Source organism: Suricata suricatta, chromosome 13 (genome assembly GCF_006229205.1).
Source record: "Suricata suricatta isolate VVHF042 chromosome 13, meerkat_22Aug2017_6uvM2_HiC, whole genome shotgun sequence".
NCBI classification, from domain to species: domain Eukaryota; kingdom Metazoa; phylum Chordata; class Mammalia; order Carnivora; family Herpestidae; genus Suricata; species Suricata suricatta.
Genome location: NC_043712.1, coordinates 48,733,026 through 48,855,963, shown reverse-complemented (window position 1 = coordinate 48,855,963; position 122,938 = coordinate 48,733,026). Strand labels below are relative to the sequence as shown.

The following is a 122,938-nucleotide window of genomic DNA, read 5'->3' as shown; positions in this document are numbered from 1 at the left end:
AACGTGAGATCTGACCTGAGCCGAAGTCGGAGGCCCAACCGACTGAGCCACCCAGGCGCCCCAAGATCCTTTTTGACCTTAAAAATCTGACATTTTACTTCATCTACAGCCCTCTCCCAACTCCAGTTTCAAATTTAATAATTTGGGACATGAATAGCTCAGTAAACCGACAGAGGCTAAGATCAGGAAATCAAACTTCCAGACCAAGCAATGCTCCCATGTAGAGGGACCCCCAGGAAGATAACAATGTAAGAGAAGCTGGTTTTACAACTTTTACACACTGCATAAATGTAAGGTGGTGTAATAACTGAAAACTGAAGGGTAGCATCTTTTCTGTAATATGAAATCCTGATGATATTCAGATGTAATTGGAAACACTCTTCTCTCATACACAAACGTCCCTCAATATAGCTCTGTTGTCCAGATAACTAAGTGATAGGATGGTGAAGACACATCTAACTGTTTACTTTCTTGTATTTCTTCAACACATGAATAGTTTGGCTTATTTGGGGCTGATTATATTGAAAAGAGAATATAACATTTCAGTGTAATAATTCCACTTGCCAGACTTTGATGGTCAAGTGGACTATTGCAGAGCCTTGAGCCTGATGCAGTAAAATATGTCTGGTTTGTTAAAACTAGCAAAGTTTGTTTTGTTTTGCTTTTTGTTTTGAGGAGTCAGAAACTTTAGATTTAGATATTTGAGACACCATCCCTTTATAATCTGATCTGCTCACAGTATACCACTTCCTGAGCTTTGCTGGGCTCTAAAATCTAATTGCTCATTTTAGAAAACAATACGGTGAATCTATTTAAACAATTAAAGGAAAACCCAGAACTCCAAGGTTTTGTTTCCCACGTAGGCTAGGCTCTGGCTTAAAGAGAGATGGTTGGGAGAAGGCTGCCATCTTGTGGCCAAGAGTAAGCACTTGTTCCAAGAACACCACCCATGCCCAGAGCCTCCGCAGGGAGGAAGCCTTCCTCTCCAGAAACCTGTGCATCCCAAGCCTCCCCACTAACAAGAACCAAGTCTTCAGAAATACAGTTGAAAGGACAGCCCTTTGCATAAACCTAGCGTTAGGAGGAAGATGGAGTGAGAGAGAAGAGGGAGAGGTATGGGTTTCCTTAGCGGTACAAAGAATCTCCTAAGTCTGGCTTAAAAAATTAGAAGAAACTAAGCCAAGGGAAGTCAAGTGACTCAAACCCCAATCTCCCCTCTTCCACCAAAGGGCTCTCTTCTAACAAGCAGGCTGCTTCTTCACACAGACTTTTCCTCCAGATTTCTCATTACTTTTTCCCATAACCTCAGGCTGGGAAAAGTTAAACGCTACAGACATCTAGAGCTTAGAAAACACCTATAAAATTCTTCTCATTTCATCCCAACCCACCTCTGAGATCTCATTGGAGGTGAGGAGGATGAGGACTTTCAGGTAATGAGACTCTAGATCAAGGTTGTCTAGTGAACTTTCTGCGATGATCAAAATGACCCCTCCATAGGCACTGTCCAATAGAGTGGCCATGACACACCTGTAGCTATGGCAGTGAGAAACTGAAATTTACATTTTATTTGCTTTTAATTAACTTTGATGAAATGGTTCACATGACTGGTGGCTCTGCTACTGGACAGAAGAGTGGTAGATCTTGCTTTCCTAATCCATTCCAGCAGGAGGAAGGGGACACGGGCATTGAAAGAACATGGAACAGAGATGGTAGGTCATGAGGTATGCTCAGGAAATGCCAAAAAGCTCTATCCAATTCAAGTAGTGGCTTTTTGTCACACAATCATGGGAGAGAAAGTTAGAAAGATGTGTTAGGGTTAGTTTCCAAACATAAAAATGAGAGACCCTAGGAAGGAACCAAGGGGAATGAAAAGGAGGGGACCAATTAAAAAAAGACCACAGAGGAGGAAAACAGACTTTGGAAATAATTATATCTTGGAGATGAGGAAGATTCCGACTTTTAAAGCCAGGGCACAGGGAACATTGCTGGCACCATTAAAGGGGCAGATTCAGAGCCAAAGGGGAAATGGTGAATGCTGGGAGGCTGTTGAAGTTAATGAGATAACCAGGTGGGTCAACAACTACTTTGAGAAGTAAAAGACAGAGAAGAGTTGAGGGATCATGGATGTGAGCCAAACCAGAGACCACAGACTACAACCATGGAGTGGAGGAATAGATACAGGAGAAGGAGGAGGCAGAGAGAACCAAGGACAGACGGCCTGTGATGGCGAACAGCCCTTTTGCAGGGATGAGGGAGACACAGCATCATTAGGAAAACCCAGAGAAGCAGTTCTCCTACGACAGGGACAGGAGGGGGGACTTCTCACTACATGTACTTTGCACCTCTTAGATCAGCATGCCTACCTTCCTAAGTACTTACATGCTGTGCAAAGATGGAAAATATGCCTTCAATCCCAATGCCAACAGTGCAGATTAAATCTTAATGACAATTTGATCTCAATATCCCTGGAGGAGGCCGGAAGGTGACCTGGAGGGCCCCCAGCAGATAGTGACCCATAGAGGTTTTGCCTCCATCATGTGGAAAAGTAGCCCTCTACTAAAATATTGCTTTGGTCCCACCTACCAATGCTTAAAAGCAAGACCCATGTGATCTAGACCAGTGATTCCCAATCCTAGCAAATGGCAAAATCACCTGAAGACAGCTAGCGAGGCCCACCCTCAAGAGAGGATGGTTTAACAGCCTTGGCAACTGGTCCTGGGTCAGAGCTCCCCAGGTGACTCTCATGACCAGCCCAAACTGAGAGCCACCCATCTACTCCAAATATGTATAAGGTTTCTAAGCCGGTTTTACCCACTATCAGTGCCATCTTTTGCATTCTTGTGGCACACTGCAGAGGGCAAGCACTTTCTGTAACTTCAAGATGTCAAGCTATATCAAGCACAATTTAATAGCAGGAAACTCACACACATTATCTCATGCAATCCTAGAAAATCCTGGACATTCAGTTACCTGACCTACATCCCACAATTAGCCACCATCCAGGAGAACCGACCCTAGGACCAACCCTTCTATCTGATGCCTCTCCGGGGTCCCCCAGCCCAACAGCTCCCCAGATGTCCTGGGAAGTAACTGGAAGGAGCATGTCGGGCCCCGCAGGTACAAGAGAGAAGTCAGTCACAAAACTTTAAGGAAAGCCCATAGCTCCTGTGGAGCTTCACCCAGGATTGGTCTCTAAAGGCAACTGGCCTTGGGGTCCCTGAGTGGCTCAGTCAGTTAAGGTTAAGCATCCCATTCTTCATTTCGGCTCAGGTCATGGTCTCAGGATTCCTGAGTCTGAGCCCGCCTCAGGCTTTGTGCTGACAGTGCACAGCCTGCTTAGGATTCATTCTCTCTCCTCTCTCTCTCTCTCTCTCTCTCTCTCTCTCTCTCTCTCTCTCTCTCTCTCTCTCTCTGTGTGTGTGTGTGTCCCTCTCCCTCTCTCCCTCTCTCTCTCTGCCCTTACCACATGCTCTCTCTTGCGCTCTCTCTCTCTCTCTCTCTCTCTCTCAAAATTAAACACATACACACACACGCAGAGGCAACTGGCCAGCACAAGAGTACAAAAGCGATTTCCTTTCCTTACTCTTGTTCAATTCTGCACCGGCAGGAAACAGGTTTTACAAATACCTTACACTTCTCTGACAAAATAGCAACAATTTCTCGGTCGGAGGAACTCTCATACAGTAAAAGACTCCTCTTCCCCAACCTACGGCCTTCCAAAAGTCCAACAAGAGCAACAAGACTCATCTCAACCTGGGGCCAGGCGCTTTCCACCTTTGACACTTTCCCGCCAGCGGGGAAGGGAGCACACACTTGGGGGGCGCTGCTGGGTTTCTGCCTCTGTGCAGCCCTGAGCGAAGGAACACCTTGAAAGGCCCCAGGACAGCCACCTTCACCCAGACCGAGTCCACGCGGCCGCACTGAATGCTAGTGGACAAAATTGCAGCCTGAAAAGTGACAAGTGACCAAGGACGCCGTGGTGCCCCTCCATCGCTTCGCACAGGCTTACTCTCAGCCTAGCTTTCCGGGTCGGAAAATCCCGCTTGGCCCGGACCCCGCCCCCTTACCCGCAGGTGCACAGGTCGCAGAGGCACTTCCTCTTCACTGGGGCCATCCCAACACCAGGACGTCCGCTCAGAGCATCCCCCGCCGCCGCCAACCACCGCCGCCTCGTGGGCCCCGACCTCCTCTCTGGGGACGCGCCAAGTCTCGAGGGCCTTGGCAAAAGTTCTGAGTGTTTACTCCGAGGCAAACTTAAGCGGCCCTTTTGCAAAGTCCGGTCGTCTGTTCCCTTCGTGGAGCTGGACTTACACACGAGCAGAAAGCAGAAGGGGGCGTGCACGCGCAGCCCTGGCCCCTGCAGGCCCGACCCACGCACCTGGAGCACCTGCTGGGGCCCAGGAAGCCGAGCCGCCAAAAAACCCTCGGGGCCTCTGTGACGTCACCAGGGACAGGCGCCAAACCACGGCGTGGCAGTAAGGTCACAAGGGCCGCTTGTGAGGTCAGGGCGCTCCCAGAATCTCACCAGGCGGCCAGGGACAAATGTTCCCTATCAGACCATAAAGAAACCCAAAGGTGAAGGTCGTGACATGTTTGGAAAACTCGCAGGTGCGCAAGTCAGCAAATGCCATGCGCACGTGTGCAAAAGGGCCGAAAACGCCAATCATCGCATTAGGTGCCATTTGCTATCTGTAGGATCCCCGGTGCCCCTCATTAAAAGGCATCCTTTGACTTCCCTTTGGCTGGCCTTAAATACTACTTCCAGAGCTTCTCCTAGAAATCCCCGTACCTTTGGCTCCACCCTCCCATCGACCTTGCACTCTTGAGAACAAAGCGGTTTGGGGGGTGTAGGCCTTTACTGTTCAGGTGGGCGCTTACTAAATTTCCAGGTGCTAGTAATAATGCCTGTCTGGGCAATGGTTCTCAGTTTTACAAATCACATTTAGCCATCAGAATCACCTCGCTTGATAAAAGCCAGATTGCCAGCCCCACCTCCGTCCCAGGAGTTTCTGATTCCGGTAGGTCCGGGGTGAGTGGAGAATGTGTATGTCTAACAAGCTCCTGAGTGTTGCTGACACCGCTGGGCCAGGAGCCACACTTTAAGAAGCACGGCTGTGAAGGTTCTTTGGCCCTCTAACAGCCTTCCTTCCCCCAGCACCGTGTTTCTTCAGCTCACCTGGTTCTGAGAACCCCGACAGATCTGCCCAGAAGCCACCTGCATCAAAACTTACAGTCAGGGGCGCCTGGGTGGCTCAGTCGGTTGAGCATCCGACTTTGGCTCAGGTCATGATCTCACACTGTGGGTTTGGGCCCAGCGTCAGACTCTGACTCAAAATAAACAAACATAATTTTAAAAAAAATTTTTAACCCTCAAGTCTGGGAATCTAGTTCCAGCGCGAAGCCAGGTGGCTGCGTTCCTGAGGCAAGCTCAGGAGACACGCCCAGCTGAGTTGTTTGGAATCAGACATCAAGGCTTCCTGGTTACGGGAAATACTGGTTTTAGGTATGGACAGTCCTATGTTGTTTTCCTTTTCCACGCTTGCTGACTCTTCCCATTCATTCTAGTGCATGAGTCAGAGCATCTTCAAAGGCAGGCCACTTAATATTCCGAGTTTTTTGAGTTTACTTTCTTCCATGTTAGGTTGCAGAATAGAGGGCAGCAAACTATTGCCTGCAGGCCAAATTCAGCTAGCCATCTGTTTTTACATGGCTAGCCGAATAAGCATGGTTTTTACCTTTTTTAAATGTTTTGTTTATTTTTGAGAGAGAGCACGCATGGGTGGGGGAGACAGAGGATCCAAAGAGGGCTCCATGCTCACAGCAGCGAGCCTAATGCGGGTCCTGAACTCACTGACCCTGAGATCATGACCTGAGCCAAAGTCAGACGCTCAACTGACAAAGCCACCAAGGCACCCCAGTTTTTACATTTTTAAGTGGTTGAAAAACTTAAGACTATTACATGACTCACAAAACATAAAATTCAAATTTCAGTGTTTCTAAACAAAGTTTTGAGTTTTGTCAAAAAATCGGTAGAAATATTCATGGTTTTTGCTTGTTGGCCCACAATATTTACCACCTGTATTTTTACACAGAAAGTTTACCAATCCCGGATCTAGAAATTCCAAAAGGTAGAGTCCAGAGGAGAGCAAAGCTTACTGATCTGTCTTAAGAACAGAAGCGGGTGAAGCTGTTCCTTGCCTTCCTGTAGGAAGTCGGGGCCCTAAAGGAAAAGATGGAAACCTTGGGGGTTGGGGGTAAGACAAGATGGAGAGGTGGGAGCTATGGAAAGCCAAGGCAAAGCCTGCACTCCATCCCTTGCAATTGACAAGGAACATTGTTCCAGAGGAACTAAAGTGCTGGACACCAGCCATGTCTTGACAGCTGCCTAAACATTCTCCATGAGTCTTCCAGAAGAACGATGCCCCCCATTCATGCCCACAGACTTTAATGAGAACCACCTCCCATTCAAACTGCCTTTGTGGATAGATCTTGTCAACGACCCGTAGTACTCCCAACCTCCCCCATCCCTGCCTTCAACAAAGTGGAGATCTTGAAAGATGGATGGGGGTGTGGCAAAACTAACCTCAACAGTGGTATTTCTGTAGAGCTGGCACCAGACAGGGCAACCTGCCCCCACTTTATGCACCTATTGCCCATGTTTTGTTTGTTCCAGCCAACTCTACCCTGCTCTATCCAAACACCTCCCTAAACCTGTCCCAAATGTCCTAGCCTGCGAAGAATTTACTCTCACTTGCTATACACTAAACACTTGTGCATGCTTTCCCACAAGTTCTCTCATCGGTTTCTTAAAACTGACAAAATCTGGGGCACCTAAGTGGTTCAGTTGGTTGAGTGTCCAACTCTTGATTTCGGCTCAGGTCATGATCCCAAGGTCATGGCATTGAGCCCTGCATCATGCTCTGTACTGAGCTTGTAGCCTGCCTGAGGTTCCCTCTGCCCTCTCCCCCATTCATGCTCTCTCTCTCTCAAAATAAAAAAAAAAAATTAAATGTAAAATATCTATCATACTCATACTACAAATCAAAACACCAAAACTAGAAGGCAAATTCATGATCACACAGCTGATAAATGCTGGAAGTGGGATTCAGGCTCACCTAGGTCTTTCTTTTTAAACTTTTCTACTTAAGAAAAGGACAAAGTAGAAGATGCGGAATTTGGAGAACATAAAGATCACTGCAAATGGCATTTTCTCTTAATATTTTCCATTTTCTTCTTAATAGGACCAAAAGATTCCCAAAATCTTTTCATGAAATTGACACTACTCTGTGAGGCTATACAATTTTTATCCCTTAGCCTTGTAACTAACTCACCCAACCCCAAGCTCCTTGCTGTACATTATCTGAAATTTTACTCTTTGTAAAAATCTATGTTTTGTTTTAAAAATCTATAGTTATTAATTTGAGTGAAAAGCACTTTAGGAAAACCTTGTCTTCTCAGCACCCTAAATAATTAGGATTGCTAAATTTCACTGGCACCAACAGAAAACTAGCGCATCACAACACACAAATTAAACACCTACCATTAATCATGTAGTCACTCCACGTTGCCATTGGCAGGAAACATCACAAACACTTAGTGGTCCCCTGGCTCCTCAAACCAGATATTGTGCTGAATAATGGAGACAAGGACAATGTCCTCATGGCACTTAATCTAGGTAGAGAAACAGACAACCAAAATATTACTGAAGTATATCACTATAAACTATACTAAAGGGTCAAGAAGCAAAAATAGAAGGGCCTGGTGATTTCTGTCAAACACTTGAGGAAGAAATAATACCAATTCTATACATACTCTTAAAAAAATAGAGAAAGTGGGGTGCCTGAATGGCTCAGTTGGTTAAGCATCTGACTCTTGGTTTTAGCTCAGGTCATGGATTCAAGCCTCACATCAGGCTCTGCACTGAGTACAGAACCTGCTTGGGATTCTCTCTCTCCTCTCTTTCTGCCTCTCCCCACTTGCATTCTCTCTAATTCTCAAAACAAATAAAAATAAATGTTTAAAAAAATGGAGAGAGGGGCGCCTGGGTGGCTCAGTTGGTTAAGCATCTGACTTCAGCTCAGGTCATGGTCTCAAGACTCGTAAGTCTGAGCCCTGTATCGAGCTCTGTGCTGACAGCTCAGAGCCTGGAACTTGCTTCAGATTCTGTGTCTCCCTCTCTCTCTCTGCCCCTCTCCCACTCATACTCTGTCTCTCTGTCTCTCCCTCTCTCAAAAATAAACATTAGAAAAGTTTTTTTTAAATAGAGAAAAGAACACTTCCAAATTCATTCTATGAAGCCAGTATGACTGATTCTAGAGGCAGATAAAATCGTCACACGAAAGTGACAGACCAATATCTCTCATTGACATAAGTGTAAAAATCCAGGGTGCCTGGGTGGCTCAGTTGGTTGAGTGGCCGGCTTCAGCTCAGGTCATGATCTCACATTCGTGGTTCGAGCCCCGCGTCAGGCTCTGTGCTGACAGCTAGCTCAGAGCCTGGAGCCTGCTTCAGATCCTGTATCTCCCTCTCTCTCTGACCCTCCCCTGCTCGCGCTGTCTCTCTCTGTCTCTCAAAAATAAACAAAAAATATTTTTTAAAAAATGTAAAAATCCTTTTAAAACATTAGCAAACTGAAACCAGCAATGTATAAAAAGGATTGTATAGTATGACCAAGAAGAATTTATCCCAGGAATACAAAGCTGTTAACAGAAAAATCAATGTCACGCACCACTTCCGTCAAATAAAGGAGAAAAACTACCTGATCTCAATAAATTCAGAAAAGTCATTTTATAAAATCAACACTCAATTTTGACAAAAATCCTCAATAAATTAGGAAAAGGAGGGAATGGGGTGCCTGGGTGACTGACTTTGGCTCATGACCTCACAGTTCATGGGTTTGAGCCCTGCATTGGGCTCTGTGCTAACAGCTCAGAGCCTGGAACCTGTTTCAGATTCTGTGTCTCCCTCTCTCCCTCTCACCCACTCATGATCTGTCTCTGTCTCAAAAAATAAACTATAAAAAAAATTTTTTTTAAGGTAAAGAAGGGAATTTCCTCAACCTAATGAAGAATATGTACAAAAAAGCTACAACTACCATCATACATAGTTGTAAGACTGAATTCTTCCCCTGTGATGTGAGGAACAAGACATCTGTTTTCACTGCTTCTATTCAACATACTACTGGAAGTTCCTTTTGTGGAAAAAAAGAAATTAAATGCATCAATATTGAAAAGGAAAAAATAAAACTGTCTTTAGTTGCAGAGGCCATGATCCTATATGTAGAATGTAGAAAGTTCTAAGAATCCTATTAAAAAAAAAAAACTACTAGAAATAAGAAACAAAGCTTAAGGAGACAAGATCAATTACCAAAAAAATAAATTTCTATATCTTCAATTTTTAGTTAAATTAATGATCCGATTCACAAAGCACCAAAATAAATAAAACACCTAGAAATAAATTTAGCCCTAAAAGTGTAAAGCTTTTATTTTATTTTTTTTAAGAATCTTTTTTTTTTAATGTTTTATTCTTTTTGATACAGAAAGAGACAGAGCATGAGAAGGGGAGGGGCAGAGAGAGAAAGAGACAAGGAACAGGAAGCAGGCTCCAGGCTCCGAGCTAGCTGTCAGCATGGAGCCTGACGCGGGGCTCAAACCCACGAACGTGAGATCTGACCTGAGCCGAAGTTGGAGGCTTAACCAACTGAGCCACCCAGGCACCCCAGTGTAAAGCTTTTAAAGTAAAAACTACAAAACATTGCTGAAAGAAAGTAAGATCTGAATGAATGGTGAGAATTACCAAATAAATGGATCAGAACATTCAATATTATTAAGAAAGCAATTCTCTCCAAGTTGTTTTATAAATTCAATGTAATGCAATCTCTGTCAAAATTCCAGCAAACTTTTTTCATAGAAATTGGCATGCTGATCCTAAAACTTTATACAGAGAGACAAAGGACAGAATAGAAAGACAATTCTGCAAAAGAACAACAAAGAGGACTTAAACCACCCAATTTCAAAACTTATCATCAAAACTATAGCTAAAGTAATGAAGACGGTGTGATATTGGCTGAAAATAGACATACATATCAAGGAACAGAATGGAGAGCCCATAACAAAAATTTTACATTGATGACCAATTGATTTCCAAAAAAAAGTGGCCAGACACTTCAATGAGAAAAGGATGGTCTTTTCAACAAATGATGCAGGATGAATTGTACATCCATATTCGGAGGGGGGAATAACTTACAACTTGACATAGTTCATACAAAAATTAACTCAAAATGGGGGCACCTGGGTGTTTCAGTTGGTTGGGCGTCTGACTTCAACTCAGGTCATGATCTCATGGTTCGTGGGTTTGAGCCCCGTGTCAGGCTCTCTGCTGATAGCTCAGAGCCTGGAGCCTGCTTTGGATTCTGCTCCCTCTCTCTCTGTTCCTCCCCCACGTGCTCTCTGTCTCTGTCTCTTTCTCTCTCTCTCAAAAATAAATAAACATTTAAAAATTTTTAACTCAAAATGCATCATAGACTTTAATGTAAAATTTAAAACTATAAAGCTTCTAGAAGAAAACATGTAAGCAAATCTTTGTGACCTTCAGTTTAGACAAAAATATCTTAGATATACACCAAAATCATGATCCATAAAGTAATCCATAAAAAATTGACCATCAGACTTCATCAAAATAATTTACGCTTCCAAAGACACTGTTAAAAAAAAACAAAAAGACAAGTACAGATTGGGGGAAATACTTGCGTATTATTTATTGATAAAGGACTTGTATCCAGAAAATAAAAGAACTCTTACAACTCATACTAACACAGCCCAATTTTTAAAAAACAAATGATTGCAAGAGATAGATCACCAAAGAAAATATACAAATGCCTAATAAGTGCATGATGAAAAGATGCTCGTGCAGAAAGGAGTTAACGTGGCAAGCCTAGAACTGTTATCCTTAGAAGTCCTGTCTGTGAGGATTACCACTGGCTAAGAACTTGGAATTCAGGAGCGTTCTGAGCATTTCCTGATAACAATGGCTCGCTGTGCCGAAAACCAACAATGTGGTTCATGGTGAACATCTGCTTTTCTTCTGGGAACGCGAAATTTCGGTACATGTGAAGTAGGTGGTACCCACATGGTAAGCCCCCAGTAAAAACCCTTGGCCCTGACTCCCTCATGAGATTTCCTGGCAGACAATATTTCACATCTGTTGTCACAGTTCATGGGGGAATTAAGTACATTCTGTGCGACTTCACTGACAGAGGACTTTGGGGAACCTACACCTGGTTTCCTCCAGATTACACCCTTGCTCCTTTGACCTTTGATGACTTTGCTATGAGTCCTTTCACTGTGATAAATTGTAGCCATGAGTGTGACTTCAAGCTCAGTTTTGTGAATCCTCCTAGCAAATCACAAAATCTGGAAGCAGCCCTGAACACAAGGCATGACGTCAATAATCACTAGGGATACGCAAATGATACCCATAAGGAGATTCCACTTCCATCCATTAGAATGGCTATAATTCAACATTGTCACTGAGGATATGGAGAAAGGGGAGTCGTCATATATTGCTGGTAGAAGTGTAAAATGGTACAGCTGCTTGAGATAAGAAAATTTGGCAATTTCTTAAAAAGTTAAAAGTATACTTATCATATGATCCAGCAGCTCCACTCTTAAGTATTATTTAAAAGGGTGGGTGGCTCAGTTGGTTAAGCGTCTGGCTTCAGCTCAGGCCATGATCTCACGGTTGCTGGGTTCGACTCCGCATCGGGCTCTGTGCTGACAGCTCAGAGACTGGAGCCTGCTTCTAATTCTGTGTCCCCTTCTCTCTCTGCCCCTCCCCTGTTCGTGGTCTGTCTCTCTTTCTCTCTCTCAATAATAAGTAAATGTTAAAATAAATAAACAAATAAATAAATAAAAGAGAAAACTGCAGGCCCAGCATGCTGTCACTTAAACCAAGTCCCCAAACCAGAGCTTAATACCCAATCTAATTGCAGTTTTAACTTCTCCTAAAAATGTGGCCTTAACTGGCCAATATAAAGAATTGTTCCTTCCATCAGCACCAATAAGTCTGTCACCTGGGTCCTCTCCATCCCCCAGAAGAAGATGAGATGATCTGCATGATAAGATACCTTGCTTCTTGCTCTCCCCTCCCCCCAGAGAGCCTCAGCTAGAACAATCCTTTTCTCTTACTGATAATTTTCTTGCCCCTCCCCTCCATCTGTAAGAAATTTCCAGCTCTCAGAGCACCTCTCTACTTGCTAGACGGGGTGCTGCTCAATTCAGGAATTATTTAATAAAGCCAATTAGATCTTCATATGTACTCGGTTACATTTTGCTGTTTGACAGATGTGGTGGCAGCAAGGTGGTCAGAAGCGAAGTTCCCAAAGCATTCAGGGACAACAAGAGACACAGGTGTGATACCTGCAAACCTTTTGTATTCACTTTCTCAAGTTTCTAAGGGCTGTAGGTGAGCTGCTCTTAATCTGAGCTCTACTGTTTTGGAGTCTAATTGGCCTTCCCCTACAGAATGGGTCAGCTTGAGCTGACAGACAACTGACAGGCGGTTCTGCCCAGATCCACCTAAGCTGGTACCTTTGTCTGGAGCCCAGGTGTTCTGGCAGCTGTGCCTGGAGCCCCAGTGAGGTGGTGGAGAAGTACCCCCCTCCCCCACCTCCCCAGCCAGCCCCTAGCCCTCAGGCCACAATTCCCCAGGTTGACAGCCTCAGCAAGGTTCTTGTGGTGTGCACAAGGCCATCTTACGACCAGGACACATTACTGCTAACATATTTAGGCACACATTTGTCTTGTCTTGTGTAAATAAAGACTACTGCTAGCAGGGTCATGGAGGCCCCAAAGCTGAAAACCCAATGGACACCAGTCAAGCATTTAAAAGTTAAGAGTATTCCCCACCTCAAGAAGACTCCTGTGATAGGATGAGTGGTCATGGAATGGGTTAGAGTGACACTAAGTCACCCACCAACCTTGAGAAAACTTCCATGCAACAGGGTACACCGTTGCAAAACATGCAAAATCCCCAACCCTGCAGCCCATACCCTTTCAGGTATTAGTTTGGCTCTGAGAAACCCAAAGCCTTAGCTAATGGGATCTTTAAGTCCTAAAAGGTCAAGTGTGTTACTTTCCAGCACACCTGCTTATTTTATGTCTAAGAACAATAGTCCAAGGAGCTTCAAACATCCAGCAAGATAAGAATTTTTTTTTACTAAAAATAACCTAGAAGTGCAGTGGCCATCCATTCTGGGGGAAGTTCCAATTAGACAAGATTGTTCATTTAAGAAGTACACTTGAAGGTTCCCAAATTAACGAGTAGAATGGGGTGCCCGTTTTAACGGGTACCCAGAAGCCTCCAAAAGACTTCAAGATTCCAAAATCATCTCATTGAAAGATGTATTACAAAGGCTAATAAAAAAATTAAAAACACAAGAGCTACCTAAGACAAAAGACAATCAGGCTGGCATAACTCCTACTGCTCCCCTCTATCTGAGGCTGGTATCCAGGCATCTTCTTGTCAATTCAAGACATTAGAGGTCACATCCTCCACAGGCCTGGCTGGACCAACAAAGGAACACACAGGCCTAGGTTCTAGGGGTAGGAGTGCTAGCTTATCATTCAAAGGAAAGGAACCCTAGGAGGAGTGATCAGCACTGGCCTAGACATATAATCACCAAATGTACCCAATGAAACCTCTAACATCAAAAATAAAGGTTGTTTTTTCTTTTAGATTCCAAGCCTCTTAAGTTGGAAAAGCCCTCTGAGCGACTGCATGAAGTGACACCAGCACCTGCTTACAAGACTTCATGGGCTTCCAATCAACAGCTTCCACCTTCATGGGAGACCCCAAGTGTTGCCTTTAAAAATTCTCACTTTGCAAACCATCAGAGAGTTCAGGATTTTAGGGCATTAGCTCCCTGTCCCCCTGTGTGGTGCCACCCTAGTAAATAGTTTGTCTTTCTCCACTGCAAAAGCTCAATGTCAGTTCTTATTAGCTTCCTGCACATCCAGTGGAATAACTCATTTGGTTCAGTTACATATTCTTTACCTGAGTACTTGGTCTCCCAGTTTTCTCTCTGAGAAGGCTTTCCACTCCGAAAAGATAAGCCTTTCAAAATAAAACTGCCTGAGCAAAGAATCTTCCTTAGGTATCCTTCACTCGTTGGTCAAAGACTAAGTAAACAATTTCTTTTGAGGATTCGTGAAAATCCTCAAAAGATTTTTTTTAAAAAATAGATTACCTCCTGAGCCCAGTCCAATTGAGTTGAGTTAGACTCATGTGGCCACTACTGTAAATTGCCATGTTTTATGCTCAGACCTACCATCAACAGCTTAAAGAAGGTTTCCTGGATCCTAATTCAAAAGCACCTCCTGATTACAGTCCAGAGGCTGGTGACTTTGTATTTAAAATGTCATCAGATCAAACTAAATAAATAAACTTAAAAACTGATAATAAATAACAAGCCAGAATGCAATCACATTGTAAGCAATCTGTAATGAAATCGGCCATGTAACAATCAATTGGTAAGATTTCAAGAGACAAAGAAACCTCACACACTTTTCCAATCCGGATCAATCCATTAGATGCACATCTCAAAATATATGATAAAAGCTTATCTTTAAATAAAATAGTGTGACAGTAAAAATTAAATAAATAAATAGTAAGTAAAATAAAATATCATCAGAGAAGGAGTGCCCTCATGCCATTGAAAGGGTCCTTACAAAGTGCTCCTGACCACAGACCCTGCTGCAATACTAAAAGATGCTAGAGAGGACAACCAAACTCAAGGGGTTCCCTGCTGGGCATGCATCAAATTCACCACAACCCAAGGAAGTATCGAAAGAAAGGAACTTTATATTCCTTGTTACAGGTAATCATAGGGCACTAGCTCTCAAAGCACTGTCTCCTTGAGGGGTTAGCAGAGGAAGCTTTTATTCGGTGTGTTAGGGGCAGGGAGCTTAAGTAAGCATTTTGGTTCAATTGCACACACGTACCATGTCAATATTCTAGTGCATATGTCTATAGTGGCCAAGGGCAGGCTGCCCCAAGCGGGGCTGCTTTGGCACCAAGACTATTTTAAGTTAAAACAGCCTCATCTGAAACAATTCTTTTCTTTTGCTAATAATTTTCTTGCCCCCACCTTCCCTCTATAAAAAACCCTCCATTTTGGACAGCTCCTCAGAGTACCTTTCTAACTTGCTAGATGGGAGGCTGCCTAATTCAAATTATTTAATACAGACAGTTAGAGGGTGCCTTGGAGGCTCAGTCCATTACGCATTAGACTCTTGATTTCAACTTAGGTCATGATCTCACTCTTTGGTTTGTGAAATGGAGTCCTGCTTCAGGCTCTGCACTGACAGTGGGGAGTCTGCTTGGGATTCCTCCCTCCCTTTCCCTCTATCCCTCCTCTGCTCATTCTCTCTCTCTCAAAATTAATTAATTAAAATAAATAAAATAAGAATTAAAAAAGCCAATTGGATTTTCAAATTTACTTGGTTGAATTTTGTTATTTAACAGTATTTACTCGAAAGAAATGAAAATATATGTCCATACAAAAACTGTGATATGAATGTTCATGTAGCAGTTTTCATAACAGTGTAAAACCTGGAAACACCCCCAATTTCCATCAACTAGAGAATAAAGAAACAACTGTAGTCATCTGTATTCATACAATGGAATATTATTCACCAATAAAAATAAAGTGCTACTACATGCTATAATAAGGATGACCCTCAAAAACTACACTATGAGAAAACCAGATGTTTTCAAAACTATGCATTTCATGATTCTGTTTACATGAAATGTCTAGAGAAAGAAAGTATACAGAGACAGAAAGCAGAAGACTGGTCACCTGGGTCTCAGGGTGGGAGCCGAGACTGACTACCAGCAGAGACAATGGACCATTGGGGGATCATGGAAATATTCTAAAAGTTGAGTTGTGGTGACGGGATTGCACACTTATGTACAATGGATGAATTTTATAATATGTAAATTATCCTTTAATAAGGCCTTTTTAGGTACCAAAAAAATCCATTCCAAAAATTCCTTTTCAGTAACATCAAATTATTATTATTATTCAGTTTTGAATCATTTAGGTCAATATTTCTCTCATTTCCAAGCCAGGCAGCAGATATTGAACACATGGATTTATCGGTCTCTTTCAAAAGTGAAATGAATGAGATGAGAAAGGACAATGATGGTATAAGAAATAATAAAATCAAATTTGAGGAAGCAGTAAAGCACAAGGAAGCATAGTAACTGAAATCCTCATCCAACAATGGGGAAAGCCAAGAAGCAGCATTGTTTTTACCACAGAACATCCAAAATATTCAAGAATTGGCAGCATCAGTGAGAGTAAAGTTTACGCTAAATAAAGGATGATTGGCTGAAGATCTATTTAAGAAGCAATTAGACCCACAGATACCTTCATTCCACATAGCTGAGCAGCTGTCCCCCCACCTAACAGAGGCCATTTTTATTCCCTGAAAAAAGGAAAACAGGGGGTCCCTGAAGTGGAAAGAACACCATGGGCAGTGAGGACTAGGGTACCATTTTGAAAACAAGAGGATTTTTGTGTTTATTTTATTTTATTTTATTTTATTTCATTTCATTTCATTTTGAGAGAGAAAGAGAGAACATGAGGGTGAGAGAGAAAATCCCAGACAGGCTCTGTGCTGTCAGCTCAGAGCCCAACTCAGGGCTTTATCTCACAAGCTGTGAGATCACGGCCCGAGCTGAAATCAAGAGTCAGACACTTAACTGACCGAGCCACCCAGGTGCACCAAGAAGAGGAGGATTAAGGGAAGTCTACCAGCTGAATATTAGGACTCTATTTGCTTCTCCCAGAATAACCAGAATGCTGTTTATCAGATTTATATTCACCCTAGCCCAAAAGAATCTTGGAAGAAATCAAACCAGCCAGAGCACAGGGCTAAAGATGCAGGCAACAGGAGTTTGCTCAAATAACTGGCTCAACCAGATCACCCTTCAATGAATCTCATAGTTTGCCAGTGCTACTTATAGGTTTCAAATAATGTGCAATAGGAATAGACCGTCAAGATCACTAGATAACTGAGGAAAGTTTCTAATGTGAAAAAAGAAAAACCAAATCAAAAGAACAAACAATTTATAAATGAAGAAACCAAGACTAAACAGTAATGAAAACTTTCTTAATATTATAAATATCCTCAGGAGGATAAAAGATATTTAATCCAAGAAAATAATGATATTTTTAAAGGAACAATCATAATAAGAACCAGCCTGGGGAGGAGCTCGATGGATTGATCATCCAACTCTTGATTTCAGCTGAGGTCATGATCTCACAGCCGTGCGACTGAGCCCCACATCAGGCTCCTTGCTGAGTGTCAGCCTGCTTGAGATTCTTTCTTTCTGCCCCTCTGCCCTGTTCACATGCTCTTGCTCTTTCTCTCTCTCTCTCTCTCTCAAATAAAATTTTTAAAAAAGGAAAGAAATAGCCTGTAGAAATTAAAAACACAATACCAAAATGTAAAACTCCAAAGAAGACTTAGAAGATGAGACAAGTGTCCTGAAAAGTAGAACAAAAAGATAAATAGAAAATAAGAAAGGGACTGTAAGAGCTTTAGAAGAGATTCTCTGAGATCAATATCTAAAGCATGGGAGTATTAATAAGAGAAAACAGAATGTAGAAGAAATATTTACCTAAAATTCAAGAGCATTTTCCAAGATCAGAGGACACAGGAGGGCCTCAAAACAATGAAAATTGGAGCTCAACAATGCCAATTATTAAGAACACCAGAGATAATGAGAAAATCAAATAAGTTTTCAGACAGAAAAACACATAGATCAAATACAAAGAAGCAGGTATCACACTTATTAGAAGCTAAAAGACAATAAAGTAATGACTCCAAGACTCTAAGGGAAAATCATTTCCAACCAATCAAGGGTGAGAGTAAAAATGCATTTTCAAACATGTAATAGCTTGAAATTTGTACTTTCCACAAACTTTTTATCAAAAAGCTACTGGGAGAATATATGTCACCAAATGAGTGAACAAGCCAACAATCAGGATGTCATGGATCAAGGGAAAGGGCACTCCACAGAAGCGGGAAGGGATCCCAAGAATGAGAGTGATAGGGGACTGGTGCGCCGTTTATATACTAAGGACTCCAGAGCAGATGTCACCAAGGAGATATAATGAGGTTTTCCACACATTATTTGTATTATATCATTCTATTCTCTGTTTTATTTCCATAAATGAGAGCAAGGACCAATTTTTAAGTTTGTATCTTGTACACATATTAATGCTCTATGCGCAAAGGTATTAAAATATTTTTGTACAAATGAAAGAATAGAATACCTGTTCTGTAAAGTATAACATTCTGAAAGGGTCTTTATGGTAGATATGGCATATCCTGACTTGGGAAATTTCAGTATCATGTTAACACTGATTCGTTCTGAATGAATGATACTGAGTAAGCTGGATTCATCCATCTACTTGGAGACAAGAACAGAATCATACTATATCTGGGGCAAGGAAGGTGGGGGGATTGTGGCATTGTGGACTAGGTTTGGCCAGTACACCCTGAAGTCACACCATGAGTTCAAATTCCATCTCAACAACACTAACTAAATTACATTAGTGGATACAAACTATTAATAGATGCAAATTACAACATCAGTAGCATATAATGTGGGAGTTCTTGTATGCAAATGAAGTGAAGTTGTGTTATCAGTTTAAAATAGACTCCAGGTGTACCTGGGTGGCCCAGCCAGTTGGGCATCTGACTTCGACTGAGGTCATGATCTCATGGTTCATGAGTTCAAACCCCATATCAGGTTCGGTGCTGAGGGTATGACGCCTGGTTGGGATTCTCTCTCTCTCTCTTTCTCTCTCTCTCTCTCTCTCTCTCTCTCTTTCTCTCTATCTCTCTCTTTCTCTCTTTGCCCTTTCCCCACTTGCTCTTGCTCTCTCTCAAAAGAAATAAATAAACTTAAAAGACAGAGAGAAATAGACTTCAATAACTCTAAGATATATTTTAGATAACCTTGATAATCACAAAGAAAATGCTAATGGGTGTTACACAAGAGAAAATAATCAAAACTTCATAATACAAAAAACAACAAAACACAAAAGAAGACAGCAAGAGAGAAAAGAAGGACAAAAGAACTACAAGACAAAACAGTTAAAAGATGACCACAGTAAATCTTTCCCTATCAATAATTCTGTTAAATGAAAACAAACTAAACTCCCCAATAAAAAAGATACAGAGTAGCCCAGAGGATAAAGAAAGCATGATCTAACTATCCTCCCCAGTTTAAATTCCAGAACACACAGAAGCTGAAAGTGAAGGGATGGAAGAAGTTACTCCACGCAAATGGTAATCAAAAGAAGGTAGAAATTCTTATAACCATTAAAGTAGACTATAAGTCAAAAACTGCTTCTAGAGACAAAGAAGATCACTACCTAATGCTAAAAGGGTCAACTCAAAAGGAAGATATAACAATTATAAATACGTATACAATCAACATCAAAGCACATAAATATGTAAAAAAAAATAGTAACAAACCTGAAAGGAGAAATTGACAACAATACAATAATAGTAAGCTTCATGCCCCACTTGCAGTAAAAGAACATCCAGGCAGAAAAGCGTTAAAGAGTGGACGTGAACAATAGTGTATAGCAAGCAGACATCTATATTACGGACCCAATAGACATATACAAAATTCTTCGCCCAGCAGCAGAACACACATTCCTCTCAAGCATACCGGGACAGATCAGATGTTAGGGCACAAAAAAGCCTTAACAAAGTTAAGATCAAAATCATATCAAGTGTGTTTTCTGATCACAATGAAATAAAACTAGGAGTCAATAACAGCAAGAAAATGGAAAATTCACAAATACATAGAAAATGAATAACACTCTTGAATAAACATTAGGTCAAACAGGAAATCAAGTTTTTGATTCCAAAAACTATCTTGAGACAAAATCAAAACCACAACTTACCAAACCTCATGCAGTGAAAGCAATACGAAGAGGGAAGTTTATAGTGATAAACACCTTTTTATTTTAAAGAAGATCTGAAATAAACAACCTACAATGTCACACATCAGGGAACTAGAAAAAAGACTAAACTAAACCAAAAGTTAGCAGAAGGAAAGAAATAATAAAGATCAGAGCAGAAGTAAATCAAATAGAGAATAGGGGTGGTGGTGGTGGGGAGGTGGGAGGGAATAAAAAAAAAACTAAGAGTTGGGTTTTTTTGAAAAAATAAAACTGCCAAACCCTTACCTAGACTAAGAATAAAAGAAGACTCAATAGTAAAAATGAAAAAGGAGACATTACAATGGATGTCTCAGAAATAAAAAAGGGTCATTAGGGACTATTATGAACAATTATATTCATGCAAATTGGATGACCTAGAAGAAGCAGATAAATTCCTAAAGGCATACAACCTATCAAGGATGAATCAAGAAGAAATAGAAAGCCTGCACAGGACAATAACAAATAAGGAGGTTGAAGTAGCAATCAAATACCTCCCAACACAGAAAACCCAGGGCCAGATGGTTTCACTGCTGAATATTACCAAAGACTCCAATAAGAATTAATACCAATATTTCTTAAAATTTTCCAAGAAAAGAAAAGGAAAGGAAATGCTTCCAAACTTATTTAATGAGTATCACACCTTGATGCTAAAGTCAGATAAAGACACCACTAGCAGAGAGGGATGCAAAACCTGAGAGACTATTGAATACTGAAAACGAACTGAGGGTTGAAGGGGAAGGGGGAGGGAAAAGAGGTGGTGGTGATGGAGGAGGGCACTTGTGGGAAGAGCACTGGGTGTTGGAAACCAATCTGACAATAAACTATTAAAAAAAAAAAGACACCACTAGGAAAAACCAAAAGCAAGCCAGTATCTCTGATAAACATACATGCAAAAACCCTCAATAAAATACTAGCAAACCAAATTTAAAACCACATCAAAAAGATTGTACACCATGACCAATTGTGATTTATTGCTAGGATGTAAAATTGTTTTAACATGCAAATCAATCAATATGATATACCACATTAACAGAATGAAAGATAAAACCCACATGATCTTCTCAATGGCTGCCAAAAGAGCATTTGGTAAAGTCTGACATCGTTTATGATAAAAATGGTCAACAAAATAGGTGCAAAGGAAAACTTCCTCAACACAATAAAGGCCATTTATGAAAAGCCACACCCAACACCATAAGCAGTAGGAAAAAAAAAAAAGCTTTTCCCCTAAGATCTGGTAGAAGGAAAGGATGCCAACTCTTGCTGTTTCTATTCAACAAAATGCTGCATGTACTAGCAAGAGCAATCAGAACAAAAGGAACAAAAAAAGCAGGAGGTGTGGAATAAAAAGCATTCAAATCAGAAAGAAAGAAGTAAAATTAATCAGTTTGCAGATGACATGATCCTATATGTAGAAAACTCTAAAGATTTCATACACACACACAACATATTAGAATGCATAAATTTAGTAAAGTTGCAGAATACAAAATCAACATACAAAATGAGTTACATTTTTTTTAAGTTGGCATCATGCCCAGCACAGAGCCCAACACAGAACTTGAATTCACGACTCTGAGATCAAGATGATGAGATCAAAAGTCGGACACTTTTTTAAAATGTTTCTTTATTTTTGAGAGAGAGACAGAGAGAGACAGAGCATGAGTGGGGGATGGGCAGCGTGAGAGGGAGACACAGAATCCTAAGCAGAATCCAGGCTCTGCATTGTCAGCACAGAGCCCAAGGCGGGGCTTGAATTCAACGAACCTGTGAGATCATGATTTGAGCCAAAGTCAGAAGCTCAACTGACCTGAGCCACCCAGGTACCCCAAGAGTCAGATACTTAACCAACTAAGTCACCCAGGCACCCCAAGTTACACTTCTTTATACCAACAACAATCTATCCAAAAAAGAAATCAAGAAAACAATCTCACTTACAAGAGCATCAGGAAGAATAAAATATTTAGGAATAAATTTAAATAAGAATGTGAAAGATCTGTACACTGACAGCTATAAATCAATAATGAAACAAATTGAAAAAGACAAAAATAAATGGAAAGATATCCTGTATTCATGGATTAGAGGCATTAACAATGTTTTTTTCTTAAATTTCTTTTAACATTTATTTATTTTGAGAGAGAGGGAAGAGGCACAGAGAGAAAAGAAGAGAGACAGAATCCCAAGCAAGCTCTGCGCTATCAGCACAGAGACCAATGTGGGGCTTGAACTCACAAACCATGAGATCATGACCTGAGTGGAGATCAAGACTTGGATGCTTAACCAACTGAGCCACACAGGCATCCCAGAATTCATATGTTTTAATGTTCCCATTACCCAAGCCATCTATCAATTCCATGCAATCCCCATCAAAATTCCAATGACATTTTTCACAGAAATAGGGGAAAAAAAACTATAAAATTTTCGTGGAACTGCAAAAGGCTATGAACAGTCAAAGAAATTCTGAGAAAGAACAAAGCTGAAGGTATCACACTCCCAGATTTCAAACTATATGCAAAGCTGTATAATCAAACAGTATGGCAATAGCATAAAACCAGACGTATAGACCAATGGAATAGACTAGAAAGCTCAGAAATAGATCTAACATAGTCAACTAATTTCTGACAAGGGCCCAAAGTACACAATGGAGAAAGGACAGTTTCTTTAATAAATTGTTCTGAGAAAACTGGATATCCACATGCAAAAGAATGAAATTGGACCCCTATCTTACACTATACACAAAAATCAACTCAAAATTGATTAATGACTTGAATATAAGATCTGAAACCATAAAACTCCTAGAAGAAAACATAGGGAAATGGTTCCTTGACAATGGTCTTGGAAACAGTTTTTTGGATAGGACATCAAAAGTATAAGCAAGAAAATAAAAAAGAACGGCATTACATCAAACTAAAAAGTTTCTTCATGGCAACAGAACGGGACGGTAACCTATGGAATGGGAAAAAATATTTGCAAATCATTTATCTAATAAGGGATTAACAGCCAAGATGTATAAAAAATATCTACCATTCAATAGGGGGAAAATCAGATTTAAAAATGGGCAGAGGACCTGAAAAGACATTTTTCCAAAGATATACAAACAGCCAACCAGTACACGAAGAGGTGCTGAACATAACTAATCATCAGGAAAATGTTTATCGAAACCGCAATGAGATATCACCCCACACCTGTCAGCATGGCTGTTATAAAAAAGACAAGAGAAAAGTATAGGTTAGGATATGGGCACTGTCTGCTGGAATGTAAATTGTTGTAACCACTATGGAAAACAGTATGGAGGTTCCTCAAAAAAATAAAAATGGAACTAGCATATGACTCAGGGATCCCACTTCTGGGTATATATCCAAAGGAAATAAATTCACCATCTTGAAAATTTAATCTGCACCCCCACACACTCATTGCAGTATTATTTACAATAGTAAAGACATGGAAACAACCTAAGTGCCTATCGATGGGTGAAGAAAGCAAATGTGATATATAACATATATATGAATATTATTAATCCATTTTTAAAAAGAAGGAAACGCTGCCATTTGGGACAACATGGATGGATCTTGAAGGCATTATGCTGAGTCAAATAAGTCAGACAGAAAAAGACAAATACTATATGATTTCCTTTATATGTGGAATCTAAGAAAACCAAACTCATAATACAGAGAAGAGATTGATGGTTGCCAGAGGCAGGGGTTGAGAAGTAGGGAAAATGGGTGAAGGTGGTCAAAAGGTACAAACTTTGAATTGTAAGATAAGTTTGGGGGGTGTAATGTACAGCATGGTAACTAGTTAGCAGTATTGTATGTATATTTGAAATTTTCAAAGAGTGCAGATCTTAAAAGTGCTCATCGGGGCACCTGGGCGGCTCAGTCGGTTAAGCCTTGGACTTTGGCTCAGGTCAGATCTCACATTCATGGGTTCGAGCCCGCCTCGGGCTGTGTGCTGACAGCTAGCTCAGAGCCTGGAGCCTGCTTCTGGTTCTGTGTCTTCTTCTCTCTCTGCCCCTCCCCTTCTCATGCTCTGTCTCTCTCTGTATCAAAAATAAATAAAACATTTAAAAATTTTTTAAAAAAAGAAATTCCTCATTAAAAGAAAAAAAAGTGCTCATGGCCAAAGGGAGGAAAATTGTTAACTGTCTGAGGTGTTAACTAAACTTATTGTGGTAATTGTTTGGTGATATATACATATATCAAATCTTGTAAGCCTAAAAGTAATGTGTTACATGTCAAGTATATGTCAGTAAAACTAGGGGAAAATACCATCACCACAATCCAACATAAATACTAGAACCATTTAAATAAACTGAATGCTAAAAATTTTTTAAATGTTCAACTTCTTCAAGGGACAGAAGGAATTCTATTATTGATATATTTTAGCTAAAATCTATGTTAATATCTCCTTGTAGAATATGGTGTCAAAGAACATTGTTGATGCCTCCTAAAACTGAAGGTGTGTTAAGTTCTAAGCATAAGATCAAAATCAAAATTTTAAATTAAAAAAATTAATAGTTTGTATACATACAATGAAATATTATTTAGCCTTTTAAAAGGAGATCCTGTCATTTCCAACAACATGGTTGCAACTGGATGATACTATGCTGAGTGAAATAAACTAGAAACAGAAAAAAGTTTCCATGATCTGGATTATGTAGAATCTTAAAAAGTCAAATATGTAGTAGCAGAGAGTAGAATGGTAGATAGCAGGCACCAGGAGGTGGAGGAAGTGGGGAAATATGGGTCAAAAAGAACAAAGTTGCAGTTTCATAGAATGAGTACGTGTAGATCTCTAGCCTACCACATGATGACTACAATACTATAGTTGTCAGTTGATCCACATGATGACTATAATGCTATGGCTAGTTAATACTATATTGAACACTGAAAATTTGCTAAGAGTAGCTATCAGGTGCTCTCACCACGTAGAAAGAAATAATTATGAGATATGTTCATTTGACTGAAATAACCATTTCATTGTATCAGATCATGTTGTACACCTTAAACAAGCACAATTTGGGGGCGCCTGAGTGGCTCAGTCTGCTAAGCGACCCTCTTATTGGCTCAAGTCATGATCTTATGGTTGATTAGGTTCGAGCCCCCCATCCTACTCTGAGCAGGCAGTGCAGAGCCTGCTTGGGATTCTCTCTCTTCTCTCTCTGCCCCTCGCCTGCTTGTGCTCTCTCTCTCTCTCAAAATAAACTGAAACTCTTTTTTAAAAAGAAAATACGTTTTAAAATGTGTACAATTTATATTTCAAAAATAAATTGCATTGCATCATTCAATTGATGTGTAAGTTGGTAAAACTACTTAAACCCTCCAAGCTTCCATTTACTCGCTTGAAAATAGGGGTTTTTTTCCATAGGGTTATCGTGACGACTGAGCTATTGTACGGGTTCTATATCGTAATTTCCTCGAGTTTTTGAACTCTGATTATAAATGCTGAAATCTGAGGTTACCAGCAAAGCAGCTGTGAGAAAGGAACTTGCTTCCAAGTGGAAAAAGCACTACGTGGCAATCAGTACATCTCTCCCAATAGGGATATACTACCATCTCACTGTGTAGCACTGCGCAGTCACTTAACTTCTCAAGTCTCACTTTACGCATCCGTAGTGTTCATTTGTCTTGGCCTCATACTTGGTAAACCCTGGAGCCTGGGGAGGCCTCACTGGGCTAAGAGTCCGGCTTTCTTCACCCACTTCACCAGTCAGCGACCCGGCCTAAGCCACGCCCCAACCCAAGCACACCGCTCTCTGAAAAAGAGCTGTGGATGCTGGGGGCGAGGGGGCGTGGTTGGCCACCAGATGGCAGCATCCTCCCCGCCGACCACACGCGTACACCTTGCAACCCTAAACCCAATTTAAAAAGGAAAACACGACTCCGGAGTGCTGGGTTCCCCCTCCATTTTATCTTTCGGGTGCACTCTGGTCGGTTTCATGAAAAAATCAATTTCTCAAAGCCTGTTGGGCAGCGGCTGCCGAACGCAGGCGCTCTCGCGAGATCGTCGCCGGAAGTGGGCGGACGCCGGGACGCCGCGGCTCCGCTCTCCGGAAGGTGAGCTCTTCTCCGAAGCTTTGCAGCCGCCTAGCCCAGGGCGCTCACCTCCGCGGAAGAGCTCGCCCCGCTGCGGCCTTGACAGCCCAGATCTCTCGCTCTCTGCCTCCCTGACTGCACAGCTGCGCGACCCGGCCTGCCGAGACCCCGCCGGCCCCGACTCCGCCCTCCCTCTGCGCTGCAGTTAGGCCGCGCCTTGAGGCCCAGTCCTCGGCGGCTCCGGCCGGTGATGCCAAATACAGCCATGAAGAAAAAGGTGCTGTTGATGGGGAAGAGCGGGTCGGGGAAGACCAGCATGCGCTCGATTATCTTTGCAAATTATATCGCCCGCGACACCCGGCGCCTGGGCGCCACCATCGATGTGGAGCACTCCCACGTCCGATTTCTGGGCAACCTGGTGCTCAACCTGTGGGACTGTGGCGGTCAGGACACCTTCATGGAAAATTACTTCACCAGCCAGCGCGACAACATTTTCCGTAATGTCGAGGTTTTGATTTACGTGTTTGACGTGGAGAGCCGCGAACTGGAAAAGGATATGCATTATTACCAGTCGTGTCTGGAGGCCATCCTCCAGAATTCTCCGGATGCCAAAATCTTCTGCCTGGTGCACAAAATGGATCTGGTTCAGGAGGATCAGCGCGACCTGATTTTTAAAGAGCGGGAGGAAGACCTGCGGCGTTTGTCTCGCCCACTGGAATGCGCTTGTTTTCGAACCTCCATCTGGGACGAAACGCTCTACAAAGCCTGGTCCAGTATTGTGTACCAGCTGATTCCCAATGTCCAGCAGCTGGAGATGAACCTAAGGAATTTTGCCCAAATTATCGAGGCGGACGAAGTCCTGCTGTTTGAGAGAGCTACGTTCTTGGTCATTTCTCATTACCAGTGCAAAGAGCAGCGTGACGTCCACCGGTTTGAGAAGATCAGCAACATCATTAAGCAGTTCAAGCTGAGCTGCAGTAAATTGGCCGCTTCCTTCCAGAGCATGGAAGTTCGGAATTCTAACTTCGCTGCTTTCATCGACATCTTCACGTCCAACACGTACGTGATGGTGGTTATGTCGGATCCGTCGATCCCTTCTGCAGCCACACTGATCAACATTCGCAATGCCAGGAAACACTTTGAGAAGCTTGAGCGAGTGGATGGGCCCAAGCACAGCCTCCTTATGCGTTGAATGTTGCCAAATGCTCTTTGAGAAAATGCGGAATTGCCTTCTCCGCCCCCCCCCGCATCCTTTTTTTTTCTTTTTAATATTCATAATGTCGTGTGCTTAAAAGTGGGCTTTGAAATGTGTGCTGCTTACTACTTCCATCTCTTTCTTCCCTACTGCCCCCCACCACCCGTCCCGTCTAGAAACCTTGGACGCTATTTACTCAGCTATCCAGTAGACCTTCAAGATGGCCTTTCTGAAAAGTTGGTATGTTGTAACACTAAAGTAGACGGTGTGCGTGTGCGTGCGTGTGTTCTGATTACCTGGTTATAATAGATATACACATTAAAGCCTTTACAGTATCTTCCTGTATTCCTTCCAAGATTGCAAAGATGTAATGTTACTATTTTGTCAGCAAGGTATTAAAATGCATTTATAAATTCTTCTTGGCTTCAATCATGAATAAACATTTGCTGTTAGCAAGTTAAAATACGGTCTTATTTGAAATAATTTGAAGGTGGTTAAAAGGTAATGTAAACCTAAAGATTCTGACTGCCCACAAGTATTGCTTAACTGGCAAATTTAATTTTGTGATTGAGCCCCTATCCCCTTAGCGGTATTTCATACCAGCTGTAACCACAACAATTAAGAGTAGGGGCTCTGAGGCTACACCACCTAAGTTGAGTTCATATTCTCCTCCCTTCACTTGATAGCTGTATGAACTGGGCAAGGTACTTAAATTTATTTTCTCATTTGTCAAATGTGGGTAAGAGTAGCACTATTTAGAGCATTGTTTAAAAAAAATTAACCTGGAAAGCTTTTATTTTTTTTCATAGTTCATTTTTATAAAATTTTTTTGTTTATTTACTTTTGAGAGACAGTGCAGGCAGGGGAGGGTCAGACAGAGAGGGAGACACAGAATCCAAAGCAGGCTCCAGGCTCTGAGCTAGCTGTCAGCACAGAGCCCGACATGGGGCTCAAACCCACCCAGAAACCATGAGATCATGACCTGAGCTGAAGCTGGATGCTTAACCGACTGAACCACCCAGGCATCCCAATAGTTTATTTATTTTTGAGATAGAGCACGAGTTGGGGAGGGACAGAGAGAGAGGAAGACAGAATCTGAAACAGGTTCCAGGCTCTTAACTGTCAGCACGGAACCTGAGGTGGAGCTCAAATCCACGAACCCTGAGATGACCTGAGCCGACCTGAGCCGAAGTCAGACACTTAATCTACTGAGCCACTCAGGCGCCCCCTCTGAAAAGCTTTTAGAATGGTGCCTGACACTACCCACCACCTGAGCCGCTGTCTAACCTGCTCCCAATTACCTACTCCCAAATTACTAGGCCAAAGCCTAGCTAAAAATTTGAGTCCTTACTAAATGCCAGATATTCTTAAATACTTGATGTGTATTTTCTTATTTAATCCACACAACCTAAGATAAATTACTTTTTATCCTTAATAGGTGAGAAAACAGTTAACGACCTTATCAAGGTCCTAAGAGCTGAACCCAGACAGTATTACAGACCTATCCCTCTCCTAACCATTACTCCCCACAACTTCCTCCAGAAAAGTTAATCATAAAAACCCTAGATTTTTGGTTGTACACTATTCCTCCATATAATTTCCCTAATTTCACAGGTTAAGTAAACCACAGCCCAGGGAGTTAAGGGACTTCTCTAAGAATAGTGTTTCATTCACTCTGGGCAAAATCAATTCCCCATCTTTATCTGGAATTGGGTAATGCTGAATCAGATTCTTAGATCACCAGTTTTAGGGAAGGATTCCAAGGTTCCTAATTTGGATTGGCAGTGGGGCACAGTGAAATCAGAAAACACTTAAAGCATCCTCTTCCACCTTCTTTTAATGAAATCTAAGTGTTTTAGGGCCAAGAGACCTCTGATCAACTCCTCTCACCTCTCATTTTACAAACGAGGCATTACCTTTGTATACAGACTTTAAATATAAGTAACAGGGCATTAGGATTTCCAAAGCTTATAAACATTTTAATCCTTTATAGCAGCAGCTGTGGATGACACAGTCTCTATCCATGAAGAATTAAGCTATTCAGATAGAAGTTATTAAACTCTTCTAATCAGGGCCTTGGGCAGTAAATTAGTATAAAGATTCCAGATTTTTAAAACTCTTAAGGATAGATTTCCTTTTTAAAATCATTTTAAAATAGTAAATCTAATTAAAATGGCAGTAACAAAATACTTCTACCTGAATCATGTAACCTCCCAAATTTCTTTTGTTGATCAAGTTACTGATAAACCTTTATTTGAAATTTTTTTAATGTTTAATTTTGAGACAGATTTTTTTTTTGAGAGAGAGAGATTTTGAAAGAGAGTGCAAGGGGGGGGTAGGTGCAGAGAGAGAGGGAGACACAAAATCTGCAACAGGCTCCAGGCTCAGCTTTCAGCAAAGAGCCCAAAGCAGGGCTCAAACTTAGGAACTGTGAGATCATGACCTGAACCGAAGTCGGACCCTTAACCAACTGAGCCACCCAGGCACCCCTCTGATGTACCTTTGTATGTGACCATCTTAGGATTTGCAGGGCATGGTTCTTTGGTACTATATAGGAAATTCCAGAGCCAAGTGGTATAATATTGAATGTTTATTCAAGGCTATGGTAAGTAAAACATATTTACAAATAGTCCCATAGAGGACTCACAAATATTTTAACTTTAGCATGTGGACTTGACTTTCACAGTGCATAAGGAAAAAGCGCAACTATTTATCTGCAACACAAGGTGAAAAAGAATTTTACTTTTGCAAGTACTTTCACATTAAGGAAAATGTCCTTAAATATTTATTTAGTTTAATTTAGTATACTAAGAGTAGGAAAAAAATAAGGTTTCCTTTATAAGTCTCAAGAATTCCTGTTTTTTTTTCCTTTAGATAAAACTGACTTCATAGATGATATGATTTCAAAATACTTGCTTTTTTCATTAAATTCCCCCAAAATGTCTTTTTTAGTCTCAAAACTCCTTATTCCATTTGGTAACATTTTTCATGTTAAATATTATATGCTTGTTCTCTTTAAACATTTAAAACAACTAGGACAAAATATTAAGACATTCTGTCATTCATTACTAAAGTTTCAAGTTGACACAGAAGTGAATTTATACACCTTTATCTTAGAATAGTGAATAAAACAAGATATATTCTGTATAACCTGCTATGAATGTAATGAGAAAAGAAGTACATTTACACCAATAAAGTCTTTACCATTATTTTATTTTAATTTAACATACATAGGAGGCAAAGAAAACAATTCCAATACTTCAGTATTTGCTAAAGATGATCGATGGCCCTTGAGGATATGTACATGTGGACACACAACTCATACATATACAAATGTATATGTCTGTATGTAAATAATCTGTTATGACTGGGAAGATCACAACAACCATAAAATACTGTAAAAGCATTAACTGAAAAATACTAAATGAATAAAAGATAAACCATAGATTTCAGAGAAGCGGTAGGCCCATAAATACGGAAGGGATAGATTAAGACTTCAAGGTGGAAGTGAGATTTGTTCTGAGCCCTAAAAGATAGCTGTAATTGTGAATTAAGATTTCTAAAGGCCCATGCTCACCAACTCATTTCAAAAGTAAGTAAATAGGAAACCACAGTGGAAGGGGGAATAGAGGAATCTACAGAGGGAACCTCATATGCCTTCAAAATTGAACTCTATCCTGGAACTGGCAATAAACCATGAATGGAATTTTAAGCTAAATGACCAAGACAGTCCCTTAAGGCCAAAAGGTAGCTATGCAGGCAATACTGGATAAGGAAGAAGCTGAAGGCAGTAAGTTATAACTACAATGATTTAGGAGAAAATGATAGAGCTGAGAGATTTTTGTTTATACTACTGGCATATAAAGGACAGGAAAGAATGCCAAAACTCCCAACCTATCACAGATCTGACTTAATAATGTGGTGGTTGTAAACCCATACTGTCCAGAGACATTTTGTTCTTTTGATTTTCAGTAATTAAGGGCCTCTGACTATTAATGGTGAACCTGAGCTTCCTTATCTGTTAACCTCTAAAGCAGTATATATGTAATAACATACCTGCTTTTTTAAAGTACCTCAAGGCTAAATGTGACTCTATCCTCTAGCAGTGGTTCTCAATCTTTTAATTGAGCCTAAGAATTACCAGGGAAGCATATTCAAAATAAAGACCCTTTTTTAAAATGTTTATTTATATTTGAGAGAGAGAGAGAGAGAAACTGTGAGCAGGGGAGGGGCAGAGAGATGGAGACAGAATCTGAAGCAGGCTCCAGGCTCTGAGATGTCAGCACAGAGCCCAATGTGGGGCTTGAACTCACAAGCTCTGAGATCACGACCTGAGTCAAGTCAGAGCTTAACCCCTCAAAATGTAGATTCTTAAGTCCCATTTAAGACCTACAGAATCTCCAGTTTTTAGGTTCTCAGATGATTCCTTAAGTCCATCTGAGACAAGTCATTTAAGCTCCCTACCTTCAGTGTCCATAAAACAGTTATGACAATTAAATGGAACAATATGTATTAATGTCTAGGAATGGCCCTGACACCTTGTAGATGCTAATATGATAGCCCTACCTCCTCCCTACCATGTTAATTTTGGATTTACAGGTTAGTGTGTTTTCTTAGGGCACACTATAGAGAATAGTTTCCCAGGAGGCCTACAGTCACTGATTGTTTTATTAACAAATACTATAGCACCTTTGAGGCTGTTCTTCCTCTTTCTTTTCCACAGCAAATAAGGTAGTTATATATACTTTTCCTCTGTCTTTTCTTACGAAAAGACTGGCCTTCAAACTGAGATCAAACAACTCAGAGAAAACCCAAAGTGAGTGAAGAAAGATGAACAATTTAGCCCATGCACTTCCAGGACTACCCCCTTCAACTTAATCTCCTCTCCTTTACAGTTTCTTGACAAATGAACATGGTTTTAATGCTTAAGAGTTGGGGCTAGACAGGGTACTGTAAGTGCTATGACCTTTCCAGTGATGCTCATTCTACCTGGTTCACACAGGGGCATGGACACATACACTTGGATGGTAGAGACAAGCCACTTTCCCAGCCGGGGAGCATGACAGAGTGAGGCAGGTTACTGAACTGGAGGCCTCACCTGACTCCCCACTCAGTCCAGAAGATCAACAGGCCAACCCCTGTGGCAATATTGTTTATCCTGGCCTTTTAGTTACTTCTAGGTCTTGTAGTATATTAAGGAAGAAAATAGGGTCAAATCCTAGCTTCACCACTGATTTAATTTTGTGACTAAGCAAGTACCCCAATTCAGTTTTCTCAAGTTATTTTGAGGCTATTCATAGGCAGTGGGGAACTGATGGTTTTTTTAGAAGAAAAGTAACACAATCAAAACCAGCTCCTTTCCCTAAAAACCACCCCCCCCAAATAAACCAACAATAAACACAGGCTAATAAATTTTTTTAATTTACATCTTCTGTTAAAATATAAAACTAGGGTTAAATTCTCAAAGTCTAAATTAGACTAAATGTAAATCTGCTGCACAACCCATTGAATGGATTTATAATTTGACAGTGTTCCTTAAAAGTGTCTAGTCATCTTCCATCTTTCTCCTTTTATCGAACTTCATACCACCCCAGTCTTCACTTATCATCACATACATTTTATTCCATCAAACATTTTCCAGAACCAACCTACTTAAATAATCACTAAGCCTGGTTAGAGCTTTCCAAACCTTAAATTTTCCTCATCTTGACTACACATCCCAAGGCACTACTTTTCTCACTTTTTTTGGTTAGTACTATAATGTTCCATAAAGAAACAATACAAGTTCTGTATTTCCCTAAAATGAAAGGTCAGTATATTCAATGGCTATTATGTTAACCACTTAATTAAAGTATATCAAAAACCACTCATGTTTATGTTAATCAACTGAAATTATAACAAAATAAATTAAACTACTGCTTTGCTATTTACTTAACGCTTACAAATTATTCAAGGAATCAAAATGGCTTCACACAACATGAGATCAGCTTCCCAAATACTTCACATTTAAACCCCATATCCATACAAAGAGGAATCCAAACATACTCACTTCACCTAAAAACTAATGTTTGCTAAACGGCATTATTTAGGATTTTTTTAGGCTTTGAAAAAAGAGTTACACTTCCAACGTGTATTTAAATTATAAATCAGTTTTTATCCTGTGACTGCTTGAAATGTTAAGTACATCATAGTTAAATTAACTGGAAATTCTGCTTCATCTTTTCAAGTCTGATGGAGATTTGTTTGCATCAAGGCCCTTATTCAAGATTTCTTCTTCTGCAAAATTGATTTTAAAAAGAGAAAAGGATAAGCAAACATTCATTACAAAGAAAAAATAGGACAGATTCTAAGTAATGGCAATTTCAGTCTTAAGTGAAAAAGTTCACATGCAATACTTACCTATGATAAAAATTAACAGTGTTCTCACTGCGATATCTTTCTTCACAGAGTATCAATACATCCCTCTTAGAATACTTTTCAATACACGAGTGTTTAATTACCACTGGCAAACACACTGATACATAATGAATCTGTATCACCAGATCTGCATTTGCTCTAATATACTTTAAGAGCAGGGGTTTTTTTTTTATGATGACAATTTTTTTTAAGTTTATTTATTTTGAGAAAGAGCAAGAGAGCACGCAGGAAGGGGCAGAGAGAGGGGGAGACAATATCACAAGTAGGTTCTGCACTGTCAGCGCAGAGCCTGATGCAAGGTTCAAACAAAAAATGATGAAATCATGACCTGAGCCAAGATTAAGAGTCAGACATTCAACCGACTGAGCCACCCAGGTGCCCCAATGATGGCAATTTTGAAATATACAAAAGTAAAGAAATTTGACTGCCCAGTATATCCATTATCCAGCTTCAATAATTATTAATACTGTTATGGGTTGAACTGTGTCCCCCCAAAATATGAAGTTCTAACCCCAGCACCTCAGAACATGGCCTAATTTGGAAAGAGGGCCATTAAAAATATAATCAGGACGAGGTCATTCTGGAGTAGGGTGGGCCCATAATCTATAGGACTAGTGTCCTTATAAAGGAGGCAAAGAGGCACACAAGAGGAGAAAGCCATGGAAAGATGGAGACAGGGAAGAGGGCTATGCTACCACAAGCCAAGGTACCCTTGGGGCTACCTGAAACTGGGAGAGGCAGGAAGGATCCTCCTCTAGTGGCTGCAGAGGGACCGTGGCCGTGCCCACACCTTGATTCTGGATTCTAGCCTCCAGAAGTTATTGTCTCCAGAGACAACAAATTTCTGTTGTTTGAAGCTACCTAGTTTGTGGTACTTTATATGGCAGCCCCAGGAAATTAATACACTAACCTATCCTATTTTGTCACCCATCCCCTCAAATTCATTTCAAAGCAATCACAGATATCATATTACTATATTTAACATAGTGTTACTCAAAATTTTTAATTTTTTTTTAATTTAAGTGATCTCTACACCCAACAAAGGGCTTGAACTAATGACCCCAAGATCAAGCGTCCCATGCTCTTCCAGCTGAGCCAGCCAGGTGCCCCCATTACACAACATCTTTAGAACCATCTTCCACCAGCCAAGATTCTGATGTGATTTATTCATATTATAAAAGCAAGTGGTTTTCAAATTTTGATTTCATTTTCCACCCCTGTCCCACACTAACTGTAAACTATATACACATCACTTGAGATTCAGAAAGAGCTCACACAGTGATACGTTCCCTCTTCTCATCCAAGTTGAAGGAACAGAGAGTGTATTTTGTCACATTCACAATAAAGGTCACATAGCATTCACTGCATACTGTTAGAAGTTGAGAAAAAACTTCAATAGGTCAATATGCACAGGTCTAGTTAAATCTTACCTTTTAAATTAGGTAGAAGTTCTCCAAAACTGCATGGTACTGTGGTTCTCAATCTTTGTTCCACTGGAGAAAACTTAATTAATGGTGAAAGAGACCGTTTTCTTTCACCAAGGGACATGCGTAAAGACCGTTTTGGATAGTCAGTGTGCAAATCACGACTGCCCAAAAAGTCAAGCATATCATCTGTCTGCATGTTTGTGGGAGTAGGGCTCAATTCTGGTGTGTGTCTTTCAAGTGTCTGAGGATTAGAAAAGTCAGTTTCTTCTCTTTTCTTGGACAGAGATTTTTTCAGAGCTTCGTATTGACGGCAAATAGCCTGTAAATTAAAGTCTGAGTCTGGAGTAGTCGGTCTTTCTCCCACAGCATCTTCGGGAAAAATGCCACTGTGCATAGGACTATCTGGTTCCAGTTTAAAATTGGCCTCTGTACTACTGGAGCTATTAAGACTTAAGTGACCAACTTCTTCTGGAAGTGTTTCATGTAATATGCCAAAATCAATATCCTTTAAACTCCTGGAACTAATTCCACTTGATACTTGAAAAGAGTCCCATAACATACTCTTATGCATGGAAGGTTCTTTGTAAGAAGCTTTGGAGTGGTCTGCTATTTTAACATACTCCTCCTCACTGCTACCCATCACAACTCTCCTATTACCTAGAGCAGGGGAGAATGCCTCTGTTTGGCTAATGTCTAAACGCCTGTCCTGTAACACTGTACACTCCAAACCTTTCTTGTTTAACAAATCTGATTGAGGCAGTGTTGACAGTCCATCAGTGTGACTGGTCCCTGCATGTTGCTGAGGCAGACACTTGAGGCGATCGGAAACAACTTTCTCTTCGGGTGAATGGCAATGGCTAGAATCGGATACAGTGGTTGCTGAGAGAAAACTGGTCCTGGTAAATTCTCTTTGGTTATGCAACACGGATACGGATTCTGGCAATACTTCTCTATCTTCGGTATCCATCTGAATCAGTTCTGTACTTCCGTTACCTTCCATTTCAACAGCTTTCCTCCATGAGCTCCTAATTTCACTTACTAATTAAATGAAGGGGGGAAAACACAATTTACTAATATTTCCAAACAGAACATGCAATTAAAAATTTCATTTCTAGTGCTCAACATAAAGCTACTGACTCACTATATGTTCCATAGAGATGCCCACTGGATGACAAGACTCCACAACAAACCAAAGACCAACCACATCAAAGAACTCCTTTTCCAACTGGTCACACATAAATAACAAAGGCTGTCTCTGAAATGTGCATATACTTGCACACAGCACACAGAAATTACATGTATTAAAAAGGTATTTTCTGGGACACCTGGGTGGCTCAGGTGGTTAAGTGTCTGATTCTTGATTTCCACTCAGGTCACAAACTCATAGCTCACAAAGTTGGGCTCTGCACTGACAGAGTGGAGCCTCCTTGGGATTCTCTCTCTCCCTTTTTCTCTCTGCCCCTCTCCCTATCATGAATGTGCACCCTCTGTCTCTCAAAATAAATAAATAAATAAAAATAAATAAATAAAAATAAAAAGACATTTTCTTGTCCATCTAAGCCAGGGTTCAGCAAACGTTTTACGAAAAGGGCAGATCGTAATATTTTAGCCTTTGCAGGCCACCAGCCAGTGACAACGACTCAACTCTGCCACTACAACATGAAAGCAACCATAAATATGGTGATAAATCTGCAAGGCTGTGTTCAATATAACTTTATTTACAAAAACACACAGGGCAAGCTAGATTTGGTTCATATCTGTAGGCTGTAGGCTGTGGACCACTCACTGATCTAGGATGTGGCTGGGTTCCACCTGAACTGAATCAAGTTAACTGTGAATATGTAGTTTCTAGCAGCAAAATGGAAATTTTATTTAATTCGACTAGGATGATGTGCCTTCATATGGACAACAGTATCAGAATTTTGTCAACACAGATTACAGGTTATAAGAAAAAAGTATTTGGGCAGTCTAGCTAGCTTGGAGGGGGTAGGAAAGATTTCTATACACACAAGTTTTGGCTGATGCTGCTGGCTACTGACTGGAAGGATTTCGCCTATATACTCTATAAATATTGATTTGCAGGTCAGATGTGGAGGCAGAGGGTGTTTTAAAAATGCTCAAATGAAATGTTTTCTAGGAAAGAGCCAAGCAAAACAACAAAAGCAAAACTAGAGTATCAGGGCATAATACTGTTTGCATCAAAACAAATTAAGAGCCGCTGCCACTAAACTGAAAGATACAGAAAAGCATTTTGTTTCTGTTTCTCCCTACCCCCTAGAAAAGAAATTTAAAGTGAGTTTCCAGACGATGTTAGACCATGGTTCTAACAGTAATGCCTGAGAAAGAAAATAAGTGATAGAAATCATTATTGACTTACTCAAGTTTTCTGGCGTTCGGGGAATTTGGTTCCTTGTTAAGAATGGATTAGCAACGAGAGTATCAATTAGTTCCTCTAATTTTAGTTCTTTTCCTTTAGAGGGCTCTGGTGAATCAGATAAAACTGCCCTTGCAACCTAAAACAGAAGAGGTAAAGCAAAAATTACCACACTCACTGGTAGAATGCAGCAAAAGCCCTGATAAGAACAAATCAGCACCTGATGGTCAGCAACACCTACAAGAGCAGTTGGCACAAAAAGCTGCTCAAAAACATATAGCTCCCAGGGGTGCCTGGGTGACTCAGTCAGTTGAACATCTGACTTCGGCTCAGGTCATGATCTCACGGTTTGTGGGTTCAAGCCCCGCATCAGGCACTGTGCTGACAGCTAGCTCAGAGCCTGGAGCCTGCTTCAGAGTCTGTGTCTCCCTCTCTCTCTGACTCTCCCCTGCTTGCAGTCTCTCTGTCTCTCAAAAATAAATTTAAAAACATTAAATTTAAAAAAAAAAGTAGCTCCCAGCTACTCCATATAGTCTGTCTAGGCATGACCCTATAAGGGGAAATCAAGTACAAAACTGTTTCCTCCCTTAACTGGATATCCCATTATAACTAAGCTACTATCTGCCACATCTTTGAGCTTGGCAATTCGTATTAGCTAAAATGACTAGTTTTAAAGCAAGCAGATTTTTCTTAATTATCCATTACAATAACACTTCCACTAACAAATAAAATACTCCCAGACAACATACTTCTTTGCCAGAAACCTCATTACCAGATATAAACTAGTAAACACAGCAGAGGAATACATTCTGAAATAGAGAAAAGAAACCATACAATATGAAAACAGAACTCTAGGAGATTTACTACTAAGCATAGTTGTTGTCCTTCTACTTTCTAGATATTTCAAAAGTGTTCATGATGTTGGTTTTTTCCTGACTCTTAACAGACTTTTCACTGGCACGTGACTACATAATGCTACTATTGCTCAATAGTAATACTGTACTATTTACTGCAGAAAGTTTACGCAAATGCTTAAGCCATTCTCTAATGTTATTTTTATTACATTTTCCACAACATCCCTTAGCACTGTTTGAATTTGATGAAGCAGCCAGAAAATAATCAGCTACTTTATATTCCTGAGAGACTGAAAGAAAAATTTGGTTTAGTGTATATTGATTCAAGTGTTAGAGTTCCATCCTTCATCTCAATATTGATACATTTAACTACTTCTTAAATATCTAGAAAGCAGAAGGACGAAAACTATGCTTAGTGATAATATGATACTGCATAGTCTTTGTTTAACATTCAACAAAAGAGGAAGCTTGGCTAAGCAACAGATTAGATTATTTTAATAGAATATAACCATTGGGTGTAATTATCTAATAATTTACATAATGATTAATTCCAAAGATATCACACATGGATTATTTTTATACCTTTAGAGATATTTATAGCCCGGGACATGGGTTCTAAACCATGGATGTAATCTTAGCTAAGTTTATATTGTATCTACTTCTACTCTGAGAGAGGACCAAGTTGCTTTAACCATGACTTTATTTGTGCCCTCCTTTCCCAAATTAATCACAGTTAATCAATAATTAATTATAACCTTTTTAATAATCTCAATGCTAATGAGAAAGTAATAGATATTTCAGTACACTTATTATAATCTCTTTCTAACCTCTTCTACCAAATGATCCTGCTCTTTTTGGAATGGATCACTGTTTTTAGCTGGCAGAGACCCTGCAAATGCAGTATTCTCTGTATTTCTTGCAGTATTTGATGAAGAAGAGTCTTCCATTTCAAATTTTGGTGTTTCCTTAGAAGGTGTTTCATTTCCTTCTCTAGGAGTTCTTATCTTCATGTCCTGAAGAAAACAGACATGGAATTTGTTAAAACCTTAATAACTGTAGCTGAACTTCATTAGAGGTTCTTGAGTTATCATGTTCAGTGGCACAATTAAAAGATTTCAATAAGAGCGCCTGGGTGGCTCATTCAGTTAAGCGTCTGACTTTGGCTCAGGTTATGATCTGATGGTTCGTGGGTTTGAGCCTCGCGTCGGGCTCTGTGCTGACAGCTCAAAGCCTGGAGTCTGCCTCAGATTCTGTGTCTCCCTCTCTCTGGCCCTCCCCCACTCACGCTCTGTCTCAATAATAAATAAAAACATACAAAAAAATTAAAAGATTTCAATATTCCCATTTAGAAGGAACAGGAAATATGTAAATACAAATTGGGATATCAACAAAAATAATATTTTATCATAAGTTGGTGTAGAGAAAATTACTTAAAAATGGTTTTAAAATATACCTCTTCAAGCAATCTAACACTGTTTCTTCCCGATGAAACTGGCTGCAACAAGAAAGAAGCAGGTCTAAAAGAAAAAAAATAACAAAGTAAAGTTATACACAGGAAAGAATTCCATTCACTTACTATATCTGAATAATCTACAGAAATTGTCTGCCCCGTATCTGTCCGTTACGATTTCCCTCAATTCGTCCCGGTCATCAAAAGGCACTTTTTTTTAGGGAGGTATGGTGACAATCAGAGCAGTACTTCAGCTCCATTTGTGTATCAGCCTCCCAAATGGTGAACATTTTCCTTAACCTCTACGTATTTTAACATTTTTTACAAGGTTGAATGACTTGATAAACTAGGTTGAAAAACTTGAGTACACAGTAAAAACAAATTCAATTAATTAGAACTGCAATATTACATTACCTTTAGGCTTCAGAACAAAGAATTTCATTGTAACAGAGACTTAATGATTTTGAGACTTCATGTCCAAAATCAATTTCTCTTCTGCTGACTCTTGCTCTATGATACATATGTTAGTTAAAACCATAAGGTTAATCAGTTTGTTTGCTGGATCCTACAGATAGTATTCCTTACTATCTTAGATTATCTTGCCCCTTTGGATAAACATAAAACCTTACACATCAATTACAAAATAAGTTATTCAATTTTTAAAGCCTTCAAAGCAATAATAACTCGATCTGCAAGAACTCTGAAATTCAATCATGGGTATGCTCACTGGTCAAAGCTTTTCTACTCTAAATAATACAAAAAGGCAAGATGACCTGAGAGACCACTTTCAACACTAAGCATATCGGTGCTTTGCTTTCTGTTCATAGCTAGATGTACGAAATGAAGAGCCTTAAAACATTTTATGGAATAGCAAATACATTTTTTCAAACTTTTTCAAATATGTGCTTCTTAGAATTATTATCTTCCTTCCAAACATAATTCAAATCACTAAAACTGTTCAAAGCTCAATTTTGCCTCAACAGGATATAATCGAGATGTCAAAGGAAAAAATTAATCATCTACGAGGATTTTAATCTTGATTTTTCTAAAACCTTAACTTTAAAATGATTAAAAAGCCCTCTGAGGCAGGGCCGGCACTCTAAGCCCTCACTAAGATGCCACCACGAGACTGTGAGCTCCTGAAGGACAAAGACTGTCCTTCCGAAGGCTAGTCCCACAAACTAACACAGCGCCTGGTACTTGGCAGTACAATACAAGTTTGTAACTAACTGATGGGATGACTGAATCAGTGAGTAAATGTCACCTGAGCAAGAGGCTCTACAGATACATGCCATCAAACTTTTTCACTAGGATCATTCCATTTAAGCCTCATTTAAAAACAAAATGAACACCTATTCCAGCTTCCTCTCTCTCATTTCTGAACTGGCAATATGCTATCAGTCCTGCTAACATCTCAGTCCAAGCCAACCTGAAGCAGCCCTGGCTCGGTCCTTACTGTTTATTCCCCTGCCATGCCCAAACCGAGGGCCATAAAATCCTAGGACTGTAACAGATAAAGAGAGATGGTATTGATCCCACTGCAGGATTCTATCCTAAGGAAAGAGTACCTCCAAAATAAGGTAAGAAACAACATGCTTTTTTTACAGTAAAAAAATTTAAGGAAAATCTAAAAGTCTAAAAATAAATGAGGGGCACCTGGGTGACTCAGCTGGTTAAGCGTCCAACTTTGTATGAGGTCATGATCTCACAGTCCATGAATTTGAGCCCCGCATCGGGCTCTGGGCTGACAGCTCAGAGCTTGGAGCCTGCTTCAGATTTTCTGTCCCCCTCTCTCTGCCCCTCCCTTGCTCGCACTCTCTCTCTCTCAAAAATAAACATTAAAAAAATTTTTTTAATAAATGAAATGTTACAAAGCCTTTATAAGTGAAAAATGGTAATGTAAAGAAAACATATACATACACTAAAAAAACTGTACTTACATTACATTAGTGTTTAGAAATATTTGATTAGAATTAAATTTATGTATGTTTGTAAATAAAGCCCAAAAAATAACTTGGGAAGAAAATTTGACAAGTTAATTTGTTAGAAATTTTAGCTAACTAGAGCGCTTAGGTGACACAGTTGGTTAAGCATCCAACTTTAGCTCAGGTCATGATCGTGCAGTTCTTGAGTTAGAACCCAGCATTGGGCTTGCCACTGTCAGCAAAAAAAGGAGGGGGGAAAAAAAAAGAAAGAACCCTGAAGTTCATAAAGAAAATCGTATCCATGAATCAATCTACTAACTCGACCAATCTTTAGCCCATTAAGGTCTCAGCAACTGACCTTAATCAAATTCATTTACTCTCTCAAGGAAAGAGAAACCAAAACATAATTGAGATGAGAAGCGTCAACTATTCCCCTTCTAGCATGCTTTAAGAACAGTGATAAGGAGTAAAAGAGAGAAGCCCAGTAACTTCACTATCTGTGGATTTGCTTTGGGATGCAGAAACACAGTGTTTAGTTGACAGTTGTGGGTTCATGAGTGAGCAGCTACCCTGGCTGCAATCAGGACCCCACAGTGGGGCAAATGGGCAGCCTAGAAAGGGGGTGGGAGGCACCACCATCAATTCATAAGGGGCTTTATGGCTGCAGCCCTCTCCTGTTTGACTGGTGGACCCTGCTGGCAGTTCTCAGCCCTGATCTGGTACTGCTCACAAAAAGCTATTTTCTGCCAGTTTTTGGAATTAAGTTCTTAAAACACTGTATTTTTTTCTGAATAAATACTTGATAAACTATAAAAAAAAAGAATAGATTGCACTATTTTTCTTAAGGTACTCCATGAATCAACATCATATCCAGATCTAAGAATAAAAATCTAAATCTTCCACAAGAAATCCTGACCTCCTGTGAATCAGGCAACTACTGCAGAAGAAACTGCCAATAGCTCAATTTCACATATAAGTTCTGACTCCTGTTACGGTGTTTCAGTTTAATAACTTATTAGGAGTATACAGAATGAAGAAGACTTCAATTAACATATATGATGAGGCGCCTGGGTGGCTCAGTCAGTTAACTGTCCAACTTCAGCTCAAGTCATGATCTCACCGTTCCTGGGTTCAAGCCCCACATCGGGCTCTGTGCTGATAGCTAGGTCAGGGCCTGGAGCCTGCTTTGGATTCTGTGTCTCCCTCTCTCTCTGACCCTCCCCTGCTCACACTGTGTCTCTCTATCTCTCAAAAATAAATTAATATATATGTTTTGACTCTTATTATGGTGTTTCAACTATTAACTCAGAGTATACAGAATGAAGAGAGCTTCAATTCATTTACAATTTAGAATTTTCTTTTAAAATTATCCTAAGTAATTTGTTTCCATAACTGTACCTCAATTACATGGGAAAACTGGACTGAAAGAACCCTATTTAGATCAAAGAGTAATCAGAAAACAAAAAACTTTAATATAACAAACTTGTTCAGTATGTCGGTGTTTGATTGCTACCTAATAATTCTTGGCTTCAACAAAAATTAAATATATTCCCCAGGTAGACTACATACATTTAGAAATGTTTGCTTGCATAATCTGGCATCTGTTTTTAAGAGCCAAAATGGGATAATAAAGAAAACAGGTAATAAAAAAAATTAAGACTACTCCTGAAGGATATTCTAATAAATGAAGGTTTAGTTTTCTTCATATGCTAATTTGGGGATTAGATTGAATCAGAAGTCTTCCCTTTTCGTTTTGTTTTGAGAGAGAGAAAACAAGGGAGGGGGCAAAGGGAGAGAGAGAATCTTTTGTTTGTTTGTTTGTTTGTTTGTTTATTTTTGAGAGAGAGACAGAGCACAAGCAAGGAAGGGCAGAGAGAGAGAGGGAGACACAGCATCCAAAGCCGGCTCCAGGCTCTGAGCTGTCAGCACAGAGCTGTCAGCACAGAGCCTGACGCAGGGCTTGATTCACAAACCTTGAGATCATGACTAGAGCCAAATTGGACACTCAACCGACTGAGCCACCCAAGTGTCCCAGGAGAGAATCTTACGCAGGTTCCATGCTCAGCAGGGAGCCCAATGCAAGGCTCAATCACACCACCCTAAGGATCAAGACATGAGCTGAAATCAAGAGTAGAATGCTCAACCAATTGAGCCAACCAGGTGCCCCTTCCTTTTTTTTTTTAAAGCATAAAACTCTTTTTATCAAATGGCATATAAAACCCCCAACATATAACACAGACAAAAGAACTATTTGCTCAGGTTGACGTGGAAAAGGGTTAGACCAGTGACAGGTTAAATTAGATTCATCCACATCACCAGAGGGCGCTGCAGAACACAGTCTGGAAACTAGGAAACTAGATCATCTAAGAAGCCCTTAAACTGCTAGATTTGGATTTAGTCAATTGGCCACAAGTAGTTTCAAAGAAGCTCACAGACACAAAAGGCAAAAATTCCCAAACTTGTACCAGATCATTTCCATATATGTTTTTCTTCAAAAATTAGATAATCCCCTATGAATCCCAACATTTAAAGAGAAGGAAAATAAAGATGTCTCTGTGTCAGAAATGTTTCAATCTTTCCTGAAAATATGGATCCACATAAAAAAATACTGTCTGGTTAGGAGAAGAAAATTGTAGATGATCCCATAATACTGAAGCTTGGAAATTAGAAGAAGGTGAGACTAAATTAATGAAGGGGGGAAATCAACATGAAAATCAAATTTGTTTTACCTGTTGGTTATATCACATACAGTTCCCGGTATATCACTGGCTTTCCTGCGATCATCTTCTTCGTTACGTTGCTTAGGTATATCTAAAGGAACATAAAAACTAATTACTCTTTAATTATTTGTGTATATTTTAATATTCAGGGATCTCTTGAAATTCTAGAAAAGCTTCTAAACAAAAGAAAACGGAAAAATCACAGTACGAATGCTAATAGGAAAAGATAACCATTCAGTTGTTAAGTGTACAGGTAGGACAGATAGAGACTATCAGTAATAAGCTTTTTTATGAATGTTTATTAATTTTGAGAGAGAGTGCAGTGCAAATGCATGAGTGAGCTCAATGCAGGGTTTGATCTCACAATCAGTGAGATCACAACCTGAGCCAAAATCTAAAATTGGACCAAGCCACCCAACAGCCCCTAGTAATAAGCTCTTTAAAAAGAATGATAGGTTTATACTAAACCAAGTTTCCAAAAAAGTGACAGTCCATAGTTCTCCAGCATGATATAGCTGTGCATCTTATTTTGGTAGATGGATCATACAATTACTGCATAAAATCAGCAAGGCCAAAAAATTATACTGTTTAGCATACTTCAGCCCAGCATCTATGACATCAGTCAATTTACATATTTATTCTTCAACGTGTCATTGAATAATCATATGCCACTGCTATACTAACAATGAGAGGAAGAAAAAAAAAGGTGCAGATCCTGCCTTCAAAGAGTCAATCTAGGAAAAAGACAACGGGTGAAGAGGGAATTATGGCATGTTGCTATAGTATTAGGAGAAATGTGCACAGAATGCAAGGAGGCAGAAGGGCACCTGGCCAGGACTGGGGGTTGTGAAGAGGGCATAAAGGTACTGAAAAAACAGAGTACAAGTTCGGTATGCTAGAGCACAGGGTATACGGAGTGGAAGCATGGTAGGAAACGAGATGGGGAAAGAAAGCCATGGCTACATTATAAATGGTTTGATATTCTAGGAACTCCTCTTCTTTCAACGCGTTAGCTTTTGAAAGACCTTCCCTATTTATACTTGTGATCCAAGTGTTACTGTATAAGAAACCAATGTATATACTACGTAACTTTTCCTTTTAATCCACCATAATAGTATGCTATCTTATAAACATTTTCAGTGCCCTTTGCTTTTGGACCTACTAATGATGATGGAATTACTGATATTCATAAGACAGTCTAAAAAGGAGCACAAACACAAAAACTGTATCACAAAACCTATAGACAATAAAGTAAAAAATAACTGGGCACCACCATAAACACTAGCTGGTGGTGGTAGGCAGAGGCAATGCCCATTCGTTCTGGTATGTAACAAAGTGTGTAAGGTAAAAGTTGCTAAGTGGAAAAGCATTTAGAACTCTTCTTCCCTAAAAGTGATAGAAAGTCATTGATGTGTATTACACCAGGAGATTAAAAGGATCATATTTATATTACAGAAAGATCACCGTTAACCATTTACATCACGGAATACAGAGAATATGGAGGCAGAGTAGCTAGCTGGAATACAATTAAAGGCAAGAAAGAAAACTAAACTACAGCCCTACAGATGTGAAGAGAACAAAGGGCACATACGTAACAGGTTGGTAATAAAAAGGTAAAAACACAACTGAACTCACCAGTACAAAGTAAACCAAGCTGCAGCAGACAATGACTCCTACCATAAACACACTAGAACCACTAAATAAAATGTAAAAGAAATGCCCAAAAGAACAAATAAAAATCCTCAAGTGCCAGGAGCAAAGACTGAAAGCATATAAGCTCAAACTGAGACATAAGGGCTAAGTGGCCGGCTCCAGGGGCTGTACAATGGAGATTTAATGCCTATATAACAAGAAACATCATCTCAGGCCACTGAGCCTAGGATGTGAGCAACTGCCATAAACCCAGAACATCGCAAAGTCTGCTCAGCCCCTCAAAAGATTATACAAATTCTGCCAACTGGACTAGGAAAGTAACAGGGAAGCTCTACTATCTCCCTGGGCCCTGGGTTTTAAAAAAAAAAAAAAAAAAAAAGAGGGGAGAAAAGACATTTTAAACCTACCCAGCCTACTCAAAGGGAGGGATGAAATCCAAAATCTTATCAGCTACTGGTGGAAATCCCAAACCAAAGTTATTAACTGCCTGGTTCAAGGGAAATACCAGCGACCCCAGGCTATCATGTAGAGACCATTCTACAAGCCAGGGCCCATGTGACTCTTTCAGGCGTGCGTCTCCTGAAGTTGAGGTCACAATCAAAATTTTTTTAAGATTTTATTTTTAAGTAATCTCTACAGCCAACATGAGGTTTGAACTCACAACCCCAAGACCAAGAGTCGCGTGGTCTTCCAAGTGAGCCAGCCGAGCGTTCCCACAATCGAATATTTTAACAGGAAACAAACAACCATAAAAATGAGGAGGCAGAACATACAGAAGCAGAAGTATCTGAAACACCGCGACATTTACAAATCCAATAAGAACAAATGAATACATTTAAAATATTTGTCAAAGAAACAATAGGAGCCATAAGGAAAGAAAATGACGCCGTGAAAAAAAAAGGCAATTTTTCAAAAAGTAGCCAATGAAAGAAATAAAAAGTACATTCATTAATGCTAAATACTAAATGGACATGTCAAAAAAGAGATTGAACACAACTAAAGAGACAATTAGTGAACCATAAGCCTAGAGCTACAAAAACATAAACACAGATGAGAAGTTTAGAGATAAGGAGGACAGAAAGTCCCAACTACAGGAGCTCCAGAAGGAAAGCATCAAAGGAATGAATGACGGAGAGAGAGACAGTGTTAGAAGAGATATTAGTAAGTTTCCAAAACAGAAGAAAGATGTGAGCCTTCACATTAAATAAGCACACACAACTCCAAAGGCTAATAAATAAAAACAAATCCACATTTAGACACATCTGAATGAACCTGCATAATACAAAACTAAGTAAGTACAAGTCTTAAAAGCAACCAGAGACTAAAAATTACCTACAAATGAACAGCCATTAGACTGAGAACAGATGTCTGAGAAACAATTAGAAGGCATAAAACAATGAGACCGTATCCTCAAAGTCATAAGGAAAATTAAACATCAATCTAGAATCCTAAAATCAGCCAAACTATATTCAGCAATTAGTGAAAATAAAGACATTTTCACAGAAAAACTAGGATTTTATTATCCCGTGTCCATCATAATAAGAATTAAAGGATATACTTTGAGATGTACTTCTGAGGAGTAGAATAAAAAAAGTATTCTTGACCCTCCCCCCAAGTCTAAACACACAAAAATTGTTAAAAATCAATTTCTATCAATGTCATTTAAAAATGGGGGCAGGGCCATTATTCTAGAATAAGAGTAAGAAGACAAAACAATGCAATGAATGAAACTTCCTTAGATTCTAGTTCAAAAAATAAACATTTGCACAGGGCATTTCAGGTACAATAATAAGAGAAATTTATTCCTATGCCAGAACAATCTTATATATAGTTAGATCCATACACATGTTATAAAATTATTTTTATAAACAAACATCAGAATAAATATAGATTCAGGATAGTGGTTACATCTGCAAATGCAGGAAGATTAGGGTCAAGGAAAGGTGGGTCTCCAAGGATTAAATACATACATACCTTTTTTTTTTTTTTTTTTTTTTTTTTTTTAAGAGAGAGAGCCAGCAACTGTGAGTGGGGGAGAGGCAGAAGGAGAGGGAGAGAAAATTTTGAGCAGGCCCCATGCCTAGCACAGAGCCTTATGTTGGGCTCAATCTCATAACCCGGAGATGATGACCTAAGCAGAAATCAAGAGTCAGACACTTAACCGACTGATCCACCCAGGGACCCCCATATATACTTGTTTAAGTCCAATATTGCAAAGCTTGGACAAAAAGTGTTTGGTAAACAGGTATTCATATTATTCTCCATAATTTTCAATATGCTAAAATATAATTGCTTTAAAAACAATTTAAGAGGTGCCTTAGCTCAGTAGAGTAAGTGACCAATTCTTCATTTTGGCTCAGGTCATGATCTCATATTTCATGAAACAAGAGTCCTGCACTGGGCTCTGCACTGACAGCGTGAAGTCTGCTGGGGATTCTCTCTCTCCCCCATCTCTCTCTGCCCCTCCCCATCTCGCAATCTCTCTCTCAAAGTAAATAAGCATTACAAATAATAATAATAAATAATAAAAAACAATTTAAAAGAAGATTTCTTCAAGTAAAATGTAGTATGTAAAGTATAGGAGGAAAAAAAGTTGTCTCATCACAAAAAGCATAAAAGGTTGAGGTCCCCAAGCTCAGATCAAGACTCTATCTATTTAAGAAAAAAGATAGGAATCCCAAGAGTACAAATTCTATGTCTAGAGGAGAGCATTACCTTAAACCACCTATCAAGCACTTCTAAAATATGAACTTCCAACTGCACTTCCTAAACAGACATAAATATGCCTCACTTTCAAGACAGACAGAAATCTCCAGATGGACATGAGGACTAAAAGTTCATAGTTTCCCAGGGCCTAAACTAAGTCCTGCCAGAGTGCAGTGGCCCTTCCCAAGTTGAAGTGAAAATACAAGACCAGTTATACATGCTCAAAGAGTAGTTCTCGTATCCTTAGCAATGCTCTATCTGAAGCACTTTTTCATTCATCAAACCATGCAGTCTTTTCCGTGTGTGCTCTTTAGCTAGTGCTCATCCGGAGGCTTGCTCTCTGTTCCGTCACCCTTCCTAGCCAGTGTCCTCTCATGTACATCTGACTCCCAAACCAATCCCCTATCCGACCTGTGTTCACTCCTTTCTTCCTAAGTCCTGTGCTAACGACTGCCATGACCCTTGGCCTGCATGAACTCAAGGATGGCCTACATATATGCATACTCCAGCCTGGCTACATAATTCATACATTTTTATGCATTTATTCCTCCTTTTATCTTTCTAATATTTACTGAACTCAATTTCTTGCACACAAGTACTGGGCAACTAGAGAAACTGAATATACAAAGGACATTAGGATATTGTATAGAAATTAATTTTTAGGTGTAATAGTGGTATAAATAGTTGAGGAAGCTGAATGAGATATAACAGAATTATTAGCTTTTTAGATATAGTATTACTATGGTAGTAATATAGGATAATTTATGGGAATGCATGCTGAAACACTTGGAGAGAAGTGTTACAATGTCTAGAACTTACTTGGTTTAGCAAAAATACAAATATACACATATAAAGCAATATGGCAGATGTTGATTATTAAAATAGGTGGTATTCAGATAATTATTGTACTATTTTTCATGTTAAACACTTGTGGGCTTCTATACAAAAACTTGTAAACAAATATTTATATCAGCATCATTCATAATAGTGAAATAGTGGAAACAACTCAAATGTCCATCAAAGGATGAATGAATAAACAAAATACAGTTTAGTCATACAACAGAATGTATTCATAAAAAGTAATGAAGTACTGATACATGCTACATCTTGGATGAACCTTGAAAGCACTGTGCAAAGTGAAAAATTCTGCAAGAGAAAAAAGCCAGACACAAAAAGCACTGGGTGTCGTATTTAAGTGATGAATCACTGAACTGTACTCCTGAAACTATACTCCTGCATTGTATATTAACTAACCGAAATTTAAATAAAAATTTAAAAAGAAAAAAAACTTATATTATATGACTCCATTTATATGAAATATCCAGTATAGGCAAATCCACAGTGATATGAAGTACATTAGCAGTTGCCAGGGACCAAGAAAGGGGAAAATGGGGAGTCAGTGCTTAATGTGTACAGAATTTCCTTTTGAGATAATAAAAATATTTTGGAGCTAAAAAGTGGTGATTGTTGCACAACTTGGGAATTTGCTAAATGCCACTGACTTGGTACACTGCAATGACTAAAACACGATGTGCATTTCACCACAATAAAAAATAACTGGGGGGGGGACAAGAATGTAAAGAAACTACTATCATAGTGAAAAATACTGATCAGAGGAAGAGAAGAGAAAAACAAATAACCAACCTGGCAGTGAAGCAGGATACTGCAAAAGAATACTCCTAGCATACACTTCTTCCGAGGCAGGATCAAACGAAAGGGGAGGCATTGGTGGTAAAAGATCCACAACCTTAAAACACAGAATTCATCATTTTGAAATACGCACATTTACTCATTACCATAATAACACTGCTAAGTTAATCTATGAATGGATGATTTTTCCCCCTAATAAAGATGGAACTACCAAGCATGGCAATTATTCCATAACTATGTTTAAACAAAGGAGTACAATATTACAAGGCGACTACTCTGTCCTCCAACTGTGTCTCAAATTTAATACTACCTAACAGCAAAAGAAATGTCTCATTTTCGTTTTAATATAATCCTCTGAATCTAGAAGTATTAACTATAAATCTCAAATCAGCCTGAATCAAATACTTGAATATGTATTTAGAAAATTAGAGAAACCAAAACATTTAAACTTTAGGCTCCAATGCAAAGAGGACAAACTTAACACGTAAAGCATTCCTAGATCATTTGTAACATGATAAATCAAAAGACTGCCTTATATTAAACTACTCTCCAAAAAGCAAGCCCACATTACTTACTGGAGCCGAACCTTTAACTAGACTGAAAGGAGACTGACCAAGAAATTCTTTCCACTTTTTATGCCACTCTCCTTGCTTTTCAGCAACAAAATGTCTGATAGTTGTGAGATCTTCTTTTATTTTACACCTATGATAGCATAAAAAAAACAACTTCATTCAAAACAGGAATATATAAAATAAGTATTGAGTAAAATTTAAGACAACAGTTTACAGAGAAAGAGAAGAAAATATAACTGAAAGTTCAACCAGTACAGCATGAACTGTATATGTATGCAGTATGAACTGCATAGACTCTTAACAGTGAACTTTCAAAACCTAAAATACCTTTCTTTCTTTTAAGACCAGCAAGCAGTCACACATCAATTATTCCATTTATCCCTTTAAAATATTATTTTTTCCTAGTTGTAAACTCAAGTCCAAACTCTACTCCTCTTTGTGCATTCCTACAGGCAGTAACCTCCCAGTTCCTCCACTCAAATAACAAACTTTTCTGAGGCTTAGTTTTATTAGTAGACCCCACAAAAGAAAAGCTTGAGAAAAGTTAAAATTATTTCATAAAGAAAAATCCCTTAGGGCAAATAATTTACCCTAGACAGAAAGAAAACACACTTCATGTGTCTCTCCAGTAGTCATGACAAGGTTTTTGAGCTCTAATAAAACGTTCACATTTGTTTGCCAAGCTGAAGAGTTGTCAACTACACAGGTTGTGCTGAGAAATTATCAAAACCACCCTACTCCTCCCCAGGAATATAACAAAAGATCTTTCTGGGGTACCTCATACGCTTCAGATCTGATAATCTTTCTCTCTGCAGTTTGGTCTCTTTTTCAAGGAACTGAAGGTCTACTGTCAGTCTTGCTGGGTCAGCCTGATAACGTTCGTGTTTTACTACTTTCAACACTTCATTTAATAACTGAATAACTGTTAACAGGTTCAATTTTCCGGCCTCATAAACATTTCCGATGTCCAACTAAGGATTCAAAGGAGAGAAAAAAAGTGGTTCTTAAGATTAGGAACAGTTACATAAATATATTTATGTTTTCTGTTATATAAAAAGTTTACCTTAAGAGTGAGAAAAGTCAAATGTCTACCCAAAAATGAAACCGAGTAAATAATTTTGGTCCAAAGAAAACTACTGTAAAAGAATTAACATGTCAAACTACTGTGAAAGAACTAACATGCCGTGCTACATTGTTATATTATGCAAAATAAGTTGCAGACTAGAATAAAATAAATGCAAATAAGTGGCAAGCAAAATAAAGATTGAGAAAAAAAGCAGGTTTGGTGAAAGATCATAAATTCAGGTTTTGTTTTTCAAACTTTCTTGAAAACTTTTTCTAATGTTTTATTTATTTTTGAGAGAGAAAGAGACAGACTGTGAGCAGGGGAGAAGCAGAGAAAGAGGGAGACACAGAATCCAAAGCAGGCTCTAGCCTCTGAGCTGTCAGCATAGACCCGCAGAGGGCTCAAACCCAGAAACCAAGAGATCATGACCTGTGCTGAAGTGGGACCCTCAAGCAACTGAGCCACCCAGGCGCCCCCATAAATTCATGTTTAACAGAAGTTACAAACTACGTCCCTTACTGGCTGAACCCAAACTTAGACATGTTTATTGGCCTACACAACTCCAGTATTTTAAAGTCATTTGAATTAGTTGCCAATCAACTAAAAATCTTAAGATTTCACATAAATATTACCATTTCTCCAAAGACCCCATTGTTACACACAATTTAGCATATATTACCTACTTACTCCCTACATACAGGTATCTGCATTTGCAGACTTTTATGTACTTTGAATTTAAAGTGCCTGGCATGTTTGTGAAAACATGAAGGTGAAAGCTTTTCAGGATCACAACAATGTTTTATCTTTGTACCCCCTATGTTATCATTAATTCCTGACATATTAGATACTTAATAGAGTGTGAGTGTACTAAGAAAACAAATGCAGTCTAGCCAGACGGAAGTGTCCCATAAGCAAGTAGAAATAATTTGATGGAGTTTGGGTTGAAGGCAAGAGACTGGAAACACCAATTTGGGAATATTATTGTATAGGATACTGATGAAAACATAGAATTGAGTAAGAAAATACAGATAAATATAATGTGGAAAAGAGCAGGCATTACTGGAACCATGGAAAACACTTTCATTTGAAAGTCAGAGAAAAAGGAATCAATAGAAAAAACTAAGAACAACAGTCTGAAAAAACACAAGAGCAAAGACATTGAGGTCACAAAACCTAATGTAAGCAAAGATTTTAAAATACTTAGCATCAAGATGAAAAAGAAACCAGAGGATAGAGACTTTTTTTTTTAAGGTTTTTATTGTTTTCAAGTAACCTCTACACCCTACATAGGGCTCAAACTTATAACCCTGAGATCAAGAGTTGCATGCTTTACCGACTGAACCAGCCAGGTGCCCCAAAACACATTTTAAAAAGAAATTCAGCAATTAGGAGATCACTGCTGCTCTCCTTGAGAATTTATAAAGAACCAGACCCAGGGCACCTGGTGGCTCAGTCAGGTAAGCACCTGAATTTGGCTCAGGTCATGATCTCACAGTTCATGCATTCGAGCCCCTCGTCAGGCTCTGGGCTGACAGCCCAGATTCTGTGTCTCCCTCTCTCACTCTCTGTCCCTTCCCTGCTTGTGCTTGCGCGCGCACTCTCTCTCTTTCTCTCTCAAAAATAAATAAACTTTAAAGAACTAGTGCCATATCATCTGCCTAAGTAACCTCCTTTTCCTCTCTACACGGAATGATGTAACACCATAAAAGGAATGAACAAATTAATAAAAGCTAGTGTGTGTGTGTACACACACACACCATTAACAATAGCCCTCTTTATGAAATTTTTACTAAATGTATTCACAAAAATAAATTCTGAAGACAGAAAAACATTGCAAGAAGAATATAAAAATATTACATATTTGCTATACATAATATATATTAAATACACATACTTGTTTAATTAGTGTGTATGGTGTGTGTGTGTGTGTATATATATAGTTTCTCCAAAAACTTCCTTAATATCAGATGCTTACCTGACCCATCTGTTTCTCAATTTTGTCAAGTAAGAGCCTTGGAATATTGATAGCAACGTTAGTTCCATCTAAGGTATATTGGTTAACAAGACTAAGGACTGCATCAACACCTTCTCTTTCTTTTTCCAAAAATGTGAGTGTTTCATTCACTGAAGCCCACAAAGACCGAACCTTTGAAAACAGAAAGAAAGTCTATGCGTAATCTGTACATACATCAAAGAAATATAAAACAAAAATATATACTCACTCTCAGGAACAAATAAAGTATTCCTGGAATGATTTCTGGTGAGAAAATTAACCATCTAAAAGCACTAAAATTCACTGGGATGCCTAGGAGGCTCAGTCAGGTAAGTGTCCGACTTTGGCTCAGGTCATGAGCCCCACATCAGGCTCTGTGCTGACACGTCTGAGCCTGGAGCCTGTCTTCAGATTCTGTGTCTCCCTCCCTCTCTGACCCTCCCCTGTCTCTCTCTCTCAAAAATAAATAAAACATTAAAAAAAATTTTTAAGAAAATTTCTTTAAAAAAAATAAATTCATTAATTTAATTAAGTAAATAAATAACTGTCTAAAAACACAGATACTACTTCCAAAGGGACTTTGGAAACTAAACTAAAACTAAAGAATTTCTCATGAGAATTTAACCACCATGATTTTCAAAACAAATCTAAGAAACCAATGGTACCAAGATGCAATTAGCATTTCCTGTGTTTTGACATGCCACCAATCTAACAGAAACTTTTCAGGGAGAAATAATAAAAGATTTTCAGCGTGGGGGGGAACCACTACACATCAATTTTAAGAGTTATTCAAGTTTCAAAAGGTAAGAATGTGAAAATCATGCTTCATTAAAAGCAAAGAATCTTAGGAGTGCCCAGGTGGCTCAGTCAGTTGAGCCTCCAACACCTGATTTCAGCTCAGGTCATGATGTCTTGGTTCATGGGATGGAGCTCATGAACCATGCACTGACAGCATGGAGCCTGCTTGGGATTCTTTGTCTCCTTCTCTCTGTCCCTCCCCTGCTCGCGTGTGGGTACACTTGTGCACACTCTCAAAATTTAACATTTAAAAAAAAAAAGCCAAGAATCTTAGGCATATAGTAACATGTCTATGTTCATTAAAATTCACATATAAGAATGTTGATAGATGATAGCTACACTTGTTTATTTCAGAGACAGAGAGCAAGCATACACACAGTTGAGCAGGGGACAGAGGGAGAGGAGGAGGAGAGGGGCAGAGAGAGCAGTGGAGAAGAAAATCTTGAGCAGGTTGCACACTTAGCACAGAGCCTGACGAGGGGCTCAATCCCATAACCCTGGATCATGAACGGAGCTGAGATCAAAAGTCAGATGCTCAACTGCCCAGGCATCCCAGTAGCTATACTTATGGTGGGCACAGCATAACACAGCTGTCCAATCACTATGCTGTGCATCTGAAACTAATCTAACATTATGTGTCAACTATACTTCAACTGAAATGACAAAAAAGAAATTTTTAAACAATGTCCATAGCATTTCTATTTGTAAAACATCAAAACCTGCAATTAACCCAAAGGTCTACATAGAATTTAAAAAACTGTGCTATATTCATAATATAAAATACACATAGGATTGGGAATGAACATACTATGACCTATATACACAACAGCAGGGAAAAACAGCATGAGTCATAGAAGACAAACACAAAAGAATATTATATACTACCTTTTATAGAGTTCAAGAAAAGACAAACTAATTTTTAATGTGAGAAGTGTGGAAAGTATTTACTCTTGGGGGGAGGAAATGGCTGTGAATGGAAAAGGGCTTGAGGCTTCCAAACTATAGGCTGGTTACATGGGTGTATTCACTTTGTGACATTATTTCAAGATATACACTTGAGATTTTTGCATTTTTTTGTTTGTATATAATGCCTCAGAAGAATTTATAAAAATGGGAGGGAGGGAGGGAAACAGAATAATTATACCCATGTTTGTGTTTGTCTTCCATCATCTGCGGGTCTCAAAGTATGGCATTTCCTTGGTGGACAAAGATCCAGGATCTGGTTCTCAAATTCTTACTTTTACCTTGTCAATGGCTAAAAATTGACTGGACTCGGGGAAAGTGAATGCTAAACAAACTCAGGAGAGATCAATGTGAAAACTTTAACATGTTTCACATCAACCTATTAAATTTACAATCAAAGATATAGAGTTCAGTTAATAGGAATATTCATATTCACTAAGTTGGAAGATCAACAGAAGTGACTTTGCCTCTTTCCTTCACTGCTGTAGGTATACTACATAGAAGAATGCCTGGCACATGGCAGGTAATCAATAAAAATTCAGTGAATGGGGGGGCACCTGGGTGGCTCAGTCAGCTAAGTGTCCAACTCTTGATTCCAGCTCAGGTCATGATCTCACGGTTCGTGTGATCAAACCCCATGTCAGGCTCTGCACTGACGGGACCAAGCCTGCTTGAGATTCTCTCTCTTTCTCCCTCTGCCCCTCCCCCACTCACATTCTTTCTCTCTCTCTCTCTCTCTCTCTCTCTGTGTCAGTAAATAAAATTCATTGAGCGGATGAATAATTATTTCCTGAGAAGGGCACTCACCTTTTCCAGTGAAAAACTGCCTGGGAAGCCAAATTAACACCCAAAGCAGCCTGGTGATCATAAAATCAGAACAGAGCTTGACAGAGACTCCATCTACACACAAAGGCCTAAGAAAACACTCTAATCTCACATCAACGCCAACCTCTGAAAACCTCACATCATTTATGTCTACCAGATTCCTCCCTACCACCAAGCCAGCCTCAATGTGACTTCTCATTTTTCTTCCATACTTACCACCTCCCTTCAGGTAACATACTTTATTTAGATAAATTAAACTACTGCTTAAATTATAATCAGGCTCAACTTTTCTTGCTGGCATGAAAGATTTTAAATTAACAATATTTAAAACTGCTTTTGTATTTAGTCTTATAAATTATAAGCTAATTTTTCAATTATATTCATGTTTTTAGAAGTGCCCTGTTGTAGTTTCACAAAAAGAAATGATAGAGAAAATAAAGAATCCAATTGAGTAAGTAAAGATTGCATATGATGAAAGTAAGAGAGATTAAATTTCTCCCTTAAAAAGTTGCCTCACCTTTTGGATTTTCTCTTGTATATTACTTTGGTCATCATAAGGTTCCATTCTAGTTAAAAATTAAATAATCTCATTAGCCATTCTTTAAAAATCACATGGTAATTTACCACCTAAAGAGCTAACTGGAAAAAAAAAAAGAGCTAACTGATCTACAAACCCACCCACTAAAAACCATTCTAATTAAAAACAAAAATAGGGGCACTGGGAGGCTCAGTCATTTAAGCATTCACCTTCAGCTCAGGTCATGATCTCAGAGCTTGTGAGGTTGGGCTCTGCGCTGACAGTGCAAAGCCCACTTGGAATTCTCTTTCTCCCTCTCTCTCCGGCCCCCCCCCCATGTGTGTTTTTGTGTGTGTGTGTGTGTGTGTGTGTGCGTGTGTGCGCGCTCTCAAAGTAAGTCTATAAATAAATAATAAAAACCAAAATAAAATTCTAGCTCAAAGCAATAAATTTATTAGAAAAATTGGACTAGAAATCAAAATTATGTTCTAATCCTATCATCTAGCTATTGATCACACTATTTTAACTGATATTTCTGGGGCTTTCAATTTCCTTACTGGTAAAATGCAGGAGCTAAACTAAGGCAACTTTCAGCTCTAATCTAAAAGTCACTTACTTTTTTATTTGGTTTTCCTGTCCCATACACTCTGATCTCAAATTTCGTACTTGTTTAACTAACAACCTGTAAGAAAACATAAATGACAACCATAATTCCATCACAATTAACTGGTATAGCTTACTTTTGATATTTCCCCCCATTTCTTATCTTTGTCCAAGGTCTCTGAAGACTAATCTTCGAAATACACCCAGCAGCCAGCTAAAGGACTCTAGACGTTAACAGTTATAGGAGTGATCTAACATATAGGCTGCTATTGAGATATACCAGGACTTTGTGGCTCATAGACACTCTGATTTCAAGTGAAAATGTTGGGAGGTAAGACTATTCTGCTCTCTAATCCTTGTATCACATACATACAGGATAAAGCTAAATGTTACCTAAGACAGTCAGACACACTGTAATTTCAAGGTGATTTCAAAGGATTTTCTAGCTTTCACAATAGATAACACAGCATTTAAAGTTATCTTACTATAGTTGTCTATAATCATAAAGAATTATACACACACTATCTCTTGAGAGTAAGAATCTTGCCTATCTTGTTTAATGCTGTAGGACCAGTGCTAAATAATATGTGGCAGACAGAAGTAACTAAATAAAAATTTGCTGACAAAATACACTTAAATATATACACTTAATTATATTTTCTACTAAAAGAAAAACTGGTGACAATGCTTATGTTGCATTAAATTTTAAATATGCAAATTTTACATAGCAAAATCATATGTATAAGTTTTTAAAAATCATGCACAAAATATAATATACATAGCAAAATCATATGTATAAGTTTTTAAAAATCATGCACAAAATATAAAAAAGTATGAAATGGCTAAAGAAACTATGGATTACCTACTTAAAGGACTATCTACCTACTATTCAATAAACTATTAAATATTAAAAGCAATACACCTTAAAAATTTTTTAATAATAAAAATTTTAATTTTAAAAACAATTTTTTTTATTTTAGCAAATAAATAAGTAAATTAAAGCAATATATGGGGTGCCTGGGTGGCTCAGTCAGTTAAGTGTCCAACTTCAACTCAAGTCAGGATCTCGTGGCCCTTGAGTTTGAGCCCCATGTCAGGCTCTGTGCTGACAGCTCAGAGCCAGGAGCCTGCTTCAGATGCTGCGTCTCCCTCTCCCCTCTCTCTCTCTGCCCCTTCCCTGCTCACACAGTTTCTCTCTCAAAAATAAATAAAACAACAAAAAAATTATTTTAAAAAGCAATGTACAATGGCAATATGGAAAAATTTACAGATGAAATATGAAGAGAAAAAAGGCTACAAAATATAATGAGAACCATAATTATATCTTAGAAATGTAAATCCATGTTATAAAAAGAAAAAACACCTAAGATACTAAATTTTTAAACTAAGGTAATATTTTCCCTTTCTCTAAACTTTAATTTATAGTATTCATAGTTTTTAATTATCTTATTCAAGGGGGTGCCTGGGTGGCTCAGCCAGTCAAGAATCTTCCTCTTGGTATCAGCTCAGGTCTTCATCTCAGGGTCATGAGTTCAAGCCCCACACTAGGCTCCACACTGTGTGTGCAGTCTACCTTAAAAAAAATCTTATTCAGAAGTTATCTGGCTTTGGAGTGCCTGGGTGGCTCAGGTGATTAAGCATCTGACTCTTGGCTTTGGTTCAGGTCCTGATCTCACAGTTCGTGAGTTCAAGCCCTGCACTAGGCTCTGCACTGACAGGTTGGAGCCTACTTGGGATTCTGTCTCCCTCTTTCTCTGTCCCTCCCCTGCTTGCGTGCTCTCTCTCTCAAAATAAATAAGTAAAACATTTTTTAAAAAGGAGTAGTTATCTGACTTTAAAATGAAAAGATTCAGGGCGCCTGGGTGGCTCAGTCGGTTAAGCGTCCGGTTTCGGCTCAGATCGTAATCTCACAGTTCGTGGGTTCGAGCCCTGTGTCGGGCTCGAGCCCTGTGTCAGGCTCTGTGCTGACAGCTAGCTCAGAGTCTGGAGCCTGCTTCAGATTCTGTATCTCTCTCTCTCTCTGGCCCTCCCCTGTTTGCGCTGTCTCTCTCTGTCTCTCAAAAATAAATAAAAAACATTAAAAAAATTTTTTTTAATTTTTAAATGAAAAGATTCTGAGGTAGGCATGGATTATTCCTACTGAAGGTATATTGATGACATTTGCTCAAAAAGAAAGGAAATTTCATTTTCTAACTATCAAAGTATTACTTACTGTGCATTTTCCTGATACTCTCGGATAACACAATCTTCTCTTTGCAAAATATGTAAAAATCTATTGCGTGCTATATGGCATCTGGCAATGCATTTGTGCATGTCTTGTGGCTTTACATTAAATGTCTCCGTATAATGTATAGATGAATCTACATGGAACACAAATAAGATCACAGAAAACTTTGACTTAAAGCTAACAGATATCAAAAAGGTTGAAATTTATTATTAATTTTAAGAGATTAACAACTCATACAACAACTCCTTAAAAGTAGGTATGCCATGTACATAGATATAATTAATTTTAACAAAAAGAAGGAAACCTATTTTTAAGTAGGCAACTAAAAAAGGGTATCTGAAGTTAAGTTCTTGTACATAATTAAAAACTTGGAGAATCTACCTGTCCCAAATAATACTTATTATCACAGCTTGATATAGACATGAACAGATACTTTCTTATATATGAGCTTAACAGGATCTTTTCACAGCAAAGGAAGAAAATCAATTAAAAGAGATGAGGCTCACCTCATCACAATGACAACTTTGCTGCCATCAGTTTATTTTTCTACCAAGTAAGACGAATAGGACAACCAAATAAAACCAGTCTCCATTTCTCAAATAATTCTTAGCTAGGTTACTAATGATCAAAGCAGATCCTGAGAACAATCTACCCAAACATTTCAGAGCCCACATTTTCAGCAGTAATAAATTGTGCACTAAGATGATTCAATATAATAAAAATGGAAATTCTGGAAAATAGGGAGCACCCCATTGCACTTAGCACTACTAATCCAGGTACTAGTGTTATCCCCAAAGAAACCACAATTTCTAAATATTTAACTGGGGATTCGTTTACTGAATGTAGAAGTCATCTAGAGACTGAACATGTTGACTGGAATTGCTTCAAATCAGAAATAGGACAGCTCATGCTTAGAAGCCTTATGTACAGTAAACTCTTGCTAAATCCAACCACACATATTTCATATAAAGTAGTTTGGGCTACATGTAATTGAAGTAGAACATCTACTAAAAGAAAAACTGGTGACAATGCTTATGTTGCATTAAATTTTAAATATGCAAATTTTACATAGCAAAATCATATGTATAAGTTTTTAAAAATCATGCACAAAATATAAACTGAAAAAAAGGTTTACATATCACATCACAGAGAAAGGACATTAAGAGCTCCTACAAATGAAAAAGAGCAGTAGCTTAAGAGAAAAATGGACAATTAGAGAGTACAAAAGATATAAAGTGCTCTTAAATATACATAACAATTTTCAATCTAAATAATACAAGAGATACAAATTAAAACTACCCTATCCAGCTGAGATTCCATTTTAACCTATCCAGTTGAAAATGTCTGATGACACAAAATGATGTTGAGCCTTTGGAAAAAAAGACAACTCTCCATACACTGGTGATAGAACTATAAATCATCCAATCTCTACAGAAAATAATCTGATAATAACTAGCAAATTACAAATGCACAATTCCTTTGACCCAGGAAACAGTCTTCAGGAATTACATGTACATACATACACACAAACACCCCAAATATGTATACAAATATGTATATATACGTGTGTGTGTATGTGTGTATATATGTATACATACACACCCACAAAGTCACATATGGATAGTTTGTCACTGCAGCATTGTTTTTGTGGCAAAAAAGAAGGGGGGGCGGGCTAGAGCCAAATGTCTGTCAACAGAACTGAAGACTGGTTAGAAAAATTTACTACGTAGGGGTGCCTGGGTGGCTCAGTCCCTTAAGTGTCTGACTTCAGCGCAGGTCATGATCTCATGGTTTGTGAGTTCGAATCCTGGATCAGGTTCTGTGCTGACAGCTTCCAATTCTGTGCCTCCCTCTCTCTCTGCCCCTCCCCCCTCGCACTCTGTCTCTCTCAAAAATAAATACGCATTAAATTTTTTAAAAATATATATATAATGTAAAACAATGTTTTAACTAAATATATATGTGTATATATATAATGATATATCCATTCAAATATGCAGTTCTAAAGAGAGAATAAGGAAGGAAGCTCTATGACCTGATATGAGATAATCTCCAATATATACTCTTGTGTGAAAAACACAAGATTCAAAACCTGATGCATGTCACCATTTAGAGTTTAAAAAAAAAATGTATGTATAAATATATGTGTAACATATAAATATATATGACACATGTCTTTGCCTATATTGTGGATTACCAGGCTTGCTTCTATGAAGATAAACTAGGTAGAGCACAAAAGTGAAAGATAAATTTTTTTACTTTTTGATTTTTTGGATCATGAAAAATATTACCTATTTGAATAATTAAAATGTATAGAATATGTATAAAAAACTTTTTTAATACTAAAAGAAAACAAATGATATATAATGTCAGCAATCATTGTCTATAGAAACTGGAAGATGGATGGAGTTTTGTTGCATCCACTTTTCTGTATTTTCTTACCATGTCTTATGAGCATAAACCAATGAAACAGAAGAGCATATTTAATAACCTACAAGTAGCATTCTTTTAAGAATGCTTTTTAGGGGCGCCTGGGTGGCTCAGTCAGTTGAGCATCGACTTTGGCTCAGGTCATGATCTCACGCTCTGTGGGCTCAAGCCCCGCATCAGGCTCTGTGCTGACAGCTCAGAGCCTGGAGCCTGCTTCAGATTCTGTGTCTCACTCTCTCTGACCCTCTCCCACTCACTCTCTGTCTCTCTCTCTCTCTCAAAATAAAGACATAAAAAAAATTTTTTTAAAAAGAGAATGCTTTTTAAGTCTTAGCTTAAAAATAAAAAATTTTGTTTCCATGAATGAGGAAACAGATCCAATCCCTGTAAAACAGCAATTCGTAACAAAAAAATTCAACACACAGACCGTAGCCAAAGTAAACCTCATACAACACAATATTTATACAATGTAGTATGGGCAAACTATAACCTGCTAGTTTTGTGAGGTCAGCAAGCTAGGAATTCTTTCTATTCTTTTTAAAAGGTTGTATTCTTTTTTTAAGTTTGTTTACTTTGAGGGGGGGAACAGTATGAGTGGCGGAGGGGCAGAAAGGGGGAGGAGGGGGGAAGGGGGGAATCCCAAGCAGGCTCCCCACTGTCAGCACAGAGCCCGTCGCAGGGCTAGAACTCACAAACCATGAGATCATGACCCAAGCTGAAATCACGAACGAATCAGACACTTAACCAACTGAGCCATCCAGGCGCCCCAAAGGGCTGTATTTTTCTAAAAAACCCACAGAAGAGTATATGTGAAAGAGACCTCTGTAGTCCACAAAGCCTAAAATATTTACCATCTGGCCTTATACAGAAAATGTTTCCCAACCCCTATATTAAAACATAATAAAATAATCCAAATAGTTACTTACATTCATGAGAAGCTTTCAAACTAAAGTTCCAGTAGAATATTAACTATATGTCTTTTGAGGTAAATTAATGTTTTTATCTTACCTTGTATTAAAATAAAATCTCTTTATGACTTATATATTATGAAGAACAATAAAAATTCTAAACTCAAAACAAAAAAAAAATCCTATGAAACTTGTAACTTACTTCTAGAATGGGCTTTTACATATTTTATTGCAACAAATCTTGCAAAATGATACATCAGATGAATAAATTTAGGACCACCAGGAGAAAGAAATAGTGAACCAACAACTTGAGGAAAGCTACTTCCACATTCAGCCTATGGAAAAAAGAAAACAAAATGATTTGAAGACCCTATCAATAATAACCTTTGTTTATATTGTTTCTGTAGCATAATATAAATGATCAGGATTAGACCACTTGAACCAGAAGCTGACTTTTTGAACCTTTCTAAATTCTTGGTGGGCTTGGTCACAAAAAAGGTACAACATAAAGCCACAATTACTGATACTATTTGGGGACATGAGCTAAAATAATCTATGGTCAAAAAAATGTTTTCTTTAAACAAAAACTATGATATAAAATCCTAGGAACTCAAAAGCCTATTTCCAATGCATCTGGCCAGTAAAGCTGATTTCCTAGAAATACACAGAATCCTAACCAAACCATCAAAAAGTATTATTCTAACAAATATTTCCTTGCTATTATACTGTGAACATAAGAGAAATAAAAATCCTTCACCTCCAAAATTTTAATGTATAATTATACTTCAGTAAAGCTAGAACAAAAAATTCAATGTAGTTTCTAATTTGAATCTTCCAGAAAAACAATACTTACAGAAATCCTTTTTAACCATTCACAACAATGTTTCCGGAATTCGGTGTCACTTTTTTGGTCAAATGGAGGCCAACAATGCCTTAAAAACAAATATAAAAGCATCAGAATTATGAACAAAAAAACTCAGCAAAATTTTTAAACATTAAGCTTATCTCCTATACTAGAAACATTAATGCTAAATGAACCAAGGCTAACATTTGTAGATTTCACCTAAAGAAAGACACCAACTTGTGAGAAATTGAGTCTTTTTCTTTATAAATAACTATAAGGCTAAGGTCAGTTTCCTGTAAATCATCAGTTAATAGATATGTTAAGTGAAGGAATAAATCTTTAAAATTACTACGAATCAGCTAAAGACCACACTCTCTATGGATTCACTGGACTAATGCATAAAGATGTTATAAATAAATTAGTATGTTAAGCCCAGAAGACAGAGAGAGAGAGAAACATAAAAAGTTATACAGGGAGAGTACAGAAGGAATGACATAAGACCTTTAGACTCCTAGTCATAGTCAGTATATACTACTGTTTGTGGTTAAACAAGTTATTAAATTATTAAAAAGTTTTGCCTCTGCTTTAGTCAAAAATAATAGACTTTAAAATTTACCTAATGCTTTCCCCTGATAAATTTGTATCCTGAAGCAATTTCTTTTATATTTCTATAGCATAACATACATTCTATAGTCATATAAAAAATTAAGTATGCATGGAATAAATAGACTAAAAGGCTGAAATGTCAACAGTGATATTTTCTGGTTGGTGAGTTCAGGAATGATTTTTACTTCTTTACATTTTTTGTATTTCTTGGATTGCTTAAAATGAGCTTTATTTTGTTTATTAGCAGGGAAAAAAAATTCAGAAAATCTATTTTTATTTGGGCAGAGAAAGCCCTACAGCTTAATGATATAGATTTCCAAAAAAATGTTTTAAAACTGTCTGTTCTCCTGGTCACTTATAACTTTAACTGAAGACAAAATATTAAGAATAAATTACCAAAAGTAACAATGCCTAACAAAAGATTTACCTGCTGCTTTTCTACTTAAGAGATTAATGGTACGATATAAATATTAAAACAAATCTTAATACTTTTTCTGACAGAGGAATCACATGCAAAATAACTTGGAACCAAGGTTAGTGGGTATTCATATTTTTATCTCCTCATTAAACTATTTAATATTCAATAGTATCTAACATGAGACTAAATTTAATAGGAATGATTTTTACCTACAGCATTTGACACTTTTATATATCACTGACAAAACTATTAAGGCTTTACAGAGATCTAAAAGCAAAAATATATTTAAAAAATAAAGTGTTAAGTAAATAAAATAAAATAAAAATAAAAGTAAAAATAGATAAAACCATTAACATTGCCTACAGGAAAAGGAGTAAGGCAGGGGGTAATCAGCAAAAAACAAACAAAAGTAAGGCCAAAGTGAGCATATAGATAGACTGGTAGCAATTAACTGTTTCGTCTAATAATGATGAAGAATGTTAGGATATAACTTTATAAAACAAACTCTATCTTATTCATGAAATAATCAATGGTTTTAAGATAAGTGCCAAAGAAAAATCACTCAGATTTACAAAGGGTACACACTAAATTTCTAAGACTCACAGCTGATTTTTGTGACATCCATCCAAAATAATAGTGAAAGGCCAAATTTGAAATTCTGGCTTATACCAAAGCATACTTCCTTTTCAAATTTGAGAATGACCACCTTCAAAAAAATAAAAAAATAAAGTAACTTGACTCACCTGAAAACTTCTTTGGTGAGAGATTTGTCCAACGTTTGGAACAAAAAATAAGAAACAATTTGAAAAGCATCACGATTCAGCTTGTCAAACATGTTCCTAGTAGTGTAAAAATAGAAGTAGGGAGGGAAAAAAAGGAAATGGTTAATAAAAGTAAACATCATCAAAAGCTGTTTAAGAGTTTAACAAAAATTAATATTTTTCATTTTCTTCAAAGGTCAAAGCAAATTAATTTTTCACTCATGTACATTTTTATAAATAAGAAAAACAATAAACTTTTACTTTCTGATTCTGAAAATACAGATGAAATTGAAGAAAACTGGTAGAACTTCCTTTATTGCAATGAGAATATTCTACAAAAGAAGGAAAGCCTAATTAGTTAGGGAGAAAACTATGGCCTATGACCTGCTGAAGATGATACAAACCAACATTTACTGAATAACAATAAAAATAACTAATAATAGTTTATCACTTCCCAGGTATTATTTTTAAGCCTTTTACAGGCAATAATTCATCTAAAATTCACCACAACCATGAAATACTGTGTTAGCTGCTTTACCATGGATTATTTTGTGACATTAGGATGTAGTTTGATTATTCTCATTATACAGATGAAAATTTTTTTTAAGTTAGAGAGGTTAGTTTGCTAAAATTACCCAAAATAATATAACTGGGATGTGTAAGAGTAGTGATTTGAAATATGTTATCTGACCTGGGTCCAGTGTCTTTACCCATTTTAACCCAGAACCACCATCATACAAGGTAATTCTAGCAAGTCTTCTGAAGTTTTGGTTTTTCTGATTTCCCTAACTAATCAAGACAATGCCTAAAAAAAATACAATAGGCTAAAAATAACAACAACAAACTAAACCTTGTAAGAAATGCTGTAAGGAATCAAGAGCTAACTAAGGGCAGTATGGCAGCCACTGCCCAGTCATCAGCCACTGTTCTAAAATGGACATCTACTCTTCACAGCCCTGTTTCTACCTTTGGTGTCTGGTAAGACATAAAATTTAGGCTTCAGGAACTGTCAGTGCCAGGGGGAGGAGGAGTTTTCTGAACTTCATCTACAGCAACAACCTGCTGATAGAAAGGATCCACCTCAGACACCATGATCCACTACATGGCCTACCTGCAGGATTTTGAGCTAGACTTTGACAATTCCCGAAGCAAAACACGTAAAACATGGCACAGAGATATAGCCACCATTTTTCAAAGGCCTAGCAGTGAACGCAGAGTAGTAGAATGGAAAATGAAAAAAGCAAATTAAGTTCTCTGAATAAAAGGGAATAAAAATGGAACATATACCCCAACAAAAGTTAAAGTTTACACTCAAGAAGGCAAAGAAATAACCCACCAAAGTTATGAGATAAAAAAAAATTATGAAAGTGCTCCCCCATTACTCTAGCCTAAAAAGGTCATTTGCATGGGTGCAAAAGAAAAGAGCTTGCCAATGGATTATCCAAAAAAGTTAAGAGCAAAAGAACCAAATAACTATAAAGGAAAGTTATAAGGTCTCAGATGAAACTGAAGACATTATCAAAAAGAGAAAAACAGAAACTCATTAAAACATAATACAGTTTATCTAAAGTATCTACGGGCAAATACAAAAAAAAACTTTTGAGAGAGAGAGGTGAGAGAGAATCCCAAGCAGGCGCCATGCTCAGCGTAGAGTCTGACTTGAGGCTCAATCTCTAGACTGTGAGATCATGACCCGAGCCGAAATCAAAAGTCAGAGGCTCAACCAACCGAGGTACCCAGTCGTCCCACAAAAATGTTTTAGTATAAAATATTTTTAACATTTAGAACAGGGATCTGAGATACTTCCATGTTCAATACATTTTCAACAATGATCTGAAGGGATATCTCAACTGGGTGGTTCCTTATTTTCAGACTCTAAAAAGAAACTGGCTTAGGGGTTAGGCAATTACTAAAGTAGCTGTGAGGCACTGGAATGCATGACAAATATATGTGAAGACTCCTTCAATGAACACATAAAGCTATGTTCTGGAGTTAAAATAAACGAGTTAAATTCCCGTCTTACTCCTATGTCAACAACTCATCCTTGAAATGTTTCTATTCTTCAACAAACACAAATGAAGTTCCCACCTTCTTATCATCTCTCAAACCAGATTATTTTTTCACATAATATCCTGTTGTCTTCACTTTGACACTTACTATAATTTTTATTAAGATATTTGTTGAATGAAGGTTTGTTCATCCACTAGACTGAAATTCTGTAAGGGAAAAATCTATGTCTATTCTGTTCACCACTGTGTATCTAGGTCCAATACTGGGTTCAATTAATACCTGTTGAATTAAACAAACTGAATGAATCACCTTTTCTTTCCATTCCCATTGCTGCCTTAGTTTAGGCCTATCTAACTGCACAGTTCTAATTCCCCCTCTAATCCATTCTCTGTAATGCAATCAAAACTTTTCCAAATGCAAATCTTCAAGGCAAACACTCAGGAATGAAATTGCTGGGCCATATATGTTAAGTGTATGTTTAACTTTATAAGCGGTTACATAACTACCTCCGCACAGAAACCAGAAAATCTTAGGACTTCACTCAAAAAACAATTTTTACCATATATAAATATAAATGAATTTAAAAAATCTAAAAAAAAGTTTTTAAGTAAAGTTGATGGTACATTCATGCTTAAAGCATTTTCAAGAGGACATCTTAAAAAAAAAAAAAAAAAGAGGACATCTATGGGGCACCTGGGTGGCTCAGTTGTTGAGCGTCTGACGCTAGATCTCAGCTCTGGTCTTAATCCCAGGGTTAAGGACTCCAGTCCTGCAGACCAGCTGGGCACTAAGCGTGGAGCCTGCTTAAGACATTCATTCTGTCTGTCTGTGTGTGTCTCTCTTTCTCTAAAAATTTTTTTTAAAAAAAATTTTTTTAATAAACACTGCCTATAAGAGAACTGAAATAATCAGGAAAGTCAAAAGATTGATGACAGGAAATAGCTTATATATCTCAAATTTCTCTTTGCTTATAGTGAGTAAGAGAATACTCTACAGTTGATAAGTTTAGACATAGAAATATAAACGAAGTATTTAGATTTATGATAACTATTGTGTTAGTGACAAAGAAAGGAAGGGACTTTTACTTTTCATTCTAATACCCATTGCTACTATTTTTCTGCGAACTACGGAAACATGGTTCTTGCTAATACAAAAAGTAAAAATTACAAACTAAAGAACCACCTTAAAATTGAAAGGCTCTCGAGTCCTAACGCCACAGAATATACTGTTGCCACACCCCTCCCTCAACGTCACACACCACCCAGCATCACCACAAAAGCAGGATTAAGCTTTCCCTCCAGTTTGGCTCCAACTGCAGGCATCGCTCCCCGACAAAGCGCTCCCAGCTCATCCCGTAATTGTTGGCTTCTGCCGCCAGGCCGGCCGCCACTGGGAGCAAGGGCTTTATAGCCACTGCGGGCACACAGTAACGGCTCGACTACTAGATTCATTAACCTAAGGAGGTCCGCGAAAGACTGGGTCATACCAGCGCGCCTGCTCTCGGACTCCCCCGCCCCGCCAGCCCAGGCTCCTTACACTCCGAGGTGCGTGTGAGACACGATCTTTCCGCAGGCAACGGTGGCCGGGCCTGCCTCGAAACCGAGCGCCTGCAGATACTTCCAGAGATGCTCCTTCTCAAAAGCGGTGACCCAGACCGAGCTCATCTTCGCGGGAGGCAGTATCACTGCAAATGAACTAAGCGCAGGTCCGAACAGCTCAGGGGGCCTTCATGCTTCCTCCCTATGGGGAGCCTGAGAAAGTGGCGGCCCCTCCACTGCCACCGCTGGTTCCTCTCTCGCCCGGAGCCATTTCACCTCAAAGGACCGTAAAATCTCAGAGAAACGGAGCCCCTAACGGTACCACGGTACCGCTGCCTGAGCGAACCCAACACAGACCAAGAATCCCGCGCTTCCGGAAAAGCGGTAAACGCCAGCGTGCGCGACTTCCGGTGGAGGAGGGACTTCCACGCCAGGCAAAGCGCCCTACTAGCCCTCCCTTCCCGTCAGGCCCAGCGGAAAAACTACAAGTCCCACAGTGCATTGCGCTGCCATTGACTTCTGCGCTCGGGTAACTGCAAGAAGTATCTTGAAGGACTGTGCAGCTTCGCGCTTTCTGATTTTTAGTGTCTGTGACTCCTTTTGCTCTTGTAGGTCTGTTTCGTCGGCTGAAAGCCGTAGATTTAGGACCGTGACTCGGTGTAGTGAAAGAGCATTGGGTTCCATCTTCACCTGTATCACTAGCTGTGAGATCTAACCACATCTAACCACTAACCCCTAGGTCTGTTATTAGTAAAATCTTATATGCCCTCAAATGCTAAATGTTCCTTTCATTTTCCTGCTGTAAGAAATCTGGCTCTCCCCTAAGTATACTGTGGTAGGGACTCCTTATTAAGGAGAGAGAAAAAGAGGAGAGAAGACTTCAAGGTCACCTGGATGTTCACCCAGGTGCCTACATCCCCTATGACCTTGTAAACTGAAACAACTCAATTAGACTGCATGTTTATGTGTGTTACCATATATGAGAGACAAAGAAATAGAAAATGTATTTTAAAAAACTATGCAATGTGATGTGGGACCCTCAGTTCTTTGGGTCTGAACCCAACTGAGCAGTGCCAGCACGAATAAGAGTTGCTTCCTGGAAAGAAAAGCCTCGGTGTCACGACTCTCTGTGCGAGAATCCTGCAACAATACAGCTGCCTCCTGCAACCCTCTCCACTGATGACCGTTTTCTCCCTCACACTCCATACATAACAGGACCTGGAAATGGGGAAGAGGGGGTATTCTACTTATTAATGTCACCTCTGGCAATTATTGCCTCACTAAAGCCAGCTCCTTTGAATTTTATGCTTTCTCCCACAACTCTTGCTTTGGAGGTCATGTGTAAGATCAAGTGCTGGACCTCATTTTTTAGATTTAGACTTACTTGTCTCTCCTGCATTCCTTGTGGGATAACCTTTGCTGATTTCAGTATCCACTTAAATGACCTTTCAATGTCCTGCCCTCTCAGTTCCTTGAACTCTTCTCAGCAGTCTAGCCCCTTTTTCTCTTTGCCAAATTTATCTGGCTGAACCCAACTCCCTATTACATCCAGTTTTCTACCTACCCCACACCTGCAACTTAGCCCCTAAACACAGTCATGATGCCTGCTGTCACTCAAAATTCATGACAACTCAGATGGGCTCTTAGGCCTGCCCTCTCCACACTATTTCCCTCAAATCTCACTCCCCACACAATTGTACACATCTTCTTCCCTGAAATGTCCAATGCTTCTTTTCTCCTCTTCTCAGTGATGTCTTTTGTCCTATGTTTATAGATTCTCCCAGAAAAGACTTATATCAACAGTTAACTAACCTGCCTATATCGTTGCACATATTAATGTCATTAATCTGAATGAATCTCAAGGTGCACCTCCTAAGATTAGTCTTTCGACTTATTCGTCAGGTCACATTCATTTTCTCCTACTCAAAGAATTTCCTCCAGCATCTGTCTCTTATTCTCTCCTGCATCACCAATTCTTCCCATAGATATACAAACCTGCTGTGCTTCCATTGTTTAAAAAAAAAATCCAGGGGCGCTTGGGTGGCTCAGTTGGTTAAGCGACTGACTTCAGCTCAGGTCATGATCTCAAAGTTTGTGAGTTTGAGCCCCACATCAGGCTCTGTGCTGACCGCTCAGAGCCTGGACCCTACTTCAGATTCTGTGTCTCCCTCTCTCTCTGTCCCTCCCTGACTCATGCTCTGTTTCTCTCTGTCTCAATAATAAATAAACATAAAAAAAATTTTAATAAATATAATAAATAAATAAAAATCTATTGACCCCTATTTCTTTCTAGCTACTACTCTGTTTCTTATTACAGCAAAATTTCTCCTGAAAGATTTTTTTAAAAACTTTTAATGCTTATTTATTTTTGTAGGAGAGAGAGACAGAGTGTGAGCAGAGGAGGAGCAGAGAGACAGGGAGACACAAAATCCAAAGCGGGCTCCAAGCTGTCAGCACAGAGCCTGAGGTGGGGCTCAAACTGACAAACTGTGAGATAATGACCTGAGCTGAAACCAGATGCTTAACCAACTGAGCCACCCAGGTGCCCCCTCTCAAAGGTTTTCTATACCCACCTCACTGCTAATAGTAACTTGCCAAAGCCACTCATATCAATTAGCATTCTTCATTTGCAAGCATCACAATTGCTTCTGAAGGAGTTTTATTCAATGAATATTGAGTAGCATAAATAAAGCATGGAAAGGTCAGAGACTTAAGTTCAGAAAACAGCAAGATTTACATACCAGCCATCCAATTTACTTCTTTAAAAAATAGCTTCACGTATTATTATAGGTGAATGCCCTTGTAACTACCACCAAGGACAAGAAATAAAACTTTTCCCGCTATCCCAGAAACCCTTCACTTCCCCAAAAAGAACCACCATTCTCACTTTTATAGTAATCACTTCTTTGCATTTTTGTACAGTTTTGCCACCTAAGTGTATTTCTCTAGACACTATTTGTATTTGCCTTACCTTTTTTTTTCTTCAGTTTTTCACAGAGTTGGGTTCTTTTTATTTTTTTAATGTTTTATTAATTTTTGATACAGGAGAGACAGAGCATGAGAGGGGAAGGGTCAGAGAGAGAAGGAGACACAGAACTGGAAGTAGGCTCCAGGCTCTGAGCTAGCCGTCAGCACAGAGCCCGACGCGGGGCTCGAACCCACGAATGTGAGATCTGACCTGAGCCGAAGTCGGAGGCTTAACCGACTGAGCCACCCAGGTGCCCCAGGGTTCTTTTTAAACAATTTCATTTAATATACAGGCTTCCCTCCATCTGCCCCCACTCCTTTTTTTCTTACAAGTTTTTCTAATTTTTTTTCTTGCAACTGGATCTTTGCTGCAGTTCAACACATTCTTCTCTGTCTCTGTCTTCTGTATTTCCTTAAATTGACACCTGGATCTAGAGGATTGAGGAGATTCAGGTATGATCCCTTTGGCAAGTTTAGATGAGAGCTGATACATGTTGTTTCACCAGGCAGTACTTAGCTTTAATTACACCATTGACAGGCATTGATGATAAATGCCTACATCTATTAATTCACTGGGGATTGCAAAATGTTAAAATTCTTATTTATTGTTTGTTATGAACCGAATGTTTGTGCCTCTCCCCCCTCCATTGCTATATTGTAACCCTATTCATCAATGTGCTGGTATTAGAAAGTGGGGTCTTCGGGAGGTAATTAGCATTAGATGAAATCATCAGGATGGAACCCTACTGAATAGGATTAATGCCCTTAGAAGAGTCACAAAAGAGCCTGCTCTCTCTCTCTCTCTCTCTCTCTCTTTCTCTCTCTCTCTCTCTTTCTCTTTCTTTCTCTCTCTCTCTCTCTGCTCTTTCCACCATCAGAAAATACGAAAAGTGGACTCTGCCACCAGGAACAGTGTTCACCAAAACAATCATGCTGAAACAGATCTCCAACTTACGGCCTTCAGACCTGTGAGAAGTAAATGTTTGTTTAAACCACTCAGTCTAGGGGCATCTGGGTGGCTCAATCGGTTAAGCTTCTGACTTAGGTCACAATCTCACAGTTTGTGGGTTTGAGCCCCCCTACCCGGCTCTGTGCTGAGAGCCTGGAGCCTGCTTCAGGTTCTGTGTCTCTGCTCCTCCCCTGCTTGTACTCTCCCTTTCTCTCTCAAAAAGAAACATTTTAAACTACTCAGTCTAAGGTAATTTATTACAGCAGTCCAAACTGACCAAGATACCATTTTTTCTTGTTAGTAGCAATACTTTTACATTAGAAATTTTCCCTCATGGTCTATTTTATCTCATGGTAAAGACACAGGAAGGATAAACTGTTGATTCTTTCCCTTTATTTTACCAGTTAATTCGTTTGCTATCATCTCCTGAAGATGACCAATGAAATTGTATGTATAAGGATATATTTAGATATTTAATGGGATATATTTAGATATTCAGTGGGGTTCATATTTTATTGCAATTATTATCCTCACTGAAGTTTAAATAGTCCTATCTCTAGCCAATGGGTAACTCTGCAATTTGGCTTCCTTGCTATCTGGAATAGCAAGAAGTTCAAGGATTGTCATGTACATTTTCTGCTTTAAATCTGAAATCAGCCATTTCTCCAAGAAGCCCTACTTTCTTTTAGAGGGAAATGGTATTTCAGAACCACAGTTTAGGGGCACCTGGGTGGCCTAGTCAACTGAGCATCTGACTTCAGCTCAGGTCATGATCTCACAGTTCATGAGTTTGAGCCGCACATCGAGCTCACTGCTGTCAGCACAGAGCCACCTCGGATCCTTTGTCCCACTTTCTCTCTGTCCCTCCCTCACTCCCACTCTTTCAAAAAAATCAATAAACATTAAAAAAAAAAACTATTATTTGGGCACTAGGGATGCTCATTGCTACTGGCCTGACCATTGTTTCTACAATTTATTTAATGCTACTCTGTGCCAGGCATTGCTCTAAGCTTTTCACAAATGTTAATTTGTTTATTCTTCATAACAAACCTATTATAATCATCAAACTAAATCCCCATTTTACAGATGAGGAAGTTGAGATACAGGGAAACTATGTAAATTGTTTTAAAGTCACACAACTCATAAGTGGCAGAGCTAAGATTAAGATCCACAATCTTTACTCATCATGATATACTTCCTCCCATTTGACTTGTTTTCAGGCCTACCCCTAAGGCTCGGAGAAAGCAAAAAACAAACAAACAAAAAAAAACCCACTGACCTACACACCCACTAAGACACCCCCATCCTGGGAGGCCAAAATAAAAACAAAAACAAACGTCCACTATACCAGTATTTTTTAAAAAGTCACTAACAGGATTATATAGCATCATTTTTATTATAGGCATTTCAATGATTAAATTTTGAAGAATTATATAAAATGATATATGATACAGAACTAGGTTCTCTTACACAAGTTTAGATCAATCAGTTTCATTACAATTAAGACCAAGTAGCCAAAAAAAAAAAAATCACATTAACCCACAATAGATTAATCCCCAAAGCCTCAGGAATAAACACAAAAGCAGGCATGAAGTTTAATGTGACACAAATTGTGTATTCAGCCAAAAAGAGTATTTTCTTGTTAGTTATTCAACGTTTTGCTCTGAGCGGACTCAGGGCCATTAGCATGTGAATGATCTGATCCATCCTCCTCTTCCAAAGCTATAATATCCGGAATTTCATCAGTCTCAGATGTCAAGTCTATGGCAGTGAAATCAAATACCTGTAAAAGAAGAATCTTGGATATTAAAACAAGCACTAACGAAATGCACTGTCAGCCCCCGGTGAGCTCATGGAGACACTGATTCCTGTACGTGAATGAGCCCCTCCTTTCTCCACAGCTATGCTTCCCGGAAGGTGTTTATAGTCATATTACCACAGTTCACTCGTATTATGAAACTTCTCTTTATTTTTTTTTAATTTTTAATGTTTTTAAATTTATTTTTGATACACAGAGAGACAGAGCATGAGAGGGGGAGGGGCAGAGAGAGAAGGAGATACAGAACCGGAAGCAGGCTCCAGGCTCTGAGCTAGCTGTCCACACAGAGCCCGACGCGGGGCTTGAACCCACGAACGTGAGATCTGACCTGAGCCGAAGCCGGAGGCTTAACCGACTGAGCCACCCAGGCGCCCCGAAACTTCTCTTTAAAATGAAACTAACTAGGGGGTAACTTACTAAATAAAAGGGTTTTTTTTTGAAAATACAAAATATAAAGCATTTCCAGTTATTCATCTATTAATCTACTATTGTCTTAAAATCAGTAAGACTCCACTGTTCCAGAAGCCTGACTTACAAATATAAACCCTTTGGGCAAGGCCTAGGAACTGAGGGAGGAAAAGGTGTTTTAATAGTTGAAACAACCATCACGAAGTCCTAGTTCTTCTCTGCATAGGAAAGACTTTTAGGAATAAGATGTTCTATTAGCTCCTACTTTACATACAATTTTCGTAAGCTACATGATGTTTCTTAGGCAACAGCAGATTAGAAGCAGAAAATTAGTAGCTTATAATAAATTACTAAAGGCTGGAATCTTAATAGCAGAGGGAAAAAGCTAATTTTCTAACAGAGGCAAAACAGTAACAAAAATCCATCAAAACACAGACAGTGGGAGGGATGAATGAGTAGTTACCTTTTAATAGTTAACAGAGTTTCCTCAAAAAACTATCCATAGAACTCCCTTATGACCCAGCAATAGCACTGCTAGGAATTTACTCAAGGGATACAGGAGTGCTGATGCATAGGAGCACATGGACCCCAATGTTCATAGCAGCAATGTCAACAATAGCCAAATCATGGAAAGAACCTAAATGTCCATCACCTGATGAGTGGATCAAGAAGACGTGGTATATATATACAATGGAGTATTACATGGCAGTGAGAAAGAATGAAATCTGGCCATTTGTAGGAAAGTGGATGGACCTCGAGGGTGTCATGCTAAGCGAAATAAGTCAGGCGGAGAAGGACAGATACCATATGTTTGCACTCATAGGTCTAACAGGAGAACAGGAGAAACCTAATGGAGGACCAGGGGGAGGGAAAGAGGGAAAGAGAGTTGGGAAGAGAGAGGGACGCAAAACCTGAGAGACTATTCAATACTGAAAACGAACTGAGGGTTGAAGGGGGAGGGGGGAAAGAGGTGGTGGTGATGGAGGAGGGCACTTACGGGGAAGAGCATTGGGTGTTGTATGGAAACCAATTTAACAATAAACTATTTTTAAAAATAGTTAACAGGGTTTATGCTGGGAATAATAATAAAGTTCTAGAAATGGAAAGTGATAATGATGGTACAATATGGGTGAACATATCTCATGCGATTGAATTGTATGCTTAAGAATGACTAATATGGGGGCGTCTGGGTGGCTCAGTCGGTTAAGTGTCTGACTTCATTCAGCTCAGGTCATGATCTCATGGTTTGTGAGTTCCAGCCTCACATTGAGCTCTGTGCTGACAGCTCAGAGCCAGGAGCCTGATTCAGATTCTAGGTTTCCCTCTCTCTGCACCTCCCCCTGCTCGGGCTCTGTCCCTCTCTTGCACTCTCTCTCAAACATGAGTAAGCGTTAAAAAAAAAAAAAGAAAGAAAGAATGGCTAAAATGGCAGATTTGAGACTGTGTGTATTTCACAATTAAGAAAGAGTAAAAATGAAACAAGGGGAAAAACAAACAAGAAGAGGGAATCTTGTTTATTTTCCCGAAGAACTCAGGTGCTCAGAGAACTGTGGTCTGAGGTACAAACTCTACCATTTATTCTTTGAGGCTCTCAATTTGGGTAGATCAAACTACTTTCTAGCTATTTATGAATGTTCACTTTGCAAAGATTCGATCCAACCTGACATTCACCAAAGCCAGCAATGCTTATACAAACTGGTTCAGAGCCTCAGTCAGACAAGCCAACCATTGCAATTTGAGCTTCGTTAGGTTAAAAGACTATACCTTACTTAGCTCTCTCTTCTGAACTACATCTGTTAATAGTATGTTTTAACATACAATTTCACTTTGTTTTTAACAAATATAAAATAGAACAGGAAGCTACAACACAAGAAGATACAGACCGAGAGATTTTCTGAGCCCCAAAGAGGCAAGCTGCTTATCACAAAGCTAGAGTGCTAGAACAGAAAAAATACATGCAATTTGACAACAATAAGACATCAAACTAAATCCCCATCCTACCACCCATCTCTTTTCAACCTGTTTCCTCACCTCTCACGTGAGAAAGATACATGATTTGACTATAGATAAAGAATGAAGGTAGAATGAGTGCTCAATAAACAGTAGCTTTTATTTTCATAAGTTCCTCAAATACCAACACTGTACATACACACACACACACACACACACACACACACACACACACACACACTACCTCCAAAGTCACCTGTATGCTAGGTAACCTGGCCTAAAGCAGAATTCTTCGCAGAAGATTGGGGGTCCTACACTCAGAATTTTAACCGACTGAGCCACCCAGGCGCCCCTTCTACCCTCAGAATTTTAGGAGAAAAGTTTTCAGAACCACCATCCAAAAAGAAAAATATCCTCTCGTACCTGAGATGCTTTAAAAACAATTTTTTAAATATTTATTTATTCTTGAGAGAGAAGGAGACAGAGCATGAGTGAGGGAGGGTCAGAGGGAGGGAGACACAGAATTCGAAGCAGGCTTCAGGCTCTGAGTTGTCAGCACAGAGCTGACATGGGGCTCAAACCACAAACCCTGAGATCATGACCTGAGCCAGTTTAACACTTAACCAACTGAGCCACCCAGGCGCCCCTAAAAAATTTCTTCTAATGTTTATTTTTGAGAGAGAGACAGAGCACAAATGGGAGAGGGGCAGAGAGAGAGGGAGACACAGAATCCAAAGCAGCCTCCAGGTTCTGAGCTGTCAGCACAGAGCTAGACACAGGTCTCAAACTCACAAACTGTGAGATCATGACTTGAGCTGAAGTCAGACACTTAACCAACTGAACCCCCCAGGGACCCTAGTACCTGAGATGCTTTAGAAGAACCATATGAATAATTCCCATTCCATATATCCAGAATGATCCACAGTGTCTAGTTTCCATTCAATCTGTGGCTACCCGCAAAACCTACTTGGAGTTGTGACTAGAGGGTGGGACAGCTAAGAGATAGTCACAATCTGTCAAGTTTCCATGATGAGTTTAATGTAAAATGTCGTGACTGTGTCTGACCATCATCACGAGGGTTTAAATTTTTTTTTTTACATTTATTTATTTTTAAGAGACAGAGAGAGACAAAGCGTGAACAGGAGAGGAGCAGAGAGAGAAAGAGACACAGAATCTAAAGCAGGCTCCAGCCTCTGAGCTAGCAATTAGCACAGAGCCTGACGTGGGGCTCAAACCCATGAACCATGAGATCATGACCTGAGCTGAAGTCGGACGCTCAACAGACTGAGCCACCCAGGCACCCCTTCATGAGGGTTTTAGAAATGTGGCACAAATCATTTCACACATCTATAAAACAAATCCCGTTTTCATTGGCATGAGCAAGTGTAGTTTGGATCATTGATGGAGTGTAAGGAGTCTCTTTGGAGAATACCCATTCAGGGATAGAGGCCAAACTCAGAATCGGGTACTTACTATGAAATTAATGAGAGAATCATAGTCCCTCCCTGAAAGGACAGGAAACCAGCCACACATGCTTTTCAAGAAAACAAGTGACCGTGACCATGCTAGAATTCCTGCATCTCTGTGTACCCTTTGCAGGTTGTTCACCATACAACCTCGGGGCCCCTTTCATATCATAGGCTTCATTGAGTCACATATTTATTAGAAGTTATAAAAACTTTCCAGAAGGTGGCACTACACATGTTGAGGATAAGGTGCCATTTTCTAATTTGCCTAACAGTAGGCTAGTGGTTGGTGGCCTGGGGCCCTGGCTAGGTGAGACTATTAGTGAAATAAAAAGAACATCTGTGGGAATGTAACTTGCTAGTAAAGGTGTGTTTGCCATGCCGATATGACCCAGAATCAGGAAAATTGATTTATTTTGAAATAGAGTAAGTATAGAAGTGCTAATGAGGTGAAAAGAAAAATCTGAAATTTAAGTTTGTATAAAAGTAATTTGATATTTAGGGCTATGAAAGGATTATGCAAGAGGTAATGATGAGCTCTACCACCAAATACTTAGGGTAAACCCCGGTGAGAGTTCGATTTAGCACAAACATCTCACCATCCATGACAGATTGCAGATGCAGCTTGTTTATGTAATTGTGAGCTACAGAATGGAGGGTGTCTTGGTTCTGCTTTACTGGAACAATTTGGGATAGCCGAGTACCATCCTCTGGTACACATCCCCTTCCTACTGTAGAAACGCCCTCTTGTACCCTGATGCTTTGTCCTCAGCTAACAAGTAACTGTGAACACGCTTAGAACTCTCAGCATAGGAAGCAGGTTGGCACCGTTGACAACAATTAAAGCGATTCGTGGTATGTATCCGTTGCATTCAGCTTTCAGCTAGTCACTGTTAACTCCTTTGTATTCCATTATTTGAGCAGGAAAACCAAAAATAGGGCGTAGTACACTTAATGGAACCCACCCTGAGAGTCTTGGAGACAAGGAACTGTAGGTAACTGTAAGATCCTCCTCCGGTCAGGCTGACCCTAATGGAAAAATGCCAACCATTGTTTCACTCTCCAACCCTCTTCCTGGTGGACAATTAAAGGTTGGGCAATCGGGCTCCTAAATTGTAACCCATAATTAATAACTTAAAGGTTGACTTGTTTTTCAAGATATTGTTGCAAGATCCCACCCTTTTACAGCAAAATTCTCGCTTCTGTGCACCTGCTTCGCCTTCCCTTCAAACCTATGATTGGTCACTTCAAATTTCTCCTGAGACAAAGAACTTTTTAGCGTTGATAGGCCTCTCCCAAATCTTACATTTGTATATCAAAATATGGTTGACCACTATAGAATGCTATAAACTGTAATTGGTTAACTAAATGATGACTTATCTTGTCTTGCCAAAGCTCTTAAAAACCCTGAGCTCCGGCTCGGCGGCGCTCTCTCCTGAGGACTTGCCAACACTCAGGAGGGGCCGCTCAGCCGAGTTAAAATAAAACCCATTCACCATCTCCATTTGTGTCCGTGGGTTTCACTCTCGGTGACTCGCTTCAGGAGGGAAAGGTCTAACACAACCCTAGTCCTGTTCCCTTTGCTTCTTCAACAGTATTCAGTGGATCGCCTACAGTGGAATCGCTAGGGATGATGCTTCTATTTTAAGGGATGCTTTCATTTTTTTAAAGGAGTGCTTTTAACAACTGCAGTTGTCTGGTACCTCCACCAGACTCATAACCAGATTCTCTGGAGGTGGAACCCAGGAATCTGCATTTTGTCAATTTCTCCCATTGATAAGCCCTGGCAGAGACAAAAAGGGAAGGAGAACACTCCCTAATGTGCTGTTATCCGCATGGAGAGTTCATTTTATACAAGGGCGTCAGCCTGATAGATCCATTAACTACCTCCTGAGCTGAGTTTTTCTGTGCTCTAGCCTGTGCAGACATAACAAAAATTAAAGTGCTTGATTCTTGCTATTTGATGTCTACTCTTATTAATGCTAAGTTTTAATATAAATGGTTGGATAGAGGTGCCTGGGTGGCTCAGTCAGTTAAGCATCTGAGTTCGGCTCACGTTATGATCTGGCAGTTTGTAGGTTTCCAGCCCCATATCAGGCTCTCTACCATCAGCATGGAGCCCACCTCAGATCCTGTGTCCCTTCCCCCTTCTGCCCCTCCCTTGCTAGATCTCTCTTGCTATCAAAAACATTTTTTTAATCTAAAAAAAAATGGTTGGATAGAATGAATAAAAGCCAAGTAACAAGTGTTGGTGAAGATGTGGAGAAAGCAGAATTCTCATCCCTTGTTGGTGGACATGTAAGATAGTGCAGCCACTTTGGAAAAAAGTTCGGCAGTTCCTCAATTAAACAGAGTGACTATGACCCACTCATGATTCCACTCCCACATGTATACCCAAGAGATATGAAAACATAATTTAAGTGGTTACTATTTCTCCATCACTATCTACATAAAAGCACCATTTATTCTATTCTTTACTTTACAGGGTGCCTGGGTGGCTCAGTTGGTTAGGTGTCCGGCTTCGGCTCAGGTCATGATCTCACGGTTTGTGGGTGTGCTGACAGCTCAGAGCCTGGAGCCTGTTTTCGGATTCTGTGTCTCCCTCTCTCTCTGACCCTACCCTGCTCATGCTGTCTCTCTCTGTCTCTCAAAAGTAAAGAACATTTTAAAAAATTTAATCTATTCTTTACTTTTGTAAGATGTAGTAAGCAAGACTTTCTTTATTTTTAAGTTTATTTATTTTGAGAGAGCGAGCAAGCAAGCAGGAGCAAGGGAGGAGCAAAGAGAGGGAGACAGAGAGAATCCCAAGCAGGCTCTGCACGGTCAGCAAACTCACGAACCATGAGATCATGACCTGAGCCCAAACCAAGAGTCAGACACTTAACTGTTTGAGCCACTCACGCACTCCATTCCTCACTTTCTTAAGTTCTAGAAGACATTAAAACTTTTCCCCCTCTCACAGGAATGCTAAGTTAGCATTCTCTTTTGCTTTGGTCAATAAAACCGAAGACCCAAATTGTTGCCTGGCCATTCCTATACTGCCTTACGGGGAAGTGTAATATTTTGCAGGTTAACTTTACAATACAGGTAAGGAATTTTTAAATTGGCAGCCCGGGGACAGAGTGAGGGACAAATAGCATCCCATACCAGGATGTTATTTGAATATTCATCAACAAGCTTCCCCTGAGACTATAAAAGTCTCTTGAGCAAAGTTTCTGGTCTTTCCATTTTCATCAGGGCAGAGTCCAAGCCTTATACTATTAGAAACTCAAATATTGAATTAAATCATTTTTTAATGCAGCTACATATATAGAATAACGAAGCTACCTACATTTCACAAGACCATCATCCATGCAGACTCGGTGCGAGGTCACTCTTGGAGCTGGCGCGGTCCCAAGTCCGTAAGAGCCCAGGGATATCAGGGCAGCAAAGGGCCTCCTTTCCATACCCCCACATCTGCTCTCCCAGGCATCATTTAGACTCCATTTCCTTAAAGATTTATGCACATATATCTATCCTGCTCTTTACTTCTACCTCTCTCACCAGCCACCTTTATGAGCTAAATGATATTCTAGAACAGAGATTTCACATAGACCAAGTTTCAGTTCTTCCCTTCTCCATTCATTAGCTCTTCAATGCCTATTGCACTTTGGTAGTGGATAGATTTTCCTAATCATGTCCTGATATATACTTGCACCTGGACTGGCAAGTTAAAGATGCTGTATGTCACTGCCCCACAGTGGTGTCCCCATGCCTCTAGTGAAAAACAGAAAAAGACTCCCCATCCTCAAACATTTCACTTCCATCTGTGGAAGCATCACTAATTTCACATTACAGATGAGAAAATTAAGGCTAAGTGATTAATGGCTAGTACACCATATTCTTTTGACTTTTTTACCCAGAGCTAACCTGAGAGTCCATGTTATTATTCCATGCAAAGAAAAATAAACTTTTCAACACTCAAGCATGCTACATCAGCCTTCATGAAGCCAAATGTTTAAAAATCATCCTCCTTGGGGAAAAGTCTGTTAAGCCCAAACTGCCAGTTTATGCAACAATAAAGCTGTTAAGATGCAAGAACATGGATTCTGAGACATGTTGACAACAGAATGGAATGCACGTAGGCACAGACTGGAGACACAAAGCCAGACAAAACTACAAGGGAGCCCAGCTCATGGCAACAAAAGGAGGACTATTGGTGTTCTGGAAGCTAAGTAGTCTCGCTCAAGAACAGCTTTGAGAACAGTCTCATTTTCATAAGCAACTCAGTTGGCACTGTAACTTTCATAATGGGAAAACGAGTTTATGCTCAGGGTGAGAAAGTAGGTGTATAGCTACGGTATGTAGTTTACCAACCAATTAGAATAAACCACAAAATAGGAGCCTTGGAGTTTTGGGGCAAGGTCATGTCCACTTTGGATTAAGAAGTAAAAAAAATATTAAGAGGCAGTTGCTATAGAAAATGCCAGTAACTGGGAGCAGGCAGGCCAGTGGCTGGATGGGTTTCCAGCCTGGAAGCCCATGGAATTGTGGCAGTCCACCTTCCAGAATAGGTGCTTCTTGGCTTCAAGGATCTCCGTGAGCCTCTCCCCTCCAATTCCTCTCACCTGGAGTTACCTTAAGGGGAAAAATTTAGTTCTGTCCCTTTGTAAGCTTTGATAGTCTCATTCACATCAAAGGCACAGTGTAAAGAGGAGACAAACCTTAGACTTCAGTTCTGAAGGGCAGCCTTGCTAACCTTTTAGCAGGGACAGGCAGAAGTATGTAGCTCTATGTGACAAATTGTTTTTGAAAGTTTGGAATCCTGTAGCTTTGTTATATGGAGATTCGTGATACTTCCTCCCTAGTTGACCAACATCAAGGGAGTAAAAGTCTGAACACTTGGGAGGAGGTAAGAATCCTTTCCTACAGAAGGGTCCAAAGTCTTTCTAATAATTCCTTAAGGAATCTCACCAATTATTGTTAGTGACTTTCACCCGCAAGTCACAACATGACAAGTCAAGTTGAGTGGAGACTGGACACTGCCTAGTCTCAGTTCAGGGCTCCCACTTTCGACAGCCCTTTAGCAAGAAACGCCTACTGCCATTACAAAAAACCAATGCCAACAGTCACTCCCTCACTTCCTTTCAGTTTTGATTCCTTTTCAGCAAGGCAGTCAGCCATGAGTGGCCCTCTACTGGCCTAAAAACTCCCTCTCAGAGGTTGAGTAAATGAGGAGATAAAGGCAACAACTGTCACCTTGTAAAACTTTGTGTACACGTTAGCTTTTAATTTGTTTAAAGCCTGTTGTCAAACCCTCCATTTTTAGCACTAGCCTTCTAGTGTTATTACCTGCCAAGCTCCCCACTGTGCCCCTGGGAACTCACAGTTGTGTGTTAATCACCCGCCATGCAGGCCAAGCAGGTCTGTGAAAGCGACACACAAAGCACATGGTACACACAGCATGAAGTTCTCTATTCTGCAGTGAATTTTATTGAATTCAGAGGGGACATTCCTTTATGAAAAATAAAAAAACTAAAGTTGTACAAGCATGCTTGGTGAAACAAATCCGTGATAAAACCTGCTCAGACCAAACCGGAGCAGACCCCAGTTTACACCACAGCCCACATGGAGGTGTTTTTATTCAATACAAGTAAACAGCAATAATGGTAACAGGCAGAGACCATAAAGCACCGGAACTTTGGGAGTTCGACCAGTGTATCACCTAGCATTCTTTTCTGACCAGCCAGGTAAGCGACAGAACACACCTGCTGATGCCAGAAATTATAAAGCTCTGAATCCGGTTAGAAATGACTACAACTGGGGACCTTTGTTCTAGCTCGCTGCTTCCCCAACTCTAGGCTATCTAGCAGGTTAATTTCAACAGAACAGAAAGGATCATCTAGCTGGCTGCACCATCCACCGGTGACAAGGACAGGTTTAAGGGGTCTTGTGCGGAGGCTGCTGGACCTGACTGGTTGTGTCCTCTGCACCAGGGTCCTGAGTGTTCTGAGACTCGGTCAGCTGAGGATAAAAGGGACCTACCAGCCAGTTGAGAGGTGTGTTGTTAACAAGATAATCCATCACATCATCTAAAGACTCCTTCATTTTCTGCAGCTGCCCCTTGCTAGAAGTGAGGAGGCCATCAGACACTTCCTTAAAGGAGGCAGCGCTGCGGAACATGGAGTAGAGGTCACCAGCCATCACCCCCACATGGTTGGCCTGATCTTGGATGTTCTGTGGTAACCCCTGGATGTTGGACAGCAGGGTGTGGCACGTGGTCTGGAGCTGCTGAGTCAGGTTGCGGGCAATAGCAAGAGTCCGTGACTCAATGTGCTAAAAATAAAGCAAGTTTAAGAATCAGCCGTGGATCCAACAGTGCTATGTATCAGTCAGTTCAATTACAGTAAACTGGGTATGTGTCTACCACATACGTGGGCTTCTTTGACTTAAAAATCCTCCTAAGAACCCTGAGTAGAGCAGCATTGTCCTCTTTTCAGTAGGCACACTAGCTTTTTGAACCCAAAGACCCACTTTGTAGGACACAGCGTGGTGTTTCTTCTGTCTGGAACACTTGTGCCCTTACTGCCCTTTCACCTAGTCTATTCCCCCATGAGACCTCAACTTAGCACTCGTCTCTTCCAGGAAGCCATCTGACTCACCCATCCTTTCCTTCTCTAAGGCAGAGTTAGGTCCCTCTCCTATATATTCTCATGCTATCAGAAAGCCCGGTGGCAATAAAAGTGCCTGGATCCCCTGTGAGTTCCCCATTTAGTTGTATTCTGGTACCGGCAAGATGTGTTGTCTCTAGGTTGGTAATGTTACTGCACATCTTGCTTTTCTGTCACAGACCAACCCATGTACACGATATTGTTCAAACTTGTGATAGAGGACAGTATTCTAAGAGGAATAAGGGGAAAACAGAAATGAAAACTATTTTCAGAACATCTTTAGAAACAGTAGTGGATGGCTGTCCCCACGGTCTTACCTCAGCACAGTGGGATTCATCAGTATCATCATGGCCAATGCTTCTCTTCCATTCCATCCAGGAGAGATAGAATTTGTCCTGAGCACCTTGAATTTTCTGGTTGGCACTCTGCACATTCTTCCTGGCAAATTCAATCTAGAATACGGATACGGTGAAATAACACAAAGGAACAAACTAGTCAGACATTCGTGTTAGCCTGTTCTCTGATGCTATAAATCAGATAATATAAAAAACAAGAATTCCCATGAGAGTTTAAGGGGGGTTATCCCCACTATCATTGTTATTTATTACCAGTTTTTGTAAATCAACCAAGTAATCATAGTTCTTTACTATTTCTATTTAACTATTAAGTCACTGTCTCCAAATTTACCTCCAGTTTAACATGGGTAAGACAGCTCAAATTTAACACACATATATATAAAACCTCCCCTCTTCCTCTTCCCTGTTGCCAGCGACCTCTTTCCCCTTCCTTCCGAGAAGAAACCAGCTTCTAATGGTAGTACAATACACACTGTTCTGCAACTTGGCAATCTTTAATGGCTACACAATGGTCTTTTGTGATGTATCGATTTAATTAGTTTCCTATTAGTTGACAGGCATTGTTTATGGTGTTTTGCAATTCTAAACTTCTATGCAACTCTACATTTATATTCAGAAGGGAACATTCTAAAATTTTTTTTTTTAATGTTTTATTTATTTTTGATACAGAGAGAGACAGAGCATGAGAGGGGGAGGGGCAGAGAGAGAAGGAGACACAGAACCAGAAGCAGGTTCCAGGCTCTGAGCTAGCTGTCAGCACAGAGCCTGATGGGGGGCTCGAACCCACCAACGTGAGATCTGACCTGAGCTGAAGCTGGAGGCTTAACCGACTGAGCCACCCAGGCGCCCCCAGAAGGGAACATTCTAAAAGTAAAACAGCCCAGGGCATAGGTGTGTTTGTAATTTGCACAGAACAATCCCCCAGAAGGGCACAAATACAGGCATGCCTCTCTACCTCTCTGCCCACAGCAGCCAGTTTTGCCAGTGCGATAGGCCATGAGAAGCAGCTGTAACTTGGTCCCTCAGAGTAAGACTAACATTGCTTCATGTATTTCAGCTGTTTATCCTTCCTTTTCAGCGAGCTGTCTGTATAACTCTCTGCCCATTTTTCTATTGGATTGTTCAGAAGATTAAAATTACTGGATTTCATGATTACATTTTCTCTCATCCCTCCAAAGAAATGAACTCACTTTGGCTCTCTTTAAATGAAGTTCTACTCACCAGGTTAACAGCGGAATGGAGCTGACAAATGGTCTCCTGGCTTTTTTGCTTGGCGTCTTTAACCTTGGTGAGAGCCTGCTGGTAGGCACGTGAGCGGAGCTTGGTAGACAGGGACCCCAGTCTAATGTAATAACTTGGCTTTTGAACCGTGTCAAACCCTTCAACTTTTTTTGCTTCTTTTTCTGAAATTAGAAAAAAAAAAAGGAGCAAAAGTCTAAGCGATCACACCTAGAAGTGATGAGGCCTGGACTCTAAACAGATCTTACCTTGTTGATTCTACCCACCCACCTGGCAATTATGCTCTCATTCCCAGAGGGCAGCTCCTGTCTGCTGCTGGACAGAACCACCCAAAATATACGTTTCACTGCATCTGACATTTTTATTTACACGTGTCTCAACCCAGTAGAGTGAGCTTCTCGGGCAACACAGTATCCGACACATAGTAGGCACTAAATGTTTGATGATTCTGTCGAGCGGCCCACTGACAATAATGCATTTATAGAAAAATCCTCTAAGTTAATTTCTCCCGTTTCCAACTTTGTAGAATTCAACGTGAAACTTAGAACTCTTTACTCAAAATCAAACAGGTGGCTTTTTGGTATACGGAGCAGATCTCAATCTCAATGGAGCAGTTTTAAAAAACTGATTTAAAGACATAAATATATGATATCAACTATGAGTTCAGAATATAAACTATGAGGTCAAGACAAAGATCCAATTACCTAGTTCTTCCTCAGTGAGAGGGAGATACTGGTCTACCAGCAACTCGGATTTCGTGAGTGCATTCTCTACTCCACTGCTAACCAGCTGCACCATCCGGCTTCCCAAGACTGTGTTAATGCTGCCATTGACCATAGACTTGGTCTTCTCCACACTGCCGGTCACTGCTCCTTTGGTCTTGTCCATCACCCCGGTGATGGTGCTGGCCATAGTATCCTTGGCCCCAGTCACAGTGGTTGTCAGAGCATCTTTTGCCCCAGTCATAGCACCTCTGGCACTGGCAACAACCTACAAGTAGAAAAACGGAGTTTAGCTGATGAGAAACGCAGGTGTAAATATGTAATTATAGTCTTAATTAGGGCAGCCTCGTCTGAAATGCTTAACAAGAAATCTGGCCCTTTTGCACTCTGGCTTTAGGTCTTAGACAAATGACCAAGAGTTGAGAAGCATCAATTTCCTTATCAGGTTTCTCTGCCCTATCTACCTGCTGCCACTCAAGAGTTGTTGGAGGAGCAAGTAAGATAAAATGATATAAAATTTGTCAAGATCTAGATTTTGTTAATTAGGATGAACACGTAATAAGGTACAAAAAATACTCTAGAGAAAAATTGCATTTTCCATGTTGACACATTCACGAGGGGGCAGTAGCCCATACGTGCCTAGAAGCACTGACAGGTGGTCCCGTGCCCATAGCTCCAGAAGGCCAACACCTGGGCAGAGATGTCTGTTCCCCATCCTAACAGATGCGCTCTCAGATACCAGGTGAGAGAAGTTTTTATCTACCACCTCTGCATTTATCTAACACCACATGGGAATCAGTTACTTGTGACAGCAGTATTTACAGAGGCAAAACCACCAATCAATCAAGATCACACTAAAGCAGGACCATCCAAGGGGGGCTGGTTCATCTTGCTCCTCAGATAGAGTCAGACAATAATTCAGCAAGTAAGGGAGTGGCCATCACTCTTTCAAAAAATACATCCCGGAGAATTTATTCCCGTTTATGACATGCACAGCCTGGGCTAACCAGACAGAACATGATGATGTGTGAGGCAGCAAGCCCTAGCGCTCTTGCCTGACCACACTCACCTGGGTTGTTGGCTGATTCAGAATAGGCAGTTTCTCCTCGATCCTGTCTAGCCCCTTACAAGCATAGGTATTGGCAACTGCAACTAGAAGAATCACAAATGGGGAGAATGTTTTTTTTTCTTGTGATTTTTTTTTTTTTACAGTTTACTGTCAAGTTGGTTTCCATACAGCACCCAGTGCTCATCTCAACAAGTGCCTCCTCCATGCCCCTCACCTCACTTCCCCTCTCCCCTTCTTCCATCAGCGCTCAGTTTGTTCTCAGTATTCAAGCGTCTCTCATGGCTTGCCTCCCTCCCTCTCCCCAACTATTTTTTCCCCTTCCCCACCCCTGTGGTCATCTAAGTTTCTCCTGTTTCACTTAGAAGTGAAAATATGGTATCTCTTTCTCTGCCTGACTTCTTTCACTTAGCATAACACCCTTGAGTTCCATCCACGTTGCTATGAATGATCAGATTTCATTCTTTCTCATTGCCATGTAGTATTCCATTGTATAGATAAACCACCATCTTGATCCATTTGTCAGTTGTTGGACATTTTAGGCTCTTTAAAAATGGGCGGAAAGGTGATGTGAAGATAACAATGCATATGATTAAAAAAAAGAATGCATATGATTATACCTTGAACCTTTGGCCTTTTTATTAAAAAAATGGAAGAATGTTGGTCTTCATTTATAGTGCAATGCATTGCCTCGTTTCTCCAGCTCAGACAGAAGAGACTTAGCAGGTTGCTGGCAACTGTCTTCTACAGAGAAGAAAATAAGCAAGTAGAAGGGAGCAGCAGGCAGAGGCAAGGACAAGCCAGCTAGGAAGTTGGTGAAGAAACATCTTCCTCATCAACTGATTGATATCTAAAGTTAATGCCAAGAGAAGCCAGGCTTCATGTGAACACTCATTCAGGGAGGGAGGTATCTGAAAATTCTAAAAATTAGTGCTTCCTGTCCAGTTTAATCCCTACCTACACTTAGTTCAGTAAGTGGTAGTGTTATTTTGGGGTTATTACCAGGAAACAGTATGCTAATAGCATACTCTGAGTCTCACCAACAAAGCCCAGATTTTAGCCTAAGCTTCCTTACAGTGATGACCAAGCCAAGCATTAGTAACAAATTCATTTGGGAAGGAGCAGAGTTGGAAAACTGGTCTCTAATGGTTCCTTACAATCCTAGAAGTCCATGATTTAACCGTTTAGAGGAAATATCTAAACCGTTACTCAAAAGCAGTTAATAATGTGAAAAAATGGGACCCTTCATACACTACTAGTGGGAATGGGAAATGGTGCAGCTTCTTTGGAAAACAATCTGTCGGGTCCTCAAAACAGTTAATATATGACCCAGCAACCTCACTTCTAGGTATACACCCAAGACGACTGAAAACACACATCCACATGAAATCTTGGACACAAATGTTCAGAAGAACATTTATGATTCATCATTGCCAAAAGTAGAAGCAACTCAAATGTCCATCAACTGATGATGAATAAGTAAAACACGATCTATCCACACATCGGAAAATTATTCCAGAATAAAAGAAGCGAGGCACTGATGACACAACATGGATAAACCCTGAAAACATTATGCTAAATGAACGAAGCCAGTCATGAAAAACATTTTAATGGTTCCATTTATACTGAATGTTCAGAAAAGTCTGTAAAGACAAAAAATATATTAGAGTTGCCTAAGAGGGGTTGTAAGGAAATGGGGAGAGACTGCTAATGGATGTTAAGGTTTCATCCTTTAAAAAAAAACTGTAGCCAAATATAAACATACACTTCACCATTTCACTCTTTAAAATAAAAATGGTTTTATCTCTGCATAATTCAGAGCCATTAAGTTCATTCACAATGGTATGCAAGTATCACATTATTTCCAGAACTTTTTCAACATTCTAAACAGAAACTTGTATGAGGTCCCTTCCTGAGGGGATGAAAAGGTTCTAAAATAGATTATAAGAGACACTTGCACAACTCAGGGAATAAAAACCTCTTCATTGTATACTTTAAGTGGGCGAATCGTACGGTGTGCTAATCAGATCTCAAAAATGTTACTTTTGACAATAGCTCGTGCATACTGTGTAATCCCAAGGAAATCAGTTTTTCATTTCACCCACTAGCTCCCCTTGTGATCTCAGCTGTCACACAGAGGCATCTCTGGAAGACTGTTTAACTATCATGAACATCTGCTATTGTTAGGCGTGCTTTCCGTAACAATGAGCGCCACCTGGCAGGGCTCTTTGGTTTTTTTGGGTTTTTTTTTAAGTTTATTTTGAGAGAGAGAGAGAGAGAGAGAGAGAGAGAGAGAGAGAGAGAGAGAGAGCGCGCGCGAGCGAGCAGGGAGGAACAGAGAGATGGAGACAGAATCCCAAGCAGGCTCCACACTGTCAGCACAGAGCCTCATGTAAGGCTCAAACTCTGGAACCGTGAGATCATGACCTGAGCCCAAGTCAGGAATCAGAATCGGATGCTCAACCAACTGAGCCATGCCAGCACCCCTGCCCAGCAGTTTGTAAGTAAAGGCTGTATGTGCCTTAGGAAAGACAGAGGGGATTCCGAAGTTGCCTCTAAGTGCTAAGGGCATAAAGCTGGCATTCACATCTTCTAGACAGTCCCTGGCTCCCTCCTGCCCAAGCATGAATGTTGAGGAAGAAAGCAGAACTCACTGTGTGGCTCTAGCTTCTGGAAGATGGGTAGAGCACTCGTCACAGCCACGGAAGTGATGGTCTTCACACCCTTCTCGGCCATCTCGCACACAGACTTCAAGCAGGGATACTGATCCTTTGTACTGACATAAGCCGAGGAGACCAGGTCGTACGTGGAGCTCACCAAGGGTAGGTTAGCGACCCTCGTGACCACACTCTGCAACCAAGGCAGAGGGAAGTGTTAATTCCTCAAAACACACGGGGAGGGAAAGGAATCAAGAAACTGTATGTAAAGGTCATACCGGTTGTGGATCAACTGCGACCGATGCCATTTCTCTTACCCAAGAAGGAAATCTGCAGAAGAGAAACTTCTTTCAGGACACCAGGATAAGAGTCGCCCAGATTCATTCCCCACCCAGGTAAATGCTAATTTCAAGAGAACCATTCAAGATACAATGAGTGTAGTTTTCTGCATTTCTCCCCACCCTCAAGCTGGCAGCTCTCCCCTAGGCAAACATCTGCTGGCTCAGGAAATTATGGGTAAAATTCCAACAGAAAAGAAGGTCTACAGGAAAAAGCAAAGTTGTTGAGATGTTGGTCTTGTTTTCCACCAGGATACTAGGAATCCCTTTGGAAAAGGATCATCTGTTCACAAAAACTGTGGAATCAAGTTAAAATCCAGGATAAAACTAAAGAGGGGACGTCTGGCTGGCTCAGACGGTAGACCACGCAAGTCTTGATCTAGGGGGTTGTGAGTTGAAGCGCCATGCTGGGGGTAGAGAGTAATTAAATATAAAATGTTTGTTATTAAACATTTTTTTAATTTTTTTTTCGTTTTGAGAGAGAGCGAGCATGTGAGCAGGGGAGAAGCAGAGAGAGAGACACAGAATCAAAAGCAGGCCCCAGGCTCTGAGCTGCCACCACTAACCCCGAGATCACGACCAGGACCGGAGCCGAGGTTGGACGCTTAACCAACTGACCCACACAGACGCTCCTAAAATTTTTTTTAAATGAAAGGTTTCAAGTAGAAGGCATCTTTGACAGTCATGAATATGAAGCTAGGGCGCTTTACGGAATTTATTCCTTCCTTGTGAAGGACTGCTACTAGTCTAGGGGAGACCAAGCACAAGAGGAAGCGTGGGCTCCAATGCTAATTTAGTTCCTCCAACGACCTATATACACCCGCACAAAACCGCTTCACCGCAAGGTAGCAGAGCTGAGAAGGAAGAATGTGCACGGCCTACTGGCCACCACTTCAGCGCCAGACAGTTCACCCTCCGGCTTCCGAGGGTCCCAGTGCCACAGGAAATGAGTAAGAGCCAAGCTGAAGGTGCAAGTCAGGCGCCAGTACCCACAGCCTTGCTGTCGCTGTGAACCCCATCCAACTGTTCCTGAAGATGATTTGCTAGTACACTTCCTTCCCAAGATTCGGGACAAATGGAAACTGTTACCCCGCAACCAAGCCAAGAAGCTACATACCCACACTGAAGCTGCGAGCAGAAAAGATTCGGGGAAGTGGGGGGAAGCAAGAATGGAAAGCGCAGGCCCAGGAGACCGCCCCTTCCCAGCCCGGACCCGGAAACGGCCGCGAGGCCGGCGGGCTCAGCGACCACCGCCCAGTCTTCCAGCCTGGAGCCCCGCGGGGGACCCGGGCCAGGCCGCCGGACACACAGGGGTGCGCACCTACCAACCGACTGCAGCGTAGACACCACGCTCCGATGAATCCCACACCGCGTTCAAAGCCGGCGCTGGCCACCAAGCTATATACCCCGTCAGCCCCGCCCCCGCGCCCCCCGCAGCACGTGGCCTGCGGCCCCGCCCGAGGGTCCCGCTCCCCCTCGGGAGGAGCGCCCCGCCTGGCGGGTGGCGGAGGCGACCGGTGCGCAGGCGGGCTCCCGGGTTTTGTAAAAGGCGGCGGAGTCGCGCGCGCAAAGGAGCCGTAACCTGTTGATCACCGTCACTCCTCAGAATAGAACCGCCTTTAAAAATGGAAACGGCGGCTTCTGGACTGATTTTTAGCGAGTAAATTCTTTATAACGTTTGGTGAAACTCCAACCTCATGACGGACCTGTAGAGATTGTTTTATTGCTCTTTTAAGACTTTTCAAATGTAGTTCTCATTTTATTTAATTTACAGGAAGGGCTTTAGAGTACCGTCGGTTGGTCCTTCCCTTTTTTTCCCTCAGTGACAGTTATTTCCAGATCACTCCAGGATGATAGATGCCTGTGCTGATGATGCCAGACGATCTTTTAAAAAAAAATTGTTGGTTATGCTTTTTCGAAGAAAGGACGCGTTAGGTGGTTACACCGTCAATACTAGAGTCCCAGTTTTTTCTTTAAAATGCAGGGACTTGCGGTGTCAGGATGGCCGAGTGGTCTATGGCGCCAGATTAAAATGCAGGGACTTGAGTCAGATTGTCTGAGGAAACGAGTTGTGCAACGGCCCCGGCTGGGGAGGAGTTCCGTGGACGTGTCCCGGAACGGACAGCGGCAGGGGACCTCCGCGTGCTGTCGCCGCCGGCCCTCGCCCCTCGCGCTTTCACGGGGAAGGTAAACAGGGGACCGTTGGCAGGTGGAGGGGAGCTCGCGGCCGGGTCGGCAGCCAGGTCGTCGCCGCCTCCCGGAGCCCGGCGACTCGCTTTGTCAAGCAGTGGCGTTTCCACCGTGGAAAGCCCCCAAAGACCTTCATCTCCATTACTTAACTCGTGTTGCGTGCACAGAGATACTGTGTATCATATCTAAAGCTCCAAGCTGATTCTTAAAAATGTATCCCTTATACAAGACCGGAGCCCTGCATCTAGAGGCCCTCCGCAAAAAAACACAGTATTTCTCCCTCCCTCTCGCAAGATGCGATTCAAAATAAAACACATACTAAACCATAAGATGAATGTTATGAAGTCCAAAAAGGTACTGAGTGTGTTTTTAGGTTTTCCCCCCAGTCTGTTGACATTTTCAATACTTAAAGCAATCAAATTCTCTCCTTTTTTTTTTTTCTTTTTGTTTCAGCTTTGCTAGGGGTGTCATCAGATGTTTGGTGTGTCAGTTGTTAATCTAACCCCTGCAGTGATGTAAGATGGCAGGAATGGGTTGAATTTTGAGTAATAGTTGAGTGTCTTGTTTGTTTTTTTTTTTTAACTTCCCTCTAATCTGACCTCTCATTTTGCGACAGAAAACTCTTGCCCTTTCACCTACAAGGGCTCCATCTTGTCCCCTTTTGTTTTAAACTCCTGAGTCACTTGTCCTCAAGAACAAGCAAGCTTCCTTTTGCTTTTTTATTTCTGTAAAGGAGAGGGCTCCAGGGACTAATCTTAAATCAGTTAAGCATCTGACTCTTGACTTTGATTCAGGTCCTGATCTCACAGTTTGTGAGTTCACTTTCCATCCCACCCCTCCCATGTGTGTGCTCTCTCGCGTGCACTCTCCCTCTCTCTCTCTCAAAATAAACTTAAAATTCTTTTTAAAGAATTGTTTTTGCATAGTGAAGTAGGGAATTAGTGCTTCAGAATCACCTGGGTGCTTGTTAAACATTCAGCCTCCTCCCCCCAGACCTACCGAATCTCTAGGGAGTGAGGCCCAGGAGCCTGCATTTTTAACAACACCCCTGTAGAACATCACCCCTTTATTCTTCACATAGCACGTTCACCTATTCCTCACATTTGACTTTCACAACAGTCTGGAAACTCAATGAAATGGGCATTGTTACTCCCATCTTATAAATGAAGAAACAGCTTCAGACAAGTTATGGAATTTGCCCACAGTTTTATGACTAAGCAGGCAGCCAGGCCAGATTAGATCCTAAGGGCATGACCTGGGCTCATTACCTAATTCTCTTTGTCTTAGTTCCCTCATCTTATAAAGTGAAAATAATAGCAGTCCTTCAAGCTGGAAATAAAGGCTATGTGACTATTCACTGTACTAGTTTTTCAACTTTTCTGGGTCTTAAAATGTTGCAAGATACAAGGTAAAGGAAATAATGTAGCAAAGAGAGAAGATGAGCGGACCTGTAATTACCGCAGTGTAGTGTAACTCAAAGAAGCTAGAAATGATACTGTACAAAACAAGCTCAGTGAGCTCTGCTGTTAGAAGTAAGGGTGGTGTTGCTTTGGGGGCTGAGGAGGACTGGTGATTGGACGGGACTGCCAGAAACCCTTTGGATGCTAATTTTGTTTCTTGTGCTGGGAGTTAGTGACTGTTGGGGTGCCAGCTTAAGTACCTAAATAAATTCAGGGGTGCCTGGGTGGCTCCGTCAGTTAAGCGTCCCAATTAGGCTCAGGTCATGATCTCACAGTTGGTGAGTTTGAGCCCCACATTGCATTCCGTGCTGACAGCTCAGAGCGTGGAGCCTGCTTCAGATTCTGTGTCTCCCTCTCTCTCTCTCTCTCTCTCTCTGCTTCTCCCCATGTGTGCTCTCTCTCTTCCTCTCTCTCAAAAATAAACATTTTTTAAAAACTTACATAAATCAATGTTATTATAATCATATTTGTTAATATATAATAAAATATATTAAACGTCTACATATTTTGTATTTTGTTCTACTTCTCTAGAAAAGTTTTGAAGAGGGGCACCTGGGTGGCCCAGTCAGTTAAACATCGGGCTTCGGCTCAGGTCATGATCTCACGGTTTGTGGGTTCGAGCCCCGCATCAGGCTCTGTGCTGACAGCTAGCTCAGAGCCTAAAGCCTGCTTCAGATTCTGTATCTCCCTCTCTTTCTGACCCTCCTCTGTTCGTGCTCTCTCTCTCTGTCTCTCAAGAATAAATAAAATTAATTAATTAATTAAAAAAAAAAAACACAAAAGTTTTGAAGAGTTGAGAAAAGGAAAAAGTATAGTTGTGCTTACTTCATAAGGTTTTTGCAAGGATTAAATAAATCAATACACTCAACAGTTAGAACAATGCCAGGACATAGGAATAGTAGCTATTATTAATGTTTCCTAAAAATGTTTAAATGTTTTTGTTCATTTTTGGGAGACAGATACAGAGCGCTAATGAGGGAGAGACAGAGAGAAAGAGAAGGAGACACAGAATTTGAAGCAGGCTCCCTGAACTGTCAGCACAGAGCCTGATTTGGGGATCAGACCCACAAACCGTGAGATCATGACCTGAGCCGAAGTCTGCCAGCAGCTCCAGCAGGTCCAGGGCTCCCTGAAGGATGGATGAACAGTGTCAGTGTCATGAAAGGGAGTGAGAGAGCCTTGAGTTTCTTTCTGATCACCAGGCAAGCATCTCTACACTGACTGGCGGGTCAGCTTTATTTATTGAAAAAAAAGATGGGGTACAAAACAGAAGTGGCAATTGCCTTAGACAATGATTTCTGATGACAAATTTTTTGGTATGTAAAAATTTCCCAGAACACAGATTGGTAGAAGACTCAATGCATAATCTTTATCAATAGTGATTGATGTAGGTGACTTAGATGCTTGTCATTTAGGGAAGGAAGGTATCTTTAGCATTCAAATACAAGGCAATGTTTTTAGCATAGCAATGGCAAAAATTAATTCTTTGTGAGCTGGGGTCAATAGACCGCTTTCTTGAGGGGAAGTAAAACAGGTTTCTCAGGAAATGTAATATTTGTTCCCATAAACAAAAAGAAGAAATTGTTATAATAAGTTCCTTCACAAGGTACAATTAGCATATTTTTTTGGATAAGGGGTCAAGTCACTCTTACCAGTCAACAAGGCACCTTGGGGGTTGGTGCTCAAGCAAAAATAATTGAGTCAGGGGTAGACATTGGTCGCCATCTGACAGCCCCACCTTGCAAACAGCCTTACCTCACAAGGAGTTTTCTGAACTTTAGTGGGGTCAGAAAATGGCTTCCTGCAGAAGTCGGATGCTTAACCGACTGAGCCACCCAGGCACCCCTATTATTAATGTTTTCTAACCGCACCCTGAGCTTTTTTGTCCAAGAGAGATGGGCTGGGCATTGGGCTGAAGGCAGCTTAGCTCACAGAGGAAGGAGAAGGGACTCCAAGGGACCAGCAATATCCCAACCCCTGACTAGTTGCAGGACTAGACTGCAAAATATGTGGATAAAGACAGCTACCCTAAAGTTGTAGCAACTCAGCCTTCTTTGAGTCTATTATTGATACAAAGTAATAGTGAATAGCAAGAAAAAAAAATTGTGGCAATGAAGTGTTCTCAGGAAGAGCCAGGACAACAGGTTTTCTTGGCACTGTTTCTCTTCACTCCCAGGAAAGAATGTGCACCAGCTACATCCACCTGCACTGGCTCTTCGTGCAGGCCTCTCTCCCTCCCGTCCCTTTCTCTTTGAACACACCCTCAGTCTCTCCATCTGGAATGCCTGCCCATCTGGCAAATTCTACTCTGTGGGACATAACCCTTCACCTCTGTGAGGCCCTCCTCAGACCCAAAGTCATAAACTAGTATGTGGCAAGACCGAGCATCAAACAGGTATGTCAGGATCCAGAATCTCCACTGCTTACCACTACTTGGTATGTGCGCTTAGGCAGTAAATACACTTGACCCTCCTAGGCCTCAGCGCCTGTGACATGAAGCAGTTAGGTGGTATCAAGGGTTCCTTCCGGCTTTATTGGCTTACTCCACAAAATAACAATACCTTGTGTGGTTTACAGCTTTACAATGTTCTTTCTATAAACATTATCCCAAACCACACAGTGACCTTTTCCTATTCCCTTATCATAAGACAGCCCCATCCAAACATAGGAGAAATAACACTATGCCTAACTTTTCTTTTCATCTAGGCTTGAAATTAGATAAAACTGCTTTTCTCATGGACCAGAGACAAAGATAATGGATTATAAGTCATGAGGCCAGAAGATCTCTGTTTTGACCAGTTCAAACTCCATGTAAGCTGGTCACCAGTGGGAAGAATTTCTTGGATAACCCAATTAATGTACTTTCTTAATCATGCCCAAACTCGATCCTCTGCCATTCTTTTATTCCCCCTACAGCTAGTGTGGAGAGGAACCGGCAACTCCTCTTTCACATGGACTTTATCTGGACTTAGTTTCCAAACAAATCACCCTCCTCCTTCTAAAAGAAACACTGCATTCAAACCAGACTGTCCTGAGTGATTTGCCTAAGGCACTGCAGCCAGCAGAGTTGAAACCAGAACCTGAGAGGCCTGACTCAATGGCTTTCCCACAATGTACACAAAAATGTCACTCAATAGATGGGCTGTTTCTTTTTTTTATTTTTTTAATGTTTATTTTTGAGACACAGAGGCCACATGAGTGGGGGAGGGGCAGAGAGAAAGGAGACACAGAATCTGAAGCGGGCTCCAGTCTTCGAGCCCTACAGGGGGCTGGAACTCAAGACCCGTGAGGTCATGACACTTAACCAACTGAGCCACCCAGGCACCCCAGGAGGTCTGTTTCGTTGAATTATTTTGACATAAAAAATTGCCCTTTAGGGGCCTAGGTGACTCAGTTGATTGAGCAGCCCATGGCTCAGGTCATGATCTCACGCTTGGAAGGCTTGTGAGTTTGAGCCCTGCACTGGGCTCTGTGCTGACAGCTCAGAGCCGGGAGCCTGCTTCGGATTCTGTGTCTCCCTCTCTCTCTCTCTCTCTATCCCTCCCCTGCTCGCACTCTGTCTGTCTCTCTCTCAAAAATAAACATTAAAAAAAAATTTAAAAACCTTTTAAAGAATTGCCCCTTATAATATATATAGTTGATCCTTAAGCAACAAGGGCTTGACTGCATGGGTCCACTTTGGTTCTTTTTAGTTATTTTATTTTTTAATTTACATCCAAGTCAGCATACGGTGCAATAATGACTTCAGGAGTAGATTCAATGATTCATCCCCCACGTATAACACCCAGTGCTCATCCCAACAAGGGTCTTCCTTAATGCCCCGGCCCAGTTAAGTCCATCCCCCAACCCATAACCCCTCCAACAACCCTCAGTTTGTTCTCTATGTTTAAGAGTCTCTTATGTTTTGTCCCCCTCCCTGTTTTTATATTATTTTTGCTTCCCTTCTCTTATGTTCATCTGTTTTGTGTCTTAAATTCCTCAGATGAGTGAAGTCATATGATATTTGTCTTTCTCTGACTAATTTCACTTAGCATAATAGGCATAGGTCCACTTATTTGCAGATTTTTTTCAATAAGGGCAGTCCAGTACTGTAAATATGTTTTCTTCCTTATAATTTCCTTAATAACATTTTCTTTTCTCCAGCTTATTTTATTGTATGAATACAGTATATAATTTAACTCAAAGTATATGTTAATCAACTTGATATTATCAGGAAGGCTTTTAGTCAACAGTGGGCTATTAGATTTTGGGGGAGTCAAAATTTACATGCAGATTGTTGACTATGCAGGAGGTCAGCATCTCTAACCTCTGTGTTGCTCAAGAGTCAACTGTTTTTATTAAATTAAACTTGAATTTAGGGTGTCTTAGAGGCTCAGTTAAGCATCCCACTCGATTTCAGTTCAGTTCATGATCTCATGGTTTGTGAGCTGGAGCCCCACATCAGGCTCTACATGGATGGCACAAAACCTACTTGGGATCCTCACTCTCCCTCTCTCTCTACCCCCCTCCACTCATTCTCTGTCTCTGTCTCTGTTTCTATCTCTCTCTCAAAATAAATAAATAAGGGGCATTTGGGTGGCTCAGTCAGTTAAGTGTCCGACTTTGGCTCAGATCATGATCTCACAGTTCGTTAGTTTAAGTTCCACATCAGGCTCTGTATTGACAGAGCCTGGAGCTGCTTTGGATTTTGTGTCTCCCTCTCTCTGCCCTTCCCCTGCTCACTCTGTCTCTGTCTCTCTCTCTCTCTCTCTCTCTCAAAAAAAAAATTTTTTTTTAATTTTAATAAATAATTAAGCTTAAAAAAAAACCCTCTAATTCAAGTTTACTGGCGAGCCCCAATGCTAGGGAGAGAACCAACTCCCAACCTCAAAGCCTAATAACCTAAGAACTTGTGATATAGGGATTTGTAAAGCATAGCAGTTTGCAAAATGAGTGACCTTTGTCCTGAGTAACCCAAGCAGCTCCACCTGGAGGTCAGAGGCCACTGCGTATCAAGGTCATAATAATCAGGTCTTGACCACAGGAAAATCGAGGCAGGCAAAGTATTTTCTGAGGGCTGCTCATTGATTCATTCAGCCCATTTTCTCTTCTTAAAGAGTCCCCCTTTTACAAGTTAGTTTCATGTTCTTTGTCTGCTTTTAGTTTCTCTGCTGAGTCACCCTCTCCAACACAACCCAATCCTGACAAGCCTGTGCTCTCAACAAAAAACAAGTCAAATACATTTCATAGATGAATTCAAACCAAAATTCTGAAGACAAGTTTATTAGGTCCTCTTCCTTAGGGGCATCTACAGACTAAGCAAATCTTTTTATTTTTTAAACAATTTACAGGACACTTTCTCATGGCAGTAGGAAGGATATGTTATTTTCATTCTATGTTCTGACTCAAAGTCACTTGTCCAAGCTTATCAGGTTTGTAAGCGATGGAGTTGGGTCTCAGATCCTGTCTGCTTCTTTCAAAGTCAAGTTTCTTTCAGCTATATCTTGCTGTCTCTGAAGAAGAAATGTCTAATAGTCCCCAATAAATGTTTGTTGAATGAATATTAAAGAGCAAGATGGGGCATCTGGGTGGCTCAGTCAGTCAAGTGTCCACTTCTTGATTTCAGCTCAGGTCATGACCTCAGGGTCATGAGATCAAGCCCCACGTCAGGCTCTGCAGTAGGGGTGGAACCTGCTTCAGATTCTCTCTCCTTCTCCCTCTGCCTCTTCCCCATTCGCTTTCCTCCCACACTGACTTTCTCTCTTTTTCTTTCTCTAAAAAATAAAAAGTAATAAAAATTAAAAAAATAAAGAGCAAGAGGGAATGAACTAGTAGTAAGTGAGAGAGAGAAACAAACAAAGATGAAGGCCATTTCCTTAGGGGACCAGAAAGGAACTGTTCTTGGTAGATAGGGAAGAAGGTTATGTGAGGTTAAGGAAGTCTGCCCCAAACACGCATGCACACTTGCATGCACCATCTTCCATACACTGCCTATGTTTCAGTCCCCAGGCTTGATCAGTTACCAAAGGACACTAGGCCTATGGTTACCGCGTTTATTTCTTGTTTGCTCTTCCTCAGCAATTAAAGAATTATAATCAGGTCATTTTAATTTGGGGCCACAAAGCCCAAATGTCAACCACAGAATTTTGCAACAGGAGGAAACACTACTGATTGTCTAACTCAGTGGGTCTCTCTGTGCTTCTGTGTGCATGAAAATGGGCTGCGGCCCGGTCCTCAGCCAAGCGCCTTCTCCTCAGCTAGTTGTGTCAGAGGCGAAAGCTGTGGTCAGCCACCATTGGGAACCTGTCCTGGTGGTTTGGCTTCATTTTTGTGAAGATACCTGATACTTCCACTTCTGGGGGTCCGCCTACTGGTCAAGAGCAAGGTAGGAAATAGGGGCAGGAGAGGAGTGAGCTGTTTTTGGCTTTTGTTTAAGTATGTTAATTTTGGAAAGATGACTGAGCCTAAAGTTTCAGGAGTGACTTGGCTCTTATGTTCCCTGTCATTCTACCTCCTAGCTCTGGAAACATGATTGGGCAAAGATTCTTTTCCTAGGCTGCCTTCTGACAGAGGCAGTATTAACGGTCCTTCATGACTCAACAAACAACTGAGAAAATTAGGGGAAACAGGACTTTACGAACCACTGCCAGTGCCATTTCCAGGACTGATGTACTCTCTGAGCTGTAGAATGAAACCTCCAAGGTCAGGTTCAAGTCGTGCCATGCCACGGTGAGTCATTCCTTTTATCCTAGCCAATTAATTCAAGTTCTACATTCAATTTAATATTTTATTACAGAATAACCCCAAAAGCTTCAGTAAGTAAAGAGAAAGGGATATATCATGATCTCCAAAGTTCGGCAGATATGCGGAAGCACATTACTGTGAATGCTGTGAAACTCATCAAGAATTCAGAGTTGATCTTCTAAAATATAAGACCATATCAGGATTGAGTAATCCTGATATCATTTTAACAGATCTGTAAAAACAAACAAAGCAAAATCAATCTCTTTGATAATCTTCAAATGTTAGAACGCTGAAATGAAAAAAAAAATAAATAAAAATAATCCTGTAACAAAGTTACAGAATGGCATCTATGATAGCAATGTCACTCTTCCAAGGCGATAAAAATTTTCATGTTTGGCTTTCGCAAACTAAAACCACTCTAGTTCACTGTCCCAGGAGAAAGGAAAAACCATTCTTTTGAAACTGAGATAGAGATCAGCTAGCCACTATGCCTCCCTCCACCATTTACTCTCATTAGATAAAACTAACAGCACGGTGATGGAATACGGACTCGAAGACACTTCTTCCTACCGCTTCTATTACACTTAAGGAGCCTCACGCTAGTTTTACAGACTGAAAGATGTAATCTTTTTTTTTTTAAATAGTTTATTGTCAAATTGGTTTCCATACAACACCCAGTGCTCTTCCCCATAAATGCCCTCCTCCATCACCACCACCTCTTTTCCCCCCTCCCCCTTTCCCTTCAACCCTCAGTTCATTTTCAGTATTCAATAGTCTCTCAAGTTTTGTATCCCTCTCTCTCCCCAACTCTCTTTCCCTCTTCCCCTCCCCCTGGTCCTCCATTAGGTTTCTCCTGTTCTCCTGTTAGACCTATGAGTGCAAACATATGGTATCTGTCCTTCTCCGCCTGACTTGTTTTGCTTAGCATGACACCCTCGAGGTCCATCCACTTTCCTACAAATGGCCAGATTTCATTCTCTGAAAGATGTAATCTTAAATCCATATGTACTGAAGTAGTATACAGCTGAGTTAAATTGAATGTCATACATATAATACATGCTGGTGTTTTGTTCCTCTTCCCACTCCACTTTTGCAAATCTTCTGCTTCTTAAACCTTCTTAAAACTCCTCTCAGAGTTGAGAGGAGACAATATAACACTTAGTTAGATTAATGTTTTTAGCTAAGAAAGAGAGGTATTGGGGGGCTCCTGGATGGCTCAAACAGTTAAACATCCGACTCTTAGTTTCAGCTCATCGTGATCTCACAGTTCAGGAGATCGACCCCTGCGTCAGGCTCTGGGTTCACAGCATGGAGCCTGTTTGGAGCCTGTTTGGGATTCTCTTTCTCCCTCTCTGTCTGTCCCTACCCTGTTCTGTGTTGCTCTCAAAATAAATAAACCTTTTTTTTTTAAAAGGAGCATTATTGGGAGGAAGAATGTGTCTGAAATAAATGCAATTTCCTTTTTTGAAGTATTTATTTTATTTTTGATCAATAAAGACTATGATCTTACCATAAAATAAAATTGTGTTTGATTATAAAAATAATATAGAACATGTAATCTATGCCTATTGAAGAAAAAATAAATGTAAAACATGAATAAAATAATAATAATAATAATCCATGACTCTATATCACCTAGACATAACTACTGTTAATATTTTAGATGATAGCATTTCCATATTTTTTCTATTTAAGTGTATCTATCTAATCTTATACTTTCATAAAAGTAGGTTTATATTATGACTATTATCTGGTAGCTTGCTTTTCCACTAAATATATCATGAACATTAAATATTCTACAGTTGTGTGTCTAGGTTGGCTGTTTACCCAGTGGCTCATGTGACTCCAGTCTGAGCAGTCTGAGTAATGTGACTCTTTAAGTTGAGTAAGTCTCTGAAGACAAAAGACTTACCAACCCTGAAGGCAGGAATACAGAAACAACCCAGGTGGAATTTAGAAGACAGAAATGTTATAGCCTCTTTTAGGTTCAAACTACAGCAATGCTAACCAAGTTGCCAAGACTTCAGTCTATGAATCTAAAGCTCTTCTTTAAACAGAACCCTCCTCAAAAATGTATGTAAAAAAGAATGCTGGGGTGCCTGGGTGGCTCAGTTGGTTAAGTGTCCAACTTTGGCTCGGGTCATGATCTCATGTTTATGGGTTCGAGCCCCGCATCGGGCTCTGTGCTGACAGCTCAGAGCTTGGGGCCTGCTTCAGATTCTGTGTCTCCTTCTCTCTCTGACCCTCCCCTGCTCATGCTGTGTCTCTCTGTCTCTCAAAATTAAAAAAAAAATTTTTTTTAATTAAAAAAAAAGAAGAATGCCATTTGAACAGAATGCATGTTTAAATAACCAGAGCAAACTGATTTTTTATTTGCTTCTCAACCTGTAGTTAATACAATGATCATCATACTTTCTTAAAGAAACACCATTGCTCCCAGAGTCTTTATCCAGAAGATAAGGATACAGGTATGGTATTTAAAATCCCCAAGATTGTCAATAAGATGAATAAAAACAATTCATGGTCAACTGTTTTTGAAAAATAAAAATAATATCGCAATTCTGGAGAAAAAAGAAACATTATAGTTATCCCTAAGTTGAAATAAAAGTAGGAAGGAAACCTTTCTCATATACCTATAAAATATCTATCTATTGAAAGCTTATTAAAGCATTTGTTTTTTTTTAAGTTTTATTTATTTATTTAAAAAAATTTTTTAATGTTTTATTTATTTTTGATACAGACAGAGACAGAGCATGAGGGGGGAGGGGCAGAGAGAGAGGGAGACACAGAACAGGAAGCAGGCTCCAGGCTCTGAGCTAGCTGTCAGCACAGAGGCTGACTCGGGGCTCGAACCCACAAATGTGAGATCTGACCTGAGCCGAAGTTGGAGGCTTAACCGACTGAGCCACCCAGGCGCCCCTTATTTATTTATTTTTAATGTTTATTTATTTTCAGAGAGAGAGAAGGAAAATGGGCAGGGGAGAGAGAGGGAGACAGAATCCCAAGCAGGCTGTGCTGTGAGCTCAAAGCCTAACATGAAGCTCAAATCCCATGAACCATGAGATCATGACCTGAGCTGAAATCCAGGGTCAGCCACTTAACTGACTGAGCCACCCAGCTGCCCCAAAGTATGGGAATTTTAGAAGGAAATCTACAAAAATGTTAAGTATAGTTATCATTGGGTAGGAGGATTACAGTTCATTTTTTCATATTGTTTCTCTATTCTCTAAAATGAACTATATTACAATAAATAAACTATATGACATAACAGGATAAAAAGGTTTTTTGTTTTTTTTTTGAGAGAGAGAGAGAGAGAGAGAGCATGAGCAGGGGAGGGTGAGAGAGAGAGGGAGACACAGAATCCGAAGACGGGCTCCAGGCTCTGAGCTAGCTGTCAGCACAGAGCCCAATGTGGGGCTCGAACCCATGAACTGTGAGACCATGCCCTGAGCAGAAGTCGGACGCTCAACCGACTGAGCCACCCAGGTGCCCCTTTTAAAGTTTTTTTAAATGATGATTTTTAAAGAGAGTGGGGGAGGGGCAGAGAACGTGAGAGAGAGAGGATCCTGTGCTGTGAGCACAGAGCCTGATACAGGGTTCCATCTCACGAACCCTGAGATCATGCTCTGAGCTGAAATCAAGAGTCAGATAACTAACAACTGAGACATCCAGGTGCCCCTTAATGAAGATTTTCATTAGATCGTACTTAATGCTCTAAAGCAAAACAACTACTCACAGGAGTCACTGATGATTGCTAAATTCTATCTAACAACTTGATTACAGAAAACCAGTAACTGGATACAGCTTACCTGTTCTAGAAAACCCAATTGTGAACTTTTCCTGGAGTCAGGAATTCCTAGAGCTGCTTAGAGATGGCAATTTAGGAAGTCTCAAAATTGCAGACATACTCTCTCAAATGTTCTGAAAAAGTTGGGTGTGGGAGCATACACTGAGCAGAGGCAGCAACAGTATCACAGGACCCATTCCTTAACCCCTTCTGGGCCTCTGCACCTGCCTCCTCCAAGCAACACGCATCCCTAAACAGCTGGCATCAATTTCTGGAACTGATTGGTGGTGGTGCATTCCCAAAGGTACAAGGATTTACTTCCAGGAGTGGTCTTCCAACCAATCATTTCCTTAAGAATTCTCTTTATGTCTCCCCTCCAGGGTATCTTTGCTAGGCATCTAAGACATGGCTCCTTTTCTTCATAGGTTTATAAGAACTTCAAGGATCCTTGGGCAGAAGCCGTCCATAGGCCACCATGTTCTGGACAACTGTCCAACAGGTGAGCACATATGCAGGTCATAACTCATAACCAGTTGCTTTGTTTATTTATAGGTAATTCCCATTAGGGCATTCTGTAATTGAAGGAAATTTTAACATATCCGTGTTAAATTAATGATCTAGCTACCTAATTCGTAACACAATTTCCCATGAAAGATAAAAATCAAGAACGAAGAGCATTTCCCAGAAAAAGAGTAGGGGTGATTTTATCACTCATTCTTTCCCTCTTTTTTTTTACTCAAACGTATACACAGCTTTATACCTCTACCCCGAACTACCAAAGAATCTCAGTTTGTGGAACACTTTTTTTTTGTGTGTGGCCAGAGATATCATGTGCTAAGGCATACACGATCTGCTTCGAAATCACAAAGTATCTCTTGAGAGACATACCAAATAACTGGCAAAGGCAACTTTGTGTAGGTGGTTAGGAACTGAAAAAACTCCACTTTTCATGTGACTTATTTCTTGAAACATATGAAAATGTTTAATGAGCCTGTATTTATACTTTCGTAAGCATAACAGAAAATTTAAAAACAACATGCATCATAATGTTAGCAATTTGAAGCTTCTCTACAATAGCCAGGTACAGGAGAAAAATATCCATTCTCACCATTCCCTTTTTTTTTTTAATGTTTTTTTATTATTTATTTTTGAGAGACAGAGAGACAGCCTGAGCAGGGGAGGGTCAGAGAGAGAGGGAGACACAGAATCCGAAGCAGGCTCCAGGCTCTGAGCTAGCTGTCAGCACAGAGCCTGATGTGGGACTCGAACCCACAAACAGTGAGATTATGACTTGAGCCGAAGCCGGACCCTTAACCGACTGAGCCATTCAGCTGCCCCTCATCATTCCCTTTTAACATTGTACTGAAATGCTAGCTAATCCAATAAGACAAGAAAAGGAAATAAAAGGTATACAGTTTGGAAAGGAAGAAATAAAACTATATTTGTTCACAGATGACATGATAGCCTGTGTAGAAACCCCAAAGGATTGAAAAAAGAACTCCTGGAACTAAGAAGTGATCATAGCAAAAATTATTGCAGAATACAAAGTTAATACACAAAAAGCAGCATGTGTAACTCTTACAAAGGGGTCACGTATTTCCATCATTAGCCTCACACAGACTTTCTTTTGAAGTCCTGCCCACCTTTGAGAATCCCTAATACAATCTTCAAGCAGCTATGGAGTCCCTGAGAAGACTTGGCAAATCTTTACCAATCCTCTGAATACATAGGAAATTAGGCAGATATAAATTTTGGGAAAAGTGGAAGCCCTCTATGCTTGCTTTTCCTATGACTCCTTCTCTTGGGTCTGCAATGCACTATCTTTTCCCTGTTGGTATGAGCAATTTCCTTTCAGGTCCTTGCCCATACCCCTCCCCCACCCCCCCCACCCCCAGCAATCGCCACCATCACCACCACCACCACCACCACCATTACCACCAATAGCTCTCATCCTCCATTTTTTGTTATAATTGATTCCCCAGGCCTCTCAGAAAATGGCTAATGCCCGTAGGGGTCCAACCTAACATTGATTGTTGGCAATAACAGACCTCATGCTTAGTCAAAGGCATGTATTAAAATTAGACTGTTGTGTAGAGTTCTCAAAATATGTGGATCAAAGATGTTGGAGATGAGGTGAGGAACTTCAGTGCTCTTGGGCATGTAAATCATTTAGCACAGTGCATATTGCCCTGGAGTCAAGAACACATTTTTCCATGATGCCCAGGAGAACAATACCCTGTATTCAAGGAGGCCCCACCATTCAACCATTGCAACCAATGGGAAATTCATGACCCCTATTCCTGAAGAGCCCCAAATACAGCTAATGTCTGAAGATTCCGATGGTTATAAAGGGACAAGGTAATATTGTGCCTGTGTGTGTGTGTGTGTGTGCACATGTGTATACACATGCACTTGCATGTGTAAGGCATGGATTCCTGCTAAGTACTAGTTGGTTACATGTGCAGTTACTTAAAGAATTCTTCATTTCTTCACCAAATCAAGTTCTGCCACTCTAGCCCTCACTTTCCTCTGGACTTTCTAGCTTTGGCACTCTCCTGTTCTCCAGCCACACTTTCAATCTCTAGGAATATAAGAGCAGGAAGTAAGCATTATAACGTTCAGGTAGTCTGTCTATGAGGGTTGCTTCTGCAAGACTGCATATTCAAGTTGCTCAAAATCCCATCCACCATCCCTACACTGTAGCCCTTCTTCCATGCATCTCTTCAGGGCCAACCACTCTTAGAACATTGGCCCCCGGAAATGTTCTTGCTCTCTTTCCCAGCCAAGCACACTTTAGGAAGCAAACCCTAATTGTTCTGCCCAAACATTCTGTCCATTCAGAAGGAACTCCCTATGGAGTCCTGGGAACTCATGCCAAAGGCCTGCCAGATTACTGCCAGCCAGTTCCAGGAAGAGCCTAGAAGCAAGAGCCTGCTGATTCCTGTGCCTTCCTCCCATCCCATATTATATGGTGTTGTGCTCACAGCTTACAATGTCCCCACTCTTCTGGTGACACCGTTTCAACAGACTTAAACAGCTTCCTCCTTAGACTAGCATCTGTTGGTTTATGACATTCTCTGCCAAACCATAAGGGTGGCCTGCAAATGGTAGTTCTTCTGGCCTGTGTATATTCCTAGAATCTCTAAGTTTGCCAGCATAATTCCAAACCCCAGAATATTAATAAAGAATATGGAAAATGGAGATGGATAATGGTAGAGGGCAAATTAATAACAAAGAACAACAACATGTCGTACCTGGCTGGCTCAGCGGAAGACCACACAATGCTTGATCTTGGGGTCATAAGTTAGAGCCCCACGAGTGTAGAGTTAACTCAAAAACAAAAGAATATGTGAACTCTTAAAAACAACAACAACAACAAAAGAAACCTCATAATCTGCATGTAAACTAAACAGAAAACTTCGTGAAACTGAATCTTCTAAGTTTACATAATTTAATAAGGCATAGGGGTACCTGGCTGGCTCAGTCAGTGAAGCATGTGACTCTTGATCTCAGGGTTGTGAGTTCAAGCATCAGGATGGGTGTGGAGCCTACTAAAAAAAAATATATAGTGATTGATTATAATTTAATAAAGCATAATTCCATTTTTAACAAGGGAGAATAACATCAATTTATATACCTATGTAATATGCCAGACATAATCACATTGCATAAATATTTTTAATAATGAAGTATTAAAGATGCAGCAAGCTGGTGGCAAAAAGGATGTGTCCATCTAGTGACTCAAGTTGAAATGAATTTCATGATAAGAAAGACAATACAGTGCATTGATTAGAAGCACAGCCTAGGGGTGCCTGGGTGGCTCAGTGGTTACGTGTCTGACTCTTGATTTCGGTTTAGGTCATGAGGCCAGGGGTGTGGGCATGAGCCCCATCTCAGGCTCCAGACTTAGCATGGAGCCTGCTTAAGATATTCTCTCTCTTTCTCTCTCTCTCTCTCCCACCCTCAACTCACGCATGTGCATGCTCTCTCTAAAAATAAAAATAAGAAGAAGCACAACTAGAATCACCCAGATCTATCTTTGATGCCAAAATAGTATTCAACTTGCTGAAAATGCCTCTAAGAGAAAATGGGAGGGAACCAGGAGAGGCTGAGAGAACCATCAGACTGATGCGGACCTCACTGGGAGCGAAGAAGAGAGAGAAGGAAGGGAGGGTGAGTGGAAGCATAGTACTTCACAGTGGGTTTTTTTTCCCCTTTTTTTAAGGTTTATATTTGAGAGATAAAGAGACAGTACAAGTGAGGGAGGGGCAGAGAGAGAGACAGAGGATCCAAAGCTGCTTCAATGCTGATGGCACAGAGCCCAATATGGGGCTCAAATTCATGAACCACGAGATCATGACCTAAGCCAAAGTCAGACGCTTAACCAATTGAGCCACCCAGGTGCCCCTGTTCATGATGTTTTCGGAGGAAAGTTCAGCAAAGCTGTCAGGGAGCACTCAGGCCACCAGAGAAGTCCCGCGTCTTTCCAGAGAAAAAGCCTGCCTTCATTTCCCTGCTCTATTCCATCCCTGGCAGGGGCTGCCCATGGGTAGCCTGGCCTCAGCTCAAGCACGTGGGTGGATTTCAGAACATGGCGGGGCCCTTGGTCAGTTGCTTCCTGCAGTTGGAAGGATATCTGAGAGGAATATCTCATGGCCACCACACTTAGCTTCCTCTTCAGAAAAACAGGACAAAATCCATACTCACCTCCTAGGGCAGTTATGTCACTCAGATGAAGTGTTTCTGAACACTTTGTAAATAGTAACATACGTAATACATAAACTATTATTACACAGGACTACACCCCAATCACGAGTGTGGTTCTCACTCCATATCTCTGTCTGCCTCCTTCAATGTAAGCCTACAACTCTGGGCTCTATTGCCAGTCTGCCTCTGAACCCCTCAATCTTCTGGGCTACCCGACCTGGCTACTTCCTGGCCCACCCCCGTCTGGAAGCAGAAATGGAAAATGTAGACCTTTGGCTCATAGCCAAAAATATCCTCAAATAGACAGAGCCAGCTACTTGCTGATGGGTCCATCGGGCCCCCTCATGCCAAACTTCCTTTGCCTCTGGGCATGGAAAGTTCTGCAGTTTAACACTTATCGTACCAAAAGAGGCAGACTACTAGACTTTGAGAGCTCTATGGCTGTTTTTATTTTATTTATCTTCAAATAGGTATTATGTACATATCATCTGATATACAAAACTTACAGAAAGAAATTCAGTGAGAAGTTTCCATTCCATTCTTGACCTCTAGCTACAAACTTCCCCTCCCTGGAGGCCACCAGTGTTACTATTTTCCTGTGTACCCCCTCATATACTTTATGTATATTTATTTATTTTGAGAGAGACCATGCACGCGTGTACACACATGCATGCAAGCAGGAGAGGGGCAGAGGGAGAGGAAGAGAGAATCCCAAGCAGGCTCTATGATGTTGGCATGGACCATTGATGCAAGGCTTGATCCAATGAACTGTGAGATCATGACCTGAGCTAAAAGCAAGAGTCAGATACTTGACTGAATCAGCTACCCAGGTGCCCCTATGCTTACAATTTCTAAAACTGCTACAAGAAGGACTTCAGTGGGTACCCACTGTTCAGACTAAGTTAATGTTATTTGGATACATCTACTGTATCCTAATTTACCTCATTTCTACCTTATGAAAATGATGAGAGAAGTAGGAAACATATTTTTCAAGATTTTATTATAAACATTTTCAAATAAACAGGGAAGTTGAAGGAACTGTTCAGTGAACACATATATGCCCAACACTTAATTAATAATTTGCTGTATTGCTTTAGTAATTATTTCCAGTGTATTGTGGGGAAGCTGTCCAGATGGTCTAGGTAATTTACTAAAAGTTTGTTGACAATGTGTGTTAGTGCTTTCTTCATGTCATCACACTAATTTGCTAGGGGGTGAAGGTACTCATGGTTCGTTGCAAAACCTTCACCTGCCATCTTGCTTCTCATTTACTCCTTTTCGAGTCCAGCATTTCAAGCAAAGTTCGAAGAGATCTAAGTTCCCTTGTGTCTGAATGTGGCCTGCCGATAAGCCCCAGAGATCACAGATTCTCTTTGTCACTCGTAATTTTTCTGCCCTTTGGTAGCACAAGGTGCTATGCTTCCTGACAGACCTTAACTTCCTTTGGTTCAAGTCCTCATTCCTCTGAAGAGTGAAGAATGGGAGCTTTCTGACTTGTGAGAAAAGCAAACCAGTCAGGCCAGCACCCATCCATCTTCCTTTCTGTCAACAACCTCAATGGACTACCATCTTGCTACTTACACTGAGGTCCATGGATCAGCAGTATTACATCATTAAAGTCCAGTCTCAGACCCATCCAGACCTGTGAATGAACACCTGCATTTTGATGGTCCCCAGGTGATTCCTACCCATATGCTAGACCACTCCCTTCTCACTTCAGCCAGAGTTAGAAGGGACACCAATGTTATTAGCTAGATAAATCCCAGGTGAAGATGAAGATCAATTAATAACATTTATTTTTTTAAATTTTTTTAAATGTTTGTTTACTTTTTAGAGACAGAGCATGTCAGAAGCCGCCAAGTTTTCTGGCTGCCTCAGGCAAGGATTATCACTCTCCGGGGAGTGAACCAGTAAACAAGATTTGCATCTGGAGGCTGGAGATTGCCATTTCCTGGTCCAAGATTTTGGCGTCGGTCATGCTGGGCCAGACGTAGAGTGGCCAAGGTGCACAAAAAATCATAACCGCATTTTGGATTATTCAGTGCTAGCTTCCCCTCCCCAGCATTGCAGAGGCAAGTCTGGGCGCTTCTTTTGATATGCATTTAACTCTGTTCACCTGGTAACCTATCCCGGTCAGTTCTCTGCCCCAAAATTCTATATAAGAGGAATTATTTTTTTAATAAAGGAAGGAGGAGAAGAAGAAAAAAGAAGCTAGAGGCTTGATCAGAAACCGTGTGCTTCTTCACTCTCTGTGTCTTTCCTCTCCTGCCCTGTTTTCTCTCCCTCAGGAAAAGAACCTGCACCGATTCTCCGCCCTGCCGGTTGGGGCAGTCGAGATAGGTGCAGCTGAACGCCGGGGACGAGCGCGCCGGGACCGGCCTGCGGGTTAAGACAAGAGCATGAGCAGGAGAAGGGCAGAGAGAGAGGGAGACACAGAATCCGAAGCAGGCTCCAGGCTCTGAGCTGTCAGCACTCACAAACCGTGAGATCATGACCTGAGCTGAAGTCAGCCGTTTAACTGACTGTGCCACCTAGATGCCCCAATTAATAACATTTATCTTAAGAAATAAATTTCCTCTTTTGTTTTAAGTTTATTTATTTTGAGAGAGTGCACACACGTGCATGCATGTGCATGAGCTGGGGCGGGACAAGGGGGGGGGCAGGGAGAGAGAGTCCCAAGCAGGCTCCACACTTAATGGGCAGAGCACAACACCAGCTCAATCTCACCAACAATGAGATCATGACCTGAGCCAAAATGAAGCCACCCAGGCACCCTACATTTCCTCTTTTTTTTTAAATTGCCGTTTCCTCTTCACTCCCCTTCTTCACAACTTCCAGTGCCACTTATTGAGCCCCTACTCTGTAACAGACACATTTTTCTTACCCTCAGTGCATTTAAAAAGATAGTTTTATTCTTAACGTGCACTGAAGGCTCAGAGGGTTAGAAATACAAAGTTAAACAGCTGTGAATGTTCAGCATAGACGTGTCCCTTTCGGAGTCCTGCTGCTCTTACTCCTGCACGACTCTGGCTCTCAAAGCCCCGGCAATTGCTCCTTCCTAGATATTGCCCATCCAGGCCAGAGGCCTTAGGTATGCCTGTCACCTGAGGCTTCTGGATTTGTCTCTCCCTCTCCACCCTTTCTCAAGTCCCTTTTACTGCTAGCCTACCTGGAACTTGAACTCTCAGCTCCTAAGCATCACATAGGTATTCTTATTATCTGTGAATAATGAGAAACACCTGTGCCTTGTAACTGTGACCCTCTATGGGCAGCAGAGGAGGGAGAAGTGAGAACATGACAGGCAGGTGAAGAACTAGGGCAGGTGGGATGCATTGTACCAGGGCAGGCCCTGTTTCCATCCAAATAAAGAACTCCAATGGTCACTAGGCCTCTGGTACACACGCTGGATAGAAAGATCCTATACAATGTGGTCCCTGTCCTTAAGAAACATTAATCCAGTAGGGGAGCTGAGACCTGCACATATAAAAGTCCATTGAGCAAAACACCTAGAAGCTTTGGTGAAATTATAGAAGACTCCACAGTGCAAGTGGATTTTTTGATGAAAAATCTGAACTTTTCCTCTTTCTTCTAAATGGCTTGAAAAGTTTGCATCTAAAGAAACAAGGGCAGAGGCACGTAAGGTGGCTCATTTGGTTAAATGTTCAACTTCTGCTCAGGTCATGATCTCATGGTTCTTAGATTCGATCCCCACGTCTGGCTCTGTGCTGAATGCTTGCTCAGAGCCTGGAGTCTGCTTTGGATTCTGTGTCTCCTTCTCTCTCTGCCCCTCCCTCACTTGCACTCTGTCTCATTCTGTCTCTCAAAAATAAATAAATGTTAAAAAAAAATTTTTTAAGAATCAAGGATAAATGATACAGGGTATATATGCTCGTATTTCCCACTGTAGAAAATGCTTCTATACACCCCTCTCTTTACCTTCTTCATGGCAGTATTTGAAGGGGATTAAGATAGTCTTCAAATGTAAACTCTCTAAGATGAAATGTGCATAATGCTGTGTTTATCAGACATCTGGAGAATATGGTCAATTTCTTGTCTCATTTAAAGGAATATGCTACTTTTTAATATGACATACGTGTCAGGAAGATAACCATCCAGGGTGCCTGGGTGGCTCAGTCGGTTAAGCGTCCGCCTTCGGCTCAGGTCATGATCTCCCAGTTCGTGGGTTTAGAGCCCTGCATTGGGCTCTGCGCTGACAGCTAGCTCAGAGCCTGGAGCCCGCTTCAGATTCCGTGTCTCCCTCTCTCTCTGCCCCTCCCCTGATCACACTGTCTCTCTCTCTCTCTCTCAAAAATAAAATAAAAAGCATTTAAAAAAATAAAAAAAAGGAAGATAACCATCCAATTCAAATGAATGAGCGTATTTTTACAATCGCAGTCTTTACATGCCTGTCTGCAGACAACCTCTGACTTTCTTTCCTCCTGCAGGGACTGTGCGTGGCAGGAGGAGCTCAGAACAAACTGCAAGTCCCGGGATGTCAGTATTACTGGTTTGTAAGAAACAATTTTATCTGAGCACATATCTGAAATTGCTTTTACCAACCTTCATTATCTTGATTGAAAGGTTTCGTTTTTGAAGTTTCAAGATGATGAGCTGAAACTTGTTGCCCTTTTGGTGGGACTAGATTTCTAAAATCAAAATTGATATTTAGAACGCTCTGTATATCTTTTTCTTTTACCCTATATATCTTGGAAAAGGCCCATAGAGATCTGCCTTTAACAATCACTAGTTGCTTTTAAGGCAGAAGATTCTGATTGCTGAGATTTTCCTCAAAGCAATTTTCTAGCACATATGTTTTATTAACGGCTTCTATTTTTCTCCTGATTTCTCTTCTGTGACCCTGAGTCACAGACCAAGTGTTGAATATTCCAAAGGGAAAGAGTTAACAAGTATTCTCCAAGATGATAGTATCAGTGTTAATCCTAAAGTCCTTTTATTTATTTATTTTTCCTAAAGTTCTTTTAAGAATAAATTCTTAATGGAATATGAACTTTATTTGAACTCCACTGATCTGTACCAATTATCTTTCTAGTCAATGCTGTCTAATAGGGTTTTCTGAAAGTGATGGATGGAAATGCTCTATATCTGTGCTAACCATATACCATGAGCCACATGAAGCTATTGAGGACTTAAAATGTGAATAATGTGACTAAGAAATGGAAGTTTACATTTTATTTATTTTTAATTTTTTAAATGTTTATTTATTTTTGAGAGAGATATAGAGTGTGAACAGGGAAGGGGCAGAGAAAAAAGGAGACATACAATCCGAAGGAGCTGTCAGCACAGAGCCAGACGTGGGGCTTGAACCCACGAACTGTAAGATCATGACCTGAGCTGAAGTTAAATGCTTAACTGACTGAGCCACCCAGGCGCCCCACATTTTATTTATTTTTAAATAATTTAAACTTAAATAGCCACCATGCTGGACAGTGCCATTCTAGAATCTTTTAGCCACACCTGAAAGATACACGTTCATTGATGACAATTAAGGGAATTGTCATCTGTTACTTTGACTTACCTCAAAACAAATGATTTAGCAAATGTTGTTCTTTTACTCAAAAGAAACAGACTATTCAGGGATTTTCCAATGAACATGATCTACGTACCAGCTACTTTAGTAGAACTTGCAGAAGGCTACAAAAATGAAATGGCGTCCTTCACTAGTTAGTCTCAAGGAGCCTGGAATCCATTGGAGGAGAAATGATTGTTAACAATTACATACACTACATTGAAGATACAAGGTAATCTAAGCAGAGAATCATGCCCTGAGGACATAGCTGAAGCCGAAGCTCATTCAAACTGGAGGTGTGGTGGGAGCAGTCACCGGGAAGCTCTCAGGAAGGGGGTGGTGCTGAAGCAGAGTCTACAGGAATAAATGAGGAACAAGGAAGGGAACCATATTGGCCAAATGCACGACATACATGGGGAAAGCTTAGCGTACTGAGCCTGGGCTAGCGGGTACACTGGAGGATGGAAGGTGATGAAGACAGAAAGGTAGATCTGGGAGATCCTTGAAAAGCATACTAAAGGGCCGATCTAGGACAGAGGCGAGCCACTGCTGTTGTGGAAGGGAGTTAAATAAAGGGTATTTGTTGGAGGGGGTAGAAGGCAAAGAGGGAGGAACCAGATCATTCAGGCTTTGTGTGATGAGCTCAGAAGTTTAATCTTTATTCATACAGTGATGTTGGGGAGTCCTTGAAGGAGATTACATGGTTTCTGGGAGCAGTGTGGAGGATGGATTGCAGCAAGATCACCAGAGGATTCAAGAAATATTTAGGAAGGGGTGCCTTGGTGGCTCAGTCATTCAGGTCATGATCTCACGGTTTGTGAGTTTGAATCCCACATCAGATGAACTTGAGCCCTGCTTCAGGTGAACCCAAGCCCCACAGTGGGTGAGCAAAAGCCCCAATTTGAGTGAGCTCAAGCTATGCTTAGCTCTCTCTCTTTCTCTCTGCCCCCTGGAATTATTTCTCTCTCTCTCTCTGCCTCTCCCTCACTTGTGCTCTCTCTCCCTCTCTCTAAAAAAAAAAAAATAAAGAAAGAAAGAAAAAGAAAAAGAAAGAAAGAAAGAAAAAGAAAAACTATTCAGGAAGGACAGCTATTTTGAAAGAAGAAAGAGCTAGTTTTGTCTGTTTTCATGAAAACCTTGAAGTTTGAAATCTCTAGGAAGTCAGAAGTGGCAAGACAAGTATTCCGCAAGCCTAAAACTTGTCTATACCTTCCTCACACTGAGGGTCATGGATAATTCAGAAATCCTCCCTGGAATACAAACCTGTCCCACAACATGGTTTGACATTCCTTATCAGTGTTTTGGCCTCTACACAGGACTATGGGGCTCATTGAAACGTTCTCTACTAGTACAGAGCCATTGCTAAAAGAACCATTTCCCAGTCAGAGAATCCTGACTTTCTGGCCCATCACTAAATTGGGTTCTAGGTTCTTCAACTCAGCTTCGTCCCTTTTGGCTAAGATAGTAGACAGCAGAGGTGGTGATCGGTAGGACAGAAAACCAGAAAGGGCAGATAAGAAATGGGAGTAACAGTAAGGCAGAGAGAGGGCTTTGTGTTTTAACAAATTCATGCCTGAGTGGTTAACCGTGTGGGCTCCAAAGCCGGACTGCAAACTTCCAAATCTCCTTTCCCCTCCGATAGCCGTCTAGTATAGCCTGCAGCAAGGGCTCAACCTCTCTTCAGTCTCCTTGCTTACAAAATGAAGATGATGTAATTGAACCCAACTCTTTTGAGTCCTATTTAAAAGGCTTACAACAATACCTAGCATATAGTGAGGGCTCAATAAATGTTATTTATTACTATCACCGCAGAATGAAAAAGATAAGCAAGTGCTGTCTTTTTTTTTTTTTTTTGCAAGTGCTATTTTCTTTTTTTTTTTTTTAAAGGTTTTTATTTAATTTTTGGAGAGAGAGACAAAGCATAAACAGGAGAGGCTCAGAGAGAAAGGGAGACACAGATTCTGAAGCAGGCTGTAGGCTCTGAGCTGTCAGCACAGAGCCTGATGTGGGGCTCAAACCCATGAACCATGATATCATGACCTGAGCCGAAGTCGGACGCTTAACCGACTGAGCCACTCAGGCTCCCCACGAGTGCTGTTTTCTATGGCTGAGATTTGAAAAGTGGTTTTAACTTCAAATGTATGTGCTGATAACATTTATGAAATGTTTAGATATCTCAAATATCAATATGCAGCATTAAAAATAATTATTAGGCCCATGTACAGTACTATTAATAATTTCAGGGATTCCAGTATCTAGGTGAAAGTTCAGAGAGGAGCACGGGTCATTGCAACAGAAACTAGACCAAAGTTCATAGCCAGATAGAGTAGCTAAGTTATTTGACCCGTTAACCTTTTAGCAGCAGAAGGTGGATGTAAAACTTGACAGGACGTGACTCACATCTAGAACAAAGCTAGTCCCGCGCACAATCAAAAGTTGTGCAAGAGAAAAAGGCTGAATGTTAAGTGTCACGATGATGTGGTGATACATTGCTCAAGAGAATGGTGTGCTGTCTATCTTGTTAGGAGTCACATCATCGTCTCATTTGAAAAATGTTTTCCAGTTCCCCTAGACACTTTGACCCTCTGGGTTACCTCCCAAAGTACATTTGCCTTAAGCTAATAGGCAAAGAAAATCTTTCTCAAGTGCTCTGAGGTTACAATTTCCCTTTTCTAGACTCTGCCATCAGGGTCATAGGAGTGTGGATAAGGGCCCAGATCCCCTGAGGGAATTGAGTGTTTATGAACTTAAGGGGTGTTCAGAAGTGATTACACCTGGAATTGAGGGCCAAGGGTCACAGGGGTAAAGACAAAGCATTCTCCTAAGGTTGAAAGGGGTTAAGAAGAATCACCCTCATGAAACAACAACATATGGGGAGGCAGTGTGGTGTGGAAGGCAAGTAGCTTTAAGATCCCACGCAGGTAGGTTTTACTCATGGCTTTCACCTTTGCAAATGGTATACCGTAAGTGCAAGGTGATTGACTGCAGAACTGTTGATAATAACACAGAATGTGTAAGGTTACATTGGCAGAGTCAGAAAGCCACAAAACAGAGAGACTGGGAAAAAAGACCAAAACACCCTTTATTAAAGAGCTCTTGGGCCAGCTTCCATGGCTGGAAGCGAACAAGCAGGGGAAGTTGCAGAGCCGATACAGAAAACTGAGGTCAGAAATAAATGTCAAAGGCCTTTATTGGGAGCGCTCTCAGGCAAGGTTCCCTGATCCAGACAAGGAAGTCGCACCAGGAGGACAAAGAGCGGGGCCTTATATAGGGCACTAGTTCCGGGGGGTGTGTGTCCAGGGGCAGATGATGTGTTTTCCAAGAAGCCGGCAGCAGGACATTCCAAAATGGTGGTCCGTCGGCCACCTTGGTATTGTTCATAGGGATGGTCTGTCAGCCATCTTGGTGTTGTTCGTGGGAAAGTCCTGGGATGGCGGTCTGTCGGCCATCTTGATGTTCCTCTCCCCCGAGGCCGCCAACCCTATCAACTAGAAATATACTAAGTGCCTACCAATAGGGGATCAATTAAATAAATTATGGTACAACCATGTAGAAAGTTATCCAAGTTGGAAAACAAGATACAAAGTAGCCTATCAACTATGTTACCTTTTGTGAAAAAGACAAAAAGGAGGAAAGCAGTTTCCATTTTATATCTGCTTATTTAAGAAATAGAATATCTCTGGAAGAATATTCAAGAAACTAACAGGACTGATTGCTAGGGGGAGAGGAAGTGGGTAGCTGAGAGAAAAAAGTCGAAAGAAATTTGTCATTTCACTTTTAAACAATTTGACTCTGTAATCTGTTCAAAAATTAAAACAATGATTTTTTTTAAGCAAACTATTTTTTAAAGTTTATTTATTTATTTTGAGAAAGAGAAAGCAGGCATGCAGAAGGGGCAGAGAGAGAGAATTCCTAGCAGGCTCTGCACTGTCAGGGCAGAGCCAGACACTGACTTGAGGCTCGAACTCACAAACTGTGAAATCACGACCTGAGGCAAAACCAAGAGTGGAACATTTAATCGACTGACCCACCCAGGCACCCGAAAAACGACAGTTTTTAAAGAAAAAGTAAGGAGCTACACCTGGCAATAACAATAGGCCCTCTCACCTAGGCTTGTGTGAAGATTAAATGATCAAATATAAATGTACATTAAAATATTAATTTTACATTTATGTTATTGGTACTGTTACCGGCACATAAATACTAGATATATATTAACTATTAGCATTATTATATTTATTGCAGTTCTGATAATGAAGATACTATTGAGACATTGCTAAAAAGAAGATGCTGTTAATGCCTTTATGGAGCTTACAGATTATATATATATATACATATATATATATATATGTATATATATATATATAGCCATATGGCCTGACCTTCTACAATAGTCTCTTACAGAATCCCACCCTCACATTCTATTCTGTTCCTGGCATGGCATCAGTGTCATCCTCTGCCCACAGCCCTTAAAGATGGCTCAACTTGCTCCTAGTAAAATCCAAAGCCTTTAAGACATGATCTGGTCCTTTGATCTTAACTCTTACTCTCTCCCCTTTGTGTCTGAGTCACACACTGGCCTCCTTACCATTCCACAAGTATGACAAAGTAGGAAATTATAACATGTATTTCAAAAAATGAAACCTCAGACCAAAAAAACATTTTTAAAGAGTATGAAATTTGTATAACACAAAAACACTGTCTCAAAAGACTGTGAGAGCTATGAAACCAACAATTAGAGAAAAAGCATACTTTTAACAGCACACAAATCAGGGGCACCTGAGTGGCTCAGTCAGTTAAGCATCTGACTTGGGCTCAGGTCATGATCTCACAGTTCTATGAGTTGAAGCCCCATGTCCGGCTCTGTGCTGACAGCTCAGAGCCTGGAGCCTACTTCAGGTTCTGTCTTCCTCTGTCTCTATCTTCCTCCCCTACTCATGCTCTGTGTGTGTGTGTGTGTGTGTGTGTGTGTGTGTGTCTGTCTCTCAAAAATAAATAAAAACATTAAAAAATATATATAAAACAAAAGTACACAGGATCATTTAATAAAACTGACAATGTAGGGGGGCACCTGGGTGGCTCAGTCAGTTAAGCATTTGACTTTGGCTCAGGTCATGATCTCCCGGCTCATGAGTTCAAGCCCCCCCCCCCATCAGGCTCTGTGCTGACAGCTCATAGAGCCTGGAACCTGCTTCAGATTCAGTGTCTCCCTCTCTCTGTTCTTCCCCTGCTTGCACGCTCTCTCTCTCTCAAAAATAAATAAAAATATTTTTAAAAATTTAAAAAACCCTGACAATGTAGTAACCCAAAAAGGAGGTGTTCAAAGATAAAAGATCCCAGATCCTCAGATCACAACACAATAAACTGAAAAATCAATAACAGAAAGACAATTTTAAAATGCAAACCACCTATCCTTATATGGCCTTCTGATTTTCAAAAAAGGCACCAATTTCCTTTTACTCCTCATAATTTCAACAAATTTTGCTGAAATAATTAAATATTCATGTCAAAAAATGAATCCCAATCCTTAGTTCACAGCATACACAAAAAATATTCTTTTTTTAAACATTTATTTATTTTTGAGAGACAGAGAGAAAGAGAGAGCGTGAGCACACAAGCGCACGAGCAGGGGGAGGGGCAGAGAGAGAGGGAGACACAGAACCAGAAGCAGGCTCCAAGCTGTCAGCCCAGAGCCAAACGCGGGGCTCAAACTTATGAACCACAAGTTCATGACCTGAGGCTAAGTTGGACGCTTAACTGACTGAGCCACACAGGCGCCCCTACACAAAAAAGATTCTAATCACAAACCTAAATGTAAACTAAACCCATAAAGCTCTTACAGGGAAACATGAAAATGTCTGCATGACTTGAGATTAGGCAGAGGTTTCTTAGGACACAGAAAGCAATGAGCATGAAAGAAAAATGGATAAAGTGGATTTCATCAAAACTAAAAACTTCTGGTCATTAAATGACACCCTTAAGGAAATGAAAAGGCAAACCACCCACAGGGGAAACATATAAGCAAAGCGTATATCAAGTAAAGGTCCAGCATCCAGGATATACAAAGAATTCCTACAATTCAATAATAAAAAGACAAAAAACTCATTTTAAAAATGAAAAAAGATTTGGACAGTCACTTCGTCCAAGAAGATAAATGAGGGTCCAGTAGCTTAGGAAAAGGTGCTCGGCATTAGCAGCAATCTGGGAATTATGACGTAAACCTGAATGAGGTACCAATACACAGCAGAGAAGCTCATATGTCTTAAATGGTGACGATATGAGCAGCAAAAACTCATACGTTGTTGGTGGGAGTTGGAACTTAAAAGTATTTTAGGTTGCCTAGGTGGCTCAGTTGGTTAAGCATCTGACTTTAGGTTATGATATCACCATATGTGAGCTCAAGCCACGCTTTGGGTGAACACGAGCACCATCTCTCTCCCCCCCCCCCC

At 40.4% G+C, this 122,938-nt stretch overlaps 4 protein-coding genes, 1 long non-coding RNA gene, 1 other non-coding gene and 1 pseudogene across 10 annotated transcripts in view; 3 read left to right on the top strand and 4 right to left on the bottom strand.

Moving 5' to 3' along the window:
* The window catches only part of SAXO1 (stabilizer of axonemal microtubules 1), a 103,653-nt gene extending 99,251 nt beyond the window's left edge, over window positions 1-4,402 (bottom strand). The window contains exon 1 of the mRNA XM_029920117.1: window positions 4,068-4,402. Within this exon, the coding sequence (XP_029775977.1) occupies window positions 4,068-4,114 (47 nt within the window). The 5' untranslated portion in view covers window positions 4,115-4,402. The remainder of the gene's footprint in view (window positions 1-4,067) is intronic.
* Window positions 4,403-11,000: 6,598 nt separating this feature from the next.
* On the top strand, window positions 11,001-13,977 carry LOC115276831. Its single transcript, XR_003902110.1, has 2 exons — window positions 11,001-11,130; window positions 13,735-13,977. It is a non-coding gene; the product is annotated as an uncharacterized LOC115276831 (long non-coding RNA).
* A 12,068-nt stretch (window positions 13,978-26,045) lies between these two features.
* RRAGA (Ras related GTP binding A) lies at window positions 26,046-27,716 on the top strand. The gene has a single exon (XM_029920099.1). The coding sequence runs from the start codon at window positions 26,309-26,311 to the stop codon at window positions 27,248-27,250; it is 942 nt and encodes a 313-aa protein (XP_029775959.1). The 5' UTR covers window positions 26,046-26,308; the 3' UTR covers window positions 27,251-27,716.
* Window positions 27,717-32,651: 4,935 nt separating this feature from the next.
* Window positions 32,652-69,893, bottom strand: HAUS6 (HAUS augmin like complex subunit 6). Of its 3 annotated transcripts, XM_029920266.1 has the most exons (17): window positions 69,507-69,893; window positions 65,943-66,038; window positions 64,185-64,263; window positions 63,534-63,666; window positions 59,979-60,126; window positions 57,780-57,845; window positions 57,164-57,212; window positions 54,043-54,213; window positions 51,779-51,972; window positions 51,005-51,131; window positions 50,424-50,526; window positions 44,430-44,511; window positions 39,779-39,842; window positions 39,153-39,338; window positions 37,475-37,610; window positions 35,101-36,135; window positions 32,652-33,529 (listed from the first exon to the last, which is right to left on the bottom strand). In XM_029920266.1, the coding sequence occupies exons 1-17, from the start codon at window positions 69,632-69,634 to the stop codon at window positions 33,468-33,470; spliced, it is 2,859 nt and encodes a 952-aa protein (XP_029776126.1). In that variant the 5' UTR covers window positions 69,635-69,893; the 3' UTR covers window positions 32,652-33,467. The 3 variants fall into 3 exon arrangements, with proteins under 3 accessions (XP_029776126.1, XP_029776127.1, XP_029776128.1); XM_029920267.1 differs by lacking the exon at window positions 54,043-54,213; XM_029920268.1 differs by lacking the exons at window positions 63,534-63,666; window positions 69,507-69,893 and having other exon boundaries at window positions 65,943-66,031.
* Window positions 39,923-40,053, bottom strand: LOC115277172. The gene has a single exon (XR_003902277.1).
* On the top strand, window positions 66,856-67,507 carry LOC115276849 (annotated as a pseudogene).
* A 4,908-nt stretch (window positions 69,894-74,801) lies between the features above and the next one.
* On the bottom strand, window positions 74,802-93,518 carry PLIN2 (perilipin 2). 3 transcript variants are annotated; one of them, XM_029920593.1, is made up of 9 exons: window positions 93,421-93,518; window positions 92,036-92,087; window positions 91,755-91,950; window positions 89,104-89,186; window positions 88,017-88,302; window positions 87,295-87,476; window positions 86,035-86,169; window positions 85,092-85,382; window positions 74,802-75,207 (listed from the first exon to the last, which is right to left on the bottom strand). In XM_029920593.1, exons 2-9 carry the CDS (start codon window positions 92,063-92,065, stop codon window positions 75,067-75,069), a joined length of 1,344 nt encoding a protein of 447 aa, XP_029776453.1. In that variant the 5' UTR covers window positions 92,066-92,087; window positions 93,421-93,518; the 3' UTR covers window positions 74,802-75,066. The 3 variants fall into 3 exon arrangements, with proteins under 3 accessions (XP_029776453.1, XP_029776454.1, XP_029776455.1); XM_029920594.1 differs by having other exon boundaries at window positions 93,417-93,437; XM_029920595.1 differs by lacking the exon at window positions 74,802-75,207 and having other exon boundaries at window positions 84,512-85,382; window positions 93,421-93,516.
* Window positions 93,519-122,938: the final 29,420 nt, after the last annotated feature.

Bases quoted from the DNA above. Each gene is read 5' to 3' on its own strand.
- RRAGA (XM_029920099.1), top strand. From the start codon at position 26,309: ATGCCAAATACAGCCATGAAGAAAAAGGTGCTGTTGATGGGGAAGAGC.
- HAUS6 (XM_029920266.1), bottom strand. From the start codon at position 69,634: ATGAGCTCGGTCTGGGTCACCGCTTTTGAGAAGGAGCATCTCTGGAAG. The intron at 63,667-64,184 runs GTAAGTATTGTT...TTTTTTCCATAG, and splicing joins AATGGTTAAAAAGGATTTCT to GCTGAATGTGGAAGTAGCTT. The intron at 37,611-39,152 runs GTTAGAAAGAGA...CTTCTGTTTTAG, and splicing joins AGGATCATTTGGTAGAAGAG to GTTGCAAGGGCAGTTTTATC.
- PLIN2 (XM_029920593.1), bottom strand. From the start codon at position 92,065: ATGGCATCGGTCGCAGTTGATCCACAACCG. The intron at 91,951-92,035 runs GTATGACCTTTA...CCTTGGTTGCAG, and splicing joins TCGCAGTTGATCCACAACCG to AGTGTGGTCACGAGGGTCGC. The intron at 89,187-91,754 runs GTGAGTTCTGCT...TGATTCTTCTAG, and splicing joins CCAGAAGCTAGAGCCACACA to TTGCAGTTGCCAATACCTAT.